General features: G+C 53.8%; 2 protein-coding genes across 3 annotated transcripts; both read left to right on the forward strand.

Annotated features, from left to right (window-relative positions):
• Positions 1-43,535: 43,535 nt before the first annotated feature.
• PMEPA1 (prostate transmembrane protein, androgen induced 1) lies at positions 43,536-103,148 on the forward strand. 2 transcript variants are annotated; one of them, XM_081255466.1, is made up of 4 exons: positions 43,536-43,730; positions 93,744-93,898; positions 98,433-98,486; positions 98,961-103,148. In XM_081255466.1, exons 2-4 carry the CDS (start codon positions 93,788-93,790, stop codon positions 99,507-99,509), a joined length of 714 nt encoding a protein of 237 aa, XP_081111592.1. In that variant the 5' UTR covers positions 43,536-43,730; positions 93,744-93,787; the 3' UTR covers positions 99,510-103,148. The 2 variants fall into 2 exon arrangements, with proteins under 2 accessions (XP_081111592.1, XP_081111591.1); XM_081255465.1 differs by lacking the exon at positions 43,536-43,730 and adding an exon at positions 44,169-44,711.
• Positions 103,149-116,092: 12,944 nt separating this feature from the next.
• On the forward strand, positions 116,093-126,609 carry ZBP1 (Z-DNA binding protein 1). The gene is made up of 8 exons (XM_081255978.1): positions 116,093-116,266; positions 118,890-119,096; positions 119,681-119,743; positions 120,156-120,329; positions 121,513-121,671; positions 122,836-123,039; positions 124,091-124,303; positions 125,887-126,609. Exons 1-8 carry the CDS (start codon positions 116,233-116,235, stop codon positions 126,162-126,164), a joined length of 1,332 nt encoding a protein of 443 aa, XP_081112104.1. The 5' UTR covers positions 116,093-116,232; the 3' UTR covers positions 126,165-126,609.
• Positions 126,610-141,414: the final 14,805 nt, after the last annotated feature.

Below are 141,414 nucleotides of genomic sequence, written 5' to 3' on the forward strand. Positions count from 1 at the left end.
GGGTGAGGGGAGATTTGAGACCCAGACTACGGGAAGGTGACAGACAGAGAGAGAGCTGGAAGAGAGCACCCTGGCAGAGGGGGTGGCAAGTGCAAAGGCCCTGGGGTGCGAGTGTGCTGAATGTGCTGAGAGAAGAAAAGGGGGCCGCGGTGCAGGGATGTGAGCGGGGTTGGGGGGCGGGTAATGGGGAGAGCGACGTGCCATTCGAGGGAAGGTCCTTGCAGGCTGCAGTGAACAGGTCTCATTTGACCCCAAGCGCCCTCAGAAGCCTCTGGAGGGTCGCAAGCCTGGCAGTGACACGACATGAGTCTCCAAGGGTTGAAGTCTGAGCTGTATCATCCCAGGGGGCTACCATCCCCCTGGACTCTGTGTCCGCCCAACAGGGTCCCTGAGATCAGCCTGGGGCAGAGCCGGGCTCTGAGGCCTTCAGCCTTATAGCTGTGATTGCGGGCTGTCGATTTGGCATTTTTACTTTTCCCAGCATCTTCTGCGTTGCTTTCCACATTGGCTGTGCCCGTTTCACTCCAGCCACAGTGGGAGAGGGTCCCGCTTTCCCCACACTCGTCCAAATAGTTCCACACTTGCCCGGGTGATGGGAAGCACAGGGGTCCCTGCTGCCCACTCAGCCCCAGGCCTGTGCTCCTCGGGGGTCCTGCTGAGGGGGCTCGTGACCTCTGCAGGCCCCCAAGAGCCCAGGTCACAGAGAAGACCTGTTGTCTGAAGTGCCCACCCACCCCCCCAACTCCTGGTGCATGGCCAGCATCTTCCTCCCTTCCCTGTTCCATTTCTATATAGAAAAGACATCGACAGGAGCCCACCGTGGCCACCTCCCACCACCCGGGAGATGATCTGGACAGCGTCTCACCCAAACAGATGGGGGAGACTGAGTCCCAGGGAGGCAGAGACAAGTGTCCAGGGTGTGCGGGTAGATAAGTGCCCCTCCAGAGAGCGCCCCTGGTTGTATGTCGCTGTCGGTTACTGTCTTTGTGTCTCACCATCCCCCTCCTGTCCCGGTGCTTTAGCTCCTCGAATAAAACAGGTCTCGGTGAAGAGGGGCCTGGCACCCAGGGGCCAGGAGGCAAATGTTCAAGCCTCCCTGACCTCCTGAGTACAGTGGGGAGATGACCACAGCTCTCATCCAGGAGCTGGGAAACCAGGTGGAGGTCCCAGCTTCCCCCAAATGCCTCCACAGGACCCTCAGCTCATCATAAACTCCCAGGGCCATTCCTGCACCATGTTAAATTGGATAATAACTCTAGCTATTCAGCTGCATCATGGGCTCTGAGAGCCTCGAATGAAATACTGGATGATGATAATGAGAGTGGTGATGATGATGATGGCGATGATGGTGAAGGCAGTGATGCTGATACTATGCTGCTGCTGATGGTGGTGATGGTGATGATGGTGATGGTGATGGTGATGATGATGATAGTGAAGGTGGTGATGGTGATGATGATGATGATGATGGTGAAGGTGGTGATGGTGATGATGATGATGATGGTGAAGCTGGTGATGGTGATGATGATGATGGTGAAGGTGGTGATGGTGATGATGATGATGATGATGGTGAAGGTGGTGATGGTGATGATGATGATGATGGTGAAGGTGGTGATGGTGATGATGATGATGATGGTGAAGGTGGTGATGGTGATGATGATGATGATGATGGTGAAGGTGGTGATGGTGATGATGATGATGGTGATGATGGTGATGATGATGGTGATGGTGAAGGTGGTGATGGTGATGATGATGATGGTGATGATGGTGATGATGATGGTGATGGTGAAGGTGGTGATGGTGATAATGATGATGATGGTGATGATGGCAAAGGTGGTGGTGGTAGTGCTGGTGGCAGTAATGATGGTGATGATGGGAGTGTCAGTATGATGGCTGCTCCTCAGCCCTGACCCCCATCACTGGCTAGGGGCATCCATCCCCCAGCTGCTGTGGGTAGGGGCTGTCTGTTAATGGTTCCCAGTTAACCCCTGATACAGAAGTGACACCTTTCACAGGGGGTCAGCAACCTGCAACCAAAACCTGACTGAAGCGGTACGAAGGGCCAGTCCCTTGCCTCAAGGGAGGCCAAGTCTGTCGTGCAATACACACCAGGGCTCCCCATGGGATCAGGCTGAGGCCGGACTCCAGCTGAGACCACACCCTTGTTCACCAACCTCCACCCATCCTGCACCCTCTCTCCCTTTCCTCAGAGAGCAGAATCGCGCAGGCCAAAGCCCCGTCTCAGGACCAGCTTCTAAGGAGCTAGGCCTGAAGCAAACTCACAGGAACATGGACGTTTATAATCTTACAAAGCACGTCCAAGAATGGGAGTCCTCAGGCTTGGGAGGTGCAGGAGGAAGCCTCTGCGCCCTTTGCCCGCCTGTCTCTGTGGCTGTGTGGTCAGGTGCAGCCACCAGAGCAGGGCCACTGACCAACTGAGACCAAGTGGCACCAAGCCTGAATATTCGCTCTCTGGCCTTTCACAGGAAATGAAGGCTGACCCCCTGCTGTAGACCCACAGCTTCCCAGCCCTCTGATGAGGGAGGGAAAGAGGCAGAGGAGAGTGACTGAGTACCTACCGTATCCGGAGACTTTTCATAAACTGTATCATTTAATCCTGAAACAGCTTCATGAATGAGGCACTAACATTATTCTCATCTTAGAAACGAGGAAAATGAGTCTCAAAACGATGAAAAAATCAGATGTCAGGAGTCAGGACCCGAGCACGGGACTGCCTGGCTCGAAAACCTTTAAGGTTCTTGCATTTGTTTTTTGGTTTGTTTGTTTGTTTGTTTTTGCGGTACGCAGGCCTCTCACTGTTATGGCCTCTCCCGTGGCGGAGCACAGGCTCCGGACGCGCAGGCTCAGCGGCCATGGCTCACGGGCCCAGCCGCTCTGCGGCATGTGGGATCTTCCCAGACCGGGGCACGAACCCGTGTCCCCTGCATTGGCAGGTGGACCCTTAACCACTGCACCACCAAGGAAGCCCAAGGTTCATGCATTTGAATGAGGGGGATCATGCAGACAGGAGGCTGACTTTGACTAGGGTAGCCTCAGGGAGACACCCCACCCAGCCTGGGGACAGGCCCTCAGCGTACTCTTGCTTGGGGTGGATGACTCATTTTTTAATTATAAAAACAAACTGGGTGTAAGGTGTTTGCCTGGGCCTAGCAGCTGCAGCTCTTTGTGGGGTGGGGAGGGGTGATGAGCAGGGTGATGGCTGTTATGGGTGTGAGGCGAGGGTCCTGGCCTGGCCGCTCGGGTCCTCCCTGCTGCATCCTGACGACCCGTGAGTAACCGCCCTGTGACATCGCACCGCTGCCCTCCCAAACAGCTGGTGGAGAAAAACAGCAGACACAGGGAGGTTTCTTCTCCAGTGACTTCTGGTCCCTGGAGCAGAGGTGGCTGTGAGAAGCTTCCCGAGACAAGCCTCGGCCGCCAGGGAGGGTCTCGCCTGGACACTGCAGCAGCCTCCCCTCGCCTCCCCCCACCCTGGCCCACTCCATCTGCACTCCCGCGGCGGCCAGCTGACCTCATCACCCGGCCTGGGTCGTTCTGCTTCTGGCTTCTATCCTCCTGGTCTGAGAACAAGTTCCTTGCATGGTCTGCAAGGCCCTGCAGGTAGGGTTGCTAGATAAAATACCGGACACCCAGTTTAATTAGAATTTCAGATAAATAACGAATAAGTTTTAGTATAAGTATGTCCAATACAATACTTGGGATATACTTATATGTTTCCAAGTGTATTTGGCATTTACCTGAAATTCAAATGTAACTGTGCATCCTGTAGTTTTATTTCCTAAATCTCAACTGTATTGCACACCTTTTAACGAACCCTCCCCCTCCCCCTTGCAGCACCTCTCCCCATGTCTGTTCTGGAAGTTACCATGCCCCACCCACCACAGGGCCTGTGCACAGGCTGGTCCAGCCTCCTCCCACTTGGCCTCATCCTTGTTAAATTCCACTCATCCTTCAGACCTCAGCTGAAATGTTACTTCCCCAGGCAGCCCACCAGCCTCCTGAGCAAATCAAGTTCCTGTCTTTTGCACACACAGCTCCCGCCCTGTCAATACTCTTTGCACATCTGTGGTTTACACGTGGGGATGTGATGCTCGGACTCATGTCCAGATCTCTGACCAGAGTCCATCTGTACAGGCAGGATCGTGTCTGCCTTGCTTGCTGCTGTGACCCTGGCACCCTGCACAGTGACCGGCACACTGGATACTCAGTGAACAAGTGTGCAAAACACGAATGGACCAGGGCCGCAAAAGTCGAGTGAAAGCCCACACAGGCCCAAGGCCTGATCCTGTCACCGTGGTGTCCTGCATGGGGGTCTCAGTTTTGCTGCACACCAGCGGGCAGTCCAGCTCCCCTTGTTTGCGTGGATAAGGACTCAGGAGCAGTGTCTACTTAGCAGAGCTGGTTTGGGGAAATAAAGGGTGGACATTCTGAATTACAACAAATTCTGAATTACTGCAATGCATCATTTTTTTTTTAAGTTTTACTTTTCCTGGCAGGAAAGAAAGATGCCTTTTCCAGAGTTAATATGGAAGAACTGACGGGGCTTGAAAACCTGGCCAGCACCAGCTTTGTGTTCTTCCACGAGCAACAGAGAGATGTTTGTGAAGATAAACATGAGATCAGCCTTGGGCCCAGCACTGTAAAAATACACATATTTTCTCATTTACCCAATGGCCCAGTGGCCTAGGGCTTACAGATTAGGAAACAGATTAGGAAGTAAGAGAACCAGCTAGAAACCAGTGCTGGAAACATCTGTCTTCTAAGAACCAGGTAGGAGATAAAAGGACACTCACTCAAAGGACCCCAAGGGCTTCCCTGGTGGCACAGTGGTTGAGCGTCCACCTGCCGATGCAGGGGACACGGGTTCATGCCCCAGTCCGGGAAGATCCCACATGCCGCGGAGCAGCTGGGCCCATGGGCCATGGCCGCTGAGCCTGCGCGTCTGGAGCCTGTGCTCCGCGACGGGAGAGGCCACAACAGTGAGAGGCCTGCGTACCGCAGAAAAAAAAAAAAAAGGACCCCAAAATTCAACCAGAGGACTTCCACTCCTGGTAAGGACTGAACGATTCCCTCACAGAACCCAATAATAAAACCAGAGCCTGATGCAAGTGCTTGTCTTTGCAGCTTTTGGCCTGAGGCTAAGTGCAGGTGGCACAGTGCAGCCACAAGGCAACAGGACACCAGGGGGACTCGGTCTCTCTGGACCAAGAAACCAGAAAACGGAAGCTGGTAAACCATGACGGTTGATGAGAGCAGGGGACTCCTGGACGGGAAAGATTCAGAGGAAATCCCCCCAGTTCTGTCTACCCTCACCTCTGACAGACCCCTGACCACTCCTGGAGCAGACCCAAAGCAGCCCAGGTAAGATAAAGCTGTGAATGGGGCCGGAATTGCCACCCCAGATACAGAATTTGAAGTTCAAATTCGGCCAGCATCACTGCTTGCTAAAACACAAGAAACAGCACTCACTGGATAAAAATAACAAAATCTTAGAATCTTCAAAATTTAACATTCATTATATCCAGGTGTATTCATTCGCTATGATTTAACAAATTCCCAGGAATTCCCTGGTGGTCCAGTGGTTAGGACTCAGCACCTTCACTGCCAAGGGCGCAGGTTCAAACCCTGGTCAGGAAACTAAGATCCCCGTAAGCCTCGCAGCATGACCAAAAACAAACAAACAAAAAACAAATTCCCACAAACTTCATGCCTTAAAAAACACACAGTTATTATCTCACAGTTCTCTAAGTCAGGAGTCTAAATTCGGTCAGCAGGGGCTGTGCTCCCGAAGGCTCTAAGGGGAGATCTGTTTTCTTCCCCTTTTCAGCTTCTAGAGGCTGCCTGAGTTCCTTGGTTCATGGCCAAGGTAAGTGAGGAATAACCCTTTGTCATATTAAATCACTGCAATTCTGGGACTGTTTGTTACCACAGCATAACCCAGCCTATTCTGACAGATACACCCTGATATCCATGTTAAATAGGTCATTCTGGATGCTGTCTGAAGAGAAGATTGAAAGGTGCCAGGACCTGTTAGGGGAATCTTACAGCCATTCAGGCAAGACCAGGACGGAGGGAGTGAGGATCAGGAAAAGTGCACTGATTTGAGGGCTTTTTAGGAGGTAGGATGAGTGGCATTGGGGGCTGGATTGCATGTGGGGTGCCTGGAGGAGGTCGATGACACCCAGGTCTCTGGCTCAAACACCATGAGGACATAAGAGAGGACCATACACCACGAAAGGGAACACAGCAGACAGTACCGTGGGGGCTTAGATAAGGTAGCCAGCCGAATAATGGCCCCTTCAAAGATGCCTGCACCTTAACCCTCAGCTCCTGGACTGTGTCAACTCACGTGGGAAAAGAGACCTTGCAGATGTGATAAGGGGCACAGACCACAGCTGGAGAGAGCAGCCTGCATTAGCTGGGTGGGCCCAGGCCAATCACAGGGACCTGAAAACCAGGGGACCTCTCTTAGCTGGGTCAGAAAGTTAAGATGATGGAAGAGGCCAACAGATGCAGCTTGAGAAGGGCCCCAGCCGTCACTGCCAGCTTTGAAGATGGAGGAAGCGCCACGGGCCCAGTAGGGCAGTGACCTCTAGAAGCTGGAAAAGGCAAGAAATGGCTTCTCTCCGAAAGCCTCCAGAAAGAGATGCAGCCCTGCCGACACCTTGATTTTAACCCACTGAGGCCCTTGTGGGACTTCTGCCCTCCAGAACTGTAAGATAATGAATGCGTGTTGTTTTAAGCCACTGAGTTTGTGGCAAGTTGTTACGTCAGCCACAGAAAATGAACACAGAAGGCGAGTTCACATTTGGACACACTGAGTTTCAAGGGCGTGGGACCTCAGGTGAGGGATCAGCTGTAGTTAAGTGAGGGATCTGTCAGTGCCCTGCTGACCCCTGGGGACACCTTGCGCCGCTTCTGTTACCTGTGGCATCTCTATAGCGCACTTCCCCTGGGCCACTGGAGCCAGACTGCCTGGAAGTTATGGTCCCCTATGCAACAAATCATCACCAATGCCTGGCCGGTGCAGGGGGACAAAAGTCCAGCTCTGCGCCTCCAAACAGGACAAGCTCAGAGGCATGATTTACACACCAGACTCCCAAGGATCAGGCGGCTGGTCCTCCCCTGGGGCTGCACCTTTTCGCCTTGCTTGGCGTCTTCTCCTGCCTGAACTACAGCCCCTACTCATCCCGATTCCTCCTGGGAGCGCGTCCCTAATAAATCATGTTCACGTGTATCCTTGCGTAGGTCCAGGTAGTTGAAAAGGAAGGTCAGGGACGCCACTCTGCAACACGGTCGCCACTAGGCACACGTGGCTGTTTACACGTACAGGTAAGTGACTTAACATGATATGAAACTAAAAAATCAGATTCTCAGCTGCAAGTTCTCAGTAGCCTCGCTGGCTGGTAGCTACGGTATCAGAGGAGAAAGAACGTTTTTGTTGTCAAACGGTTCCATTGGGCAGTGTCGGTTTAGAACTTAGGAGAGATGTCAGGGCTGGGGGCGGGGAGGGGTGGTCATCGGGTCTGTAGATGCAGAATGAAGCCAAAGAGACAGGCTGAGCTCCCAAATGCACACAGCGCAGCACTGGTTGTTCCTGGCCATTCTGGACGCGCAGTCCAGCCACAGCGCGCCTGTCTCTCCCTGTGAGCTTGGAACCCCTGCTTCTTGCCGAGATGAACTGGATCACTGGGTGCTCCATGGAAAGCCAGGAGGAAAGATGTATCATTTCCCCCTTCGGCCTGTCAGTGACATCATTAATATAGATGCGGTGAACGAAGGCACCCTCTCTCTCGTTGCCTGTGAGCTGCTTGAATACGCACCCACAAGCTGACAAGCAAGTGCTTTCCCGCTGCTTCCCGCTCATCTGCATCCTGCTAATGCTGTCAATCGGCATCAAGTCACAGCTCCAGCTGATGGGTGACGAGGCCGCCTCGGGGATGACGGGCCATGAACCGGAGTCGGCGTTTGTTGATCTGCAGTTAGAAGCATGGGGCGTGGGTCCAAGGCGACGTGGAGAGAAGTCAGTAGCTGCAATGCCGTGGGCTTATCACCTGATGCCTTTGAGACTCAGTTTCTCCTTCTCTGGCGGGGGCGGAGGTGGTTCTAGAAATCCCTACCTCCCTGGACCACTGCCGTGAGGACCAGATGAGATGATGCAGGAAGATGGTCTCACAGGACGTCGTACAACGTAAGCCCTTAACAAGCAGTAGTTGCTGTCAACGTTGTTTAAATATGGAAGATGGTCCATGAGTGACCTGTCCCCTCTCGACCCCCTGGGGTCAGAAATATAACAAGACTACTTTGAATCAACAAGTTCAAATCTTCTAGGAGATTTTCCCCTAACCAAGAACTGATGTAAGAGGGAGGGCATGGGTTTAGTGTCACACAGACCAGGGCCCCCTGGGTGGGCCATCTCACCTGTTTCCCACTTTCTTTGGTAACGGTGACAATGCCTCCTCCGAGGAGGGTGTGGGGATCAACGTGCACATCACTGGGGAAGGGGAGGTACTTCGTTAAAGGATTTCTCCAGTGCTTTCCTGCAAGCAAGAGTTCCCTACTGGAGAGGAGAGTTGGCCTTTTGGCGAAGGTGCGTAAGAAACTCTCCTGGGAGACCCCATGGAGGGTCTAATTCAGCAGAGGTGAGCTGTGGCAGAAAGCCCCTCGGCCCAGAGGAAGTGCTGGGCTTGCGTGAAGGCTGGATGTGTGTGTCAACACCAAGAACATGCAGGTCTGCTCCGTAGACTTCAGCATAGAGAGAGTTGAGAGGTGAAGAGTCTTGTGGCTTTAAAGTATGTCCACAAGTTCTCCCTCCTTCAAGAGGTGGAGCTGCATTCCTCTCCGTGGAGGGACAGCTGGATTCAGTGACTCGCTTCTAACAGCTGGAACATAGAGGAAGTTATCAGGGCACAAAAGGCACTGCAGCATCCCCCTTGCTCTTTCTCGGATGACTCAGTCTGGGATAAGATGCTGCCATGTCCTGAGGACACTGGAATAGTCCTACAAAGAGGTCCAGTGGCAAGAACTGAGGCCTGTGCCCACCTCCGTTGTGTGAGCCAACCTGGAAGCAGGTACCATGGCCCTGGTCAAGCCTTCAGATGGCACAGCCCCAGCCAGCATCCTACGTGCGGCCCTGGTCAAGCCTTCAGATGGCACAGCCCCAGCCAGCATCCTGCGTGCAACCTCAGGAAGGACCCTGAACCAGACCTACCAGCTCAGGGTGACCATGGACACTGTGAGATGAAAAAAATGGTTATTGTTTTAAGTCACTAAGTTTTGGGGAAATTTGTTACATAGCACTAGATAACTAACACAGGCTTTCACTTGATTATTTGAATGAATGGATGAATGTTGGTTTTATTCTTGCTTGGTAATGAGACAGGACAAAGTAATACGGTGATGCTATTGGTTGCCTACAAATAACCATTGCCCCTTCCTTCTTTCCCCCCAAAATTTTAATTTTGTTCAGGTATCTAACTCTCACAGGCACCTCTGTAACTGGGGAAAAGCTGACTCCCTCCCAGATGTAGTAATTGGCAGGTCCCTGATTAACCGACCTAAGCCAGTCATGGTAATCTCATCTCTCTTGCTAGGAGTTGGTTCCGTTTAGCCACTCAGCTCATAGAAATGCCTAGGCAAATACTCCTGTTTAAATAAGGGGCATGGGATTTAAGTTAACCCAATAAGACCCAAGAAAAGGGAGGCTTATATGCATAGGTGGTTATGAACAAGGAAGCCTGCTGCTGCTGGCAGCGTCTTGTGACGTGAGGGAAGCCAGCCTGAGAACAAAGCAAACACATGGAGGAGGGCAGAGCCAAGAGACTTGCAGCACATGGAAGCAGAGCCTTGATCACAACATGCCTGAAGCCCTCCCTCTGGACTTCCTATTATGTCAGATAATAAGTCTCATTTTTAAAGTCTTCTTTTTCAGACTTTCCATTTTTATGCACACTGTTAACCTGTTTCTTTCCATCATTTAACAAAGATTTATTGAACAACTACTCTGTGCAGGCATGGTGATATTCCTCACTGAAGAAAACAGACTTAGGGCCTGACCTCAAGAACTTATAGTCCATGGGGGCCTAGTTGACCGTCAACCTCTTCAAGTATAATGGAGAGTGGGAGACCAGTGATGGCTAAGAGGATGACCTAAGACCAGAAACACCCTTATTCATCTCACAAGCCCATAGTGTGGTGCAGTTAGGGGCATAGATGTAGACGGCCCCCGAAAGCCCCAAAGGGAAGGGTGACAGTGGGACTGTGAAGGCCCCAGATCCTAACATCTGTAAGATGAAGCTGATATTAGGATCTACCCCACAGGGATGTTTGGAGGATTAAATAACCACAATTTAGTTGAAAGAGAGGGTGGAAAAGTGATCTGTAGAGCCTGAATGTGGGAAGTGGGCTTGGCCTCCCACCAAGAAGTATAACAAAGGGGGTCCCTAAATGTAAGAGAGGGGTTCTGACTCCGGGTGGCCAAAAAATGACACATGCCTGCAGCCCAGGTGTCTGGGACAAAAGCTTGCACATTGAAACACACATGTGGCCCAGCCACCGAATAGCTAAAATGAAAAGGACAGACACCACCAAGTGTTGACAAGAACATGGGGTAACTGGAGCTCCATACGAGGGGTGAGGATGCACGGCCACTTTGGAGAAGTGCTTCGCAGGATCCACTGAAGCTAAGCCTTCACCTGCCAACAATTCCACTCCCAGGAACACACCTGGGACAAATGCACCACGATGCACCAAAGATGTGTGCCAGGTACTCAGAGCAGCACCATTTGTTAGAGCTGGAAATGACCCAAATGCCCATCAACAGCAGGGGGGATAAATAAACTGTAATCTACTCATACAGTGAAACATGATAGAGCAGGGCTTCCAGCTTCGGCACCGCTGACATTTTGAGGTAGATCTTTCTTTATTACGGGGGCTGTCCTTTGTATTGTCCTCTACCCACTAGTAGTTAGTAGCATGCCCTCCCCAGTTGTGACCATCAAAAATGTCTCCAGACATTGTCAAATGTCCCCTGGGGGCTAAATCACCCCCAATTGAGAACCACTGCTGTAGAACAATAAGAAGAAGGAAGGAGGGAAGGATGGAAGGGAGGGAGGGAGGGAAGGAGGGAGGGAGGGAGGGAGGCGTAATCCCACGTGCAAACTCAGGAACACATCTCCAAAACATTGTGTTGAGCAAAAGAAACTAGACACAAAAAAGTGCCCAGGGAGCATGTGGTTCCATGTACAAGAAGTTCAAGAACAGGCAAAACTAACCAAGGGTGATTCCATCAGAGCAGTGGTTATCTAGGGAGGGGTGGTTGCCAGATGGGCTTGAGGGGATCTTCTGGGTTCTGCGAGCGGCTTATACAATGGACACTCACGTACAATTTCATCAAGCTGTACAAATAAGAGTAATTAAGTTTACTCTAGGTTTGTTAGATCTCAGAAAGTACTTAAAAAATAGATGTGGCCGCTCTAGCCATCTGTCTCCTAGGGCCCCCTCGTCATTCCCAAGCCCTGCCCCTGGCAGAGAACCCCGGCATCACCACCATCGCTCCTCTCTCCAGCTCCTCATCTCCCCCTTCCTCACTCCCATCTCCCAGGGAGCCGCGCCCCCTACAAACACACAACACACACACACACAGCAGCTCAGGGCTCCCACCCAACAGGGGTGCCACGGCAGGGGGTGAACCACATCTCGAGCTGCAATTCTCTCCCAGGAAGCCAACAAGCTCTGTAGAGCCCACCTTGGGCCTCCGGCTCCAGTCCGCCCTCCTGGGGGGCGGTGAGAGGAATTTCTCCTCTTGTTTCACAGTCCCAGACCAACCCACAGCTGACCCCAACCCTGGTGGGATCCAGCAGCGTTGGAAGAGCCCCACGCTGTGGCCTGGGGGTTGGCAAGCAAAGCGGGCTCTCTGCGTTAGCCAAGGTGCCCTCGCAGAGTCTGGGATCAAGGGCAGATGGCCCTGTAACAAGACTCGCCCACCCTGGAACGTGAGGGCGTCCAACTGCTTCACTGGACGCATGGAGCCGCAGGAAGATGCATAACTACAAGGAACCCAGCGTGGACAGAGGACGAAGAAGAGCCCTGGCTTATGCCCCCATCCTTCCATTCAGCTGAGAGGCGTGGAGTCTGAGTCCGTACCAGTGTCTGTAGGAGGCGCCGCAGATGCAAAATTAGTCACTTCTCCAAGGTAGGTATGCAAATAGCCAGTGAGCACATGAAAAGATGCTCCATGTCGGTAGTCATTAGGTTAGTGCAAACCAAAACCACAGTGAGACACCACTTTACTCCCACTAGGATGGCTAGAATCAGATAAATGGACAAGAACAAATGTTGGTGAGGATGTGGAGAAATCAGAATTCGTACGCAGCACTGGTGGTAATGTAAAATAATTCAACTGGTGTGAAAAACAGGGCTGGTGATTCCTCAAAAAGTTAAACATAGAATTACCACAGGACCCAGTAACTCCACTCCTAAGGGTATACCCAAAAGAACTGAAACAGGGACTCAAATATAATGTGTACAGACGTTCAAAACCACATTAGTCACGATAGCCAAAAGGTGGAAACAACCTAAACATCCATCGGGAGATGAATAGATAAGCAAAACGTTGTGTATCTATACGGTGGAATATTATTCAGTCTCAAAAAGTTATAAAGTACCGACCCAGGCTACAATGTGGAAGACCCTCAAACACATTATACCAAGTCAAAGAAGCCAGCCACCAAAGACCACATATTGTACGATTCCACTGATGTGAAATGCCCAGAACTGGCAAATCCATAGTGACAGAAAGTAGACTGGTGGTCGCCAGGGGCTGGGGGAGGGGGGAGGGAGAAATGGGGAGTGAGTGCCTCATAGGCACGGCTTTCTTTTGGGGGTGATGAAAATGTTTTGGAACATGTTAGGGGTTGTGGTTGTACAACATTGTGAATGTATGAAACGCTGCTGAATTGTAGGATGAAAATGGTTAATTTTATATTATGTGAATTTTGCCTCTGTTTTTAAAAATCAATGAGACAATCCCTGTTCTGAGGAATCCCAGAGGAGGCTGACTATTTGGAAGGCAAGGACACATAAAAGCACATTGTTCTGATTATTTATTATTATTACATTATTCTGATTATGTATTATTATAATTTGAGTAACACATTACCCAAAATCCAGCGGCTTAAAACCATTTTACTTTGCTAACAATCTGTGGGTCAGAAACTCAGACAGGACACAGCAGGGATTAATTATCTCTGCTCCACTATGTCCCGGGACTCCGCTGAGAAGACTCAAATAGCCAGAGCATCTTCTGGAGGCCTCTTTACTCACATGACGGACACCCAGGCTGGAGTAATTCATAGCCTGGGCTCAGAGGGGAGCCAGAGCACCTTCACTGGACCTCTCCATGTGGCTTGGGCTTCCTCAGAGCATGGCAGCCTCAGAGCCCAGGCAAACCAGGCAGATGCACTATGGGCACTTCTAACCCACCATGTAGTCAGATAGTATCACTCCTGCCATACTCTATTGGTTGAGGCAGTCACAAGGCCACCCACCTTCAAGGGAGGGGACGTAGACCTTACCTCTCAGTGGGAGGAATGTCAGAGCATTTAGTGACGTGTGTTGAAACCTCCATGCCCATCACTAGAGTGTTAGATAACTTATGCCCGTCTATATAACGGAATACTATGCGCCTGTCAGAAAGGATGAGGCAGCTGTATGACGTACTGGTAAGGAAGATCATTCGAGGTGCAGAGCTAAGTGAAAATAAGCAAGGGGTAGAACAGAGTACCAAGAAAAGAGGGACGTAGTTACAGTCACTGCTTCTACATACACAGACTGTCCAGGAGGATGCATAGGAAATTAGTAGCAGGCTTGCTTCTGGGGAAGGGAAAGGGGGGCTGGGGACATTGTCAGGAAATGGAGAGACACATCATTTTCACTTTCTATCATTTTGCACAATTTTTTTTTACTATGTGTCTGTATCATAGGTTCAAGGGAAATATTTATAAAAATTAAAAATAAAGGAATAAGTTAGATAAGCAGTGCCGTGGAAACACGCCAAGACATTGTTTTCAAATTTACTTGTTTTGCTTAATATGCATAGTACAACCACTTTTATAGACAAAACAAAATGATACATATACACACACTCACGATCACCCTCCTGAAGGTCAGGAAAGACACACACCAAACTGTAAGGAGAGGTATAGGATTGGGTGGGGCGAGACTGCCTCATTTTACTCCGGATGTTTCTGGATTTTTTTTTATCTTTTATAATAAGAATGTTTGCAAAATACTTATGAAGATGTTTTAGGGAAAGTTTACAGCTTTAAACAAGAGACATCACCATACAGGGATTTCCCTGGTAGCACAGTGGTTAAGACTGCGCGCTCCCAATGCAGGGGGCCTGGGTTCAGTCCCTGGTCAGGGAACTAGATCCCACATGCATGCCACAACTAAGAGTTCTCATGCTGCAACTAAGGAGCCCATGAGCCGTAGCTAAGGAGCCCACATGCTGCAACTAAGACCCAGCACAACCAAATAAGTAAGTAAATAAATAAATATCAAAAAGAGAGAGAGAGGGCTTCCCTGGTGGCGCAGTGGTTGGGAGTCCGCCTGCCGATGCAGGGGACACGGGTTCGTGCCCCGGTCCGGGAAGATCCCACATGCCGCGGAGCGGCTGGGCCCGTGAGCCGTGGCCGCTGAGCCTGTGCGTCCGGAGCCTGTGCTCCGCAAGGGGAGAGGCCACAACAGTGAGAGGCCCGCGTAACAAAAAAAAAAAAAAAAAAAAAAAAAAGAGAGAGAGAGAGACATCACCATATGGCATGATGTGTACTAAAAGGGGAGCCTCGGGCAGCAGAAGGATAGAGGAGGCCAGCTAAATGGAGCTGGCAGTCAGGGAAGGCTTCCTGGAAAAGGAGGCATCTGAGTTCTCAGAGGCTGTTGTATCTCCCTGAGTCAATGGAGGAACTGCCCTAGAGGGAGCCCCTCTGCTTGGTCTCACCTGCTTCTCATCCAAGACGACTAAGTCCCAGTAGGACCTGCCTCTCCTTCCTCCGTCCAATGCCATTGGGATTTGCTGGGCCAAGACTGAATGCCTATAGACATGGGATCCCCTGCTTCTCTTTTCCCTCTTTTCCCTGCTCTTTATAATAATAATAAACCCAGATTAATTAATAATCACCACTTTGTGCCAGTTGTTGCTGAAACACTTTATTTGTCTTAACTTAAAGAGGAGTACTATTATGATCAATGTTCCAATTTTACAGATAGGAAAATGGAGGCACAGAGAGGTTAAGTGACTTGCCAAGGTCACACAGCTGGAAAGTGGCAGAGCTGGTGCCACTTGATGTCTGGCCCCTCAATCCAGACCCTTACCCTCTCACTGGGCTGCCTGGCCTTCCGGGTACTCACGCTGTCCCCCAGTGGTCCCCAAATCCCTCTTCGTCCCGTACGTTTCTCCCTCTCTCCTCTCGTCTCTTCCCACCTTTCCTCCCTCACGTCTGCTGCCAGGTTGGCCTTGAGGAAGGTCAGCTTCCTTCCACAGACACAGTGCATTTCAGCCAGCTTGGGTTCCTGAAGGCCACCCTCCTCCCAAACTCTTTAAAGTGTATTTATCTAATTAAAAATCTCTCAGCAGCCCAACGTGCTGGAAGATTTCATATTTAACCAACATACATGGTCAACTCAACCTGTCCGGACAGGGCAGCCCCATCCCAGGAGCATCACCCTGCCAGGCCTTGGGAGGCCGGGGACGCCCAGAGCAGCCATCTGACCCGCAGAGTCAGCGCCAGCCAGCTGCGTTTCTGGCCACTGAACCTGCCACTCAAAGCCCCCTTTTTAATTAACTCCAAATCTCAGGGGGCCGGAGCACGTGGGCAAACTTCTGTCTGACTTCACTGCAAAGCCCAAGCACATCCCAGTTTGCTTTCCAAGAATAGAAGTGGGAGATGAGGGAGGGAGGAGGCTGGGATCTAAAAATGAATTTGCAGCCCAGAGCAAAACAACCCAGCCGAGGAGAGGGGAGAGAAAGCAACACACATGCATGCAGCCCAGCCCAGTGGGGGCTGTCTGCTGCCATCCCGGGTGTGAATCGCGGACCTGGCAGTCTGCCCAACTGTCTGGCAGGGACGGTGAGGGGGGGTGGCGTGGCTCATGCCAGGAGCAGGCAGCTGGGGACGCCCATGGGAGTCTGGATGTTTTCTGGGCTCGTTGGTTCTCCCCAGTAGACAGAAGTGACTCACTGGCTAGCAGGCTGGGCTCAGGGGGTTCATGAGTGCCCCAGATGTCGGTCACACGAGGTTTCAGGCATTCAGGAGCCAAATGCCTGAGGGGCAAGGGACGAGATTCCACCATCAGGGATACCCTTACCCCCACCGGGACCCACTCAGGAATTGATAGGGGTGGCATACTTACCTGCAAATTATAACAAAATCAATAACAACAACAAGAATAATAATAACAGCTTCTATTTATTGAGATTTCACTCTGCCCATCGCTGCTCCAAACACTTTGCCTGAAACATCTCATTTGAGCCTCATGACAACCATGTGGGATATGAGCTATTCTTGCCCCCATTCTACTGATGAAGAAACTGAGGCCTGAGAGTTTGTCCCATGCTCAAGGTCACATGCTCAGGAAGGGATATCCTAGGATGGGAACCCAGGTGGGCCTCTTGCAAGGCCCAGGCCCTTCACGTCTCAGCGGCAGCATCTCCCTGACAGCCCGCCTGCCTCTGGTCGCCCACAGCCTACGGCAGTGCCGCCTAGGCATGGCCTGTATCCCTCAGGAGGCTCTTAGGGGTCCTCAGACCCAGCATCAATTAACAAACTACACAGAAAGGGCTCTTGCCTTTCCATTCTCTTTCATCTTTTCCAGTGAGATCTGTCACAGAGAAAGTCTCTGTGGGGTACTAGCTTGTGGCTTGTCTTTAACACCCCCTAGCCCTTACTAGGCTCCCTCTGGGGCGAAGAGAGCAGGCTAGCACCACCTAGAAGTTTATGACACTGATCTGTTCTCTTTTTGTTTATCTTTCCATCTTTATGGAGAGTGACCCAAATTTTCCTTTTAAGGTTGTGATACAAGAGTTCGCTTTTAAGATAAACTCAGTTTTAAAAGTCGAATGTTTTAGAGACGGGTACTGAAATATTTATGGATGAAATGACATGATGTCTAGGATTTGCTTCAAAATAATCTGGAGTGGGGGCAGACTCTGAGTCAAGGTACAGAAGAAACAAGATGGGCCATGAGCTGAAGTTTTTTGAAGCTAGCTAAGGGGTAGTATATTGTAATAAGTATAATTCAAAATATGTTTATCTATAATTTTATATAAAATTTATTTAAAATTTTAATATACCATCTAATATAGTATATTATAAATTATATATAATATATTAAAATATTATCAATTATATAATAAATAATTATATAACTAGACCCTATATTAATTATACCTAATATATTATCTTGCAATATAATTTACATTTTATGTATTACATATTGTGGGCACCTTGTATTATTTTATTTAGGCTACTTTTGTATGTATTTAAAATTTTCCATAGATACAAATGTTTGTCTAATTCTATATTAAAAATTCTATTAAAAAAAACCTTTTAAGTAAGTTGTTTTAAAGAAACAGGTGAAGTAACAGTGTAAGCAGTACCCAGAGATGACAAAAACTATGGCCGGGAAGAGCAGACAAGCAAGGCGTGCAGAACACCGGCACGCGACTTATTTTCAACATTTACAAGTTTATTTTCCTTCCCAGGAAGTGGGGAGGCGGGTGTACTCCTCCCCCTCCCCCAGGACTTTCTTCCTCTGGCTGCAGGACGTGGACCCCTGGCGAGGCCAGTGGTCTGATGTCATCCTTGCAGAGCTTGGGAGAAAGGGCAGGCAGGAAAGCACTGCCTTTTTATCTTTCCCCTTCAACGATATAAAAGTGCAGTATTGCTAAAATGATCCCATCTGGAAATCCAAATGCATTAGGAGCAAACAGGCCTGGCTCGTGGAGGAGGAGTGTTGCAGGGCTCCGTGCTGAGGGCATCCGCAGGCCATGCTGCAGGCTCCACCCAGAGGACCTCAGCTCGGAGCCTGGGGGAGACAGGCCATCTGGTCTACCCAGAGCCCCGCCCCACGGAGGCTGCAACCCCTCGGTGGAGCCGAGCCAGACCCTGAGAAGAGCAGCTCTGGGCCCTGGGAGTCGGCCCAAAGGGACCCCACCGAGCAGAGACCATGAGCCCAACAGACAAAGGCAGGAGGGGCCTCAGAGTCCCCACCCAGAGTCCCAGATCTGCACTTTTCCCCCCTCGGGCCCCTCCACCCAGCAGGGCTTCAACTGTAGCTTCAAACCCCAAACAACTACACAATGCCCTCCTTCTCACGGACATTCATGTATTCATGCATTAGTTCACTTAGTTATTTAACTAACACTTATTCAGCGCCTACCGTCCACAGGGCGGGGGGCGTGTTCTAGAAGCCGAAAATACAAGAGGGATAATGACACTTCCCAGGAGTCTTAACACCGCCAAGTCAGGAGAACACTTTCATCACATCCATTCTCAGATGGGGCCTCTGGGGCCCACACACAAGGTGCCAGGGTTGCAGACAAGGAAACAGAGATGTACAAGCAGCAGCCGTGGCTGACGTCCACTGAGCCTGCGCCGGGGCCGGTCCCCCCCACGCAGCCCCGGGAAGTGTGCGGTCAGCAGGTACCCTCCTCACACTGAGCTGAGGGGTGGGAATGAGGCTGGCCCGAGGTCCCCCGGCTGCCACGTGGCCAGGCAGTGGTTCCATCGATGGCAGCGGTGGACCCCCGGCCACCGGGCTGCGTGCTCTGCATCACCAACAGCCCCGCCAGACTCCTATGGCGGTGACCACTCGGTGACTGAAGATACCGAGGCACAGGAAGAAATGGACCCTGGTCTGAAGTCGATGAGCACTTGCCTTGTTCCAGGCGCCATGGGGGCCCCTTTGCCTGGATCTGCGTGGTCCGATGCTACAAGCCCTGTGAGATTTGAAACGTGGCTGGTCCAAAATGAGATGAACCGTCAGTGTAAAATACTTGCTGGGTTTCCACTGGTTGATACGAAGAAGTAGTATAAAATATCTCAATGATATTCTTTTATTTGCTTACATGTCAGAATGATAAGATTTTGGATGTATCAGGTTATACATAATTTAAAGTATATCGTTAAAATTAATGTCACCTGTTTCTTTTTACTTTTCTAATGTGATTACTAAATTTTAAATTACATATTTGTCTCAGGCTGTTTTATCGGTGGGGACACTAAGGACACAGAGCGGGGAGCAGAATCAGGGGAAAGAAATCCGCCCAGTCACACAGGCCCCCGGCTGGGAGAGGTTATTGCCATCTTGAAACTCTTAAGAACCTAGGCACGAGGGGTTGGGCGTTTGCATTTTGCACTCGTGCACACACAGAGGAAGTCCAGCTGCCCAACTGACCGCAACGCAAGTGTGCAGCAGAGCCAGCTCCTAATGCAGCGGCCCAGGTGCTAACGCTCAGCACTCCAGGGCCGCCGTCTGGGTTTGGCGGCTGAGCACAGCCCAATGGGTTGTGCATCTATCTCCATTGTGCATCTATCCGAGAGGATGTGGCCTCTTGAAACCCAGAGCCCACACCCCCACCCCCTTAACCATATTCTTGGTGTTTCCTTGACCAGATTCCTCTCCCTGAAAATCACTCCCATGTCAGGTATGAATGTGCATGCATACCTCCCCGCCCTTGCTACTTATTTTTCCCAATGGGCACACCTCCTCTCTGCCCCAGAAGGCTCCAGAAGGCTCCATCTAGCCCTCCAGGCAACTCCTCACTCATTCCTTGGGTAAAGAGAAGCAAGGAGACCTAACTGGGAGCAGTTTATGACAGGCGGGAATATTATCCAGGCACTTAAGAGGTTATTAACACCTTTTATGAACCTCGTTGTTTAAAAGCCTGCCATGCTTAATCATTTTAGCACCATTAAATCAGTATTAACAACAACCCCACCACTTGTACTCCGAAATGTCACCATTTGATCGCACTCATGAAACGCAATGCCTTGGAAAATCTGAGCAGAACAGTTGAGTGCTCACAGCTTCCCTGCAAACATGTGTCCTCAGCTTGGTAGGTCCCGAACTAAAAGCGGGGGTGGGGGGGCTGCTACCTGGGGTCTCAGAATCTGTCCCCTACCCAGCTGCTTCCCAGTCATTCCCCCTTCACTCGAGCAGGCCTGGGATCCTTCCAGGAGACCTTCCGAAAAAAATCACCACTCAGAGAAGAACACCCTGGGAGGTAGGAGAGGGCCTGAGATCAAAAGGGTACGTGATTGGAATTGTGTAAACCACATCACGTTTTTATTTTTCTCATGCTAGCCCAACGATATACACTTTTATAAAGTAAAAAGTGTTTGCCCATCTCCTCCGCACTCGAATCCCAGCTCTGCTACTCGAGAGCTGTGTGACCTTGGCCAAGTGACTTCACCTCTCTGTGCCTTCATTTTCTCATCCGTAAAAAGGGCATCAGGATAGCACCCACCTCCTGGTCATGTTGTAAAATTAAGTGAGAGACTCTGTGCCTTCAGCACAGTGCTTAGTACCTAGTTAACGCTCAGTAAAGTACACGACCTCTTAAATTCCAGAGGTAACATTGTCAGCAGACTGGGGTGTACCCTTTCAGACTTCAGTGCACCTATAAAATACATCTGCATGCGTATTTCTAGAATTTTTTGTTTCACTGTTCTTTCGCTGTTCTTTACAGAACTGAAATCCTCCTATGTATGCTGTGGTACATCTCCACCCCTATTTAGGTATTTTTCTCATGTCACAGTAAGTCCTGGAGAGCCTTCCACCCTGATGTTTACTGATGTAGCAGTTTTTCTGAAAATGGTCAAATAGTAAATACTGTAGGCTTTGCAGGTCATCTGGTCTCCATGGCAGCTACTCATCTCTGCCATTATAGCTTGAAAGTAGCCATAGAAAATAAGTAAATAAATGGTGTGTTCCAATAAAACTTTATTCACAGAAACAAGCAGAGCACCATCCCTAGCCCTCAGGCTGCAGTTTGCAGAGCCCGACTCCAGCCCCGCCCTTGTGGATAGCTCCCCGGTATCCCCATGCAGTTGTACTGTTACGTACTCAGTTCCCTTTTGTAGGGCATTTAGGTCATTTCCAAGTTTGACTTTTCAAACGATGCTTCCAGGTCTCACACCCAGGTCCCTGGGCGTCTGTGGCAGGAGGATGCATGCCTCCCACTGGGATTGCTGGGTGATGCAGAAGGCGCCCCTTGAACGTTACCAAGGAGTATTTAAATGCATGAAGCACACCCCTGGGCAAAGTGAAGGCTGAAAGCACATCGAGGGACCAATTGTTTCCACTCTTGTTTTCTGAACAAAAGCAGGGCTATTCTACAAACTTGACCTCTTCAAGGTCACCGACAAGGTGGTGGGGAGTAAGGCCATAGGGACCATATTTCATGAGTGGAAACTCAGCCTGGGCTGCAGGACACAGCCCCCTCCTGGAGCTCTCACTCAGACGACCATGACCGACCTGTAACTATCCTACAAGGTAGGGACCAGTGTCATCTGCACTGTTAGCTTAGGGGGCAGAGGTCCCGAGAGGGGATGGCAGAATACACTTGGTCTTGCCCCCAAATGTATTCGGATCCCTGTATAACTTATTTTAATTTTTTTAAACTGGTTGCTAAAATGTACATATCAGGACATTTCCCATAAAAATCAGGATTTGGACTTCTCTCGAGTATTCAGACAGGACTCGTTAAGGGCACAGACTCGGGCAGAGGACCATCTGTGCTGGAAGCCCAGCCCTGTGAACTTGGACAAGCCACTTATCTCCTTGTGCTTTGGTTTCCTCTGAGTTAAAACAGTGATGCGAAGAGCACGGGTTCCCTCCTTCCTCTTGCTCCAGAACATGCCTCTCTAGTTTCTCAAACTCACCAAGGTCTTGTCCTTAACGGGCCAGACTGTTCCTTGCACCCCAGCCTCTTTCCAAAAAGAGCTGCTTCACGTCTGGTCTTTCTGGCCTCAGCACAGAGGCCTCAACCCCAAGGAAGCCCTCCCAGACCTGCAAATCCAAAGCAGGCCCCTCCCCTCCCCCCATTCCCTTCTCATCTCCTCAGGAGTGCCAGGATCTGCCATCACTTGGTGTCACTTGCTTGTTTGTTCCTTTGCTGTCTGTCTCCTCCCACCTCCATCACCCCCTCGATGAACGCTCGTTCAGCCACTCAGCACTCAGCCCCCGTAAAAAGGCAGAGTCGGAATTTGAACGCAGGCTCCTCTGACCACAGGGGTTCTTCCCTGTAACCCTCGCGCCCCCTCCAGCATCGTGATAAGAGATCCTCCATGGTGGACATCGAGGCTCCAGAACCACACCACTGCTGAGTCTTGAGTCCCCCTCTCTGTCGTTCATCTTCCTCAGCTGTAAATGGGAAACAGTGCCCAGCTCCCGGGCTCGTCTGGGCATTAGATGAGTCTGTAAGGGTTAGAACAGTGCCCTGTGTGGGGTATACACACAGTGTGAGCCATCACTATGTCATCATGATTCTCCACTTCTCAGCAGGTACCAAGGTCCCCAGAATCCCTTCCCACTAGCAAATCCAAGCTGTCCTGGATTCCCCGAGGGGCCAGCCAACAGCAGTCCTAAGCACTTTCCAACTCATGGACCCCTCCCAGCAGCTCCAGGAGGTGCATTCAGTTCTAATTCCCATTTTACAGATGAGGAGATAGAGGCACCGAGAGGTTAAGGATCGTGTCCCAGATAAAACGGTTGGTGAAGGGAAGAGCCCAGATTCGCCCTCATGCTCCACTGATGGGAATTTATCCCAAGGCAAAAATCAGACAGTTACACAGAGGAGGATGCTCAGGGGTGCTCTCTGCAGCATCACGTACACTGTAATGGAAAACCAGAAACAACCTAAATGTCCATCCACCGGGGAATGCTCAAATCACAAATACTACACCCAAGCCTGGATGTTCTGCCACCATGAAAGATGATGAGAAATCTACGTTCATTAGCGTGGAAAGCTGTGACAAAAGCCACTCAACAGCACTCGTAGTGCAAGTCTATTTTTGCTTCAATATGTATTTAAGTATATATGTTAAATACATATATATCCCCATGTGTGCAAATATGCATAGAAATGAGATTGGAAGAAAATGCATCAAAATGTTAGAAGTAGTGTTTGTTTCTGGGCAGTAAGATTTTGGAATCTTTCCACTTTCTTTCTCCTTATAATTTTCTGTTTTCTCTATTTTTTGCCATGAGCATGTATTGCTTTTATAATTGGGGGCGGGTGGAGATGCAAAAACCGATTTAGCTCTTTTCATTTTGAAAAGTGTACAACTTGCTTTCTGTACTTCAAGATAAATCGTGGGCACCTCTCTAGACCCACAGATAGGAATCAAAGCCTTCTCTATGATCGCTGCCCTTGCTCTAGAGTCTGGAGGGACCACACTTATTCAACCATTCCCCCAGTGACACTCAAGGGTGTGGGGTGTCACCCCTGTGATCACCTCATGGCACACGGCAAAGCTGACGGCGTGTCACTCCCACGCTTACATTATGCTGTAAGGACCGTCTTGCTGCCAGACTCCCTCTGGACGCTTGGCTTCCTCACTGCCTTTGAAGAAGCAAATGGCTGTGAGTCCTACAGCCACAAGGGAATCAATTCCACCAATAGCCTGAGGGAGTGTGGAAGCTGATTCTTTTCCAGCCTCACACCCTGACTTCAGGTGAGACCACAGCCCCAGTTAGTACCTTGATCTCAGCCAGATGAGATCCTGAAGCAGAGGCCAGCTAAGCCATGCCTGGTATCCTGACCCACAGCAACTGTGAGATGATGAATGTGGATTGTTTTTCTAAGTATAGTTGATTTACAATATTATATGAGTTTCAGGTGTACAGCACTGTGATTCAGTATTTTTACAGATTATATTCCACTAAAAGTTATTACAAGCTAATGGCGGTCATTCCCTGTACTCTACAATATATCCTTGTTAGTTATCTATTTTATACATTACAGAGTGAATGTGGATTGTTTTACACTGTGAAGTTTATGGTGATTTCTTATGCAGTAATAGAGAACTAAAACATACTCGGTAATTCATTCACCCAACTCAGCTTTGCTAGATAGGGGCGTCTGATTTAGGAAATAAAATACATGATGCCCAGTCAAGTTTGGATTTCAGTGGAACAATGAATTTTGTAGTATAAGTATGTCCTCTGTAATATTTGGGGCATATTTATACTAATAAATTATTCATTGTTGAATGGAAATGTGAATTTACTGGATGTCCTTTCTTTTACCTGGTGCCTCTCCCGCGGACGTCATCGGTAGAGAGCTGGGCATATACCCGTACCTTCTGCTGGAAAGGCCTGCACAGCAAACCCAGGGATACCCTGCGATCAACCCTACAAGACCAGATAGGTGAAGACAAGGACCTAACCCCAAGTTCCTCTTTCATAACCCCAGATGTTCTGCACCAAACCTCTGTCCCTAAATTGAAGTGCCCCACCCTGCATTTCAGCTCTCCTGGGTCAGAACACAGCCAGGACCCACCTCCAGGGCTCCTGGCCCCAACAGCAAGGGTCGGTCCCTTCACACGTGATGCTCTCCCGTCCAGTGGAGACAGCCCACCCTCCGCATAGCATAGCCCAGGGTTTGCGACTCTTGGCACCAAGCTACAAAGGTAAGTAAGATACAGTCTCATCCCTCAAGTGGGTCATGGCCTAAGAGGCAGAGAGAAAGAGAGAAGAAAAGGGGGGAGGGAGGGAGGGAGGGAGGAAAGAGATTCATACGTGCAAAACTGTCCGTAGATGCATTATTCATTACGGCCAAATACTGGAAACAGCTCCCGCGGGCCTCACAAGAGAAGGGATAAACACACATCGGAGGGCTACTCAGCAACAGAAGAACAAACTGCCAACACAAGACAAGGACGACGTTTCAATCATAATGTTGAGTGAAGAAGCCAGATACACAGAAAAGAACATCTTGTATGATCCATTCACATGAAGCTCCAGAACCATCAGCTTAATCTATGTGTTAGAAACAGGCTGGGGGCCCCCTTTGATGGGAGGCAGGGACTCGAATGGGCACGGGGTTTCCGAGCTGCTGCTCTTGTCCTGCTTCTCTATCTGCATGTTAGTTGCAAGGGCGTGTCCACCATGAAAATTCACCCATCTGGTCACACAGGATTTGTGCACTTTTCTGTATGTATATTATACATCAGTAAATAATCTCATTGTAAAAAAGAGGTAGGTTGATAGGCAGGTGAATGGAGCTGGGGTCTATCCACACAACGGAATACTACACAAAGATAAAAAGCAATGAACTATTGCTACACACTGCGACATGCCCAAATCTCAGGCTAATTATGTTGAGTGAAAAAAGCCAGACCCAAAAAAGCACATACTGTATGATTCCATTTATATAAAACTCTAGAAAATGCAAAGTAATCTATGGTGATAGAAGCAGATCAGTGGCTGCTTTGTGGGAGGGGGCGAGAGAGATGGCCGGGGGCACAGGGAAACTTCTGGGTAGTGACAGAGATGCTCGGTATCGTGATTGCGAGGATGGTTTCGTGGGTGTGTCCCTAGGTCAAAACTGGTCAACTCGCACATTTCAAATACGTGTAGTTTATTGTTTGTCAACAATGCTTCAATAAAGTTATTGTTTAAAATAGAGGTAAAACCCCAGGATCTGCCAATGGATGGGACGTGGGGGGCAAGGGAGAGAAGGGAGGTGTCAGAGGGATCCCAGACTCATGGATCAAGGAATGGGGAAGAGGTGGTGCGCCCCCCAGGACAGAGAGTTTTCTGGCCCCAAATGTCAATAGTGACAACACTGATATATCCCAGTCTAGAGGTAGACCTCCAGGGGTTGAAATTCTGGATCTGCCGCTGTGGGGTGAGAAGACGCAGCAGAGGGAGACCTAGGCCAGCTTACGCCTCCCTTGGGAAGCTCACAAATGAGGAAGAGAGAGCACCAGCCCCCCCCACCCCAAAAGAACAGGCACATTGTCACATGCCCTGAACGCGTGTGTCTGACGGTCGAGTTTGTCAGGAGGATGTGTAAAATGATACACAGGGGTCTAAAAATAAATAAATAACTGGAGAGGCCCGAATTAGCCGTCTGATGGTTTTAGCATGGAGATTTGGTACAGCTTGCTCCAAGCATCCTGGTTTCCCTGGATACGTTGGCCACGCATTAGCTGTCTCAGGCCAAAAATAAAAGAATTGCAAGAAAGAAGCCACGGGACATTGTCGCTGCCACCGCTGCTGTCAGGATCGCTCGTCATTTTAAAAACCAGACACCCCAGGCTCCTGGGACAGACGAGTGCCTCACTCTCTTCATCCTGACGGCAGGACAGTGCAGTGCCTGACGAGGTGGACCCTGGAGCCAGACTGGTCTGAATTCAAATCCTGACCCTAGGACAGCTTGTAAACGTATCAGTTGACCTCCCCCAGCCTCTGAGACGTTGCCTTCTCTGTTCAGCAAAAGGGAAGATGTTCCCATCTCATAAGGCGGTCCGGGGTGTTGGCACAGAGTGAGGCCCTAAATCTAGAAGCCACTTTCATCACTTCCAGAATAGCCGGCACAGGCGGCCAGCATGCAGCACGCGGAGAGGGACCACCATTAGATGTGCTCTTGGCCAGCCGAGGAGGCGCATCCCTGAGCCGGCATCCCCCCGTGCCCACCCTGGCTGGAGCCCAGGGAGATGGCCCTCAGACAGGCCTGCCCTGCCCCCTGCCCCAGGGCTCAGTCTCTCCCTGGGGAGCTGGCCCTGGTCTTGCCTGGCGTTCTGATTCTCTATGCATGCTCTGCGCTGTATCGACAGCAAAAAAGAGGAGTAGTAATTAACGGCCAGCACCCAAAGCAGTGCTCTCGGCCCTGGCTGCCCATCAGAACCCTCTGGGAGCTCTTAAACATCCCTATGCCCAGGCCACTCCCTGGACCAGTCGGGATCTGAGGCTGGGCCCTGGGCCTCAGCGTTATTAAAGTTCCCCCGGTGTTCAGTGGAAGTTGAGACCCAATGTCTAGACCAGGGGTCGGCAAACGTTTTTCTTAAAGGACCAGAGAGTAAATGTATTAGGTCGTGCAGGCCCTGAGGTTTGTCGCAACTACTTACCCCTGTCCTTGTAGCAGGAAAGCTGCCACAGGTGACTTGTAAATGATGGGCATGTCTGTGTTCCAATAAAACTTTATCGATGGACACAGAGGCTTGAATTTCATAGAGTTTTCATGTGTCATAGAATATTTCTCTTTTTGTCTTTTAACCTTTTAAAAATGTAAATACCACTCTCAGCTCAAATACAGGCGGCAGACTGGATTTGGCCACGGGCTGTGTAGTTTGCCGCCCTGGTCTAGAGGAACCACAGTGAATTTTTAACTTGCGTTATTTCATTGAGCGTCTACGATGCGTCAGGCACTGGCATACACAGCCAGACTCTGGGATACAGCGAGAAACACAACAAAGTCTCTTATTTACAAATCAGGGGCACAGAGGGGACCACATTTTCACCTCTTAACGCCCCTAGGAGGGGAGGCCCCGCAGCTGCCAATCGAAGCCTGAGTCTAGACCAGAACTCGGATTCTGTGAATTGACACCAGAAGCTGCCCTCCTCCTCCTCAGTGAGGGGCCCGTGTGCCCCCTGACCCCTGTGTGCCCCCGACCCCTGTGCAGGGTGCCAGGAAGGGCCACACAGGAAATGCGGTCCACTCCTTCCCCCCAGGGGAGGGGAACCAGCACTGAATCTCAGCCTCACACCTCTATATCCCAGGGAATCATTTTTATTTTCCCACCCATTTTACAGATGAGCTAACTGAGCCCAGAGAGGTGAAGCAATTTGCCCCAGGACCTTAGCCGGTTGGGTCCAGCTCTCAGGAAACCAGCCCCACGGAGGGGGTTGAAGTGATCCAGTTTCAGACAAGTGAAGCTGTGATAAGACCCAGGCACCCAGCAAGCTGCCCCCACCCCGGGGCTGGACTGACCACTTCAACCCCTCCCCATGGCTTCCCCCAGCCTGGTATTTCCCCAGAGCCCACCATGGTGCTCTGAATAAGAATAAATATTCTTATTTATCTCTAGCATGGGGACATTTCACCCAGTTGTGCACATATATTGATATGTTCTTAAGGGTTTTTGTTTGTTTGTTTTTTAAACTGGAAATGAAAGCTCTCTCCTTCCACGTTTATCCCCACAGTCTCCACCCCACAGGCCTCCTTTAGGACAAACATACTTGCTTCTCCCCTCCCTCTGAGTTCCTCTTCCATGGGTCAATTTCAGCATCTCTAAACCTACCCTCAGGCACTTGGATCCTGAAATTGCACTAGCGTGAAGCCAGGAAATGGGATTTTTCCAAGCTCACCTCATCCCAGCTTCTCCATAACTCACCAGGGTGGGTCCTTGCAATATCCCGTGCTCCTGATGAGGCCAAGAAAGGTGGGAAAGGTGTTTCTGGGCTAATGGGTGGCAGAGCCGTGTGGATCCACCCAGACCTGGGTACTTGGGTGGGGTGACCTGGAGAGGTGGGCTCCCCCATGGGCAGAATTCATGGGCTGGTATACTTTTTTAAAGGGCATGTGAGGAGACCACCATAGGTTAGTACCTTTTATTGTTTATTTATTTATTTGGGTGCAGGATCTTAGTTCCCCGACCAGGGATCAAACCCATACCCCTGCAATTGTAGTGCAGAGTCTTAACCAATGGGCTGCCAGGGAAGTCCCTGCTTAGTAATTTTTAAATTGCCAACAAAGAACATTTTGCAAGTTACTTTCTGCGGTCAACATCATCTCATCGGAGAAAGAACTCTTTAATATCAACAAAATGGAAAGCAGACTTATCTCTGCAAAAAGTTCATACATCTCCCTGTTGGTCTCATTTCACAGTGGCCTGATGGAAATGTCATCCCAGACCAGAAGCAGTCCCTAGCCCTGAGAGGGACCACACTGGACAAATTCATTCCTCTGAGCCTCAGTTCTCTCATCTGCAAAATGGAGGTAAAAATAACCGCCGCCCAGGGCTGTTGAGCAAGCTGGCAGGCTTATCTCTAACAGCACCCTGCACCTTGTGCTGTGCTGCCCGCGGGAAACTGCTGGAAAGCTGTAGAAAGGAGCTGCAGGCGGCTCTGCACACAGGGCTCGGCTCAGAGCCGAGCCAGGCTCGTCAGTGGCCGCTACCCTGGCTGGGGCTGCGGCATCGTGGGTGTCACTATTTCTGCTGGAGTTGTTGCTGCCTTCATCATCCTCCCCCCGAGCCCAGGCCTAGCTTCTAATTCCAAATCTGAGTCCTTCCATTCATCAGATCCCGTGTCTGTAAAATGGGGACCCTACAGAGGCCCACGTCGCAGGATTCTTGTAAGGATCTTGTGAACTAATGCAGGTAGAGACCTGAGAATGGTGCTTAGCACGTCTCAGGGACTCAGACTGAATTCGCTGTCATTACTGCTGTGGCTGTAAGCCAGCCGCCCAATGGCAGACCCCATGCTCTTTCCACAACGCCATCTGCCCTTCTCTCTCCCTCCCTCCCGAGTCCATTTGACTAAAGATGTCAGGACCCAAAGGCCAGAGTGCCAGGCTGTCCTTGGCCATGAACCCAGGGGCATTGAGGGGCCCTGCAGGCAGACGCAGTGTGGCTTCTACACTGACCCACTGAGACCTTCCCCAGAAGGAACCAGACCCTCCAGGAAAAGGAAGCCTGGGCCACCTGTCCTTGCAGAACCCAAAAAAGTCCCCCAAATGTCAAACCAAGAAAGCAGTTTGGCTGTTGGTTGGCTCCTGAACTAACAGGTGAGGCTGGTCCCTGCCGGAGGGGCCCATGCGGCCCTGCTGACCTCAGATAGGTGTTTCCCATCCCCCCAATCAGGCTGCCTCGGTCGCCTTGAACCCTGATACCTCACGAAAGCAGCCAAAGCAAACGGCAGCCTAAACGGGGCACCTGATGACCCACCGCACAGGAGAATGCAGCAGGCTCGGACATCTCCGAGGCCAGTTTGCCTCCTGGGGAGAAGGCCCGAGTTCATCTGACACACGTTCATTCAGCAGCTCTGCTGAGCTTTCTCTGTGCCAGGCAGGAAGCTGGGGTCATGCAGCAAACAAGCCAGACAGGCCCCTGTCTTTGCAGCGCTTATAGTTTGTGAGGCAAAGACATGAACAGCAAACAAATACACACATTCGTAGTCAGGGGTACTTGCTAGGGGCCCAAGGGAAAGAAACAGGGCGATGGGGTAGGACACAGCAGGAGGCCAGGGGGAGGCTTCCAAGAGGAGGTGACACTTGAGCTGAGCCCTGAACGACGAGACAGAACTGGCCGTGAGAAGACCATTCTCAGCAGAGGGAACAGCACGAGTAAAGGCCCTGGGCTGGGGTGGGTCGGGAGGTGTCATGTCCAAGGTCATGCAGCTTTGGATATGGAGCAAGAAGCAGTGGGAGGAAACCAGGCAGGGCAGGTGACAGGGCAGGTCACGGGCAGCTTGAGTGCCACAGGCAGGGATGTGAAAATACAAGAGGAAGCGTCCAAAGATTGCAGCTGCCCCTGCCAGGTGGCTCTCCTCAGCCAGGGCTCCTGAAGGCCCTGGCTGGCAGGAGGCCTCATCTGTCCCAGAGATTCAACCTAAGGTGGGAGAAATGTGATCATCTCATCCAGGGGCAACGCGTTTGGAATCGGATTGCTTTGTCAGGCTTTGGGTGAGGAGAGAAGGGGTAAGAGTTGAAATCTGGTCCAGAATGGGCATTTGTGGTTTTGCCTGTTTCCCTGACAACATCTGCTCTCAGAGGCATGAGCAGAGTCAGGGGACTCAGGTGTCCTTTCTGATCGCTGGACCACAGGCTGCATGAGGTCAGAGACTGCGTCTGTTCTGCTCCGAAGCAAATCAGCAGAGGCCTGAACATGGATGAACGAATGAGATGAAGGAACAGGGAAATTCTGGTAGGTGTTTTGGTCGTACCTGAGTTCTTCGAAGCAAACTTACAGAGGCTTTCCTAGGGAGCCATCAACACGCCGTGGATTCGAGCACACCTTTTCCAGGAAAGGGAGCCCTGAATGAAACATGCCTATCCACTGCAACTAATGTTCCATTTCAGAAACCGAGGACTGGACCTCCTGGAGAACAGGGTGGTACCGGGTTGAATGGCAGCCCCAAAATTCGTGTTCACCTGGTCTCAGATGGTCTCAGAACGTGACCATATTTGGAAATAAGGCTGCTTCAGATCTCATTGGCTAAGATGAGGTCCTACTAGATTAGGGTGGGCCCTAATCCAATGACTGGTGTCCTTATAAGAAGGACAGAAGAGATTGGCGTGGCATCTATAAACCAAGGATGCCAAGGGTTGCCGGCAGCCACAAGAAGCTGGAAGAGAGGCCCCTCAGAGCCCCTAGAAGGAACCAACACTACTGACACCCTGGTTTTGGACTTCTGGCCTCCAAAACCATGAGAAAATAAATTTCGGTCGTTTGCAGCCCCAAAAAGACAAGGACCCTTTTGCGTCTCCCTTACCGTTGCCCAGAGCGGCTGATGACTGGGGAGCCGTGTGGTCCAGACATTGGAAAAACAGCATTCCAGACCTTCCACATTCAGTTCCTGGGGCTGCCCAAACAAATTATCACAAACTTGGTAGCTTCAAACAACAGAAATTCTTACTCTCACAGTTCTGGAGGCCAGAAGTCTGCAATCAGTATCACAGGGCCGAAATCAAAGGGTCTCAGAGTCACGCTCCCTCCAGAGCCTCCCGGCAAATGCATTCCTGCCTCTTCCAGCTTCTGGTGGCTGTCGCTGTGCCATGGCTTGTGTCCGAATCACTCCGATCTCTGCCTCTGAGGTCACATGCCTTATCTGTGTGTATCAACTCTCCCTCTGCCTCTTGTGATACCTGTGATTGCCTTGGGCCCACCTGAATAACCCTGGCTCATCGCCCTATCTCAAGATCCTTAATTTCATCACATCTGCAAAGAGTGGATGGTCAAGTGACATGATTTTCAACAAGGTGCATGGCTGGCTTTCCTAATCCAATGACCGTCCTGGAATGCCCCCCAGTCACATTCTAGAACAGATCTGTGAGAGGCCTTGCCTCAAAGGCCCGGAAAAGAAAGTGATTCCCAGGAGCCGGCAAAGGTCCCCTCAGAATAAAGGTCACTTCCATTTTCCATCAGTAGACCCGACAGGCAGGCTGTGGTGATGCTCTCAGGCCAGGCGGGGAAAGTGGGGAGTGGGGAAAATGAGGCAAGCTAGGCCTGAGGTCCTCACCCCCAGGACACAGCACCCACTCAGCTCTCACCCCGTATGGTCTGATCTTTTGATTTATCAGAAATGCAGATTTGTTAAGGTGACATTTCCTCATTAAGTCAGCAACGAATTTTAAACATTTAAAGTGCTCTGTAGATCAAGCAAGACACATCCAGTGGGTGGCCAGTTCCCAACGTCTGCTGTTGACTGGGGTCTATCAGAACCCAGCCAGCATTTAGGAAGGTCTTCTCTGGAGCAGTGTGGGAGGAGGGTCCACAGCTGAGGCTCTGGGGACAGATGGACTTGGGTTCAAACCCATCCTTCACCAGCTGTGGAACCGCAGGCAAGCTACAACTTCCAAGCCTCAGTTTTCCTATCTGTAAAATGGGGTGATAAAATCAACCTGCCCGGGATTGGGATTGACATATACACACTACTATATATAAAACAGATAACTAATAAGGAACTACTGTATAGCACAGGAAACTCTATTCAATACTCTGTAATGGCCTATATGGGGAAAGAATCTAAAAAAAGAATGGATATATGTATATGTACAACTGATTCACTTTGCTGTACAGCAGAAACACACACAACATTGTAAATCAACTATACTCCAATAAAATTTTTTTTAATTTAAAAACTAAAAATTAAAAAACAATAAAATCAACCACCCTGGGAAGTTCACATTGAGATGCTCCAGGCCCCCAGCACAGGGCCTCCCATAGTGAATGTGCTATAAGGGCTGGGCGTTATTATTATTGTTGTGTTTCTGAGATGCATCCTTTTGCGTATTTTAATCATTCACACATTTGGCTGCAACCTACAATCACTGTGTACAGTTAACATCTGTTCTGCCCCCTCTTCTCCCTTCCAAAGATGTTCTTAAATAGATTGTGTGACTTTAAAAAGATCGGATACCTGCCTGCTCAAGGTGTGGAAATGACGTGCACCATGATCACGTCGGGAGAGATCAAAGACTCGAGACCCAGTTGGGGAGGGAAGTGTCCAGGAGGAAGCCGGGGCTCTCCCTGCACTGAGGTCTGTCCTGTTCAGAGTTTCATCAGTCACTTAGATGAAGTCCACGCTTGTGAGATTTGCAAGTGACCCCAAGGGGGAGGGGGAGCTCCAGGGCTGGTGTGTGAAAGTCCAGGGTTCAAGGTCTCGCCAGCGGTCAGAAAGGAACAGTAGGTGTGAGTCGCGGCACTCGGCTTCCTTAGGTCAGTCCCAAAAGTCAAGAGTGACATCACCAGAATAGCTGCAATTAAAACAGTGGCAATGGTGAGTGTCGGTGAGGCTGTGAAAGACCAGCAAGGCTCACAGGATTGCTGGCAGGAGTGCACACTGGTACCGCCGCCTCTGGAGACTTTGGCAATATCCACTAAAGCCAAACACAGGCTGACCTCTGACCCAAAGCCCCACTCCTGGCAGTGACCCCAGGATAATGAGTGCACGTGCACGGTGAGCACGCCGAGATAGTTCCAGAATGCCCGCGGCAGCCCTGCCTGCAACGGCCAACAGCTGGTAACAACCAAAATGAACAGGAGGATCCACAGGAGAATCGTGGTGCATCACGACTGCTCTACAGAGCAACGCAAAGGAACAAACCACGAGAAGAGCGACGAGGATGAGGCTCCCAGAGTTAACAGTGAGGGAAAAGGTCAGACACAAAACAGCACGTACTGTAGGATCCTGTTTATATAATGTTCAAGAACAGGAGAAGCAAATACGCGGTGAAAGAAGCTAGAATGATGGCTACCTGCAACTGGGTGTGGTGGGTAGTAACAGGGAAGGGACTGGAGGGAACTTTCTAGACTGGTGGGTGGTGGTTACATAGGTGTATACGACATAAAACGTCATCCAGCTATAGATTTTGGGCCTGTGCACTTTACTCGAGATTATGTTCACACTGACAGACAAAAAGTCAAGTGCGGAGAGCGCCAGCGGCTGTAGGGCAGGCGGCAGGGTAGGATCTGTGAACCAGGACTCCCGAGGAGGTGCAGACCATGGAGCAGGTGCCTTTCCCTGGGCCCAGATGGAAACCCTCCTCATTCCGTCCTGGTCCAGGCAGACCTCTTCCAGCAACATGCGGTTCTGGAGGTCATTACAGGGCCAAAGACCACCCATGGGAGCAGGGCCCATGCATGGGGCGTGACATGGGCAGTCACATGGGACTCTGCCCTCAGAAGGGGCTCTGAACCCTGCTGTCACCACCTTGACATTCTTACTAACGTTTGAACCAGGAGCCCTACATTTTTCGTTTGCACTGGGCTCCACAAATTATGCAGCCGGTCTTGAACGGGAAGCCGTGATGTGTAGCTGGGACCTCAATTTCTGAAGGGCTGTTCTATGGAAACAGAAGCACATTTCTGGTGGCAAGGGCATGAAGTTATGGAAGTTATAGAGCAACTGGACGTCAGCTTGATGTAAGGAAGAGCTTCCTGCCAGTGCCAGTGCCTCCCAAAGAAAGATCAGCAGCCCGTTTGATGAGTGCCTGTGTGCCAAGCATCTTCCCTGCATCATCTGACTCTTTGAAATAACCCTGAGAGGGGGGACTATCGTTATCCCCATTCTGCAGAGGAGGAAATGGAAGCAAGTTTTTATGGTCGAGCATCACTCAGCTGGTTAGCAGTGAAGCTGGGATTTGAATCCAGGTTTAAATGAGTCAGAGTTGGCATCCACCACCAGAGTTTTCAGATATTCCAGCGAGGGCTGCACAACATCAGGGACCAGTGGAGGGGCTTTCAGCTTTGGGAGGTGCAGGACTTCAGGGCTCAAGGTGGAGATTCTGGGATTTTAAATGCAGACAGGAGGCAAGGTAAAGAATGCCAGAGCACTCACCTGAGTGCCACCCCTGAGGAGGCTGGTCTTCAGGTGCCTGGCCCCACCTGGGGGCTTCCTTCATGGTTAAACCAGGGGACAGAGACACTCAGGTGCTGGCAGGGACACTTGAGTAAAGGTAGGCATGTGTGATACAATAGGGAGGGGTGGGGACTGTGGCGACTTATGCTAAAAAGTTTAGAAACATTGTAAACATTAGGCGGGCAAAACCTAAAACACTTCCGCAGGCTGCCCACAGGTCACCAGTTAGTGGTTGCTGGTTTAGACTGCCAGCCCCATGAGGGCAGGGATGGATCTGTCATGCCCAACAATGTACCCCTGGCCCAGCCCAGCACAGGGCCTGGCACGCCCCAGTGGCAGCCTCTCTGTTCACCCCTCTTTGACCTCGGCTACCCACCAGAGCTGGGCAATGTGGTGGGTGGCAGGACCCCAGCTCACCTGGCTGTGCCACACCCACCTGATTCCTCCCTTTTCTCTGGATTCCCAGGAGCACAGGGCTGATTTACGAGAATTTTCTTAGAAAAGAAAAACAAGTACTGGATAAATATTGGGATAAGGCAGTGGTTAAGACCAAGGCCTCTTGAATCTAACCCCACCACCTCCTAGCTACAGGATCTTGGAAGAGTTACCTGGCCTCCCTCTGCCTCGGTTTCCGCATCTGTGAAATGGGAATAACAATGGTACTTAACCTGTTTGTTGTAACTCTTAAATTAGGGAAGACTTGAATCTTGTGACTATTAAGTTCGATATGTCATCCTGTGACTATTAAATGAGGTAATACATGGCAAGTGCCCAGAGCGCCTTGCACACAATAGGCGTTTAATCAATACTAGCTATTGTTCTTTATTGCACAAACAGCTACCATTTATCAAACCTACTACCTGGCAAGCCCTGCGCTAAAAATCGGTCTTTGAAAAAAATTATTCCACAAGTACATGTTGAACATGAACTATGGGGCAGACCCTTCACAAGGCACACGGTATCCCCGTCACTTACTCCCCTGGGAAACTCACATCTTGGGAGAGGAGAAGAGTTAGCGCTAGAGAGCCCAGCAGGGTGGCGGTAACGGTAAGACACTTGCTGGTCGTTACACAGGAGCGTGGATTCTCAGGGTATCTCTCGTGGGTTCTACCTTATCCCACCAGGCCCTGCTTGGCACACAGTAGAGGCTAGCAAACATCAGTCCGATGAACGAATGCCACTGGATACTCACAAGACCCTATACGGTAGTACCTGCTGATACAAACAGGCGCGGTGAGGCTGATCACCTGGCCCAGGACGCAGGAGGCGTGGAGGAGGGCACCCACGCACACCCTCCAGGGGAGGGGACTCTCTCCCCAAAGGCGCAGCCGCCGCTGCCGCCCCGCCCTTCCGCCACTATGTGGATTTAAAACCCACGCTGCCGCCGGGCTCCTGCCCCTCTCCTGCCATTGGGCGAAGCCGCCCGCACTTGTGTCCAATCGAATGGCTGCTCCCAGAATGCAAACTTGGGATTGGCTCGTCCGCTGTGTCATTTTGGGCTGCTTCTGACGTCAGTGGTGTCTGGCACCCCCGCCTCTTCCGCGTCTTGACTGGCGTTAAAGGAGCCGCAGGGGAGAAGACGCGAGAGTTGCTTCAGAGACACCTTTAAGTAGCCTTTAATTTTTTTTTTTTAATTAACGTTCATTGTAAAAGCTACAACAAACAGTATAAGAGAAATATACGTTTCATTTAATCCATTACACAAAAGTAACCACTGTTAACATTTTGGCAGTTATCGTTTCATTTTTTTTCTAATAATATAATTGTATTTGTACAAAATTCGGATCAGTTCTGAAGCCTATTTAAACTTTACTTCATGAAGGACTTCTCTCTGTATCGTCAAATAATCTTTGAAAACATGTTTTTAAATAGTTGCATTATCTTTGACCTTCTTTATTCAAGCAATCCCCTACATTTTTCTTAATTTCATTGAATTTTGCTTTTCCAAATGAAAATAAATATTCTTGTCCTTAAAAATCAGTTCTCTGATGATTTCCTTAAAATATGTTGTAGAAATGGAACCAGAGGGTGAGGACACTCGTCCTTTAAGGCACATTGCAAAATTGTCTTGCATTCATTCATTCAGCAGGTACATACCGAGCAATTATACCTGCCAGTTGCTGCTAGGAGCTGTGGATACAGCAAAGGAGACGTGTAGCCCACGCCTCTTTCAAAAATGCTGCGCCAGTTTCATCACCTCTGAAGCCAGCTCTGTGTTCCCGAACCACTTATCTGATCCCAGGGCTCTCTGTGCAAAGAGGAAGAGGTTGTACCTCCAGCTCCAGCACAGGGACTGCAGACAGAAGGCAGAGAGCGTATGATGGGTGCCACACCCTGGGGGGGGGTACTGCTGGGGTACCATGATGCCCCATTCCTCTGGACTCCAACAGTTCCTGTCTGGCGTTCTGGAGGCCCTGGGGACATCTGAGCATCTGTTCCTGGGACCAAACACGGGACACGCAGGGCACAGTCCAGCAAGAGACACTGAACAAAGCAACTCACAAATTTATTAAAAAATTACAATTTGGGCTAACTTCTCCAAAGGGAAGGAGGGGATTTCTAGGGTTCATTTGTGTTTTGTGTGGAACAGGGAGCTCCTGCAGCACAGAGTGTGCAGTAATAACAATAATGAACTTTTTTCAAGAGCTTCTTCCTAGCCAGGCCCTATGCTACCTGCCTTACAGGAGTTTTCTTATTTAATCCTCCCAATAGCACTCTAAGTTCCTTGATGATCTCCATTTTAAAGATGATGAAACTGAGGCCGGGAGTCATTAAGTAACTTTCCCAATCAAGGCCATGCAGTTAGAAGTGGTGGCCTATACTTGTGTGACCCCAGGTTTTGGCATGCAGAATTCAGCGTTTGGGAAACGAATCACTGAATGATTGAGCCCCCAGAGGGTAAACTCTACAAAGGCAGAGCCTGGCTTGCCACGGCTGCAGTGTGGAACAGTCTCTGTGTGCCAGGTATGGTGCCCGTCGCTGGCCCAGCCCAGCCAGGCGGACGCAGCCCTCCCTGCACCCTCTGCGACTAGCCTGGCCTGTACCCTCATACCCACCTCCTTCTTCACCAGCCCCCCTAATCCCAGCAGCAGAGTGCCACTGCCCAGGCTGGCACAAGTGCCTTTTATGCCACCAAGTGTCACAGTTTTACATTATTACTCACTTCTGACAACAGTAAAATGTATCGTTCATGAGAACAGAGACACAGAACATTTCTGCCCCAGTATTTCTGGTCCATGAAATCAGCTTCAATGACAAACAGTTCTTTCTGGACGTGTTTCAGACATGAGCTGAACATCTGGAATCTTCCAAACCCCTCTCAGGCTCAGCCTGTGGCAGGAAAGTCTGCATCCTAAGCTACTTAAGGTAACCAAAGACCCTGCAGGGCCTGCACCGGGAGTCAGGAGCAGGGTGCTGGCTCAGCTTGGTCTTTCTCCAGCAGCTTGACCTTGGCCAAGGCACGTCCCTGCCTGGGCCTCAGTTTACCCATCTGTCAGAAGGCAGGATTTAGCTGAAATGTTTCCTTCCGTCCTTTCCTTCAGTCCACCCCCTCATCTCCCTGCCTTGGTCTCAAAGCCCTGTCTTCTCTGTAGAAACCAGTTCCCTGATGGAAATGAGAAACTACACAGGAGAGAAGGAGGTGACTCCCTGGTGGCATCTGTGACCAGTTTAGCAGGGCTCCTTTGCTTGTTGCTGAGAGCTCAACCATGTGACATCTGTCCAGGAGCTAAGCTCCTGCATCAGCACCCCTCACCACAGCACGAGCATGTCTCAGGATACAGCCCACACACGTGCAACACATATATGCACACACACACACACTCCTCGCATCTTTACGGTTACGACTTCTGGATCTGGTTCTGGTACGAGGCAAGCACTTATGCTTGGTAGGCACTGCCCAGGTCTCTGGCTTCTGGATACTTAGAAGCTGGTCATTAGGAGAGCACATGGAGACCGGAAGTGAAGCGAGTGAGCCTGCCAGGAAGACAGGACTGTCAGCCAGGCAGGAAGGTGGCCCCAAGTGTGACTTATCTGTGTACGTGTGCGAGTGCCACTCATTTACTCCACGGAGGTTTTGCCAAGTGCCCGCTGCATGCCAGGCCCTGCTCAATGCACTCACCAGGGATGCACGGGGGACAAGCCAGACTGTCCGGCCCCGTGGGGTTACCACTCAAGTGGAGACAGACGGTGAACACGCAAACACGTGTCTGATGCTTCTGGTCACTGTGTTGAGGCCTTGAAACGCTCTCCCCACCCCACCCTATGAAAACCTGTTCCTGCCCGCTGAGCAGTAGAGGAGATGTGGCTTCCGTGAGGTGAGGCAGCTGCCGAGGTCATCTACGGGGCAGCAGGTGCCCGGAGGTGCCCCTGCAGAGGTCAGCTGCTCTTGGTCTTCGAAGGCGAGGTTTTACAGACAGAAATCACCAAGCAGTTGGGCAAATGGTGGAGCTGGGGAAGCCTCTGTGGAGCCCAGGACCAGCGGGAAAGGCAAGGCGGACCCAGGCAGAGACAGCGAGGATGGTGCAGGGGAGCGGAAACACTGTTTGCTGAGGTCAGCCCACGGGCTCTGGGGCTCTGCATTCATATCCTGCTCCACCTCGTTCATGGGTTCCGGAGCCTCAGTGTCCCCATCTGTCCAATGGACACACTATCAGCTTGTATCTCACAGGGCTGACGTGGGGATCCAATGAGCTGAGCCCTGGTTCCCTACAGGATCCCGATGCATATTTGTTGAATGATTAAATGTACAAATATGAAGTGGCTAGAACAGGGCCTGGCACACAGGCAGTGTCCAATAAACATTAGCTCTTACTAGTGTTTAAAAGCAAAACAAGACAAAAAATAATAAAAGCACAAAGTCCAAAGATGCTAACTTGGGAAGATCAACAGGCCCATGAAAGCACCAGTAGCACTGGGGGCTGGAGGAAAAAGTGACTCAGCGGAAGGGGTTTCCAAAAGTGGTGAGTCGGGAGAAGAAGTGGTTAAACCACTTCAGGCCACCAGAGACTGTTTCTGAAAAGGCAGCTGTGTCCCGCAGGCCTGGGGATGGCATGAGGTGAGGGGGCAGGGCTGGACCTCACAGGCCGGGGTCTGCTTTGTCCCCACTGGCCGCTGTCAAAGCAGGCCCCAGCGAGCACAGTCAGGACACGGCCAGCCACCCTCGACCACAACCAAAACCCACGCTGGTTTCCCTGGTCCCTGACTGGCTGCCGACGAGGGCCTGGAACCTGAGCAGGACCGTCTGCAGGATTTGCAGGGCCCATTGTTCAAAAACTATTAATTATGAAGAATTTCAAGATGGTGACAATAGAACATCAAACCAAGCAAGGGGCCCTTTGGAGCCTGGGGCCCTGGCGTCTGCCTGGGCTGCACACCCGTGAAGCCAGCCAGCAGTGCAGCCCAGACGGCAGGCACTGGCAGGGGCAAGGCCTCATTACGGGGCTGGACCACAACGTTTCTATCTAAAGATCCCCCTGTGGCAGATCCAACCCCTGCTCGGGGCAGACAGCAGCATGTGCTGTCTGGAGGCCCAGAAAGGCCTGTGCCAGCGGTCTTCTGGGGACACACACCCATTTCACAATCCCACGACCTGTAACCGGGTTGGGAAATGTATTCCAAGTCCCAGATTTCCTCTAGTTCCTCTTCCACCAAGGGCTCTGGCCTGGCCATGTGCTGCCCCCAGCCCGGGGCTCCCTCCCTGCCGTCTCACCTCCCCAGAGGGGCCACCTGACCCCTTGGGCTCCAGCTGCATCCAGGCCGGGGCCCTTTGTTTCTTTCCAACTCTTGTCCCTCTGAAACCACCGCTTGGACCTACATGTTTACACATCTGTTGTCTGTCTCACCCGCGAGAATCCAAGCCCCAGGAGGGCCCTAGGAAGATGCTCGGTAAATATGAGTTGAATGAAACACCACCTCCTCGGAGTGGGCTGCCCTGATCAGCAACCCGACCTCTAGCTCATCATTATCGTGTCTGAAGTAACCTAGTTTAGCTACGGGTCTTCGGGCCTGTCTCTAGTCTCTCCTGACTCCCACGATGTCACAGGAGGGTAGGGAGTTCGTTTTGGTTGCTGCCCTGTGTGTAGTACCCAGAACAGAGCCTGGCACTGAATAGAGGCACAACATTTACTGAGCGAAGGAAGGAAATGTCTTTCCCTGACTTTCGATCTCCTTCCCACGGACTCAGGCTGGCCCAGCAGAGGTGGGCCACCTCCCCGTACCCGCACTGCCAACAGAGTGAGCTCTCCCGTCTCAGCCCATATCACCCCTTCCCGTGCCCAGCCTGACAGCGCGCTCTGACCCCCATCACTGCGTTCCCAGCACCACAGAGGGTCATGCCTGGCACACATAGGGTTGCCAGATTTAGCGAATAAAAACACAAGACATCAAGTTAAAATTAAATTTCAGGTAAGCAACACATAAATTTCCAGTATAAGTATGTCTCAAATACTGCACAAGATACACTTATACTAAAAATTCTTCATGGTTTATCTGACATTCACATGTATCTGGCAGCCCTAGGCACACGTGAAGCCTCCCATGAGTGTGGGTAGTCAAGTGTATGCTTCTTCCAAAGCATCTTTGTCCTTTCCTGCTACCCACTCAGCCAGGGGCCCTGTCATTGTGGGAAGGCTTTCCAGTTGTCAATATCCTCGTCTGCAAAAGTGAAAACAACATAATGCCAGAGCCTCCCGGCCGGGGTTCCATGAAGATTAAATAGCATAACTGCTAATATACATTCAGCCCTCTTCTTATGCACTTTCAAGGCACTGCCCCCCTCACCCCCTCACAATCACCCCAGGCAAAGTCACCTTTAGCATCCCCACTTTGAAGAGGAGGAAACTGAGGTCAGAGAAGTGAAGATACTCAGCAAGGTCACATGACTGTGTCCCTCTCGTCCTTGGAGGTGCCGTTGCCACCACCATACTGAGACCCTGCCTTAGGCTTCCAGGCAGAACTAACTTTGGAGCCAGGACGGAGACCACTAACTAGTCCCAGGTGTCACCATCAAAACAGTGGGGTCACATTGTAGGTGCTCATTAAATGTGACCAGTGCTGTTGTTCCAGACAGATGAACCAGAGGTCAATGTAGTGGGTTTGTTTTTTAATCCGCTGAATTAACTGGTTATTTTTGCCTGCTGGCAGTTTAACCTGAATTGTGTAAAATGTTGCCTCATTTCCAAAACAATCAACGGTGTGTGATTCTTGCTGCCAGACAGGCCAGATCAGCTGCAAGAGAATTCAGGAGCGCAGGGGCTGCCCCTGGCCTCACTGAGTTCCTGGCACTCAGGGCTAGCTAGAGCTCAGTGAAAGTCTGTTGATTGAATGAATGAAGGAATGGCTGAAATGAAGGGCAAGGCTGGTGGTCTCCTTTGGGGAATGAGCGGGATTCAAGGTCATCCCCAGGCCCTGATAACAATTTCAGGGACCCCCCAAGGCATGTTCATGACTCTCCAGCTTTTCCTCCAAGCTGCTGAGGTCAAATTGCAGCCAGACCTCCCCCGTTCCTTCCTGGGACCTGCTGGTGAGATCGACCCCTCCTTAAGGTAGGGGCTGAGACTGCCCCGCCCATGGCAGGGGTGCCCTCCACCGTAGGCCCTGAGCGCTTCCCCCCTTCCTGGCCCCTGGGCTTGGCTCCCTCACCAGTCAATCACTCCTGAGCTTGAACCCTCTCGAAAAAGTTTCTGGGCCTGCCCTCCTAAGAAAGCAAGAGGCATCACTGTGCCCCGTTGGGGAAGAGGCCTCACCACTTTTTGGGCTGGCGGCTTTCAGTGAGTTCTGCAAGATACAGCTCTGGTTCCAGTCTATTAAAAGGAAATGCCAATAACTTTTAAAACCTACCCCACCCGAATGCAAAAGTTGTCTCTGCTCATTAGGAAAACTCCAGGCATTACAGGGATATGTAGATATTTAAAGAACTAAAAATATTTGGGCGGGGGCCAGGGTGGGGAACTGACCGGGGTTCAGCTTAGACTCTTCCATTGTGTGACCCTAAGCAAGTGACCCCCTTGGCCACTTTCCGTGTCCGTAAAATGGGAATAATAATATTCCTGCCCCTCAGAGTAGGCGTCAGATTGCGTTCATGTTGGTAAGTTTCTGGCGCACGGTAAATAAGTACTTGTTAAATAAATGGAGACTTCGGGCAGGGTCTAGGAGAGGACACACCGAATTGCTGAGAGGATGTGGAGATGGGCCAGGGAGGGGGGCCTCTTACGTAATATTTTAATATCTTTTTAATTCCAGGAGAATGTGTTCTTGCAGCACTTCTGTAATTAAAACTTGAAATAAAAGTACACCCCCGCACTTCCTCCCCCGTCTTTAGAACTCCCGAGCCGTGCCCCTTCCCCGCCCCCCCCACCCAGCCGGTGGCCCCTGGGGCAGCAGACTGTTGGGTGTGGATTTGCTCCGGGCCCCGCCGGCTGGGAAGTTACGAGTCCCGGACACGTATTTACATGACAAGGGCTCCCGGGCGTTTCTCGGAGCCGTCCGGGGCGTGCCTACGCGAGTTCCAGTTTTCCCCAGTCTACCTCCTCTCGGTCGGGTTAAAGTGCGCGGGGGGCGCAGTGGGCTTGGGGCCTCCTGGGGCTGCAGATCTGGAGTCGGGGAGCTTACTGCGAAATCAGGTAATGGGTAACCTGGAGGGCTCCCCTCTTCCCGTAATTTCCCCTGCCCCGAGTCCCAGGGACATCGTGCTTCTCTGGGGGGTGGGGGGCAAGCTTCCCCCGCAAAGCCTCGGTCAAGGACCCCGGGGGCCGGGTTGGGAGGAACGCACCCGCAATGGCTGGGACCCAATCCCGCTGCCCCGGGCCTGGTCTGTGCCGGGCAGAGCTTCCTAACTAACCCCCGTAGGGGAGGGGACGCTGCGCCCTTCCTTCGCCGCGCGGGTCCTGGGTCTACGCGGGCCGCCTTGCTCTGGCCCTTTAAGAACCCGCCCCCTTCCCCGTCACCCCGCCCCGCGGCCCGGGGAAGGGGTGCGGGGGAACCTCGGCGGGGATTGGCGCAGCGCGCGCCCCCTCCCCGGCCCCCGCGCGGTGGGAACCGGCAGCCCCGTCTAGCGCTGACGTCAGACCGTCTGCCTGCCTCCGACCGCGGTCTCGGAGCGAAACCCGATCTCCTTGGACTTGAATGAGGAGGAGGCGGCGGCGGCGGCGGCGGCGGCGGAGGCGCTCGGCTGGGGGAAGCCAGCAGCGGAGGCTCAGCCCCGGCGGCAGCGCGCGCCCCGGCTGCCAGCCCATTTCCCGGACGCCACCCGCGGGCACTGCCGACGCCCCCGGGGCTGCGGAGGGGCAGCCGGGGGGCGCAGGGGAGCGCGGCCCCGAGCACTGAGTCCCGCGGCGCCCCGGGAACTTGGCGGCGCCCCGAGCCCGGCGAGCCGGGGCGCGCCTTCCCCGCCGCGCGCCTCCTGCATGCGGGGCCCGAGCGCCGGGCGCCGGCCGGAGCTCCCCCCGGCCGCCCCCGAGCCCTCTGCGCCCCGCGCCGCGCCGCCGCGCCGTCCATGCACCGCTTGATGGGGGTCAACAGCACCGCCGCAGCCGCCGCCGGGCAGCCCAATGTCTCCTGCACGTGCAACTGCAAACGCTCTTTGTTCCAGAGCATGGAGATCAGTGAGTGACCCCGCGCCCCCCTCCCCGGAAGCCCCGTCAGGCTCGGACCCCGAGTCGAGGCGCAAATGCGGGCGGGGGCCTGGGCCGTGCGCGCCCCCTCGGGCCATGCGCCCCGCGCCCCGGCTGCGCCCGCCGCGCCCGGGGCGCGCCCTCCCGGCTCGCGGCAGCTGGCGGCCGTCCCGGCTTTGTCCCGCGGCGCTGCGAGCCTGGCACGGCCCCCGCTGCCCGCGCCCCGCCCGCCAGGACTCGGACCCGGGGCCGAGCTGCGCAGAGGGCGGCGGGGCGCCCGGCGCGGGAGGGCTGGGGCTGGTGGACCCGTGAAGTTTCCATTTTATTTCCCTAAAGGGCAGTCGCGATGGAGCAATTAGGCCGGCTCTTTATCAACTTTGGCTTGGGGGCAGGGGGGTGTCAGGCGTGTGAGACACTGTCTGGCCTGCGCGGTGCCTGGGGCTCCGGGTGTGTGTGTGGAGTGTGCGTGGCTCTGTGGGTCTCGGTCTGTGTGAGTGGGTTTCCGTACGTCTGCGGAGTGTGCGTGTCTGGGTGTCTCGGTCTAGGTCTCGGCGTCCCTCTCTCTATGTCTGTGTGTCTGGCTCGCGGGCTGCCCCAGGAGTGTGTGTGCCCGAGTCTTCTTGGGTCTCTGGGTCTCTCTGTGTCCGGGTCTGGGTGCCTCTCTTGAGTGTGTGCATCTCTCTGGGGGTCTGGGGACCATTTGTGTCCAGGTGTCTGAATCCAGGGCTCAGCGCTGGCGGGTCTGGCGAACGTGGATCCTGAGTGTGTGTCATTGTGTGATTGTCTGTGTCCCCGACGCACCTATAAATAGCCTCTGTCTGGACAGCTTGGCTCAGTCTGGCTGGGACGGTGGTTACAAATGAGTCAAAGTTTGGGGCTGTCTGTGTTTGGGACTGCCTTGCTCTGAAAGGGGGAGGTGGACCAAGGGTGGGGAAGGGAGTGTTTGAAGCTTGGCGCTGACTCGCCCTGTGCTCGGAGAAGTTGAGACAAATACGCCTGGACACCCGTCACACATAGCCCACCCAGGTGAACACTGGGGTGGATGGGCATTTGACTGGCACCCCCCAGGGGACTGCCTTCTAGCCTATACCCCCTCCCCCAGCCCACCCTTTGGAGACCTCTTGTCTCTCGGAGCTTCAGTGTCACCATGGTCTCCCCTAATCTCCCCAGGCGAGGGTGGCACACAGCCCTTCCCTGCTGGGGCCAGCCTTCTTCCATCTGGGACCAGGAGTCCAGAGGCAGCCGCCACCGAGCGAGGGCAGTCACTGGGTGACTCATAAGCCAGTTTCCGCAGGCGGCTGCCACAGTTTTCGACCCCATAGCCTGTACAGTGAGGCGCAAGGGGTAAAAATAACCCATGACCGGCCCTGCTGGGGCAGGCTGGCTGGCGTTGGTGGTGGGTCCTTCCATCTGCCGGTCCCCACTCCCTCCAGTCCTGGAATTGAAAGCCTTGCTCTCCCTCACCACCCCCCCCACCCCCCCGCAGCTGCCTCTTGCCAGGCCAGCGAGATGCCAGGAGAACCTGCCCAGAGCCAGCGTTTGCGGAATTGAGTTGCATTAAACCAGATTGCTTCCCAAAGGCCCTTTGTGAACTCGGGAGGCTAATGAAATGCAGGAGGATATTATTAAAATATGTTCGCACATGTTTGGAGAGTCTCGCTGGTGCTAAGTGGATTGGTGCTCAAGTACTGTTGGTGCCTTATTCTCCCTCTCCTGTAAAACTGCCTTAGGGAACTCCCCGCACCCCGGTCCACATTGTCAGGTTGAACTTATCCATTATGAGGGCTGCGTGTGGCCGGACATTCTGCTCTTCTTTCTTTGTGTTCAGGACTTTTTAAAAAATTCATTTTTATTTCTGTGCCTTCTTGGGCTAATCAGCCCTGACAATATTTTGACCGACACCAAGAGGCCGTTAAGTCCGATGCCTGTTTTGACCGGTGTGCTTCAGCATCTGAGTGGGACCCTTGAGGTTATTAGTGCCTGGAACCCTGGCCTGCTCCAGCTGGCCCTGAGGTGGCCCATTAGTCATCATGCTCAGTGTATTTTTTACACACGGCCCTCTACTTCCTGGAAGAAAGCCCAGGGCAGGGAGGGAAGCGGTCTTTAAAGCGCAGGTATAATATAACAGTTTGTTGCGAGTGCTAATCAGATTTCCCGGAAACAGTCTGATGAGGACGCTTTAAAGGCCTGGAGTTTCTTTATACAAAAATAAGGAAGGAAGGAGGGAAGGGAAAATGGAAGGAAGAAAAGAAATGGGCAGTGGTCGCTGTGCATTTCTCATGATCTGAGCTGGGGGTTCCAGTAGAACATTAAAAGTTGAATTTGGAGTTGGTCTGCAGGGCAGTGTCCAGGTGGAGTTGGTCTGCAGGGCAGTGTCCAGGTGGCTCCTCTTTTAGAAAAGAAAAGATTGCCCTTGGTAGGTCCGTTAAGCCCCCTGGGCCTCAGTTTCCTCATCTGAAAAACGAGACCGTGATGGTTGAAATAAAAAACTCTACCGTCTTTCAAGACGAGACCTCTGCTCTCCAAATCCTGGCTGGAGGCATCAGTGCCGGAAATGGCTTCCTGCCCCTCGAATAGTGCTGGGTCCTTGGTGTGGTCTTCAGTGGCCCCAAATATCAGACTTGGGTGGACCGTTGGCAAACTCGGGGTTCATACCCTCGATTTGTAGATGAGGGCAAGTGGCAGTGGAAAGCCTTGTCCCAGGTCCCCAAGCGATGCTTGACTCAGACCCAGGGTTATTTCTCATAGAACGCACACACCATCTTGAAAATGGAACAGGGGCCCCAGAGTAGGTCCACCTTGAACTTGGGGGCTGGAGGAAATCAGCAACATCTCCTTTGCACCTGGAAGAATGGGAACTGGGTTGGCCCTGAGGAAGCCAGATACCTGGGATGGTCTTCACTTTGACAAGACACTGCCAAGACTCTCTAGGGGCCCCCATCTTTCCTGAGGGTCGAGGGGTGTGGGCTGCTGTCAGATGGGACTTTGCTGTTCTCAGAACTCACCCCACGGAAAAATACACCATTCTGGAAAAGAGCCAGGGTTCTGGGAATGGAAAACAACCAGCTCAAGTGACAGCCCACCGGAGATGACAGCCAGGGAGTTCGATGAGGCAACTTTTGAGGAAAGGATTCCTCTTGGCACACACATGTGCATTTTTCTTGGCATTCTTTGACCTCTTTTCAGTTCTGCTGCATCTCTTAGAAATTACCCCCTGTCTTTCTCCTCCAGCTTCTGCTTGAGACTTTTGGGGGCAAACAGATGCTAACTGTGCTTTCTGGACAGACCGAATTGTAGTGCCAGACAGCTGTTGGCTCTTGTGGCAGCATTTCTGGAGGGTCCTGGGAGGTGCCCCTGCCCTGGCTGCGCCCTGCACCTCTGCAGACAGTGTCTATGGTGGTGGCTTTGTTTTTTAACACAACCGGAGCCACTGAGCCTCGGATTCCTCTTCTCCGACCTCTCCTCCGATTCCAAACAAATATCCCCACGCGCTAGAGACTCAGAAACTCATAGGAACCCAATTTTCTGGTGGTTTGTCTGGCACATGTGCTGTGCATGTGTAACACTGGAATCCAGGGTATGTCACCCTTGGCACTAGGACGCCTGGGCCAGATAAGTCCCTGTTGGGAGGGAAGGGAAGGTTGTCTTGTGTGTTGGCTATTTAGCAGCATCCCCGCCTCTACCCTCTAGGTGTCAGGAAGAGGGTTGTACTCCCCCCAGCAAGTTGCAACAACCAAAAATGTCTCCAGACTTTGCCAGATGCCCTCTGAGGGGCACATTGTCCCTGGCTGAGAACTACCGTTTTAATCAGTTACTGGTTTTTCCAAGGGGGTGGGAGGGGGCGGGAGGGGGCGGGAGGGCAGATCTCAGTGGAGAGAAGACGATCCTCCGTTCCTTTCCAAAATCTGTCCCTGTAAACGCCCAAGGTGACACCTGCCACTCATCCACTTAGCCTTTATTGAGCGCCTCTTGTGTGCCACGCAGGGAGGATTGGGGCTCCTTCTTGATGAAATTTCCGGGTTTCGCCTTGGATTTGCATTTATTAGGAGGAAAGACTCGGGCACCCTTGAGAGCTGATATTTCAGGTTTCCGGTTAAACGATGGACATCCAGCCCAGCCGGCACCAGCGTTTACCCCCGTGGACCCTCTCAGCTGGGACTTTTAACCCACATGTTTTCTGACTGTCCGGGTTTTAGGTTGAGGTGCCGTAGGAGGCTGAGTTTTGACTGGATCTCAGGTCAGGCCGTTGGCCACAGCTTCCCAGGAAGTCTGGGTTAAGCCAGCTACACCGCCCAGCACGTCCTGCGGGCAGGGGTGAGCTTAGTGTTTGTCAAGACACAGAATAACTAATGGCTTTTGTGCACACACGCATACACAGGCACACACATGCGTGTGCACACACACCCATGCCAACACACATGCACACGTATGGGCTCACACACTCAGCTGCTACCCCTTTCTACCTTTCCGGCCAGCTTCTCTCGAGGTTGGGAATGGTTACAGCTTCTTCTGGGCATGTGAGACAAATACAAAGGAAAAAAGTACGCACACACATACTCTCTCCCCAATAAGTTGGGCAAATGTATGCACTCTCCCTTTGAAAGAGAGGAAGGGAGATGGAGCTGTGTGTGAGGCTGCCTGGGAGAGGAGGCTGGCGGGGCGGGATGGCGGGGGCTGCTTACCTTGGGGACAGTGAGATGCACTTGAGCCCCAGTAACCCCAGAGCGGCCAGCTCAGGTGTGCCCAGGTACCACCTCCACGTACCTGCCCCACCTTGTCTCAGGGTTTTTAAACATCCATGGTTTGGTCAGTTGTTAAAACATAAGGAAGTGTTGGAGAGGAGGGCACGGGTGGGGGGCCCCAAGCCAGAGGGCCCGCGTGGCCTTGTCTCCAGGTGTCATCACCCAGAGAGAAGTTGGCAGGCAGCTTGGCACCTGGGGTCCTGCGCAGAGAGAAAGAGCTCTGACGCACTGAGTCTTGGAGACTGTACTCCTGCCAGCCTTGGGCTCTTGTATGGCACACGTGCTGCGGGGAGATCAAGGCCGAGGACACGTTCTGTGCTTTTTAAAAGGTGTCCCGTGCATACCTGCGTGTGTGCGTGTGAAGATGCTTGGTTAGGGGTGGGGCTGGGCGCCACAGGTGCCACGTGCCCCCTCCTCTTTGTGTGCCTGAGGAGCAGAGAGAACGTACCCCACTGCTCCGGGCCTTCCAGAGGCCAGCAGAGCATGGTTCAGGGTGGCAAACTCAGTGTCCTCTGTTTTGGAGGAGGGGGCGATGCAGAGAATGGTGGATGGAAGTCCTGCCTAAAGGGACCACTGCCACTGGGCTTGCCGTTGTCACGTGGGCCCTGTGAGGCCAGCCCTCTCAGTTTCAGGGACCTGGACAGCTGGGTTTTGTTGTAGAACTCCTGGATTTTAAGCACTGGCAGTTTCCTTCTTTTCTCACCTGCTCGCAGGTCCTCTCTCCCGAGGGCTGAAGTGGGTTAAGAGTGTGACCCAGGGCCAGAGGGATGGAAGCTCTTCCCCACTCCCAGACTTGCTGGCTGTGTCACCTTTCACTGTCACTTGGCCCACCTGTAGGACAGCAGCTCTGGTGTGCTGGGGTGTCGGGAGGATTCAAAGATGATTCTCGGGGAGTGTGGCCTGGTGTGTGCACGGCTCTGCGTTCATGGGAGTTGGTGGTGACAGTGGGGTGGACTAGGCCCAATGACCCACTTGTCCCGTCCCCTAGCGGTCACACTCTGGCACTCTGCCTGTTGAGAAGGACTTCAGAAGAGGGTTCCTCCACCCTGGGGCTGGGGTGCCGGCACTGGTTGGGGACGTTGGAACGAACAGGCCCATGTGGGTACCATGACCTTGAAAGTGGAGGTCATTGAATATTTGTGTGAGTTTCCTTGTCCCTGGCTGGCAAACCTCCAGCACGTCCACCCTTGGCCCAGGAAGGCCCAGACATCTCTTAGGGTCCCCCGCTGGGTCACTGGAATCCAGAGCCTGCTTTGGAGGCAGAGACTGGGCTCTGGGGGTGGAGGGTATGTGGCCCTGAAGAAGTCAGCACCACCCTGACACCAGATACCCCACTGGGTCCATTCCTAAGACGGTTGGGAGCACACAGCCCAGAAACTCCGAATGGTTTGAGGCTCTCACTTTGAAAATTCATTTCCATTTTTAACAAGTGAGGGTACAAGGGTGGAGGGTGAGCCATCAAAAAGAGACCCTGATCTTTTTTCCCCGGTGGGTTTCCCTTCTCCACCTCTGAGCACCCGCATCTTCGCTCCTGCCCTTCCACCTCCCCAGGTGGGCTGGACCCTCCATGAAGTCACGTCGACTTCCACTTCCCTTTGGGTGGCACCACAAAGCCAAACCCTGACATCGCGGGGTCTTGCCAGGGCCTTGTCAGGCACTGGTAGAGGTGTCTGTCACCAAGCCGGGAAAGGCCCCAGAATGGCTTGCCGAGAGGAGCAGGGGCTTCAGCACCCTGGGGTGGGCTAAGAAAGGTTTGGGGCATCCCCAGGCTTTCCAGGAGCCACAGAACAGCTTCTGTCTTCTGTTTCCAGGGTGACTGCTGGGTTTTTGTTTCCACTCCCTTTCCTAGTTGGATATGAAGAGCTTATTATGTGCCAGGCACTAGTGACGCATTTTTCTCAATCTTCAAAACAACTCTGTGAGAGAGCTGTTGCTATCACCAATTTGCAGATGCAAAAACGGGATCAGAGAGGGCAAGACACTTGCTCCGGGTCACACAGCCAGGAACCGATGCTCTGTTGGGACTCACACCTCCGCTCCCTGACCCCACCGCCCATGCTCCCGTGATTTCTTCCCCATGACACCACACCGACTCCCATTCATCAGGGAAGAGCACTAACAACTCTCAGAGCATGCAGTCGGACAGCACACTGGCTGACTTTCAGTGGAAAGGTCTCCCCCAGACATGTGTCCCCGCATCAGGCTGTCTCTGTCTCCTGCTCCTTCCTGTACCCCCAAACCGCCACCATCCGATCCTGGGGCAGGGGCTTGCTAAGTGGCCCAGGGCTGTTCCTGGAGGGACCATAGGTTAGCTTTCCTAGGATTTCCAGGCCGTCCGGGGTCTGAGCACTGCCAGCCTTCTGGCCAGGGTGAGATGATGAAGATCTGGACTTCATGGGGGACCTACGAGGGGCAGAGCATCCCCTAGGGGCTGAGTAATTCAGCACTTCATCCTGCACCGAGGGTGCTGCTCCAAGTGCTGTTCTGGGCACCGCAGAGCATCAGGGGACAACTACATAGATAAACCTACCCTCCGAGGGCTGCCGTTCTAGTAAGGACGGGGACAAGAAAGTGAGTTCATTTCGGGGAGGAGGGCGGAGAGGAAACCGAAACAGGGGCGACCTCAAAGCCTCTTTCGGGGAGGCCCCCGGGCTCCCAGACTGGTCATTGTGTTTGGGCTCCAAGAGCACCCTGTGGGTCTCTTTCCAGACCTATCACGTGGCATTGAATATTGTGTAATGAGTTGTGTCGTCTCTCTTCCCTCTGGTCGCTGAGAGGTTGGGGTCCATTTTGTTCATTATATCCCCGAGCCTGGTTGGTACCTTGTGTATGAGGGGCAAGGAAGTGGGCAGGGCGGGCCGGCAGGCTCCTCGAAGACTCCAGGCAGGACAGGAGGTGGTCGGGATATAGACTTGGAAAACCATCCTTTCGGGGGTCCCTCCTGAGCTTCCCTGCTTGCCCCTCTGCAAAACAGAGAGGACATCAACACCTGCTGCATAGCTTGTCAAGACAATTGCCCCGCAATGAAGAGCACCTCGGGCACAAAACATTTTGAATGCTCCAGTGCCGTTTCCACTGTTTGGGGCAGGAAGCTGTGCCTCAGCCTCCTCCCCACCTCCCCCTCGGCGGCAGGTACCGACACCCACGCAGAAAGGGGTCTCTCAGTGTCACTTTAGTGCCACTAAGAGCTTAGAAATGACACAGGTGCATCGCCGGGCCCGCCCCTCGCCCCCAAAAGGGGGATTTCTAGGGCGATTCTTTTCTTCACAGAGTTGTTTCAGACTTGGAGTGTTTCTTGATTGCTCTATCCATTTGTCACCCCCAGTGGAGCTGGCGTCTGCTCAAATGTGACAGTGAGACCCACAGTTTGCAAGGAGTTAGGCAGCTACTGTGACTCACCTTCCGAGGTAACCAGGTGGTGATAGGACGTTCCGCCAAGTCTGACATGTATTTGTTTTACACTGGAGTGGGAGGGGGGAGGAAGGCGGTGGTCACTTGGCTTAGAATCGGTGCCTCTGCAATGCACTTGTAGGATGTTGAAAGCATTGGGAAATGTGGAGTCTGATTTTCTTTACCTCCAGATGTATTTTAACTATAGTCATTTATTATTGCATTCGGTGGTTTTGGGAAGTGGTTCTCCTGGCAGAAAAGAGGATTTTAATTATTTGGTAACAAGTGTAAACTCCCAGGGGCTCTGGGATCTGAATATTGGGTAAAGTTCGCTTCTGGCTTCCTTGAGCCACAGCTCTTAAAGTTACACTGCCCTCTGGAAACGTCTCCTGGTGCCCCACGCCTGGCACCAGCGCTGGGCTCCCCGGGGCTGGACAGATACAACTTAAACCACTGAACAGTCATATGAGTTCAGGACACCAACTTGCCTTTGATGTTTGGAGAAACGGTCCCATATCTTCTAGCCCTAATATGGACTTCGGTGGTGACGGGGCTGGGGGCAGCTGTGCCAGGTTCTACTTAGGATTCGTACAACTTTTGCAGGATCTTGGCACAGAGTAGACGTTCAGTAAACAATGAAGCAGTGAGTGAAAGAGTGGATTTATGGTGTTCCTTCATCACCCCCGTGGCTGCTGGGAGCATGCACTGAGGTCCCGTAACTGCTGGCATTTGATCTGTCACCTTCTATCATCGCTGTCACGCTTCAGGGATAGGAGGGTCTCTGTAGGTCCTTAAGGTCTGCAGGAGCTGATGTTTCCATCCCTGGCTTTGCGGTTGTGGGCAAAAGTGACAGATCCAGCTGCGGATCTGTGTGGGTGTCAGTGGTTAAGAATACAGAAATATGTGCTTTAATATGTAAAACCACATATCATTGGGTATAAAAAATACATACATATATAGACTTATATTTATAATATAAAATATGCAGAATATTTTAAGACGTGTGCACTCCACCCAAGGCTAGGAGACCTCTCTGAGGTTCCCCGACTGGAGGCCACAGCGGGAACCACATCCCCATCCCCCTGCAGGTGTGCTTCGCCCTGGGCTCCCCCAGGGAGGTGAAATCAGGGTTCCCAGGCTCTGTCCTCAGAAGCAATAGAAACGAGCAGCTCAGTCAGTTTTCCTGCACATTTTGGGCAAAGCAAACTGCCTTTTCCCAGAAGAGGTTTTCTCAGCCCCGCTGGTCTTGGGTACCTGGTTGCTGACTGCTCATCTGAAGTAGCTTCCGCAAGACGGCCCCGCCACCCCCCTTGCCTCGCTTTGCCCGAGAGGGTCCAGGCAGCTGCTGGTAAGTGGGGCTGCCCTAGAGCGTCAGCCAGGCGCGAGCTCAGTTTTGTTCTCGCTTATGTCACTTTGCCCACCAGGGTCAGACATTCCTGACGGGGATGCTTTCAGACTGTGCTAAAGCTGCCCTATAATGTTCAAATGCCTGGCCAGCAAGCGTCAACCCAAGCCCTGTGGGGTGATTCATCCCAGAGGCCACATTTCCATTGGAGAGGCTCAGAATTTGCACGTGGCCATAGCAAGCGCTGTTTCTTCATCTGCCTAAGCTTTATAGCAGGTAGAGTAGCTTTGCTCTGATATCCCCCCAGTGGACGTCAGTTGAGAGATGGTGGAAGAGTCTGGTGGTTGTAGGTAATGTATTTCAAAATCCCGATCACAGAAGGGAGAATCTGTGTGGCCTATTATGGTTGCTGCACTTCAGGAATAAAATATAAAAGTCAATACCAAGACGTTTAGTAAAACTAAGTGCGTACATGCTTACTTCCTTTACATAGCTCACGTGGCTACACAGAAAGACTTCATCAAGGTCTTAAGTAACCCTCGAAAAGGAAGTAGAAAGTGAAGGAGGCAGGGAGGGTCCCTTCAGCCTGGGGAGCCCTGCAGGAATTTGGTATCTGCCCTTGCCCCAGTTTGCGAATTTCCAAATCTGAGAATTCAGGCTGAGGTCCTGTAGCTGGTCACGGGTCTGATTGCCTTCCTGAAAATAATTTAGTTGGTAATAATTCTGTAAACCTATGAATCAACTTTGCGCAAACACCCTGAGTAATTTCTTTGTTCTTTTCTTTCTACTTTGTAAATTGGTGTCTGTAAAAGCCAAAGGTTTGGTCTTGTGGAAGGCATGATTCATTTATTGGTGTCTGTGCTGCCCCGTTATTGTCCAGTCATTTCAGGACCCAGTCGCGGTGAGCCAGGAATGATTCATACGGGGCTGAGTTGAGCAGCCGATGGGGGTCACAGCCACAGGGGAAACAATTTTTTCTAGTCTGTTTATGGTATGGGAGAAAGAGGTGGCTGTATCGACATGATGGAAAGGGTGTCAATTACATCGGTGAGTCTAACCGATGAAATAACACCGACCAGCCCTTTGAACACCCCTCCATTTGCTGCTGTCGGTCGTCCTGATGGACCACAGCTAAATGCACTCCTGTCTCGGGTGTATCTCTCCTGTGTTTGTGGATCCCAATCTCTGAGCAGGCTGACATGTAGGGACACCCCCAGTCAAACCTAGAGCAGAGTTTCAACCCAAAAGCCACAAATGCAGAGAACATTGCCTTTTAAAAAAGTCTATCCACTAGGCTTACCACGGGATAGTTCAAATATCCAGGCTTAAGGGTCAGGGACCACTCCCGTCCCCTCTCATTTCTCTTAGATGTTTGCAGTTGTCAAGTCTCTGCATTAATCTGTAGTGTGTGGGGACTTACACGTGGAGCTGCTAATTTTGTCTAATTTTATTAGTTACTTTTCGCCCTAAATAAAATTGTCACCGTCCTCCCATCTAGAGGGTAATTAGAGTCGCCTGCTACATGGCGCAGAGGTGTAATTATGAGCCCAGCTTCCAATCATCCACATAAATCTAGGCCCTGCCTGCAAGTGCATAATCCAGAAGTTGCTTATGTTTAGTTAAGGAATATTTCTTCCTGTGGCCATTTCCCTTCTGAAGTCTCCTAGTCTGGTTGATTCTCCATCTGTGTGACTTGCTCCACTGTATCCTGTCCTCCACATCACTGAATAAAGTCCTGGCTCGGGTATCTGTGGATCCCCAGCTCCTGTAACTCTTTAGTTAGAGGAGAATTTAGCTGGTACTTATGGAGCCACTTTGTGACTTTCAAAGTGTGGATCAGGGATGAGTGTGTGGCATTTGAGCCAGCACTCCCCTTGCTGCCCGTGACAGACATTGCTAATCGATCCCAGCATGGGACAGTGGCAAGGGCTGCAGAACTCCAGGAAGGGGAGGGACTGCTCCTGCATGCAGCCACCGGGACTCCCCATCTGCTCGTCATGTCACATGGAGGCCCTTGGGCTGCCTGACAAGTCGGGGACAAGTCCCTACTATGAGTTCTAAGGCTGTGCCACCACTTTGATATGACCCAGGCCCCGGCTTCAGCTGTCAGGCCTGGGTCCCTCCCAATCCTCTGGGCTCATTCACGGTGAGATCTGGAGTAAGCCCCCTACCCATGTTACTCTCAGCCCCCCAATATTACTTCATTTGTCTTTCTTTAAAATCGGGGTCACCAGCTCAAATGTCACAGAAGCCTCCATTTTTACCTGGGATGCATGTTGCGGCGTTCTTTTGCAGTCTAGTGAGAATGAGCTCTGAACCCTCTCCTGGAATAGACCCAGGTGAGTGGGGGTGGACTTCAGGAAGAAGAGGAAGAAAGGAGAGAAGCTGGGCCGTCAGTATTCGGGCAGTGAGCCCCCAGTGTCCAGCAACTTTGTCTGTTTCCTTGATGATTGCCTTAGTGGCATTGTGGCTTTTCGAACCCCGGCCATTCCTGCCAGCAGTCACAGACGCTCACCAAGCACCGTGTACGCCCTCGGGGCAACCCCGTTGGCACAGGAGGAAGTGGAGCTAAGCCACGTGCCAGGGGGCAGAGATCACCAGCCAGCAGCAGAGCAGGATTTGAACTTGGGCTGCGGGACTCCAAAGTCTGTGCTTTGCCCGCCGTCCCCCTGGCTTCAGAACCGCCTGTCACCCGTGTAAGGCGTGGCCGACTCCAGGCCTCTCCGCCTTTGCCCTCGGGCTTTCGCAGCTGGGCCTGCGTCCTGTTCAGCCCTCCTGCACACGCTCTCCCTGGAATGGTCACCGGCGACGATCCCGGGGCTCCGTGCCAGGGAGAGCAGGAATCCGTCCCGTGTCGGGTTGCAGCCGACGGGAGAAAAGGGTCATGGTGACCTATGGGGCGCTGGGCAGGGCCTGGGCTCCCCAAGAGGGGTGCCTCGGGAGAGGGCGCGAGGAGAGGGTCCAGAGAGCATTAGGACTGAGGTCCCTCTCCAGCCTCCTTCTCAACAGCCTTTCTCCATCCTGCTAGACATGGAAGCCCCGGGGGATCTGCAACCCTGACCCTCAGGCGCACCCCAAGGCAGGAGTGGGGCTTCTTAAAGCTCCCCGGCTAATTCCAGGGTGCGGCTGGGGTTAAGCCCCACTGGGCTGGCCCCCACCCCGTGCCTACAGATGGAGAAACTGAGATTCAGTCGAGGGAAAGGAGGAAATCCGGGCCAGTTTTCAGCCTGAAGCCTTTCTGTGGCTAATCAGAGCGCTGCCACCAATAACGTCGTCATCGTAAGGACAGCAGGCCGGCGGGACTCCGTGCGAGCCAGGCCGGAGCTCACGCTTGCACGCGTCACTGTGCGCTGGGCAGCAGGACCGCGGGGCCCGTGAGCCCTGGCGTCGGCCTCATCTTCCAGCGCCCGCCCTGTCCTTCCAGGCCATGTGCTCGAGTGGCCGAGCGACCCTTGAGGCCTCTGCCAGCTGCGGTGCAGGGGGATGGCCTGGTGGGTGGAGTGGCCGCCTGGGGCCTGTAAGTTACCGTCCAGTTCAGGGAATGGTAGGGGCACCCGGTTTCACCAGGATCAGGCTGGGCACCCAGCGTCCTGGCTTCCTCTTCTGCTCGCTGTGGCTGCCGGACACGCCTTAAACCCACCCTTCAGCTTGAGCTGCCCCTACCTTTGCCTTCTGGGTTCTTGGCTACCAACGTGTGGCTTTCTGCTTCACCAGGGGTGGGGTGGCACGTCTCTTCTTGAAGGGTATCTTTCCCAGGGGCTGGAAGGGAGAATCACACAGAGGCGGGAACAGGGCACTGGTGGCCTTGCAGTTGAAGGCGGCATGTTCCAGACACAAGATTTTCTCATCACTGAAGCCCCCGATGAGCCCTGCTCCTACCTCTCCCCTGCCATTTCTTTCCTTCCCCTCCCTTCTTAATTTTTTTTTTTTTTTTTGGCGGTACGCGGGCCTCACTGCTGCGGCCTCTCCCGATGCGGAGCACAGGCTCCGGACGTGCAGGCTCAGTGGCCATGGCTCACGGGCCCAGCCGCTCCGCGGCATGTGGGATCTTCCCGGACCGGGGCGCGAACCCGTGTCCCCTGCATCGGCAGGCAGACTCTCAACCACTGCGCCACCAGGGAGGCCCCTCCCTTCTTAATTCTGTTCTCTGTAAAGAGGGCTTAATTGAACCCTGAGGCCCTTGTGAGAAGGAAGGCCCGGCAAAGGCCCAGTCAGACCCCACCAGCCGTCCCTTCCCCTCCCTTCAGTCGTTAAACTTCCTCCTGGAACCTGCACTTCCCCTGCTGTGATGTGTCTATTGAGGTATAATTCATAGACAGAAAGTGCACAGACGTCAGGGTGCACTGTGATGAGTTTTGGCACGTGTCTGTGCATGTTACCAGTGCCCAGATAGAGGCGAGGGACCTTCGGTCTCAGCACCCGGCCCGCGGCCCCTCCCAGGCTGTACCTGCCCCACCCTGCCCCTCACCGAGGCAGTCACTGCAGATTCAATCACAGAATCTCAGAGACTGAAATTTAATCTCAGAGATTAAATTTTCTGAGTGGAGAACTTTGCATAAATGGAGTCACGCTGTATGTTCACTCTTTTTTTTTTTTTTTTTTTTTTTTTTTTTTGCGGTACGCGGGCCTCTCACTGTTGTGGCCTCTCCCGTTGCGGAGCACAGGCTCCAGACGCGCAGGCTCAGCAGCCATGGCTCACGGACCCAGCTGCTCCGCGGCAATGTGGGATCTTCCCGGACCGGGGCACGAACCCGTGTCCCCTGCATCGGCAGGCGGACTCTCAACCACTGTGCCACCAGGGAAGCCCCTGTATGTTCACTCTTTTTGTTTGGCTTCTTTCACTCAGCCTCCTGACTTTGAGATCCATCCGTGTTGTGTGTCTCAGTAGTGATTCCTTTTTATTTCTGAGCGGCATTCAGTTGTGTGGATGAACCACAGGGCTGCCATTCAAACAGGGAAAAGCCCCGTAAAAGGGGCAAGTGGACCCAGAGGAATGACTATCTAAGGGTGGAATTCCAGGCGCCTTCGTGGGGAAGAGGTTTTATAACCTGAATCTGAGCCCCATAAACGGGCACTTGGGGCCTGGGCATCTGTCCAGCCCTAGCCAGGGAGACTCAGGGTGGTGGCAGAGGCTTTGGAAACTCAGCAGGCTACACCTCTGCCGCCACCTGGCATGGCCCCGCCAGCCACTGATGCCAGCCCGCCAGCCCGCCTCACCTGGCCCGCATTCCTTTGCAGGGAATGAGGATGTGGGTGACCCCAGACAGGTATGAATCATGTCTGGGGGAGGTGGTTACTCAAGCAGAGAGTACCCAGGCTGAGTTCCTGCCAGCTGACGGATGGCTTGGACCTCGGGATGGAGCTGTATGTCCTGGGGCTTGGGGCATGCCTCACTGGAGAGTGTGGAGCTGGCAGACGGGGTGTCCGACACGGGGACTCGAGCATTCCCTGAAGAAGAAAAGGATACCCACAGAGTGGCTTCAGAGGCAGAGTGCCAGTTCAGAATCGTGGCTACGTCACTTATCTGCTTTGTGGCCGCCAGGCCTCAGTTCTTCGTCTGTAAAATGGAGATGTTAGTAAGTGTTCTGAATTTTGGGGGCTGTGTGTGACAACACATAGCTCACTCCAGGTATTTAGTGAATGCCAGGCACCGCGCTACGTGCAGTTTTGCAGGAGCTGCCGTCACTAGATCTGTTTTTCAGACGGGCAGACTGAGGCTCAGAGGACAGAAGTCACTTGCCCAACGGCACCCGCAGACAATTGGCCGAGCTGGATCTGGAACCCCTTGACACCACTTGGGTCATAACCACCTGACCTTGTAAGTTCAAAGAAATCGACAGACCCAAAGCAAACTGGCAGCCCATGAGAAAATTTTAGATGGCATGTGGACGGGTATTTCATATTTAATAGTTATATTCTTAGGTTAATGTATGTTAAATGTAAATAAGGAAGAACGGAATAAGCAAATACAGCACATCATTGATTTCATGAGTATTGTTTAAAACAAGGCTAAGTAGTAAAACTGAGTCGATTGAATTTTTTTTTTTTTTTTTTTTTTTTTTTTTTTTTGCGGTACGCAGGCCTCTCACTGTTGTGGCCTCTCCCGTTGCGGAGCACAGGCTCCGGACGCACAGGCTCAGCGGCCATGGCTCATGGGCCTAGCTGCTCTGCGGCATGTGGGATCTTCCCGGACTGGGGCACGAACCTGTCCCCTGCATCGGCAGGTGGACTCAACCACTGCGCCACCAGGGAAGCCCTGAATATTTATTTTTTAAAAATATCAAGGAATTTAAATTCCTTTAACAGGGTATTTGGAAATGGCAAAGGTCAGGAAGGCTGGTTGACGTGATGTTTAAGATGCGCGCCCCAAGGAGTCCTGGGGGTCTTTAATAAGCAATTACAGACTCACGGCACCTCCTGCAGAGTAGAAGCACTTTGCTCTTTGCCCCTCTAAGGTCACCCGGCCATTTGAAGGTCGGGGTCAACTCAGTTCTAATGAGATCTAGGTCACGGGGTCGTGTCATGGGCGGGAACCCGAGGGGAAGGTTCATGGGTAGAGAGTTATGGATGGAGGGGAAACTCTCATCCTTCCCCCAGACAGACAGCTCCGAGCAGCTTCCGGCAGGTGACGGGCTCCAGCTTTATCCTCAGGAAGATGCTAGTGGAGAGAAGCAAACCCATTGCCCCACCAGATCTCAGGGCCACCACGTGGTTTGCAAAGGAGTGGCCTGGGGCCGGGGTGTCCACAACCCACCCCGCACAGCTGTGTGTCATCCGGATCTCGGTGTGTGTTTGAATCAAGATTTCTAGGTTCTTTCTTTGTAATGGGAAAAATCACGCTGCCTGAAATGATTTGATGTTTTGCAGAATAGATCTGTGATTTATTACGTAGCCTCCTAATGCACGTTTTTGGCTCTGGGGAGAGGGAGACGCAGTGGGAAGAAAGGGAAGCGCAGGGCCTGGTGGGTCCAGCTCCGGCCGGGGCCTTGTGGGGGGTGTGGGTTCCTGATGGGCCCCTGCCATCTGCTAGACACTCTGCCCTCTGGCTGAGACGCCCCCAGCATCACCTGGTCACTGCTGGGACACGTCCCATCGTTGGGGGAAGTTCTGCCACCTGTCTGGCTTGGGGTTTGGCAGCGCTGTGCTTATTTCTACTATTTTCCAAAGAGTTTGCATGTGGAAATCCCCTAGCGGTCCAGTGGTTAAGACTCCGCGCTTCCACTGCAGGAGGCATGGGTTCCATCCCTGGTCGGGGAGCCAAGATCCCACCTTGCCACGTGTTGCGCGGCCAAAAAAAAAGAAAAAAACCAATCAATCAATCAGTGTTAAAAAAAAAGAAAAAAACAGTTTGCATGTGACAGACGGTGGCGGGGGCTGTTTGAAGACCCCACGTGAGACTAGAATTGAGCCTCTTAGTGGTGTCAAGGCTCCCTGGGGGCCCGACCCCGTGAGGCTGCTCTAGCTGGGGTGTGAGCTAGGCTTCTTCCCAGAGAGCCCCTGACTCAGAGACCTTCCCGCACCCGGACCCCAGGTCTCAGATCCTGGGCCTGGGTCTGGTCCTAAAGAACTGAGAGGAAAGGGCAAGCAGGTGGCCCCTTGAACCCACTGACCCGACCCGTGGAGCAGCGGAGAGCACATGGCCCTGGTCCCTGCCCTCCCTGCTCATCTGGGGCCCGCCTCGTCCCTGACTACCTGTCTAGGAATTTTTATTGCAGCCCACAGAGGCATTGCAGCTTGGCTGGAATGTGAAAGATCCTGGCGTTCAGCGGGCGGGCATCCGTACGTCCTGGCCCCTGGGCGGGAACGCAGGGGCGGAGGCACCCGGCCCGCTCACAGGTGAGCACGGCCGGCGTGGTACCGCTGCTTCGGGCCCCATCTGGCCTTTGTGCTGCCTCTTTGGGCCCTGATTCCCCTCTGGGTAGATGTTGCTTTGACCATTTCCCCCGAGACCTCAAACCACAGCAAGGACTAAATCAACAGTTGATTATGACCAAGCGTGAAAGCGGGAAACTAGTGCTAAGAGTTACAGCACTTAGGCAGCCGCACTGTGTCCCCAGGAACGCGGCCCGGGACTCTCCCTGTGATGTGGGATCCTCCCGGCGCCCCTGGCAGGCAGGAGGACGATCATTAGTCCCCGGGTACAGACGCACACGTGCTGAGGTCGAGAGGGCACCGGGCTTCGGGCTTGTGGCTGCTGAGGGGCAGGGCCGGGACCTGAACCCCAGCAGCCTGGCTTCAGCTCCGCTTATTTATCCGTGTGGGCTACGGGCTCGGCCAGGGGACAGTTATGGCCCCTTGTGGATCTCATCAGCCTTGCCGGTCAGCACTAGGAAGGAGGGATGGTGGCCTGGGGAGCCCAGAGCTCGGCCTTTTCCCTCCACCCTGGAGAGTGTCCAGGTGAGGCGGCAGTGGACAGAGGGGCCCCAGACTCCAGGCTTCCGCAGGCCACCCTGCCAGTGGGTGCCGGGCTAGCGGTGCCAGCCGGCGTGGGAGAGCCGTCCTGCGTCTGCTCCATCTGGCAGCCTCAGCCCTCGAGGAATTCCTCCTGCGGCCAGGAGTGGCCATGTCATGCCCTGCCGGCCACAAGCCAGGTGGAGCCCGGGCTTCTCTGAGCGAGCAGAGGAGGGGGCTTCTGGGGGGCAGGCCCAGGCCCTTTGTCCTGGCCGCCCCGTGGTTATCCACCGCGCCCCCGTGATTCCACGGGCACAGCGGATCTGCCCTGAAGCAGCAGCAGCAGCATTTGGAGTCCCGGTGAGGCCAGGCCCAGCGTGCAGGGAGTGAGGGGTCACTGAGGACCCAGACCCAAGCAGCGGAAGGCCTGGGTCTGACCGCCGCAGCGTAGGAGAGGGTCCTCGGGGCGGCTCCCGCTCTCGGAGCTTCTGCTTCCTCCTCTGCTCGGTGGGCGTGGTGAGAGTCACCCACGTTATGGGGTCGTGGTGAGGATTACAGGAGAGAAGACATGCTTAGCCGAGCGATGGGCGCCTCGTAGATGCTTCGGAAATGCAGCCTCTTCTGTGGTTTAAGACGTGGCCAGTACTGAGGGAGAGATGGCTACACCAGCCCCAGGACCTGCCTGTGAGAAGGGAGGGGAGAGTGACGTGGAAGCCCTTGGCTCCGGTGGGAAAAGTTAGACAGGACCTTGAGGCATGAGTAGGAGTTCTACCCAGGGAGAGGTTTCTCCCGTGAGGTACCAGCCCCTCCCAGGCACACTCAGGGTTGTGTTCACCCCATTCGCCAGAGGAAGGAGAGGCACGGTTGTCCGCGGCCGTGCAGTCGGGGCGGCACCAGCGAGGTGAGTCTGGGCCCCTGTGTTGTAGGTGTGTCGGGACAAAACCTAGACCAGGAGACGTGGACCTGGCCCCAGCTTGCTGTGCAGCCTCGGGCCGGTTTCTTCCCTGCTCTGGGAGGGTGGAGGGTGTGGGCATCTGCCCATCTCCACTCTGACCTTGTAGTTTTCCACAGCAGAGGAGTGATTTCTTTGGGGGGAAGGTTCGCCCTTCCCCCACCCCTGAGGGGCCAGGAGAGGAGTTCTGGGGGATGGGAGGAGTTGCTGCCTCAAGTGGGGGGGCTCTCCAGACCCTGCCCGTGGGCCTGCCAGCCTGGGCTCCCCCAGTACCTCCTTCACCTTCGCGCCTACCGGCCCAGAGACCCGTGATGACTCAGCCCTGCAGCACCGCTGGGGACCTTGACCCTCCTGAATGCGCCTCTTCCCCTACAGAGCCTGCCCAGGGCTCCTGACCGGTGCCCCACTCAGGGCATCTGTGGGGCATCCATCTGTGGATGCAAGAGCCCTTGGCCCGTCCTAGGGGTGCTGGAAGGCTGGATGGGGTGGGTGTGTCATCTGTAATTTCGTGCTCATTTAGGAACCTTACGGATGGGTAGTTTGCCTGAATATTTCATTCCTTCATTCGTGAATTCATTTGACACATTTACTGAGCACCTACTCTGTGTTGGGCCTAAGGCTCTGGAAGTTCACAGCCATGAAAAAGGCAGACTCACTTGAGTGGGGCAGACAGGAAGTTAGGAAACCAATGCAAGTGTATCAGCTTTTCCAAAGTCCCACAGGAAAAGGGAGAGGTGGGCCGGGGGGCCGGGACCGTCTTTCTCTGTTTCCTCTGCTTTTCCATCAGCCTTGTAAACTGGGGTTATCCCGTGGGACCAGTGCAGCCCATTTTATCACATGCATTTGTTCTTAACTCAGATACGGAGCTGAAAAAGAGGAACTTTGCGACTTTCCCTCTGGGGCACTGATCCAGAAACCTGGGGTGGGCCAGGAATCAGCATTTTTATAGGTTTTCTTGTAGGAGATACAGATTCAAGAACGCAGAGTCCTGGATTCTTATCAGCTGGGGCCCCAGCAGTGCTGGCATCCAGGGCCCATCCCCAGGGGTTCTAGTGGGTCAGGGCTGGCCTTGAAGCCTTTGTCCCCTCTCTGAGGTTTCCTAGAACAGATAGATGCCAGGCAGTGGGGTCACAGGGCTAACCTGTGTGCTTGTTTTTCAAGCTTCTGCTCGTCTTTCCAGAAGGACCCCTCGGAACGCCCAGAGCAATGTATGCCAGCCCTAAAGAGATAATGCTGATTTCACAGTGAAAATAGCCTGGTTCTTCTGATAGAAAAACGTGATATGTGCTCCTTATTTAAGAAAAATTCGAAGAATTTGATAAATGACAAGGACAAAAGTGTAAATGCCCGCAGCCCCATCACGTGGAGATGAGTTTACTCCGCAGGTCTGTTTCCAGGCATCTGCACTGCAGGCTGATGAGGGCAGGTAGCAGTGGTTGGAGGGATGGGTGCAGCCCCCTCCCCTGCAGCGGTTTTTGCGAGGGGGAGGGAGACGTCCCCTCCAGCTTGCCTATGCCTCATCTCCCCCCTGAGACATGGGGTCTGAGGCCCGCCTGGGGACCTCCTGCTGATGCTGGCTGCCTGGACAGCAGCCTGCACCTTCACCTCTGTAAAATGGGCTGATGGCCATTGGAGAGGCCGGGCCAGTGCCCAGTGGACCTTAGCTGCTATGGGAGATGCAGCCTCTCACCTCTGGGGCTCACATCGGCCAAATAGTGCTGCTTCTGTATCCATTCGATATCGCAAAGCTCCTGAGTCAGACTTTGATTGAACTGAAGGTCCTTGCTGGTGAAACGTGGTCTGAAAAACCACAGATCTTATTCGAGCCTCTTTTTACAGACAAGGTGTCTCAGAGGCCCAGAGAGGGTGAGCAGGAACCTGGAGTCACACAGCCAGTGTTCACCACCCAGGTGTCCAGGAACACGTCCCCTCCCCTACTCGGAGCAAGGCCTTCCAGATGCCGGAAGGTGCCAGGGTCCCTGCTGGGGACTCTCCACCCTGGTCCCCTCAGCCCAGAATACACATGAAGCTTCTAAACGGATCATGATAAACAACTGACATTTGTGGCCACGCCTGGATTCAGGCACTGCTCCGAGGCCTTCCTGTGAATTAGCTCCTTGAGTGAATTAATTTTTTAGTGACAGGCTAAGGAATTCCCTGCATTTAGTTTGGAGATGGCGTGTCCAGCCTTGGCAGCCACCCAGGCTGGATCCTCGGGGCTGGGCTCTGGCCACATCTCCGTCCCAGGAGGGACAGGCAGCGAACGTAGGGGACCCGAGAGGTGTCGGGCCCTCCCCACGCCCCAACCTTTCCGCCTGGGAGGCCAGGCCTCCGTCCTGGTCATACAATGCCCCCTTCTCACATTCAGACTGGCGGTCTAGACGCTCACGCTCCCTTTTGTTCTGGAGGGTCAGGGGTTGGGGAGAGGCCCCAGAGAGTGGGATTTGGGCCGAGGCAGGAAGAAATCTTCCCCGAAAGAAGAAAGGGGTGGGGGTGGGTGAAGAGACACCCATTTCAAAGGAGGCAGCCCATTGTCTCCCCTGCTCGGCCAGTGACCAGCCTCCCAGCAAAACATGCACCGATTTATAATGATGGGGGCAGCTCCCGGCAGAGACGCACCATGAAACCCGATGGAGCTACGCCCACTTGGGCCTGTGTGCCTGAAGCTGCCCAGTGGACGCTGTCTAAATAAAGCCCTGTGGCCCATGCCAGGAGATCTGGGCCAGGCTGCCAGCCAGATCCCAAGGGCAGTGCTTGGCCCGGCCTGAGCCCAAGAAACCCCGTGGGAAGAGACACAGCCATACCACATCCCCCAGCCTCCAGCCGCCACCTGCTCGGGGTGCTCCTGATGTCTGGGTGCTTCGTCAAGGGTGGGGCCGACCAAAACATCACTAAGATGGGAGCCCAAAGCCACCTTGTCCTGTGGCCTTTGGTGACAGGAAGCTCGTTGCCTGGGAGCTGGCACTGGCTGAGGAGAGATGCAGAACCTCCAGTTTGAAGCTCAGGTTCTAGGCCTGGTTCTTGGCTAGCAAAGTCTGTAACCACTTAGACCCTCGGTTGCCTCATCTGTGAAATGGGGCCACACATGAGATTGTCCGCATTCCCTGCCTGGCACCAAGTGAGTGCCATCCCTCTTGCTGTTGGTGATTGTGACATTGTTGGAATGAGCCCCCTCCCCTGGGGAATTCAGAGGCAGGAGGCAGCCTGGGCAGAGGCCATCGCAGTTAGGAAGAGAAGCATCTTCCAGTGGAGGATGGCACTGGGAGGTAGGGGCAACCGTGGAGGCCTGGGGCTGGGGTGGGGGCGACATGCCCAGGATGGGAGTCAGGCCAGTGGGGCTTGGCTCGGGCCAGGACTTAGTGCTGTGTGATGTCGCCAGTCGCTTGCCCTCTCTGAATGGTGTGTTCTCACCAGGAGTCCCCTCCCAGCTTTCCTGTGCTGGGGAGAAGCCCCCAGAATCGGGGTGCCACATGGCGCTCATCACCCACTCAGGCCACAGTACCTGTTGGCCCAGCCTTGGGGAAGGAGAAGCAGGATTTCATCTCAGAGATGAAGATTTCCTGCTGAAGCCAGAAAAAGTGTGCAGTGCCTTGGGGACCTTCAAAGCCGCCATGGTGGCTGGAGCTGATGGGTGAAGGGGGGGCCGTTAGAGCTGGGAGGATGGGGTCTGATCTCGCCTGGTTCCAGGGGAGTTTGGGTACTGGGGAGCCCTACAAGGGTTTAGAGCAGGGGAGGGGGGCGGGTAACAGGGTCCAGTGGACGCCCATCTCCAGCTGCAGAGTGGAGAACGGGCTTGAGGCAGCGGGGGCAGCGAGGGGCGGTCCTGCCGAGGTCCATGATACCAGGGATGACGGTCGGACCGGGTGTAAAGAGAGGGAGGATGGGCTCAAGTTTATGGTGAAGACAGAGGTTACAGAAGGACCTGGACCACTAGGCTGACCTCAAGGTGCTCAGAGCTGAGGGCAGGACAGAGGGACACAGGACCCGGGATGGTCAGGGACAGAGGCTGTCCCTGAGCCTGGTGAGGAGAACTTGATTTCCGCCCCTGGACACTTTCCTCCACTGGTGGAGAGAGCTGCTCCAGCCTCTCAGGAGCCTTCTAGGAGGCCCTGGGGGCCTGAGATGAGTTTGGGAAAGCAGAACAGCGTGGAGAGAGGCAGGCAGAGTAGGAGCCCGTGTGGGCAAAGGTGTGGAGAGAAGCTGGACACCTCGGTGGATGTTTGTGATGATCCTGGGGGCCCAGCCCATCAGTGGTCCTCCCAGCTGCCCTGGACCTGGTCCTGCAGGAGGTCTCCTAGTTCCTGCCCGTATTTTATCATTTCCTTTCAGGTCAAAGACTCCCCATGACTGTGTTTGAAAAAGAGTTGGCAGAAAACATTTCACTTACTTCCTGGGACACTGGGGACAGGAGGCTCCCAGAGGCCTGCACTGGGCTCGGGGAATGTGCAGTCATTGATTAGTAATGTCTGCTGTGGTTGCCAGATGAGAGTGGCAGCAGGTGTGTGTAGGAGGGACTCACCAGTGCAGAAGTATCTGAGTTCTTTCAGGTCCTGGCTGGGTCACCTGGGCAAGTTGCATCCCCAGTGGCCCTGGCCTTGGGGTCCAGCTGTTAAAATGGCCATGCTGACCCAGCCGGCCTCTGCCATCCTTCCAGAGCTTCAGCCCTGTCCCAGGCACAAGAGACCATGGGCTCCCATTTCCCATTGTCTCGGTTGAACCCCTTGACCAAAGAGAATACTGTTCTAAACCCCGGCGTCATATCCCCCGCGGCAGTGGATGTCTTGCAGAACCTCCACATCCGTGTGTCTGGGTGAAACCAGAGATTCTGCCTACAGACGGCGGAGCCTGTGGGCTGTTCACTGTGGGAGAAGCAGCCTCTGGAAAAGCAGTTATTAAAAATGAGTCTGGAAAGCAAAACCAAAAAAGGGAGGAAACACTCCATTCATTAGTCCTCTGACATATAGCCCACAATCAATCCCCCCTTTATTTGAGTGGGTCGGGGTCCCTGTAAGGACCAGCGTGGGAGGCTGCTGAGGCTTTATGGCATCGGTACGCTGACCTCCCCAGTGGACAGTGTGGACAGCTTTCATTGGTGAGCCTCCCAGTCCTGGCGGTGTTTTGTTTATGGACCGTGTGCCTTGTGTCCTCACTTTCTCCTCCTCCCAGCGTGTGAAGGAGGCCGGTACCCACTTCACATGTGAGGGCAGCGAAGCCCGCACCTGGGACTGGGCCTGCAGGATGCTGGGCCAGTGGCGGGGGCATTTAATCCTCACCACAGCCCTCCTGGGCAGGTGGCCAGGACCCCGCTGCACAGGTGGGGAAACAGGCTCAGAGAGGCAATGTGCTTTGGGCCATGTAGCCTGAAAGCGGTGGAGCTGGGGTTTGCTCTGTGTCCGTCTGGCTCCTGGGTCTGGACTCCGCACGTTTGAGAGAGGGCACAGAAACCCAGCACCCTGGCAGAGAAGGCAGTGAGGGTGGATGGAAAGAATGACCCCGCGCTGGGTACCAGTGGGCACGAGGCCTTCCTCTAGAAGTTGGCAAATCTGAATTGAAGAGACCGGAGACCCCATGTCGGGGACCCTCCCCGTCTGGCCGCCCCCGGTCCTGCACACGCCCTGGGCTGGAGCCCACGAGCTTGGGTGCGGTTTCTCCTCCTTCTGACCTGACCTGGCCGAGTAGAGGCACATCCTCTGGTTTTGGGGGCGTTTGGGGTACACCGAACGCGTCCAAAGGAGGCACCCCTGAGGCCGGCCCACCCCCGACACCATCGTTGCCTGGAAAGGGAGGACGTTTTGCCTGTTTTGCCGCGACTCTACAACAGGGGCAAGGGCCGCTCCTGCAAAATGCACGGTTGGAGGTGACACCAAATTCCTCCTCCCCATTTATTCTCAGTGTCTCCCCCGACCCAGAGGCAGGTGGAGACAAGTTCTCATCCCACCCACAGTCCCCGCCCATGCTTTTTAATGTAACCCTGCCCAGCCTGGGTGTTAGCAACATTTTAGCAGCCGGCTTCTTAGAACAGGAAGAGCGAGAATTATGTGCCGGTGGGCCACGTACCGTCCTCTTCTCCAGGCAACCTGGAGGGCGGCCCAATCACAGATGATGTGTTTTCTATTTCTCCGGGGCGGCCCAAGCCCCTCCCCGCCCCGTCCACCGGCAGACCCCCAAACAGACCATTAACTTAGCATTTTCATTGAAGTCCATCTGACAAATGGTTTCGACGGAGAAAGCAATACTGCGTCTTTAAATGGCGACTTTGTCAGCGCGTCTCTGGGCCGCCGTAAAAAGTCCTTTGTTATCTGTGTCTAGACAGCACGCCAGCGGGATATTTGGTCTGCGTGAGGGAGAGAGATCTGACAAGGTTGAATTCATTTACCGGCTTATTTAAAGCAGAATTTCCAAACACTTGCTCATAAACTGTTTTCGGCCCAGACTGCCCCGGCCTCCCCCTCGCCCACGCTGGCTCTTCTTGTTTTTATAATTTTTCGCCGGTTTGGGCAGTGAGCGGGTTGCAGCCGGTGCCCTGGAGAGGGGAGGTGAGGGGTGACGGGGGCTTGCGGCTTTTTTCTTTCTTTAATTGTCCTCTTTATGACTGTCTAGACGCCCTGCAGATGTACGTTCGCAGGGAAATGGCTTTTCCCTCTGGTTACGGGACACTGAGTAGCAAGGTTGCAGAGCTCCCCGCCCCCCACCATCTGACTGCCCTCCCCCTGCCCAGAACCTTCTCCCGCCATCTTCCCTCCCTTAACTTAAGGCACTTCGCCTTCTGGCAGCGTCTTTGTGTTTATAACACATTTACTTGACTGTGCTAATTTTATACCGCCACCAAAAAAAACGAGAGAAAGTGACATCCAGGTTTTCTCCTCTCGGAAGGGTGGGCCGAGACCCCTCCCATCCCTTCCCCCAACTTTCCCCTCTTCTTATCACTCTTCGGCATTCCTTCCCCCGCCCCCGGGGCATAGACTAACAAAAGGAAACATATAGGCATAGACTAATAAAACGAAACACCAGAAGTTAGCTTTTTAAGGATGAAAATATCAGGGCAACTTGAATGGGGTCCTAGCTTTTAGTTATTCGAAATAGACGCATTCATTGACCTCCTTTACATAGCGACTAGGTGATTGTTGCCTCAGTGGACAGCCTGTGCGGCTGGAGGGTCCCCGGCCCCCAGACACCCATCGCCAGCCCTGCAGGACCTGAACCTGCAAACAGGCGTCGTCCTGCCAGGACGGGAGAGTGGGTGCTCTGGGCAGTTTCCCGACCCTGCACTGCAAGTTGGGCTTGGAGGCGGGGCGCGGGGGTTGGTCCTTCTCGAACTCTCCTCCCCTTGGGGGCAGCCGCGAGGCCCTGGCGTTAGGAAGTCCGAGTTGCGTTGCAGTCCAGCTATACGTTAGGCTTCGGCCCGGAGGGAAGCAGACACCAGACCTCCCGTCTGGAGCGGGGGAATGTAGGACGGAGACGGGGCTGCGCTGCCTCCCTGCCTGCCCCCCCCCAGCCAAACGCCACAGCGTGCCCCCCAAAAAACGATTGTCATCGCTGTTGACCTGGCTGCAAAGCCATAAATTTCCACCCTCCGCCCCGTGGTCATCAATCGGCCCTCTGGGTTTTACATGGTAGGGGGCACAGAAGGTGGGGAGGGGGTGGAGGCGTCCGGCTGACCAGATGCCTCCTGGGATCCCTGAACTGCATCTCATTTCTGCCAGGCCAAGCAAATCCAGCATATCCATCTACTTCCTTGAGTGGTGGGGGGACTGGACATTTCATCCGCAGGAGATGGGAGATAAAGTACTCAAAACACTCCGGGCTTCTCGGCCCGATCCTTTCATTTCTTCCCCCAAACAGACAAAACCCACAGGCAGAGGGGCCTGTGACACTGCTACTCCCATTGTACCCCGGCACTGGTTTATTACCGGCTTTGTGCGGGCAGCTGAACGACGGGCGAAGGAGAACTGGAGTACTGGGGGCTTCCAAGCCTGTCCTGGTCATCACCTTAGCCTGAAATTCTGTTAAGTCCAGATCTATCAGTTCTGATTTATGACTGAATTGTAATATTTTGAGTTCCACAGTCATTGGGGTCTCTCCCCGCTCCCCACATTACTATAACGTACGTCTTGAAGGAGAAAAGTCCAAAGTGAAGGTCAGGGACCTTTTTTTTTTTTTTTTTTTTTTTAACATCTTTATTGGAGTATAATTGCTTTACAATGTTGTGTTAGTTTCTGCTTTATAACAAAGTGAATCAGTTATACATATACATATGTTCCCATATCTCTTCCCTCTTGCATCTCCCTCCCTCCCACCCTCCCTATCCCACCTCTCTAGGTGGTCACAAACCACCGAGCTGATCGCCCTGTGCTATGCGGCTGCTTCTCACTAGCTATCTATTATATGTTTCGTAGTGTGTATATGTCCATGCCACTCTCTCACTTTGTCACAGCTTACCCTTCCCCCTCCCCATATCCTCAGGTCCATTCTCTAGTAGGTCTGTGTCTTTATTCCCGTCTTACCTCTAGGTTCTTCATGACCTTTTTTTTTTTTTTTTTTTTTTTAAGTTGAAAATTTCTTTTTTTTTTTAATTAGTTTCTGCTTTATAACAAAGTGAATCAGTCATACATATACATCTGTTCCCAGATCCCTTCCCTCATGCATCTCCCTCCCTCCCACCCTCCCCATCCCACCCCTCCAGGCGGTCGGTCACAAAGCGCCGAGCTGATCTCCCTGTGCTATGCGGCTGCTTCCCACTATCTATCTACCTTACATTTGGTAGTGTATATATGTCCATGCCTCTCTTTCCAGGGACCTTTTTTAAAACGAGAAGAGAGAGCCCAGGACAGCATCGCCAGGTTTGTACTGTGTGCAGATGCACTGCTGACCCTGCTCCCTGCTCCAAGCTCCAGAGCAGGAATGGTCCTTAAGAAGGATGGGCTATTAAATATCCTCAGGCTGGCAGACGTGTCTGTGCTGTAATTGGGTCTGTCTTGGAGTAATTAAAGGAAAATGATTGTATTAACCCAGTCACCAAGCCATCGTGGCACAGAGAAACGTGTGCCACCCGTATTGATGTTCACTCCAAAAATTGGCCTTTTTCAGCACATCAAAAATGCACTCTTGGCTTGAGTTTGGGGGGACTTTTTTTTTTTTTTTGCATTTTTTTTTATACTTGATCATATGTCTCCTGGTCTTCTTTTTCCTTTTAAAGAGCAGCGGGATCCCCATTCCCTCTAATACAAGCAGCTTCAGTTCACACAGGGAGATGTGAGCTTTGAAAGCCGAGCTTAAGGATGTGCGTGGCACAGATGCCCCAAGAGCCTGCAGCTTGAGAGATGAGATTGAAAAGAGTCTCGTGTCTCAGCCTCAAATCTGGGAGGCCTGGCCTTGTTTTTTTCTTCTTGGGGAAGCTGCAGTTTCAAGACGGCCTTGGTGTGCTGCCTTATTTAGGAGGCGATTTGCTGCTCATTTGTCAGGCAAAACAGATGTGGTAGGGAGACAACATCTATTTTCATAATTCGAAACAAATCTGGTGGCCGCCTTCCTTTTCAGTGGGGCCTGCTCATCCAGAGGGCCCAACTCCCCGGCAGCATTTAGCAGAAATATTTATAGCTCATCAATTGAACCTTTCTTCTTCCAGGAGAAGTTGGTTTCTGCTGGCGACTGGGAACACTGACTCTTGCAGGCAGTGGGTGCTTGGCAGGGATTTTTTTAATGGAGGATTGGGGGTGCCAGCCAGTCGGAGCAGCTGTGCTTCACCCCATCAGCGGGTCTTCTCAGAGTGGGCTGTTCGCTAAGGAGCCCTGCTTTCCTGTCACTGTTTGCACCTCTTTGTCAGGAGGGGCAGTTGGAGGCTGGTCTTGGGGGACCCCTCTGGGCAGGCAGCTGGCACCTCCGACACTCCAGGAAGACCCAGGACCTGGGCCTCTATCAGTGGGGAGTTCGTGCTTAGGTTTGCAGGGTAACTTGGGTATCATTTCCCCATTTGATGGATGAGAACACTGAGGCTCAGAGAGAAACAGCTTGCCCAAGATCACGTGATGCATTGATGGTGGCGCTGGTCTCCTGGCTCAGGGGCAGGGTACAGAAATGACCCGGTTTGTTCAGATTCTGCTCAAGCATTCATTCCCAACTGCAGCCTTCCGGGTACCATAACCCCCAGCTAAACATAACACGGTGTCTGCATACATGCAGTTTATGGAAGGAAAGAGGGTGGCCCCAGGGTTTGGGGAATTGGCTGTGTGTGTTCATCCATCAGATGGTTGAGCTCCTACTGTGTGCCACTGAGGCAGCTGGTGAGGGACAGTGGTGACCAAAAAGGATCTGTGCCAGTCCTCGCGGAGCTCAGGCGCTCTTGGGGGAGCAGAGAGTAGTTTCAGGCGCTGGTAATGCCAGGGTCACGTGACTGTGCCTGGGGGCGTGTGCTGGGTGGGAGCTGAGAGGCCTCTCAGAGGGGCTGACACACATGCTGAGATTTGAGGGATGAGACCCAGCCAGCAATGGGAAGATGTGGGGGGGGGGCTTCCCTGGTGGCGCAGTGGTTGGGAGCCCGCCTGCCGATGCAGGGGACACGGGTTCGTGCCCCGGTCCGGGAGGATCCCACATGCCGCGGAGCGGCTGGGCCCGTGAGCCATGGCCGCTGAGCCTGCGCGTCCGGAGCCTGTGCTCCGCAACGGGAGAGGCCACAACAGTGAGAGGCCCACGTACCGAAAAAAAAAATGTGGGGTCTGCTGGCCGTGGCACCTGGTGGAGGGAGAGATGGGGTTCAGTCCCCTCGCCTGAAAAACGAGCGTTGACCAAAAAGTGGGGAAGTTTCTGATTCACCTGGGAGAGCCACAAATGATGCATTTCTGCAGGATGGTAACCACTGGGGACACCTGGACGAAGGTGTAGGCAGATCTGTCTATAGTATGTGAATCTATAGTTATCTCAGAATAAAAATTGTGTTCTAAAAAGCGGAAGATCTGGCAGGACCCCTTCCCTTCTCGTTGCTGGGACCACCCTGGTGCGGCGGGTCCCTTAGTATTCTTACCATTGTAGCCCAGGAAGAGAAAACGTGGATAGCTTCTCTCTCGTGCTCACCTGCAAACTGTCGGGTGGGGGCTCTGGGCAGCTTGCACACTGCCCCTTGTTGCCCTGGCAGAAAGGAGGCCCATGCAAGGGTCAGGGTGACTTCTGGGCCTCACACAGGCAGCTGGTTTGGAGGGCATGGTGGAACCCAGTGAGGCAGGCTTTCTCGTAACCACCAGAAGTGGAAACACACACATCGCTTGTCTGTCCTGCCGGCACCTGGGGCAGACATCATTAATCACTCACAGCAGCCTTTGCTGTGGGCCTGGACACAGCCTTACCCCTGTCGGTGGTAGAACCTGGGGTGGATGAGTAGGGTCTCGAGGCCCAGGAGAACTGGTCGTGAAGGTGGCCATGCACAGGGCCATCTTCCCAGCCAGTCAGAGGGCCCCGCTTTGCATCTGGAGGCTACCCCCCAGGTCACCCGGGACATTGCAGCTGCCTGTAAAGACTGAGTGAAGACACTGTGTTTCTTTGAGGCCCCTAAGCTTATGGTCTTTGTGTTTGGGCAAAAGGGCTCTCAGATAGTGACTGCTGTTTGCACGAAACTCAGAAGCCAGAAGTTGTCATAGAACCCTGTTTTTCCTGCAGATTGACATCCCGTTCCAGAAATCCCCTTTATCACTGGTCTGGGCCCCGCCCATGGTGGGTTCCTTCTCCTTCCTGCAGAGAAGGGCCTGTAAACAACGCAGGGGCTGCTTTCCCTCATTTTCACTCATTTACTCCTTTCACAAGCATTTATGAAGCACCTGCTGTGTGCCTGGGACAGGAGACGCACCTGTGATCAGGGAGCTGCTGCAGCTCCAACCTTCAGAAATTTGCGATCCAAGTGTTCAGTGAACAGGTGCTTTTCCCTCATTTCCCTGCTTTCACACCAGAGGTTTAGACTGGGCTGTTGGTCCTCTTTAAAACAGCCGTGTGTAACTTAAGTCCTCGCCGCTGTCTCCGTCCTGAGCCTAATGAGGACTCTCGTGTTGCCTGACTGCTGTTTCGGGAGCAGGTTTTATGTACCAGGCACCGTGCTTGACATATTACCTGTTGTCCAGAGTTTCTCAACCTCGGCACGAGTGGCACTGGAGCAGGATGATCCCTTTCTGTGGGCGCCGTCCTGTGTGTTGTAGGATGTTCAGCTGCATCCCTGGTCCCTTTACCCACTAGATGCTAGCAGGACCCCCTTCCAGGTGGGACGACCACAATGTCAGCAGGCATTACCAGGTGTCCCCCGGTGGACAAAATCGTCCCCAGGGAGAACCGCTACCTGTACCCTCAGGGCCTGCCCTTGAGGAGGCCGTGTGAGTGTGGGCAGGCTGGCAGTCCGTCTCTTCATCTGTCAGATTAGGCGCTGACAGGACATCCTGTCAGTGGCTGGTTGGGAGCCTTGAACGATAGAATGCACTTAGAGCTTGTAGCCCAGCCCAGCCAAGCCATCGTAACTGGTGTGTCTGATGGGCAGAAGTCATGCCTCCCGTTCACTCGTCCAACCAGGCTCCCTGGGGCTTTCGGTGACCGCGAGGCAGTCTCCACGCCACCTGGAAGAGACAGGCAGGGTCATGGTGCGTTGTGCTGACCCCCACCAGGTAATGCCGGTGTGGGCGGCTGGTATCCAAGGGATTGGGAGGCTGGTGCCGGGCCCTCCGGCCTTGCCCAGGTAGCTCTGTGACTCTGAGCAAGTGTCTTGCCCTCTCTGGTCCATCCTTTTTGTTTCTGACCCATGTTGGGGGTTTCCACGCTGCTGCCTTCCCCAGAGGCCCAGCCTCTCGCAGGCTTGTTTTCTGCCCAGCCTCGTTCCTGACCCCAGTCACTGCAGGGTTCTCTGAACCCCTCAAGGTCCCAGGTGTCCACCCCTTCCTCTCCCTTTCACCTTAATTAGTTTAAATATTAGGCTCCGGCATTTGCTTTTACATCCGGGACTTGAGTGTAAGAGTTTATGTGAACAAGTGGATCCTCCACTAAAGGGGTGAAAAGCCTGATAGAAATCGACTAATCCACAGCAGGGTGATTGTAAAACACACCAAATCCTGCAGGTCCCTGAACGCAGCACTGGAAGATGCCAACTCCGTCGTGGACGTGGGGGCCCTGTGCTGCGTTTAAGGAGCTTCCACGGTGATTCTGATGTGTGACCGTGTTCGGAAAATCACGCTGGAAAGTGAATCGTTTGAAAACTCACACATTCTGTGCTGCTTCTGCTTGCACGCACACACCCAAGCACCCCAGAGAGTCTCGTGTACTTTGCCAGGCCCCAGAGCAGCTCACTCCACTTCATGCCCTCACTCCGTAGCCCAGAGGCATCAGTCTTCTTTCTTCCCCTTGAATGTGGCAGACGTTCCTGCCTCAGGGCATTTGCACTGGACATTCATTAAGCCAGGAGTGTTCTTCCCCCAGCTCTCCTCATCTTTCAGGTCTTGGCTTGAAGGCCACCTCCTCAGAGATGGGTCCCTGACTCCCCATCCAAGGAGCCCCACCTTCCTGGGCACTCCCCCCATCACCCTCTCCGTGCTGTCTTCCTAAACACCCTTAGCTGTTGGTGCTTATCTGCATATTTATAGCTCAGCTTTGGTCCCTCCCCAGTCGACTTGAGCCCCGTGGGAGCAGGCATTGCTTCTCCTGAGCTAGCACAGGGCTGGCCTGGACCCCCCGATGCGGAGGGACCAGCGCTCATCACAGGTCAATTCCGGTTCCGGTCAGGTTTCCTGAGAAGACAGGTGAGCAGTATTTGAGAGGACACTCAGGTGTCGCCCAAGACGCCCGTGTTGTTTGAAGATCCCTGCGGCTCCTGACTCTTCTGTGCTCTAGATGGAGACTGGCAGCAGTTTGCAGTCACTGCGTCATCGGCGACATGTTGATACTTAACGATGATGCTTTACCTTGGGGATACCTGACGCTTTGACCTGTCGTATTGGGGTTATTGGGTTGTACTGGGGACGTGGTGATACTTTGGGGAAACCAAGCTGCTCTCTCTCCCTCTGGGACAGATGTAGGCGGTGCTTCGCTCTCTGCTGCGGGGTGGGGGAAGACAATGATTAGAGGTTACTTAAAATCTTCTTTCTTCATGTCTAAATTTTAAACGGCATGTTTAGAATTTAATCTTCAAACCTGGGAGCCAGACCTGCAAGTTGAGAGATGACAACCGAGAGATGGTTTCGTTTGGCTGCAGCAGCCAGATGGCAGATGCTGTGAGCGGGAGACGGAGGGAGGCCGGGGCAGGGGGGCGGGGGGGCTTCTGTTTCGGCTCTTACCCTCCCCCCGAAGTAAGCCATCCTCCCAGCACCAGACCTGGGCCGTGCGTGCCCCAGGGATCGCTTGAAGCAGCTGGCATTGCCCTCTGCCAGGGTGATGTAGGGCCCCAAGAGACAGGGCCCCCCCATACTCCTCACTTTTCTTTTTAAACTTTTTATTTTGAGATAATCATAGATTCGCATGCAGTTGTGAGAAATGATACAGGGAGAGCTCTTACACGCGTCCCCCGGCTTCCCCCAGTGCTAACATCTTCTATGGCGATGGCCCAGTATCCCAGCCAGGAGTTGGCATTCAGGACCATCCACTGACCTTGCTCCCATTTTCCCCATTCTCACGCACTCATTTGAGTGAGTGTGTTTGTGCACGTGCGTTTGTGTGTACCTGTGTGCATGCTTAGTTCTATGCAATTTTATCAGATGAACCACTGGCAACCAGTAATCTGTTCATCTCTATAATTTTGTCATTTTGAGACTGTTAGATAAATGGAATCATACAGTATGTAACCTTTTGAGATTGGCTTTTTTTCACTTGACATGACTCCGAAGAGCCACCCAGGTCATTTTGTGTATCAGCAGTTCATTCCTTTCCGTTGTTTCTGTGCCACGGAGGTACCCCAGTTTGTTTGACCACTCACCTGCCGAAGAGCATCTGGGCTGCTTCCAGTTTGGGGCTGTTACAAATAAAGCCCCTGTGAACATTCACGCACAGGTTTTTGTGTGAACATAAGTTTTCGTTTCTCTGGGCTAAAAGCCCAGGAGCGTAATTGCTGGGTCGTATGGTAGTTGCATATTTCGTTTTGTGAAAGACCCTCCACTTTTCAGCAACACCCATCCATCCTCTGGCCTGTGGGGAGAGATGTGAGTCCTGGCAAGTGGACCTTGGACATGAATTCCTTCCTCCTTCAAATATTAATTGAAGGCAGTGTATGGTGCCAAGCATGGTGTTACCCTCCAGGGATTCAGTGAGGGCAGGATAAACAAGGGCCTTTGCATGGAGCTTTCTTGCTGCTGAGGTGAAATCAGCAATAAACAGCCATCAAATCAATAAAGAAGATAGTTACTCTTACACGGTGCTATGCTACATGCCAGGCACTCTCCAGGTACATTACAGTCCTCAAGCAGGCCAGTGAGAGGGGGCTATCCTTTGCAACGCCCCTCACTGCAGATGCAGATAAAGAAACAGAGCCACAGAGAGCCGTGGGACAGAGTGGATAATCCGGGCTCCTAACTGTGCACTATGTTGCCCCTCGTGGCCAAGACAGGCCATCAGGAGATGCAGAGTGTGGTGGGAGGTGAGTGCATTGGGGATAGGATGACCGGGAGGCCTCCCTGAAGTGGGAACATAAAACATCCCAGGACAGAATTGCGCATGCAAAGGTCCTGGGGTGAGAATAGGAAAAAGGCCAGCATGGCTGGAGTGTGGTGAGCACGGGAAGGAGACCAGAGGTTCAGAAATGAGGTTGAGTGGGCGTTGCGGGGCTTTAATCTGAGCGTGAGTCAGGGATTCAGTTGGTGTTTTTTAAAGATTGCTCTGGCTGCTGGGCACAGAGTAGACTGGGGAGGGGTGTCAGCGTGCAGTGGAGGAAGCAGGGAGATGAGAGAGAACCCATAGGCAAACCCTTTGCTCTTGAGGGAGGACCCCTAAGTCTCCTCCAGCCTCAGCCTGGGGAGACCCCCGCAGGCTCCCCGTGAGGGTGGTGGGCTCCCTCTGGAGCACAGTGTAGGGCGGAGTCTCCCCGTGGCTGGATCTGCATCTGATGCGGCCGTGAGGGCAGGAAGAGGACCCCCGGCGGCCACCCCCTCGAGCCTCTGGACCTGGGCCTTGGGCTCCCCTGGGGGTCCGTCTCCTGGTGACTTTCCTGGTTTCTCTGTCCTTCCTGCCTTTTGCTCTCCTCCCTCAGTCCACACTCGTTGTTGTCCCACAACGTGAACTTGTCTGCTCAGCATCCGTCACTCCGGATCGCTGACAAGCATGTGCGGACACTCTCGTGTCCCTCACACCTGGTCAGGTGGGGCTGCCTGCCTTTTAATCTAATGATGGCCACCATTTAGTATGCACTTGCTGTGTACCGGTTCGTGTTGGGAGGGCCTGGCTCTGAATCCCCGGGGCCTGGTGCAGGGCCTGGCACATGGTAGGTCCACATCTACTAGCTCAGTTCATCCTCCACGATCCTGGGAGGTGATACTGTTACTGATCCATGCTTTACGATGGGGAAACAGAGCAAAGGGGGCCACGTAGCCACCCAAGGTCACACCTACGGGAAGTGGTGGCTCCCGGACTCAAATCCAGAGCCGGGCCGCTTGTCTCCCACGGCTTTGCTATGTCCCCATCTCGGTCCCCATCGTGAGCTCTGCTTCCCTCAGAGAACAGCTGTTCGGAACCTTGGTCTTTCCATTGTTTGGGATTTTCTGCTGCTGGAAGATGTTCAGAAGGAAATGATACCAAGTGCTGGAATAGCCTCACCCGTGGGGTGGGGACCGGGAGAGGCAGCTGGCGTCTGGGAGGCTTGTAACTGCCCTCTGGGAATTTGCTTTGCTTGTCGCCTGAAAAGGAGAGAGGAAGGGACTCAGAAGAGTCGCAGGGAAAGACTGGACGGATTTAGACCCCAGACAGTCACACACACACACACGTGCGCGTGTGTGAGACACCCAGAAAGACAAACAGCCCGAGAGAAGGCCATACGAAAGCAGACAGTCAACGATGCGAGACAGACACACAGACGCCCTCAGACAGACCCAGACTCGCAGGCCCTCGGAGAGAGGCAGAGACAGACGCTGGGGCTCCCACCTGCTGGGGGAAGGGGGGTCCTGCCGTGGTGACGTCACTTCCCCCACCCGAGCTCTTCCTGGCCGTGGGCCCTGCCCAGCCAGGGAATCCATGCAGTGGCCGACTGTCAGTGTGTCCAGCCTTGTTTCCTAGAGCCCCCGCCCCCGCCCCCTGAAACCTGTAAATAAACTCCTGGGCCAGGGCTCTTCCTCGGGACCTGAGGCCCACATCGAGGTGAGGCACCAGGCCAGCACGTTGGCACGCGTGTCACCTTGCGGCCCAGTCTGGCTCCTGACGGACTCGGCCTCTGCCGGCTGCCACTCTTTCTACGAGACAAGAGGAGGTGAGAGAGAGTGAGGGACCACTTCAGCCTGGGGCCGCCAGGAGGCGGCGGTGTGTGGTGTGGCTTTGTGTTGAGCTTCTTGTCGGGAGAAGGTGACGGTTAGGACACCAGTCCCCGCGTGGAAACCTGTGTGTGTGTGGGCATGTCCCTCCCTGAGCCTCAGATTCCCTGTCCCTGTAATAGGGGGACCATAAGACTAAGCCTGGAACTGCTGGGAAAGCTCCATGAGATGAAAACTCGGACCCAGGAAACACGGGGAGTGGGGGCCACACCTGTTGTATGCGTGTGTTGTTAGAACGGCTTTGGGAGAATCCAGACCATTGATTTCCTGTCCCAGAAATAAATCCACCCAGGTTTCTGAGGGCACAGGTTCGAATCCTTTCGCCACAGAGAGCAGGATTTATTTACCGCCCTGGATATCCTCAGCTCCCGGGGCCTGGCTCTGAATCCCCGGGGCCTGGCGCAGGGCCTGGCACATAGTAGGTGCACAGTGAACGTGCGCCCTGGAATGAACGAGTGCGACTGAAGAGTCCCTGGGGTTGGATGTAGATGACAGAAGAGAACGTCCCTCCTGGAAAATAAAATCCCACGCGCCCTGGGGGATTGCGGGCAGGCTGCTGGCTGTGCTTCTGTCCCGGTGGGTGCACTTGTGTCTCCATAGGCCCATCCCCACCTCCCCACCCAGGGCAGGTTCCCTGCCTCCACGGCTTGTAGTTGATTTCCCTACATCAGCTCCTACTATTCAAGGTGCCAGTAAATTGGGTTCTGGTGAGGGCTTCCTTCCTTGCTGGTAGACGGGCCACCTTCTTGCTGTGTCCTCACATGGCCTTTCCTTGGTGTGTGTGTGCAGAGAGAGAAGGTGAGCTCTCTGGTGTCTCTTTTTTTTTTGGCCACACTGCACGGCTTGCAGGATCCTAGTTCCCTGGCCAGGGATTGAACCCGGGCCCCGGCAGTGAAAGCTCCGAGTCCTAACCCCTGGACCACCAGGGAATCCCCACTGGTGTGTCTTATAAGAACCCTAATCCTATAGGACCAGGGCCCCACCCGTATGGTACCATTTATCCTTAATTGCTTTTTCGGAGGCCCCATCCCCAAATATAGCCACACTTGGGGGGTTAGGACTTTAACATAGTATTTTTGGGGAACACACATTCAGTCCGTAACACAAGGTACCCTTCTGCTCCAAGCAGAGGATTTGGGAAGGCAGGTGAGAACAGCCACTCCTTGTAAGTTGATCTATTAGCACCAGCCCCATAGTAGCTATCACTATAGGGTTTGCTATGAGCCTCGTACATCCAGGTCTACACCTCAAGCCTCTGCACTGCTCTGGAGGTTCCAGTCTCCTTGCTTTTTGGCTATGTATTGACCAATACAAGTTTCTTTGCTGCCTGAGCACCGTGGTGGGCCAGACACCAGCGAGAGACCAGAAAAGGGGATTTCCTCTTCCTTGGAGCTGGGAATCCCACAGGGCAATGGCCTGGGCCTGGCACCATAATAGGATGTAAAAGTTGCTCTGGGACCACCACAGGTGGGCTTTGAGGGTTGAAGAGGAGTGTGCCCCCCCCCCAAGACTGGGCAGAAAGGCTCCTGCTTGCCAGTCTTATGCTGGCTGTGAGGGAGCTGCAGGAAGTCATAGTGGATGTCCTGGTTGCTATTTACAAAATTAACCACCAGTGATATGGGAGAGCTTAAAACTGCCAGAGAAAGCCAGAGAAGGAAGGGACCGCGGGGGCTGGGGTAGTTGGAACTGGGCTCAGAAGCCGGATTAGGAGGAGGAGAGGGGGCATCCCAGGAAGGTGGACCACCCTGGGCAAAGGCCCAGCAGAAGGGAAGCGGAGATTCTGCTCATAGGGCAGCAGGGATGCTGTTGGCTGAGAGGATCTTGTAGGCAATCAGGAGGCAATTAGCAATGAAAGTAGGAGAGCCGAGCAAGTAGCCCTCGTGAATGACGGCTGATGTTTATGGGCCACTTAACATGCTCCGGGCACTGGATACAGATTCAGCCACCCCATTCACCTGCATGGCTTAGGCTGGATGCTCCTGGTGCCCTGCTTCTCTGGATGAGGAAACTGAGGCACAGAAGATGAAATACGTCCTCAGGTCACATGTTTGGCCATAGGTAGAGCTGGGGTTTGGATCTAGGCAGGCCAGCTCCAGGGCTCCTGCTGATGCCACTCTAGGTGTCTGCTGAATCAAATTCCGTTCCTGGGAGCCCGAGGGTGCAGGGGAGCCTGTCCTGCTCTTATAGCTTCTCCAGCCTCTCCTGACGTCTGACCTTGGCCATCACCGCATCACCTGCCGCTGCCCTGGTGGAGGCCCAGAATGGCTGGGCCCTTCCTGGTCCTAAAGGAAGGGGCACCCACAGCCAGCGCTGAGCTCCCTCCTGACGGAGCGGACCTCGCCGACCCCGAAGCCTCCAGCACGGGGTCGGGTTGATGGAGGAGCTATTGAGAAGCGGCTCAATACCGGCCGCATTGTGGGCTGATTCAGAGCTGAGCTCTTTGTCCGAGAGGCTTGGAAACGGAGCCGCATTCACTTCCCCTCTCCTGGCGCTGCCCTCCAAGCCCCTCGGAGCTCATGTTGGGAAACACCAGGCCCTTGAAAATTGGTAATTGAGAGAAACATCTGCTGGTTTCCAAGGAGCACACGGTGACTCCTGAGTGGTGAGGGCAAGCTTGCGTCGCGTTGTCACCGCATGCTGAAACTCACACACACACACACACACACAGAGGCACACACGCGCCTGAGTCTCTTTCGTATGTTAATTAAGATTGATTAAATTAAATGCTTGTTATAAAGATACAAGCAATATAGGCATACAAAAAGTAGAAAGGATAGACTCTCTCTTTCAGAAGTAGCCATCGCGAACAATTTGATTTTTATCCTCATTTTTGCTATAAGAATGGGTCCGTGTTATATATACTGTTCCAGCTTCATTATTTCTGCTCAGCAGTAATTGCAAACAGCCAGCCACCATCTGACCTATAGATCAGCCGTTCTCAGCCAGGGGTGATTCTGCCCCCCCACCCAGGGGACATTGGGCTATGTCTGCAGACGTTTTGGTTGTCACAACTTGGCAGTGACGGTGCTACTGGTATCTAGTGGGTAGAGGCCACGGATGTGGCTAAATATCCTACAATGCACAGACCACACCACAGAGAATTATCCAGCTCAAAACGTCAGTAGTATCAAGGTTGGGAAACCCCACTATAGGTTTATGTATCTTTCTAGTGGCCCCATTGTATTCGATAGTGAGATATATATGTATTTATATATTTATACACACACCAGTGTTTGTCTAGTGGGATTGGATGGTCTCTGGTCCAAAAACCCTGCAGCGGTGTCCTTATACGTATATGCTCTCAGGTCCTTCTGCGCGTTTTTCTGTTGGATACCATCCTGGAAGTTAAGATTGCTGGGTGGAAAGGTAGTATGCATTTCAGATTTTGGTAGGCACTGCCATGATGCCCTCTGAAGTGATTATGGCCATTGACACTGCCACCACGGACAGCTCACTCACCCACGCCTCCTCCCCTCAATTAGCAAAACGCATTTCATTTATTTCAAATAACTTTCCACTGCACCTCCTTGTCCATTGACAGAAACGGCTCTCTCTCCGCAGCTTCACTCCATCCTGCCGATAACTCGCGAACGGTGATTGCTATTTTGCTGACAGTGAGTGTTTAAAGACGTTCGATATCAGTGACAATGGAAAAAAGCAAGTCCCATTAGTTCTTTCCATTTGGATAATAGCAAGAAAGGTAAAAGACACTGCTTTGTCTCTTCTTATTGAAGGAGCATTTAATCATGAGGTTCTAAAATGATTATACAGGCCTTCTGCTCTCCCTGGAGTTGATTTCACCACCCCATTCCCACACGCACTTTGAGACCCGGGGCTCACCCATCGCCCAGCTGCAGCCCCTTCCCAGGCCACCTCCCAAAAGGTGACTTTGGGATGTGTGGGGTGAAGCCCCAGAAATGAGTGAGGCTCCGCCTGCTTCTGCCACTCGGGTACAAGAAGGCAGTTCGCCTGTAACCAGGACAAGGTGTCTTACTAGTTAAAAGGAGACGCACACATAAGCAGGATATGTGGGGCTAATGATTTACCATCAACACCCTTTAAACCTGGCCCTGTATTTATTGTCTAATTAACGAACCTTGACTGTAGGGTCCCCTGGGCTTCCGGATGCTTCCGCTGCCACTGGGAGAGACTAGAGTGGACCTTCTCTGTTAGGCTGCAGCTGTGAGGGGCTGTAGAGCTGCATCCGGTTCTCCCATCCCATGATGCTCTAGACTAGAGGAGATGAGTGTAAGAGTTGAGAGACTGATGCCCACATGCTTGGGAGCTCAGGGTGGGGGACGTGGGGGGCAAGCCCAGCAGGGAGGTGCGTGTGTGTGTGTGTGTGTGTGTGTGCATGTTCATGCATGCACGTGTGCACAGGTGCAATCCAGGTGGGGAGAGGGAAGTGGGGGAAAGGGTCAGCTGGGCGAGGAAAGGCTGGAAGTGGTCGGGCAGAGGGTGTGGCTCAGGTGGGAGCGTGGACCATCCCTTGTCGTCCCATTCGCTCTACAACACCACACACTTTCATCCCTGGAGAGGCCGTCAGTCCAGCCAGTGTTGGGGAGAGACAGGGAGCCACAGTCTCACAGGGCAAGCTGCACATTCATCCACGTGCATCTCCCCTCTCCAGGCGAGGGGAGGCCAGGCCCGGGGACTAGATGACCACCTGGCACCTGGGTATCACCTTGGGCTCCTCAGCCGGAGCCACCTGGAGGGGCCATCAGGCCCTTCCCTGCCCCACCAAGGGCAATCTCAGTGCAGCACCTACTCTCCCAGTAACAGTCAGAGGCTACCCGATGCCTGGGCTCCACTGCCCTCAATCCCAGGCTGAGAGGCTTGACCCAGACCTGCTGCCAGACCCAGGACGACAGCACCTCTGCCAGGAGACACCTGGGAAGCCCCATTACGGGGAGCAGCGCTGCCTGTTTGGATACTGACAGATGCTTCTTACATCTTTTTCTCTTTTATTACGAATGTAATTACACATGCTCAACAGTGCTGAGTGTGCAGGAGTGTGTGTTACAAGGAAGGGGCCGTCCCCTCTCGGGCACCCACCAGGGTAACCACACCTGTCCCCTGGTCTGTGTAGACGCATGTAGTCATGGGCCTATGTATTTATCGCAAGATTCGCTTTTGTTTTAAAATACACACGTTTGTGCTTTTCTAAACAAAGATGGGCTCTTCCTATCCGGTGGCTTCTCCTCTTTCTCATGGGGCATCTTTTCGTGTCAGTGCCCACAGATCTGCTGGCCGTGCCTTCCTGGTTGCGTCGACCCCTTGGAGGGATGTTTAAGTGATTCCCAGTGATTCTCCCTTCTCGTGCAAACCTGCAGTGGGCCTTCCTGACCCGCCTCTGTTTACCTGAGAGCACTGCGATCCTTTATTCCACACATTTATTGTGCGTCTGCTCTGGGAAGGGTGCTGGGGACACAGAATGCTCACAGGGTCACTGGACACTGGAATTCGAGGAGGGAGAGGCAGGAAATAAGCGGTTAGACAGGCCGCATGTGGCCTCTGATTAGAGCTGCAGAGAAGAGTGAAGCCGGCACGGGACACGAGGTCCTGGGGACTGGGGCAGGCACTGGTTCAGACAGGATGCTCAGGGATGCTTCCTGAGGAAGTGACATTGGAACAGAGACCAGAAGGCAAGGAGGGAACGAGCACATGGATGTGGGGAAAGATCATTCCAGGCAGAGGGAGAGGCACATGCAAAGGCCCTCAGGTGGGCTGTGCTGGGACCTTTTACAGAACACAGAACAGAACTCTTATTAGAGCAGAGAGAGCGAAAGGGAGAGAGTCCCAGGAGAAATGCACGTGGAGATAAATACCCAGGAAGTGATTTGCTTGCTCAAAGGTTCTCTCTTGGAAGTTCTGAGAGATTGTTATTTTGCTCTGCGAAGATGCCCCCAGCTTGCACCATCCATCAGGTACCGCACTGGCAGAGGGGCCCGCTTTGATGGGCCTTCTCCAGCTACTGTGGATTCCACAGCACAGGTCTGCTAGGGGCAGGGGATAGGTGTGGCCCAGGGCCTGGAGTTCTTGGTTCCCCGTAATGAGACGTCCCAGGTGGTCTTCCTGCAGAGGTGGTGTCATCCTGAGTCTGTGGCTCCAATTAACTCATGTAGTTCTCACCACAGCCACGTGCAGTGGGGACTGGGTGATCCCTCTCCCCCACCACCACCAGATGAGGACACTAGTGATATACTGAAGGTCACAGTGTAAGTGGTAAAGTTGGGATGCGGACCCAGGAATCTTGGGGGCAGACCTCGTGTTCTGAGTCTGTACCCTAAATTCTTCCATGAGCAGCAATGCGGGGAGCCCCAGGCCCCTGTGCAAGGCCGGGTCCCCCCGCCCCAGCCAGCCTAGAACTTGTTTGCCCCTAACCCGCAACACCAGACAACAGCAGATAGTACCTCACGGTTATGTGTTCCGGTATCGGGTGCCCAGAGCCCGCCCGTGTGCTTGGCACAGAGTAGGTGCTGGGTAAGCGGTGTGGTCTGTCTTTAAAAAAGAGAAAACTGGCCTAGATTTGCTGCCCACCTCCCAAACCTTAAGAGAAAGATCCATTTTTTACTTACAGATGGTCTTACCCTAAGACATAAAGGTGCGTCAGGGGTGTTTGAAACGGCACCAGGAGCGATCAGATCAAAGTTATTCCTTTGACGTCTGGTTCAATTTTATTTGAAATTCCAGGGGGGGAAGGAGCTGGGTTCTTATTCAAATGCAGTGGTGGAGGAGGGGCCGCAAATGATGTGGCAGGAACCCCAGGCAGGCTAGGGCTCCTCTGAATGACAATGAGCCCTGCCCCGGCCCGTCGCATCCAGGCAGGCCTAACGAGATTAGATTTTCATAAATTTCAGACAGTGCCAATTCCTAATTCCTCGGCGTACGGCCGGGAGGCCAGACAGGGCTGCCTGCACGGGCTGCTTGTTAACCAGGAAGCACGCTGGCTGCCCCGCCGCCCGGAGCAGACGCGATGGGGGCAGGCGGCGGGGGAGGGGGGAGAGCCGTCTGGTCTGGAGACCTCCCGTGGGCTGGCAGGAGTTGGGTGGACTCTGGCCCAGCTCTCCAGCCAAGGAAGGAGAAAAGAGCTCCAGCACCGGGCTGCCGCCCCGATTATTAACTGGGAACCCAGTGACAGTCGTGCCCACATCACATGGTGAATTCTCCACCAGCCCCACTTACAGCTGGGAAGTGGCCGGACAGGGGTTTGAACCAAGGCTCCTGCGTTTGGTTCACGTTGTGGCTCCATCACCAAGAACAGGGGACCGTCAGCTTGGATGCAAAAGAACTGCATCTTTACCTTAACCAGCCTGAACAGGAACATGGACACCAAACCACAGGGCATCAGCAGCACCTGCGGTGTGGTCGCCCGTGGAAACCACAGGCTGCCTATCTCATCGAAACCTGCCGGGTTATATTTAATGCGGTAGTATCCCCGGGTCACACGCGTGATCCTGTATATTCTTCCTATGTCACAAGTCTGGTTGAGGGTTTGAGGACTATTTTGATACAGTTGGCTTCCTTTCAAAGCCTGACTTGAGTTTTTATTCAGTTTAATTTTATTTTAAAAATCTCATTCTAAGAGCGCGTCCTGGCTCCCCCAGGTGCCGGAGGAGGAAGCCTCGGAGTCAGGACTGTTCTCTGACTCTTGGTCTGACCGACGATGCTGCCCCTTGGGGGTTTGTGGGAATGAAGAGGGAAGGGCCTGTCCTGGGCGGGTGCTTGGCACTCAGGTAGCAGCAGAGGAGAACGCAGCTGTATCTTTATGCAGTTTCGTGGGAGGTGCCCAGAGCCGCCCTGAGTGCCTGGCACGAGGTCCTTCTAACCATCCTGTGACTCTCCTCCATGCTGGTGGGGAGGTGGTTACTGCTGGCCACGATACTGGCTTCGAGGACACATGACAAGTGATGCTCCAGCAGTCCTGATCCGGCCTGGCGACCAGGCCCACTCCACACAAGTGCCTGGCTTGAACCCACACTGTTCCCGACATTCTGGGGCCATGGCACTCAGGACCGCTGGGTGTGGGGCATCAGCCTAACCTGGCCCTGAAAGTATGGGCTTGGGGGTCTGGGCTCTCTTGGGCTGTGTGGCCTCTGACCAGTCACCTCCCCTCTCCCAGCCTCAGTTTCCCCATCTGTAAAGTTGACGGCGGGGGTCGTGTTAGTATCTCCTTCACAGAATGCTGGTGGGGGTTCAGTAAGATGATGCCCGTAGGTATTCGGGCTGTGCCTGGCCTTGAGGGGGCTCTCGGCAATGCTGCCTCTCTCACTAGTGTCACAGGGGCTGGGAGAGGATCAGAGATGCCCGTGCACACGTCTCGACGTGACTGCGTCTGTCTCTGGCGGAGAAGACAAAAGGAGGGTCAGGCCGCTCCAATGAGGCAGACGAACCTGTTAATTTGAAATTATTCACGAGGAAAGAAGACACTCAAATTAGAATGACCTTACTTTGCATGTGGAAGATGGGCTTGGCCACCCCCAAGAGCCTGCCGCATCCATCACCCACCCCAAGGGGGAGATTATGAAGAAAAATGGCAGGACCTCTCCCCCACCCCCACCCCCCAACAGCGTGCGGACTTGACGCCCAGAACAGAATGAGGGAAATGTGATGTTTCCTCCCCAAAGGCTCCTGTCCTCGGCGCAGGTCCTTGGAGCAGAGACCAGTGCCCAGAAGTCCAGCCGCCACCCTGGGTGATCTTTCTGGACTGACCCTGGGGCAGAGTCCCGTGAGGCGTGCTCAGCGTTTCCAGGGCATCGGCCTGGGTGAGGGGTGCCTGTTGTCCCCAAAGGCATGTTGGGAATTGTGACAGGATCACGTGCTGTTTTCTGCCCCGTCCTGAGCTCTTGACATCTATTATTTCATCCCCCCGGGACCTCACAGGGGTGCATATGCCCAGGGTCACACAGCTAGTAGCTGGCAGATGCAGGAAGACAGGACTGGGCCTCCTCAGAGGTATTCCCAGTGTGGGAAGGGGAAACTAACAGGTGCTTTGGGAACGCTGGGAGAATTTAGCAGAGTTTCCCCTTCTCGCTCCCTGAGGGACCGGCCCTGCCCTTTGATCTAGAGCAATTTCTCCCTATGCCTCGGTTTGCCCATCTGCAAAATGGCAGTGGTGATGGCTGGCACCTCACAGACTTGGGGGAGGCGGGCTCCAAGCAGGGCCGTGCGTGTGTCGTACACATTAGCATCCTGACTGTCCTCCCAGTGAGTAGTCGCCACGGCAACCGGGAGCTTGGGCTGTGGACCAGCCCGCCATCTCCTCTTGCTCTAGTCTCCCTTTGTCTGTGACCAGGCTTTGCTGTGAGTCCCATGGTCACAGGAGACTTGAGCTGAGTGGGGGGCAGTGGTTGGACCCACGCTTTCCACCACCGTGCTGGGCACTTGGCCGCATGTCCAGCAGGATAGGTGTGGCTCCACATCTTGGGGGCTCCTCTCTTGGCTGGAACTCCCGAAGCTGCCCGTCCTGCAGGCTTTGGCCTGCTTGGTACTTTCAGAACTCTAGAATGTGTTGCCGACGTTAAGGCCCAGGCAGTTCTGGGGAGATGGGGAGGTGTGACCGCACTGGGCCAGCCTGCCTGGGGGCTCTCCTGTTTGGCCCGCTGGGCTTTCAACTAGCAGTGCCTGTCTAGAGTGCCCTGTGGACCTGGTGAGGAGGAGCTCCTGCTCGATTAGTGATGCCTGCTGTAGGAGCAGGAGGAGTTGGGTACGAATGCTGAAACCCAGGCTGCCCACAGGGGCCAGGCAGATGCTGTCAAGCAGAATGGGGGCCCAGGTGGAGCTTGGGGCCAAGTGGACAGCACAGCCTGTGTAGTGAGGGTGGCTGCCTGCAGCTCCGTTCCTTTGAGTGGGGGCAGGGGACTGTGCATGCAAGTGTCCTCAGGTCCCCAGTTTGCCACCGTTCCCAGCAGGTCCTTTCCAATGCACTTCCCGGAGAGGTGGATTCCTGTCACCCGAGGCAGTGTCTCCCGGAAGGAGCACCCTGAGAGTGAAAGTTCACTGTGGTGCTGTCGGCGGGACCAGAGTCCCCTCACCCCATGGCCAAGGTCAAAACACCCAGCCCAGGGTGTTCTCTGCCTCATGGGTTGAGGTGAATCACCTGCCAACCGGGGGGGCCTCTCCTGCACCCCTCAGTGCCCCCCCCCAAGTCTGTGTCTGCACGGCCCGGAATACCCAGCTCGGTCCTGCTCGACCCTCTCTATTCAGGTTTACGGGTTTGGGCCGTCCTTGTTTTGCCGTGGCTGGAGTGCTGCAGAGCCCCCCACTATCCGTGGTCACCTTGAGGGAGTGCTCCCTGCGTGCCGGGCATGTCACCCTCGCACCACCTCCTCCTCCACACAGGGAAGTTGGGATGGATTCAGCGAGTCAGGGTCCCAGAGCCAGCCTGGGGGTCCCCTTGGGGACCTGCCGAGGGGTCTTGGGAGCCCGCAGGAGTCTCCCTCCTCCTCTGGCCAAGACCCCAGGCCTTTGGCTTCCAGAATAGAGCCTAGAAATGATTCGTGGTTTCTCTTTTTCTGAGCGTTTCCCCCTCTCTTCTCCCAGGTGGATGTGCACAAGGCTGTGGCCCAGGGACCAGGGTGGTCACATTGGCGCTTTCGGCACCCTTGGCTCCTTCCTGGGGGTGACGCTTCACTCTGGGCCCCGGCCCCCAGAAATCAGGTCCTCCTGCCCTTTTGGGGTCGGGAGAGCTGTGAGGTTTGTTCACACCCGCTCAGCCTGCTGGGGCCTCATCCACGGCTCCCCTACCAGCCCTGTTGCCTCGGCCGCTGGGCAACACCGGGAGGAGGGCAGAGGTCTGGCCAGGGCCCTGCAGGCCGCCGGGGCCGGGGACAGAGACAGAGGCAGCGCACACCTCCCTTCCTGCAGGCCCGGGCGGGCAGGGCGCCTGGAGATGGCAGGGGGAGGGGCAGAGAGGTGCCCCCCCAGGTCCCCGGCGGGGTGAAGAGTGCACGGCCTGGGGGGAGCGGGTGCAGGCCTCTCTGAGGGGGGCCGTGGGTGTTGCACAAAGCCAGCCTCTGTGTCTCCTGAATGGGCAGCTTTATCCCGGGCCCTAGCGGATGGGCCCTGGACCAGCCCGTCTGGGGAGGCGAGAGGTGTGGCCACAGTGATCGGGGCTGATGCCAGAGACCTGGCCTTTGCCCAACCCAGGCCCTGCCGTCCTCCTGGCAGGAAAGCGAAGGAGCCCCTCAGAGGGTTTGAGGCTTGTCCGAGTCCCCGCTAGGTGGGGCACGGCCTTCTGGGGCCCGGGAAGGTCTCACCAAAGTCCCTGGCTACTGCATCCTCCTTCCTGGGCCCCCCAAGGCGAGGGAGGGATGCAGCTCCACACAGGCTGGAGCCAGGGCCCAGGCTCCAGATCGAATTCCCGGGTGCAGAGGCGGCCGTCCAGTGCGTGGTCGAGCAGGGGGAGCCACCAGCGCTGGGCCCTGGGGCTACACGAGTCTGTCACTAGGCCTGAACCTGGGTCCCCTCACCTGCAAGACGGGTTGATACAAAGTACCCGTGTGTACGCTCAGCCCCGGCACACTGTTTGTCGCGGGGTGCCCTGTGCCCTGTAGGATATTAAGCAGCACCCTGGCCCCACCCTCTCGGTTCCAAGAGCGCCCCCAGTTGTGACAAGCCACTAGTGTCCCCAGACATTGCCACGTGTCCCCTGGGGGTTAGACTAACCCGACTCACTGATGGCCTCAGGCAGACATTGGCACAGCTGGGCAAAGGCTTGACGTGGTGGAGGAAGGTGGGCGTCCTGCAGAGCCCAGGGGGAGAGGAGGGGTGGCCGGGGCGCCGGAGAGGACGTGCGGGCGGGCTGCGTGTGGAGGAGCTTCCGCGGCTGTACCAGCAGGGACGCCCACCGGGATGCACCGATCTCCCGCGGGACACCGAGGCTGGCGGCAGGAGGGCTGGCCCTCGCCGGGTTTGGCAGGGCCCCGCTTGAGCGACCCACGAGCGACACGGCCCGCCGCGCTCCGCCCGCCTTCCAGTCCCCACCTGCGGCCCGCCCCCGCCCCCCAGCTTCCTTGCGTCTCCCCGGGGGGAAGAAGAGCTGAGTCAGTGGCCCTGAGCTTGAACCTGTGGCCCTGGGGAGCCCTCCGCTAATTGCTTGTTAGCGGGGGAGGGGGGCCTTCCGGATCGTCCGTGGGCGGCCTCAGGCTGGGGGAGGCCGGCTGCGCCCCCTCTGCCGCCCTGTCCCTGCCCAGGTCCCCGGCATCTCGCCCGCCGCTGCTGGGGACTCTGCTGGCACCGGGCACGGCCAGCTGCCGCGCCGCCCGACACGGACCCGCTCGAGTCAGCAGAAACCACCCGACTCCGGCAGGATCAAAATAACCTCCTTCCTTTTCCAGCACTTGAGGGTTTTTCCGCCTTCTGGGGGAAAAACAAAACAAACCCGAAAAAAAGACATGAGAGCTGCAGTGTTTGCAGCCGCCCGGAATGTGGTTTTTCTGAGGCCTCTTCCCGGCGGTGGCCGGCACACACTCTGTCCCGTGGAGGGTGGTGTGTCTTTGTGCATCTCGTGTGTGTGATAGATGTGTCTGTACGTGGGTGTGTTATCTGTGTTCGTTTGTGTTGGGGTGTGTGTGGGTGTGTAGGGGTGCTGGGGGTTTTGTGTATCAGGTGTGCATGTGTGTGGGGGTGTGTGGATGCTCAGATGCCCTGAGCCTCTGCCTGCACCGGGGCCCCGAGGTCTCACGTGTCCCCTTGGTCTCACATGTCCCCTTGGTCTCACGTGTCCCCTTGGTCTTGCAGCGGAGCTGGAGTTCGTTGAGATCACCATCATCGTGGTGGTGGTGATGGTGATGGTGGTGGTGATCACGTGTCTGCTGAGCCATTACAAACTGTCCGCTCGCTCCTTCATTGGCCGGCACAGCCAGGGCAGGAGGAGGGAAGACGCCCTGTCCTCGGTGAGTGTCTGCCCTCCCTGAGCTTCCGGGGGGCCCACGGACGCCCCTGACCAAGTGCCCACAGTGTCAGGGTCCAGTGCTCACAGGAACGGATGGCAGGGAGACAGTCTGGGGGGAGGGGGGAGGGGAAGGGCTTCTAGGTATAGGCAGTGACCCAGATGGAAGGGAGCCCGTGGACCAGTCCATGCAGTGGGGCTTTGGTCCCCAGATCCATCCATCCATCCATCCATTGGACAGACATCTACTGAGCACCCTCTGTGTGTCTAGAACCCTCCCAGGCATTGGGGGGAGATAGCTTCGAGCAGGTCGCAGGGGGTTGCTGCCTGATGGGCTGGATGTAGACAGACAGGAGTGCCGGTTGCTCCGAAGGAAGCTGAAAGGAGTCACTGGGAATCCCAGAGTGGCTGGTTTACCCAGGACAGTCGAGGTGAGCCCCTGAGGCCGAGCTCTGAAGGGAGAAACAAGGGTGGGATGCAGAGGGGGTGAGTGCAGAAGGGTGAGAACGACAGAGGCGGCACGGTCCTTGCTGTCCCTACAAAACTGCAGTTTGATGTGTTACTAGAATTGTGTGCCCTGTTGGCCATTCTGGAAACCCAGGAATCTCCCCACAAAACTCCACAAACTGGGGCAGATGGAGCAGCTCCCAGCGGTTTGGGACCTCGCCCTCCTCCGGACCCGAGCACCCACGTTCCCCTCATTCACCTGCACCTTCGGTGCCACCCCTGCCCGCCGCTCCGTGTTCCTCAGCAGATGGACCAGGGGGCGGTGCAGAGTCCAGCACTAAACAGTTTCCATCTCCACGCCTGTGAGGTGTAATTTAACAACCTGGACAGGAGTAGCTGTCTGAGGGACGGGCTGCAGATGACATGGAGAGGGGGGCCCGTGGGCGGCCCCGGGGCTGCGCAGGGAGCACATCTCTGAGCCCGTGTTCACCGGGCGCTGGGGGGAAGCGGCAGCGGGCATGGCCTCCCGGCTCTGGGGGACGCCTGGGGCCGGCGCTGGTGCCCAGAGTCTGTGGGACTGAGCTGAGTCAGGCTGGCAGGCCTGTCCCTAGCAAATTTGGGCATCTCCGCTTGCGTCAGGCCTCAGTATGTCACCAGGTTGCCAGGGCAAGGAGCATCCGCTCTGGTCCCTGTAACGGGAACACTGGGTGCCCCAAATCCGAGGCCCGGTGTGTCCGGAGGACACTTGGCAGCTTCCTGCAGGGCTTACCTGCGTGTTTATTTGCTGTCGCTGTTGCCTGAGTGACAGTGCCACCAGCTGCACTGCCACATCCATGCTCAGTAATCCCTCCCACATTTTACAGAGGAGAAACTGGGGCTCAGAGAGGTGGGAACATTTGCCTAGGGCCACACAGCTTCTAAGAGACAGCTTGAAGAGCCCATGACCCGTTTTGTCCCACCTCGGATGCTGGGGCAAGCTTTGGACAAATGAGAAGACATCAGCCTGGTAGCCGTGCTCCAGGGTGGGGCATCCTACCCCCTCTGAGCCTCAGTGTGTGCATCTGTAAAATGGGTGGAGCGAGGCTTTCTCCTTCTTACCCTGCATGGTCACAGGGAGGGTGAAGTTAGCGGAGGGAGCTGGGGAGATGGCAGAGGTTCCGGCGTGAAGGACCCTTGCCACCATAGGGGGCACAGCCCTGTGGGCAGCACTGGGACTTCATGCCCAGATGAAGGTCAGGATTCGGGCTCTGGTTCCTGAACATCTGAGGTTAAAAGAAAGTCCCCCCTGCCCCCAGCCGACTTCTACCAGCCACCTGCATGGGCCCCCGGGGATGCCCAGCTGGGTAAACATGGAGGCTTGTTAGACCTGAAGTACGTGTGGCGGCTCCCCTGGGGCCCCTGCCAGACAGGGCGTGTCTGAGGAGTCTCGGGGGCCCATGACCTCCCAGAGAGACCCAAACGCAGCAGCCGCAGCAGCCGCCCTCTGCTTGGGGCTGGGCCCGCCCCTGGCATGGCTGTCCTGCCGTGGCCCCTTTTCAGGGAGAACCTCTGGGAGTTCATTTCCTCATCTGTCAGAGGGTGGGGCTCAGGTGCAGGTAAAGCCCTGTGGCCCTGGGACCTCACTTCCCCGCCTAATGCTGCTCCCAGAGAAGCTAGAAAATACTGCAGGGGTTCAGACTGTGGCTCGGCGTCTGCAGCTGAAGGCAGGGCGGGAGTCATCCAGGTGTAGATAGACCAGGGCTGGGTGCCCACTCTGTGAATCAGGTTTCTGGTCTCATTCCCATGGTCTCTTCCGTGGCTGCAGTTGCCCTGCAGCAGCCTTCTGGGTGGTGTCACGGACCGTCTGGCCCTTTATGGAGCCAGTTTGCATACCCCTGATCTAGATGGGGAAGCCATGGGCAGCTGGACGAACTCTCCAAGGAAGCTTTTAGAAAGAGAAGGAGGTGTCGGGGAGTGGAGCGGGGGTGAGAGAAGGAGCTGCCAGGAACAGCCCTGTGGGCACTGGCACCTGGAAAGGCGTCAGGGCCATTCACTGAATTAGAGAACAAGGTGAGTTAAGACAAGGCCTGTGGGCAGGTGCAGTGCAGCCAGCTGGAGTGCGGGTTCCTCACAGCAGGGCCAGGCTGATACAGGAGCTGAGATGCTGTGGGAGCCTGGGGAGGGGCATCCGGCAGGTGGGAGGGTCCTGGAGGCCTCCCTGGAGGAGGAGGTGACCTCCAGGTGCACAAGTTAGGGGTAGTCAGGTGACAAGGATGGAAGTGATTCTGGGGTCTACGGCGGGGCCTCCCAAGCAGTGACTGGTATTTTCCCAAGCACTGTGGGTGGAGACTCCCCGGGCTAGGGCTCGACGGAGGGCTGGGGGGTGGGCAGTGGTGGGAAGACGTTGTGGGGACCTCGAACAGAGGGCCTCCTAGGGGGGTTTTAGGCAGGGGCCCGTCTGGGTCACATGTATCCAAGCTGACCTTGTCTGCTTGCACCCCTCCCCAGGACTCCCGACTTGAATGGGGAGCAGGTGGATGTCCCCCCATCTGCTTCCTGGTGCTCACATGGACTGTGCCAGGGGCGCGACTGGGGGCCACAGAGCCTGCCAGGGTCGGCTTGAGCCCGAATGATTCTGGAGGCGGTGGGTGAGGTTTGGATCCCAGCACTGCCCCCTACCAGCTGGACCAGCTCGGCTTAGCCACCCGACCTCAGCCTTGCAGGTTTTGTCAGAAGAGTTGAATTAGTGCTTTAAAGAGCGTAGCACAGTGCCTGGCACCAAGGCGTTCCTAATATCAGTAACAGAATGGCCCTTGATGACCATTTTAACAGTAACAGTGTATGTCTGCCCGCTGTATCCCCACGCCTGGAATAAACTAGACCCCAGTGAGTCTTTGTGGGGTTAAGTGCTTTCCTGATGGAACAGTTTTGAGAGACACAGAGCTCCCCTAGTGGCCATGTAGGAAATTACAGCCCTCCAGGCAATTCCTCCCCAGACTGCTGGTGAGAATCACCTTACAAGGGAACCCTCAAGAAAACATGTCCCCCAAGAAACTCTGGGGTGATAGATATGTTCATTATCTTGATTGTGGTGATGGACTCCTGCTATATACCTATGCCAAAACAACCAAATTGTATGCTTTGAATATGTACAGTTGATTATATGTCAGTTACATCTCAATAAAATTATAAAATTAAAGGAAGGAAGGCATCCCTCCCCATAGGCCCGGGCCTATCCATGCGTATCACCGGAACAGAAGTGGTGCTGCGTGATTGCATGATTAACTCTCCTGTATTTCTTCATCTATAAACTGGGCCCCCAATAACGGGGGCAAGACACACTATAGCAAGTGCTAAGTAAATACACGGACAAGGTGATTACAGATACGACAGATGCTTTGAAGGAAATAAGCAGATGACGGGATGTTTAATGGGAGAAGGCCCTTTAGATAATGGTGCTAGAGAAAGCCTGCGGTGGGCACTGGAATTGAAAAGCGAGGAGCCAGCTGTGCAGTGGGGCAGCCAGTGCAAAGGCCCTGTGGTACACAGTTAGCACTTCCATGCACTAAATTGCGGGTCAGCGTGACAGGAGGGAGAGTGGTGGTGGCACCCAGCACTGTCCTAGGCTCACCAAGGGTCGCGTGCACCCCAGGGGCTTTGCATGTTCGCCTCCTTCAGTTCTTCGACAGATACTGCAGTTATGCACGTTTTCAGATGCAGTAACTTGACCGAGGTCGCACAGCAAGTACCTAGGCTTTCTTAGGAGCCGGTTCACCAGTTCATTTGGATGTGTTCTAAGGCCCACGGAAGCCTGCTGGAGGGTTTTGAGAAGGAGGGACCCACGAATCAGATGTATGTTTTGGAAAGTGTGAGTTCGGAGGATGCATTTTCGGGGGGCAGCCTCGGGAGCCGGGAGATCAGCGACTAGGCGATTGTGTCATGTCCGAGAGAAACGTCCAGGCCCGGGCTGGGGTCACTGCAGTGGGGCTGAAGAGGGGGATGGGTGCAGCATCTCATGCCGAGTGGAGGCTCTCAGAGTCCACGCCAGGCCGCCCCTCTGCTCTCCCACCTCTGCCCGTCCCGCTGACCCTGTCCTCTTCCTCCCCATACAGGAAGGATGCCTCTGGCCCTCGGAGAGCACGGTGTCAGGCAGTGGACTCCCGGAGGTGAGACCCAACGCCACTTCCCCTCCACCACTACCCTCCCCTCCACCACTACCCTCCCCCCACCCGCCTGCCCCCGCAAGGCTGCTGTAGTGGACGCCGAAGGCCCCCTGCCCAGTATCTCCCCTAATCCGGACCGGAGGCACCTCCCCTGCTAGTAGAGTGGCTACAGGAGGCCCACACCTTCCCTTCTCTGAAGAATCCTCCTTGGTTGCTGGGATCGTCCCTACTGGGACATCATACGCTCCCCACCCCCAGGGAGCAGCCCTCAGTATCTGCGACACCGAAGGACAAAGGCTGCCCTCTTCCAACTGTGTGACGATGTTCACACACCAGGGCTCGCCAGTCATCAGGGGGCTGAACCCTGGGCTTGGCTCCTTCCCCCCGCCACCCGGCGGCCGTCTCTCCCTTTCCCCAGAGAGCAGAGTCACAAGGGCCCTGCCGCTGGGGGACCCTCACTCTGCTCTTCCCCTCCAGCCGCAGGTCTACGCCCCGCCCCGGCCCACCGACCGCCTGGCCGTGCCCGCCTTCGCCCAGCGGGACCGCTTCCACCGCTTCCAGCCCACCTACCCATACCTGCAGCACGAGATCGACCTGCCGCCCACCATCTCGCTGTCGGACGGGGAGGAGCCCCCGCCCTACCAGGGCCCCTGCACGCTCCAGCTGCGGGACCCCGAGCAGCAGCTGGAGCTGAACCGGGAGTCGGTGCGCGCGCCCCCAAACAGAACCATCTTCGACAGCGACCTGATGGACAGTGCCATGCTGGGCGGCCCCTGCCCTCCCAGCAGTAACTCGGGCATCAGCGCCACGTGCTACGGGGGCGGTGGGCGCATGGAGGGGCCGCCCCCCACCTACAGCGAGGTCATCGGCCACTACCCCGGGGCCTCCACCTTCCAGCACCAGCAGAGCAGCGGGCCGGCCTCCTTGCTGGAGGGGACCCGGCTGCACCCCGCACACATCGCCCCCCTGGAGAGCACAGCGGCCTGGAGCAAAGAGAAGGATAAACAGAAGGGACACCCCCTCTAGGAGTCCCGGGGGGCCAGGGCCGGGGCCGCAGTAGGTAAAACAGCAAAACACTCCGCACTTCTTGAAAGAAAAGAGAGAGGAGGATGGGGCGACACACAGGAAACTGCGACGCATGACCATCCTCTCCCCACCTCTCTGTGTATAAATATTTACATGTTCTGTCTGGTCTGAATGCACAAGCTAAGAAAGCTTGCAAAAAAAACCATGTTTCTTTGTTGAGCTGTGTCTTGAAGGCAAAAGAGGAAAAAAAATTCTACACTAGTCTTTTCTGTTTCTAGTTGAGCTGCGTGCGTGAATGCTTACTTTCTTTTGTTTGTTTATGATGATTTCACTTAACTTTAAAGACATATTTGCACAAAACCTTTGTTTAAAGATCTGCAATATTATATAAATATAAATATATATAAAATAAGAGAAACTGTATGTGCGAGGGCAGGAGTATTTTTGTATTAGAAGAGGCCTATTACAAAAAAAAAAAAGTTGTTTTCTGAACTAGAAGAGAAAAAAAAATGGCCATTTTTGAGTGCCAACTCAGAAAGTGTGTTATTACCTTGTAAAGAAAAAAAACTACAAAGCAGGGGTTTAGAGTTATTTATATAAATGTTGAGCTTTTGCACTATTTTTTAATATAAATATGTCAGTGCTTGTTTGATGGAAACTTCTATCAACGTCTGTCGAGACTTTTAAGGGAGAAATGTTGGAATTTCACGGTGGACGTCAGGCAGAGGGTGGGCTCCACGCTGAGTCTGGAGAGGCTCCCAGAGGGGCTGATTTCCTGCAGAGTGGAAGCTTCTGTCTAGTGATAGGTTATTACCTCGTTATACATTCCCTTCCGAAGGAGACGCATTTTTTTCCCCTCTGGGCCAGGACAGCCTTTGGATCGCAAAGAAAATAGGAAAGTTACTCGAGGCCCCAAGTTCCAGGAGGTGGGCTTTGCTCTTCCCAAAATGAAGATAAACTGTTACTGAAGGAATCTTAGTATTTTCTCCTCTTTTCTGAACCACAAAGGTCCCTGTAGGAAGGGGCTCGCTAAGGTGCTCCCTGCCCCCTGCCTGCCTTGCCAGGGCCACGCCAGAGGCGGTTAGGTGGCTCGTGCGTGCAGGATGCTTTGGTGATTCAGCTGGCTCCAGGCTCTACCGGCTGAGGTGGGTGCAGCCCACTGGCATATAGGAAAGGCCCAAAGGACTAGCAATGTGACCTCATCCCTGTCTTTATGTATTGATTCTCACGTAACAGGCCCATAACCAGAAGACCAGAGATGAAAAAGTGACATGCCCAGGTTTCTCCCAGGACACTGCAAAAGGGTTAAAACAAGAAAGACAGTCAAACCAACGCGAACTCGAGCTTTAGGTTGTAGAAGCAGAATTCTTTCCCTTCTCCTCTCTTTCGCATTTCATTCCCTTCCCCGTGGAAACCATCGTTTTTGATGTGTTTATGTATCTGTGTTTTCATAAGCGTCTTCATCAGACACAACTCTTGTTTACCAGGGTTTTACTGAGTAGATGTCGGCGGGACCCCTTGCTGGTGGCGTGTGTGTGTGCAAGTAGAGAAGGCGGGGAGAGAGTGGAGTCGGAGTCCTCCCTCCCACCAAGGGTGGGCTAATACTCCATGGGGTGACGCCCTTAGCAGGAGAGCAGGCCACCCTGCCCCCTGCATCCCACGGAGGTGTCTTTTCATCTTCGGCAGAATGCCAACTAGCCGGTTAACATAAGAGAAAGGTATAAGAGGCAATAAGTATTGATTTTAAACAACTTTTTTATTACTTGAAAAAAACTCGAGAACGGTTTTGAAGTTCTGATCATTTGAACTCTATTTCTATACGTACCTTTTAAGACCATGGTGACCAATAGATGACCGAGGTGTCTGAGTGTCCGCTCACCAGCCTGGCAGGAAGTTCTGGTACCTTGACAATAAAACCTGCCTCTCCGTGGGGTCTTCAGCCTAACCTTTGCCTAACCTTTGCTTCTCTCTCAAAGATCCTTTGAAAAGGTCATTCATGCAGAGACATCCATAGAGTTTGTCCTGAAAGGTACAGGGACACATTTATAGATAAAGTTTAAAAAAAAAAAAAAAAGTTTGTTCCTTTATGTGAAGCGTCTCCCTAGTGCCTTACTGAGAAAGTGGTTGACCCCTTTTGTCCCCCGGCAGCGGCGTTCCTGGACAGCGCCCTGCTCACCCGGGCCCGGCCTTCCCGCTCGTGGTGGACAGAGGGCTACTGCTTCTTTAAAAACATCCCCATCGCCTCGTGCCGTGTCCCGCCCACCGCCCTCCACCCTGGATGTGCCTCCCTTGGGTCAGGCCACCCCTCCTGCCCCTCCAGCCTCTTGTCAGTACTCGTTTGTCTCCCACCTGAGACACAAACCTAGACGTGGACCTTGTTTGTGTGAGTAGCGTAGCAGCAGACGAAAGCCAGGCCGAAGTGTTCCCGGGGTCCTCGAACCAAACCTTGAGTCTCATTGCTGGGTGGTGCGGTCTGCCGTTGCCATATGAGCAGCGAGGTAGAAGAAGGAAGCAGGTGGGGGGGTTACTGACCTCAGCTGGCTTGAGGGCAGAGCACGCTCCCCACGCCCCCATTACGCCCCAGGGTGGCAGTCCAGGCCTCAAGGCCGCCGCATCATCCCTGCGTTCCTTGCCTAGCGGATGACAGTTGCAGAAGTCCATGATGGAGCAGCTCGTCAAGGCCAGGGCACCTCCCAAGAAAACCACGGGGTGCGTTTCTGCAAAGCTCTTGGTTTCCCTGCTGGACCCAGAGCCCTGAGGGTACACTCCTTCCTCTAGGTGTTGGCTGTCGTGTCCTTACCTTCGAAAAGCCTTTGAGCATCCCTCGGGAGGCCCCCTTTCTTCAGTAGAAAGTTGGTTGGTGGGGGCGGCCCTTGGCAGTGGCTGGTTGGAGGGGGACCAGGCTGGGCTCAGAGGAGGTGGCAGAGCTTGGCTTTCTCGAAGCCTCTCATTATTTCCCTGCTTGTCCATCATCACATTTCCTCCGGAGGAAAACTCCTTCCCCCGCCAAGCCCAGGTCTACACAGGCGGACTTAGCAAAGTGCCCTAAGAGCCGTCCACGTCCCCGTGTTTTGGCCAGGAGCTGAGAGCGACACCTCCCCACGGCTAGCAAACACCGGGGCAGGGCGAGGACCGAACCATTCCCAGTCCTTGTCTGTCTGCTCTGTGAATTGTACTTTTCAGAGAATTTTCTTTTCGACATGCAACACCAAGCTTCCAGATCCATAAAACATCCTGATGACAAAGGAGAGAAAATGTTTCGTTTTGTTTGGTTTTCCGGAAACTGCGCTTCAAATTCTGCTGTACTATAGAGCTCAGAAGGACCTGCTGCGTTCTCGTTTGCCTGCCTGGTTCCATGGTGGTTGTGCTGATGGTGACGCTTTCACGTTGCTCCCTTGGCGTTGGAACCGCTCTCTATCGCAGCCCTGTTTCCCAAGTTCTGTTCAAGTTACACGTATGTAAACTCTCCGTGGCACGCTGGGTGCGGCGCCCGCGTTGCTGCTGCATAAGACTCTGTATTTGGATGCCAATCCACAGGCCTGATGAAATCGCTTGTTGTGTATCAATAATCATTAGTGGCAATGATGACATTCTGAAAAGCTGCAATACTTATACAATAAATTTTACAATTCTTTGGAACGGGGCTCTTTTGCTTTCTTGGGCTGCATTGCTTTCCCCCTACCACCCCATCGCCCTCAGCGCCAACACTTGGATGCCTTTAGTGGGAAGGAAGCAATCCCTCGGAGCTGCTGTGTGGCCTTGAGCAATTCCATCAACCTCTCTGTTTTAATTCAGGCAGCATTCAGGGAGCCCAGTGAAAACACTTGCACAGGCAGGGGGTGCATTGGGTGACATTGGGGTAAAAGAGTTTGCAAAATACTGCATACTTCTCCCCCCACTTGGGATATCATCCACCGTGGCATGATGAAAGCTCTGGTAAGGGCTGCAAGAAACTGTCTTAAATGGGGCTCTTTCAGAGACGTGGACTTGTGTGAAGGGATGTATCAAAGTTCTGCTCCCAGGGGAGACAGTGAAGGGAGCTGGGAAGAGGACAGAGGAGGAGAAGTGCGAGGGGGACTGTTTTAGGCCAAGTCCCAGCCTCAGGCTGATCCGCAGGGAGTCTGTGGGAAGCTCTGGGATGCAGATTGCACCCGGGAGAGGCAGGCTCTCAGATGCTCCTGGCTCTTCCTGCCTGAGAGTGGGGCAGAGAGGGGTTCCCCAGGCCCCAGGGTGTCCCTCAGGCCCCAGGGTGTCCCTCTGAAAACATCCCCAGATGCCAGCCCTTAGCAGTGACCCACATGGAAGCAGGGAACGGGATCCCGGGGGTCTGGGTGGGACACTCACAGTGCCCGCTACAGAAATTCTTGTTTATTTCTCTAAATTGAAACATTTTTCATGTCTGGTCAAGGATTTTTTTTTTTTTTTTTTTTTTTTTTTTCAAATCAGCCAAAACAGAGCTGATGCCCAGGGATGAACACTGTTTGGCCTCATTCCTGGGTCTTGTAAGCTTCTGGACCACAGAGCCCTGTGATTGGGGCAGAACCCGACACACGTCTGCCCTACCTGCTCCCCTCTCTGGTGAAAAGGTTACAGAGAACTGGGGAGACACCAGAAGAGCTCATTGCTCTTGGCTGGTGAGAGCAGGGACCGTGGTGTTCTGCCCTGGCCTGGCTCCAGGACCCGAGTGCCTCTTACTGGCGGTCACTCCCCTTGCTGACCCTCAGTCACCCGGTCTGTAGAATGGATTGACAGCAGTGCCTGTGAGGTGGTGTCTGATTCAATAATGCCAAAGGGTGCCTGGCAGACACAAATATTAGCCACTCTCATTAGTAATAGGCTCCCCGGGACAGTTTCCATATAATTGAATGTCCCTCGAAGATTCTGGATGAGTTTGCAGGTCCTGGGCTGAGCACACAGACTACACCACCTCCCCAGGTGGTGGGGTCGGTCGGAACAGAGCTTTTCCCCACTGGAGAGGGGAGTTGCGGCTCTCCCCAAAAAGATGACACCCCTGCCCCACTTTGAGTTTAGCTCAAGCAGAAATCGCCATATGGGCCCAGAATAACAACTGACATCGCTACAGCTAATACTTATTGAGCACCTACTAGGTTCCAAGCACAATGCTAAATTCTGAATGAAGGTGGCATCTCCTTTCAGGAGGCCTCACTTTGCACTCACTCCCCCGACATTTTCTGAGCCTTGCTGACGGATGCTGGCACAGCAGACCCAACCCTGACCTCAAAGAACTCATCTTCTGGTTCTAGAGACAGACTCGCAGCCTGGGACCACAGCCCAGTATGGTGAGAGCAAGGAGAGTGTGCTGTCAGGAGCTGGGAGAGGTTTGTGAAGGCTGGATTTGGAGCTCAAGGTTGTGAGGAAGGAAGGCGAGGACAGCAGAGACCGAACCAGGCGCTTGCGTGAGCAGAGGCCGCGAGGGCGCTCGGCAGGGCACCTGCGCAGCCTGGCAAAACCATGCCCTGGAGGGGAGGTTGAGCCCCTGGCTGGGGGGGAGTGGGGGCACGGAGAAGCCCAGCGCGGTTAGAAACACCAGGAAGATAATCATGTGACCAAGAGAAGGGCGTAAGTTTCCTTTAGAGCCGATCTGATGAGCAGGTATGTCACATCCTCTGTACGCCCGTGTCAGGGACACAGGATGACAGGAAAGACCCCGTCCGCCCTCCGCAGCCTCCAGGCTGGTGTGTGCTGCAGGTGATGGGAAGAGCCCCTGACCGGCCTCCCGCAGGTCTGACATTGAGATGGAGTAGCGGGGGGCAGCCTTAGGTAGCTCTTTGTGAGCCCAGGGCCCCAGCAGTTACCTAAAACTCAACAGGCCAACTGGTCTTCCCCGTCATCCCCATCAGCCAGAGCCAGCGCCTCCCCTACTCTCCTAGGACCCATGGACCAAATCCCCAGCTGTCTGGTTTTGTAAATAAAGTTTTATTGGCACAGAGCCCCACCAGCTTAGTTACACATCATCTACGGCTACTTTTGTGCAATAACGATAAAGTTGAGCAGTTGCGACAGAGACCAAATGGTCCACGAAGCCTAAAATATTTACTATTTGGCCCATTACAGAAAAGTTTTCTGATCTCTGCTTTAGAACCCCACGTGGCTGCAAGATGGCTGCTGCAGCTCCAGGCATCACACTCAAAGATAAAAAAGAATCCCATTCTTCTTTGTATCTTTTTTTAAAAAAAGTAAACCTTAAAAAATAAGCTTTAGTTTTAGAACATTTTTATGTTTATGGAAAAATTGAGAAAATAGTGGGCTTTCCATCCACCCAGTTTCACCCATTATTAACATCTCATACCAGTGTGATATATTTGTTACAATTCATTAATCAATGTTGATATATTATCATTAACTAAAGTCTAAACTTTATTCAGATTTCCTTAGCTTTTCCCTAACATCCTTTTCCTGGTCCAGGACCCCATCCAGGACACCACATGACACTTAGTCATCACAACTCCTGAGGCTCCTCTGGGATCTGACAGTTCCTCAGACTTTCCTTGTTTTTGATGACCTTGACAGTTGGGAGTCCTAGTCAGGTATTTATTTTGTAAGATGTCCCTGTATTGGAATTTGTCTGAGGTTTTTCTCATAGTTTAGACTGGGGTGATGGGTTTTGGGGAGAAGAACCCAGAGGTAAAGTGCCCTTCTCATCACATCATATCAAGGGTCATATATTTCCAAAGATATTTAGGTCAGCACCCTTTCCCCCAACCCCTTTCCCTGAGGCAGTGACACACGTTTGTAAGACCGTTACAGTGTCTTGTCACATTCTGCCTTCCATCCTGGGATCCTCTGACCTCCTAAATGTTTTTTAATTTACATACACCAAGGTTCATCCTTTGTGTTGTAAAGTTTTGACAAATGCATAGTGTCATGTATCCACCATTACAGTGTCATACACAAGAGATTCATTGTCCTGAAAAACTCCCCCGGGCTTCACCTGTTCCATCTCCCCTCCCTTCAAGGTCCTGCAAACATGGATTGTTTTACCAACCTGAGTCCTGGTTTCTTCCGGGAAACAGGCCTGGGAGGTGAGTCCTGCCCCATGGTTCTTGCTGAGAGGCCCACTAAGATCAGCAGGACGCTGTCCCTCATAGTCTGTAACAGGCTGGGATGTGGTTGTTTTTTTGTTTGTTTGTTTTTTTATTGTGTATATTTTACATTCTTATCAAAGTAAAACAGCAGGTCCAAAGCAACAGCCTCCTGCCCCGTCTTTTCCAAACCCACAGCCCAGTCCTTGGAGGCAACAACCATTCTTATGCCTCCTCCTTCTGAGAATGACTACTTCATCTCCAAAACAATAATCTTCTACCTCTAGCCTGCGGTTTCCCAAAGTCAAGATGTTACCTACTGACTTCCTGCTTTGACAGACAAGGATTTAGCACATTGACACACCTCCCTACTTCCCAATAAAGAAATGTTCTTACTTGGGTTCCTTTTATGATTGTCTTTATGACTTCAAGTACTGTTATCTACACCTCTGTTTTGTGTTCCCTCTATGGGGACAGTGTTTCTGGACTCCCCACCTGGCAAGTTGAGGAGACTGTACCCCTGGCCTGGCTGGTCTTCAGCCCACCCCCTCTTCCCAACCTCCTTTCACTTCCTTTCTACCTGTGTTCTCTCCGTTTTTACTTCCAACTTATCAAGGTGAGTGACATTTCTATTCTGCCCATAGCATAATTCAGTCCTCTGTGCTTTATCTGTGAGTTGATCCTAAAACTGAAATTCAGTAAATGCTGTTTACATTGTTGTGACTATGTGGATATTGTTCATTGCATGCAAAGTCCCATTCAATATAAAGAACTGAGTTTTGTTATTATTTTTTATTACACTGTGCTATGGACTGAATTGTGTCCCCCAAATTCATATGTTGAATCTCTAACCCCCAATGTGTTGGTATTTGGAGATGGGGCCTTTGAGAGGTAATTAAGTTTAGGTGAGATCATGAGGGTACAGCCCCCATGATGGGATTAGTGCCCTTAGAAGAAGAGATACCAGAGAACTCTCCCAAGCCCCCACCCCATGCTCTCTCTCCCTCTTTCTCTCTCTCTTTCTCTCTCTCAACCATCAGAGGACACAGTTGAAAATCAGCCATGTGTAAGTCAAGAAGAGAGTTCCCACCAGAACCCAACCAGGTTGGTATACTGATCTCAGACTTCCAGCCTCCAGAACTGTGACAAAATTAGTTTCTGTTCTTTAAGCCCCCAGCCCCCTGTCTTCTGTGGTATTTTGTTATGGCAGCCCCATCAGACAAGATACACAGGTAATCTACATTTATTGTAGAAAATGTAGAAAATTATAGAATACAAGTTATACAAATTATATTGTAGAAAATATAGAATACAAATCACCCATGTATTGCTAAGAGATAATCCATACTCTGTCTAGGCATTTTTCTATGTTATAGGTAATCACATATGTTTAAAAATGGAATGATCCTCTAGCTTTATAAACATCTTTCCTTAATATACTATAAACACTTTTCTTTATCCATAAATACAGTTCTACATGGCATTTTTTTTCATAGCTTCAGAGAATTCTATTGTACAGATTTCCTAATTTACTTAACTGGTCCCCTTTGGTTGGACATCTAGGTTGTTTATAATTCCTTCACCTTTATAAACTATCTTGTGATGAACAGCTCAGGCATACGTCTCAGTACACAGGTGATATTATTTCATCAGGATAAAAGAAAGAAGCTCCTAACATTAATGTTTTTACAGAACACAGTGGTTCAAACTGAGGGTGAAAAAAACAGAGGCCACATGCCAAGCACATGGCAAAAGGATTCTCTCCCTCTCTATCCTCCTCAAAAATGCTTTCCATTCCTAGATGTCCACCAAGTAGCCTTGAATCAATTCATCCAGTATTTTAGTCTTTTGTCTGATAAAAGCATATGTTCTTGTTAATTCTTTATATAATAAATGACCCAAACCAACCGAGACTCACTTCAGCAGAAAAGGGAATCATTGACTCTTGTAACTGGTTGGGAGCTGGGCTAGATCACATGCCCTCCAGGTCCAGATGTGCACACCATGTTGTTAGGAAGGTGTCTGTCTCCATCAAACTGCTCATCTCTACTGACTTCCCTTTCAAGCAGATCCTCCTCTCCCGCCACCTTTTCTCCAGGTTCATTTCCTGACAGCTCTAAGTCAAGTGGGAAGAAATTAGCTCTCAATCTTCTATCACAAGTCCCAGAATAGAATCCCTTTGGCTGGCTCAGGTCAGGTGCCCATCCCTGAGCCAATCACTACGGCCAAAAGAAGAGAGTGCTCTGATTGGCCTGGTTTGAGTCGCATGCCCTGCTCTGGACCTAGAGGTGGGGTCAGCTTCCTCCCATCCATGTGGACTGAGAAGAGGGTGAGGTGGCTCACCAAAGGAAAATTGGAGTGATTGTGCCAGAAGAAGGGGGCTGGGTGCTGGACAGCCAAAACCAGAAGGTGCCAATACACTGGACAATAAAGGCATTAATAATGAAAACAGAAAGCTTTTTATAAACACAGCAACACTTTTGCCACGTGTAGTCTGCGCCGCCTCCTTTGCACCAAGCTGGGGAAGGCCGTGGTGCCTGAACCAGCCCTGCCATTTTGACTACTTTAAGTTGGTTTAAAGTTGATATTTGTTGAAATTATTTCAGCATGTGTGTCTGGCTTCCTGTCTCAGTTGCGGGCATAGATGGAACGTTCAGAGTGAGGAAGGATGTGTGAGCCAAACGGGGGAGACAGAACACACAGGAAGTCTGTGCCAAATCAGCATCGCATTTTCTTTAACACGTTGTACAGTTGTCTCGAAGTAAAAGAACTGTTTCTAAAAATAAAACAAAATATTATAAAATCTTCACAATTAAACGATTTGGAATAAATGATGGGTTTAAATGTGCAAATAAAAGTTTAAACTAAATATCCACCCATGCATGTGTGTGTGTGAGTATGTGTGTGTTCATGCCCATGTGTGGGGGCTGGCATAATTTGCCCCTCCCCCTGCCGCACGCCCCCCACCCCCACTCTCCCTTCCCCTTTGTGGCCCCTCCTTGCCATGACTGATAACCCTGAAAGCAAAACACTGAAACCATGATGTTCAGCTTATTAAAAGGCTTTTATTGAGCTCAAAATAATTAAATTTGCCTTTAAAAGCATCTAACTTGATTGAGTGAGCAAATGTAAAACTGAATTTTTAAAATTCATGGAGTTAGACTCCTGCCTGCTCTTTACAGGTGTGGGCAAATGCAGGGGAAGCTGCAAAGGATGGACTCAGGGCCCAGCTCTGTGATCATTTGATCTGGATTCAAATCCACCCCTCGTCCCTCTCCAGCTAGTTAACCCTTGGGCCTCAGTCCCAAGAGAAGTTACTTGTGCAGAGAACTGTAGCAAATGCCATCGCTATCCCCATCACATCTCCTTGGCCTTTTCCATTTCTTTCATGTGGGTCCAGCTGCCCACCGTGCTGCAGGCCAGAGAGGCTGGGGGATTGACACAGTTGGGAACAGCCTCCTTCAGTGATGGGAGTGGAGGGTAAGCACCGCAGCTCCCTCAGCCTCGGTGGGGAGCCCTGAGAAGATGTTCCCCATGCTCCCAGCATTCCGAGCGCTCCCTGCGGCACTGAACCCCAGGTGCCGCCAGGGGGCTTGCTTGATGGCGAAGCCCTCGATTAGCCCATCCTTCCCCTGTCCCAGGTCCCCACCCCACCCCAGGGTTTCCTAGCATCACCTCCCAAATAACTACTTGCACTCAACTCTGTGCCTCAGAGTGTGCTTCTGGGGCACCCAGCCAAACAAACTCTAAAGTGGTGGTGGGTGAAGTGAGAGATCAGGGCACCCTGGAGAGAAGAGCTCCCTGTGAGGAAGGCATGGAGGGGCTCCTGTGTGTCTGCTCAGGTGTGGACATACAGTCACCAAGTCTGTTTTTAACTCAATATAGCCAAAATATAATTTCAATCAATATAAAAATTGTTAATGAGAACAAAAATCTTAAACATTGGACTCTTTTCTACTAACTTAGGTTTCTGTGTCTCAGAGGACTTAGGACAGGGCTCTGCTCATATGGACGCTGTTAGGAGCTGAATATTTGGGTCCCCCCGCCAGCAAATTCAGTGTTGAAACCCTACCCCACAATGAGACGGTGTTAGGAGGTGGGGCCTTTGGGAGGTGATTAGGATTAAATTAGGTCGTGAGGGTGGAGCCACCGTGATGGGATTAGTGCCCTTATAAGAGTCATGAGAGAACTCGCTCCCCCTCACCCCCACCATCTGAGGACACAGAGAGAAGACAGGCATCTAAGAACCAGGAGGTGGATCTCACCAGACACCAAATCTTCCAATGACCTTGGACTTCCAGCCTCCAGAACTGAGAGATACATATTTGTTGTTTAAGCCACTTGGTCTATGGTACTTTGTTACAGCAGCTAAGCTGACTAAGACAGGCACACTCAGTCAAAGAAACTTTAGAAAAAAGAATAAAATATCAACCTTTTTCCTGCTAGATCTGATATGTCACAGCAGGCAGCACTAAGCTGTCCAGCATAGAAAGCGCTGCTCCTTATCCTGTGGCAGGATGACAACATACCTGTTCATAACAATAGAAATAATTGCTAAGAGCTTGGCTTCTAGAGCTTGATAGCGTGGGTTTCAACTCCATCAATTTCACCCACTGGCTCCATGATCTTGCCCAGTTTACTTAGTAATCTTTCTGTACCTCAGTTTTCTTCAGATTTAATATTAAAATGTAGATTTAATATTACTTGTCGGATTGTTGGAAGAATTGAATAAAATAATGTAAAGCACTGGAATTAGGGTCCATAGTAAGCTCTAAATAAAACAGTTGCTATCCAGTTGATAAGTCTTTTAAGAAACATCTTCGGGTCAAATTTTAGAGGACATTACCCATTTAAAATTAAAAGAAATCACGAATTAACTCATAAAAGTATTCTGCTGGTGCCCCATCTTCTACCCCATACTTGACAACACCCTGGCCACAACTCACCTTGGGCCACGATCCCCAAAAGACCAGGAATCCTGCCCTCGCAATCTGTCTCTCTTCCTTTCCCCATTTTATCTTCTAGGTGTAGATAGTCTTAGCACCTCAGGCCTACAGATGCTTCAAGAGCTTTTGAAAATGAACTCCAAAATATGGGGGAAAAACCTTGCAAAATCAGAATCCATAAATGTTTAATTAAACATCTAGAAGACATAACATTATGTCAAGTTCGTTAACTGTTCCATTTAGTCGTCAAAATTTTTTCGTTATACTTCATTATATTTGAAACAAATTTATAGGTGAGATCTCTTCATTGTGCAAGAATTCCCAAGAATACTGGACCCTCGGTGGAGGAATTGTGGCCAATTGTAATGAAATGAATTTCTTGTAGGCAAAGAATTTTGGAAGCAGCCTTATCAAAAAATCTTTTGATTATAAAAATAAGAGTTAGTTGTGAATTCATTTCCATCTATTTTGGGGGATGTGGGGAAGGACTTCTGAAAAGAGTTAGTGGGGGAAGGCAGGGTGTGAAAGCAGCCTGGTGCTGGCCACAGGCCCCTCCCCGGGACTCCACACAGCCTCCTTGTGGCCACAGCCCCTCTCCCCCGTCAACCTCCGGCCAACGCTCTCTGGCACCCCTGGTGACCTCTCCCAGTCCCCAACCCACCTTGGGTGAAAATCTTCCAGGAACTCTTCTTCCTTTGCCCCGAGGGAAGATCACAAGTTTCAATCACGGCCTTCGATGCCCTGGCCCCTGCCCAACTCCCTGACTCATGTGACCCCTGCCCAGCTCCCCTTTACCAGCCAGCACTGCTGGGAGTTGGGGGAGGGGATCCAGGACTTGGCCTGAGTCACCCGTCAATCCCTCGACTGGATAGTGTGGCCTTTTCTGCAGCCGACAGAAAAGGAACTAGCGGGGGGTCGAGGCTTTCTCCCGCCAGCGCCCTCACCCCACCCCGCCCCCCCCCACTGGCTCCAGCACTTCGCCTGGGATAAAGGAGCACAAGGAATGAGTTAGTGCAAGACCAGATGAGTGAATGGGACTGCTTGTCACTCAGAGAGGGGCAGGTGGGTCACGCCATGAAGATACGAGAGCTCCTGTTTATTGAGCACATGCTACGTACGCGGTGCTCTGCTGGGACCTTCCGGAGCAAGATCTCGGATTAGCTTTGCCACAAACCCAGGGTGGAGCTGCAGTGATCCCCTTTTACAAAAGGAGAAAGGGAGGCTCAGAAAGAGTAGTGACCGGCTCAAGGCTCAGAGGTACGAGATCGGGGCCCAGGGATCAGAACCCCAGGTCTATCCGACGTGATGACCCAAGGAGGCTCACTGAGCTCTGCCTTGGTCAGTGAACGGAGCCCAAGCAGATGCCTTTGGGGGCTGCACTGAGAACCCGCTGCCCACTGCAGCCCCTGGTTGGGTCTTTGCCCCTCGCCCTCCGCTGGTAGCTCTTGTGATCTTGTGCAGTCCCTGTCTCTGGCCACCTGTGGTTCTCTGCCCTTTGCCCCTGGCCAAAGACACATTATTGTCCCCATTTGGTGCCTTCAGACCTTTCCACTCCCTCCCCCCGAGGTGAATTCACAGAGGAACCGTAATCATAACATCCAGGCTGCCGGGTAGAAAGGAGACTGGGTTTTGCCAACACAATGTGCAGTAAAAATATCTCTCTTTTAAAAGAGAGAGAGAGAGAAATTTAAAGACTAGAGATCAGTAACGTGTAATTATCATCTGGTTTGGGCGGAGAGTTCTAATAGTTTCCAGAAAAACACAAGCCATGAAAAAGGAGTGTGCTTTCCAAGGCAAAAAGGGATCTGAGCCCCAGCAGGCAGTAGAGCCATCTTGGAACTCCTGTGGGCTTTGAGGTCCTTCCCAGGCAGAGTCGGGGGTCACCAGAGTCCCTGTCTCCCTTCCTCTCCCCTTTTGTCTTGCATGCTGGACGGGAGTCTCTGAGAGTGTGGGAACTATCTTTGAACTCAGCCCCGGACCTGCTCAATACATAAGCTTCGGAGAACAGATATAATTCAAGGCATAGAGGAGGTTTCCTTGTTCCATTCTTGGGGGGAAAACAGAGCCTTGCAATGGCAGGGACAGCTACGTATCCTCTGATATCTGTTGTCACCTATTTGGAAGTTAATTGATCCCCTAATTTTAGCTCGGTGCATGGTGGCCCAGAATAAAGATCTTTCCTAGCCTCCCTTGCTGGGCCATGGGACTGATGGATGTCAGGGGAATGTCTGTGCAACTTGTGAGTATTCTTAAAGGAGAGGTACCTACTCTTCTTCCCTTGCCTCCTTCCTGCTGTAAGGAATGCAGTTGTGATGGCTGGAGCTTGAGCAGCCATCTTAGAACGTAAGGCCACAAATGGCAGAGCAACAAGATAGAAGGGGCCTGGGTCTCCACACTGTGGTGTGCCACACCACACCTGGACTGCCTACCAGACTGTTTTAGGAGAGAGGCACACGTTTCTGTATCGTTTAAGCCACTGATATTGCAGTTAAAGACAAACCTCATGGTCAGAATTATCTTGAAAGTCTGTTAAATTGAGAAGAGGCAATACAAGCTAATTAAAACTTTAAAAGTGAGAACCCCACTCAGTGTGGTGAGATGCTTGCTCACAGCAGGTTCATGGCTTCCATGAATTCCAAATGTGCCACAGAATGCTATGGAAGATGGAGCCCACCCACATTAAATTGTTTTTTCTTTCTCTTTCTCTCTTGCTTCCCCCACCCCCCCTAATGTCTAAAAGTTATATTATGGAGTTATGGAGATCCATCACATCACATTTTCTAAATGTTGCAAATTTTGTGAACACCAACTAAAGGTCAGATAAACATGCTTTTTCTTATGTATTATCTTTGTTTTATAATTAAAGAAACCAAGGCTCAGGGAGGTAGTGACACACAGCTAGGGAGGGGGTGATGGGGACAGAGGGGCACCGGAAAGGGCCATCCAAACATGTCCAGACAGACACGGGCCAGAAGCAAAGTTGACCCTCAGATCAAGCTTGAGTTCCTCAGCCGGACCTGCAAGCCCACCAGGCACCCAAGTCAAGGCCTAGGTCGGGGTGTCCATACTAAGACGTCAGCAGCACGCAGGAAAGGAGCCAAGGAGCCTGTGTAGGAGAAGCACGGGGAATGGGGAGAAGCTGGGGTACAGCCAGATGGAGTTGGGTTTTTTCTAGGGTGGGGGACGGGTGAAAGGCCCCCCTAAATCAGAGGGACCGGACAAGGGAAGCCGGGACGCAGGCTGGTGAGCGGGCGCCACCTAGTGGCTAGTCCAGGCACGGCGCCTCCCAGCCTCCCGCAGGGGCTCCGCAAGAGCCCGGAGGGCGCCCCACAATCTCCCTCAACACAGCCAATTACTTCGCATTTAAAATTAAGACCGTCAGTTTGCATAGAGATACACGTTTCTTTGGTTTTACATTAAAAAAGGAACAAAAGCATCATCGTAGCTTCCTGTTTTTATTGAGTCGTCCAACGCTCCCCCTTTGGTTGGGATGAAATCACCTGGGACTCTCGGCCCTGCCCCCCGAGATTGGGGTTTAAGTGGTCTGCGTGTGGACTGGGCATCAGGATTTTTCCTGCTTGCTCTGCAAGGACAGCTTTGAGTCAAGTCTCCGGGGCCCTTTCCATGGCTATACTTGTTCCTGAGCTCCTCCCTTTGCAGAAATGCTAGGGATGGGGTCCCCCTGGGAGCCTGGGCCTGGCACCCCCTCCCCAGCTTCTGCAGCTGGGACCCCAGGCCCAGGGGCTTCTAGGGTTGAGATCTTGACACTCTGGGCTGCCTCACACAAAGCCGTTCACCTCTGTAGACCTCAGTGTACCGTTCTATTACCTGGACCAGAACAGTGGCTCTGAACTGCTTGGGGCAGGGGGGCTGTCAATGGCCCCTTTGAGAATTTACAAAAGTGATGCATCCTTCTTCCAGAAACAGGTAAATGGGTGTCCAGCTGTGCTCATGGCTGTAGAAGGCATGAATTAACCCTTTTAGTCCTCTCTACCACCTCCTGAGGTTGCTACTTGTATTAGCCCATTTCATAGATGAGAAAACTGAGGCATAACTAGGTTAAATTACTTGCTCAAGGCGCCACAGACAGTAAATGGTGGGGCTGAGTTAGAACCCAAGCATCTCTGTGGCCTTGGACATGTGACCTCACTGACCCAAGCTTCAGTTTCCTAAGAAAAGAGGCCAGTACTAGCCCCTACCCTGGAGATGATTCAGGGGCACACGAGATTGGAGAGCACATAGTAAGTACTCATTAAAGAGGGTTGTTGTTTTGATAATCACAAACGCAGGCACCCACCCATCCACCCACCCAGGTGTCTTGGCCTGAGTGTGGGGCTCAGGGCGGGCAGCGGTGGGAAGTCCCCTGGCCCCAGAGCAAGCACTGGTCTTGCCCAGCTCAGCCGTTCCCTGCTAACATCTAGCTGGAGGCCTAACTGTATCTTGCTTACCAATTCCGTTTTCTATTTCGTTTCCTTCAAAAGCCACACACAGAAGTTTCATTTTCTTTTTCTCCAGAATCTGATCAGCTTGGGCTGAATAGGCATCTGTTTCCTGTGGGTGTGAACAGCTGACAGCCGGCTGGGTGAACCTGGAATATCTCCACAGCTGCCAGAAGCACCGCCAGGACCACGAAAGCACACCCAGCCTCGACCGGGCCCACCTTCTCCAGGCCACGGGGTCAGGGAGCCTGCCGCTGCCCTCAAGTCACCTGGACTCCCAGCAGCTGCTCCCAGCATGGCTGAGGCCCCTGCCAACCCAGGAGACGCAGGTACGTTCTTCCTTCTAAGGAACAGTGGGAGTGCCCGGGTGGGACTTGCACCTTTTTTCTGGTTCTTTTTCTTGGTCCAGATTACAGCCACGAGAGGACAGTATCTGAAAGCACAACAGTAGTAAGAAGGAGGGAGAGAGGGCATTGCATCAGGTTCAGAGCCTTGCTCAGCCCAGGCATCTTGCAACATGCTTCGTGTGCATTTTGCAATAACCCGCTCTTGCAACATGCTTCGTGTGCATTTTGCAATAACCCGCAGGTGCAAGCCCGATGAGGTTTCCATCTTACGTGTGAGATCACTGAGGCTTGCAGGTGAAATGACTCAGGGGACCACGGCAGAGCCTGGGGCCTTAACACCCGTCTTCACACTCATTTTGAGGAAGAACAGAAGTTGTCTGCTAAGAGGGGCAAGTGCATGTATGTGGTTTTCCTCCTGCTGCATTCGTTCCTCGCATAGCACTCTGTTCCTGGAAGCACATGATGCAAGTTAACTGTTATTGAGCGGTGCTCTTTTCTAGGGTCCCCACTGAAAGCATGAGGGCTGTGGGCTGGGACGCTTTTTGTTTGTCTTTGTTTTGTGATTGTGAGCTAGTTAATCCTCACCACAATCTCTGAAGTAGCTACTATTATCACCATTTCACAGATTGAGAAACCGAGGCCCAGAGAGGTCACATAGCTAGTAGGTGGCAGAGCTGGGGCTCAAAACCAGGAAAATAGGGTGTGCTGGGGAGGGGTGCCGACTGGGTGTGACCCAGGACCCCAGGCTGGTTCCCAAGCTCTTGTTGTACTTCCCCAGTGAGACATGTCAGGGGCACTCGGTAACTGAATTTAACTTGCCCCCCGGCAGATTTTCCTTTTAACCGACGTGTCACTTACATCTCATCCATTTCACAACTTCCAGTTCACCAGCCTGAAGACTCAGCAGATGACGCCAGCCCCGCCTTCACTGCATGGACCCCATTTCCCCTTTGGGGTCAGGGCACTGGAGGAGGAGGAAGAGGCTGCCCCTGGGGCAGGTTTTTTAAGAATCAAAACTCTTTTTAAAACTAGGCAAAGCCACAGTGGGTTGGACGGGTATCCCGGTTGAGGGGTAGTTTGGTGGGTGAAGGGGTGGGTGACCCCACGTGTTCTAATTGCACATCACCTGCGCCCAGAAGAATGCAAACATTCCGACCACAAGGGCAAGGCCACAGTGCCCAGCGCAGAGTTGGCAAATGGGTTGTCCCTTCCCCCCCTAGTGCCGCCCACTAGGAATCCAGGAAAAACCCAGAAGGTAAAGGATTGGGTTGCTGCCCCGGAAGGGCACCTAGGTCTTCCCAAGAATGGCCCTGCTTTGCATTTCCCTCAGGGTTCTTGGGGCAGACATTTCCTCTCCCCAGCTCCTGGCGCTGCAGGCCCTGTGTCTGACCAGTTCTCTCACTCCCCGCAGGGCAGCTGGCTTGGGTTTATGGGAGCCTGTCTGGGAGGAGTAGGGGCCGTTTGGAAAGTTCCTCGTTGAGCCTTGAGGCATCCTGCTTAGGACCATTAACTCAGGTGGGGAAACAGAGACCCCGGAGGAGCTACTCATCCCTTGCCCAGGTCATCTGGGCAAACACCTACCCAGTAGTGAACACTCCCTTTTTCACTCCATCAGTCCTTCATTCAAATGCTATTTCCTGAGACCCTACTGTGTGCCTGGTCCCATGCTGGACACTGAACCACTACACTGAACCTGGCAATCACAGCAGGGGATCCTTGGGGACACTCTGCAGGGGACCCACACACAACCAGCACCCCACCCACTCAGGGCATCCAGGACAGCCTCCCAACGATGGAGTCTGAGCAAGACCTGAGGTGAAGTATCCGTTGACAGGTGGAGGGAGGGAATATTGCTCCTAACAGAGGGAAGAGCATGTGCAAAGGCCCAGGGGTGAGTGCCTCTGAAGGGAATGCAGACAGGTTGGCCCTTGAAGGGAAGCTGAGGGTGGGTGAAGATGAGGCTGGCAGAACCGGGAGTTGGTGGCGTTGCTGTCATCCTGGAGATGGTGGTGACAAAGATTAGGAGGTAGAGGCAGCGAAAGGAGAAGAGAGGATTCGAGACAGCCAGGGACAGTGTTGCTAGGATTCCGGGATTGGGCATCAGGGTGAAAAATCCGTTTCTGAGCGGATGTTGGGTTTCTGCTGGGGATGAATAGTGACATCGCCCAAGTGGATTGTGAGCCCAAGAGGAGGGGCAGGTTCCACCGGGAGGAGGAGGATGGGGGATGGAGAACACCAGGGTGGGTCTCACTCCTCACCCCTCCCCTCCCTCCTGTGCTCTGCGCACCGCCCCCCCCAGCATCCTGCCGCCTCCACTCCCCTCTCTCTGAGGATGTCTGAGAGCTGAGTGTTCCCACCTGCCCTCCAGCACTCACTCAGGTGGGGGACACTCGGAAGGCTTGGCACCACCTCTGGCCACCAGGCTGTCCAGCCAAGGTCATTTCTGAGCAGCCCACGTGCCCCTCCCTGAACAGAGATGCTGGTGGATGTCTGCTCAGACCTCAGTCCCTGCCTCTGCCCAGGATCCCTCTCCTGGGGGGCCGCCAGCCTGGGCTGGGTAGTTGGGGGACGCAGTTCTCTCTCTGTCCCTGTCTCCCTCCCCCAGACCTTGAGCAGAGGATTTTGGAGGTGCTGAGGGACTCTGGCTCCCCTGTGAAGACTGCCCAGCTGGTAAAGAAATGCCAAGTGCCCAAGAAGAAACTCAACCAGGTCCTCCACAAGATGAAGGAATCAAAGAGAGTCCTGCTCGTAGGCCCCGCGACGTGGTGCTTGGCCGATGGTGGGACCAAAGACGTGCTTCCCGCAGAGCTGGGTAACCTGCCATCCCGGGACAGAGGCAGTTGGAGGGGGCAGGTGTTGGACCCAGCATGAGCAGTCCTGGCAACGGCCTAGCCCAGATTTGGGCCTGGGTTCAAATATAGGCTCTGCCCTTGGGGACACATGATGTATCCTCACTGCATCTTGATTTCTTTTTCTGGCCAGTGGAGGTAACAGTAGGGCTGCTTTGTAGGGTTGCGAGAGGATTTGATGCAAAGGGCTGAGCCTGGTGCCAGTATGTAGTAGGTGCTCAGCAAAACATTAATAATGATGAGGATGGCAGTAACGATATGATTATAATAGAAGAGCCATAGCATCACACGAGATCCGTTTTTCTAGTTCTGCTGCGGTGCCTGGGGGTCCCCTAGCCCGCACACAACCCCAGAGGGAGCAGATGGTCTTCCCCACAACCCCAAGCCACACAGCTGGAAGGGAACGGGGCGGGCTTTGAAGCTAAGTTCCTTCCGAGTTTGGAGCGTCCATGCACTAGGGCCTTCTACGGAGCAGCCCACCTCTGTCTGGTAGGGTCCCCATCCCCTCTCCCGCTCGGCTGACCCCGACCGTCTTTCTTCCCAGCAGAGAGGCCCCAGAAAGATGCAGTTGCAATTCCCCGGAAGCCTGGCCCTGAGCTCAGTCAGCGGCGTAAGCATCTTGTTTCCTTTCAGCTCCTGTTCCCTCTGACCCCAAACTCTCCTTGGCCACTCGAGAAGTTACAATTGTTCAGGGGCCATGGACCACCCACTAACAGGTCCCCACAAAGTGTTCGGGGGCAAGACCCTGTCTTTCGGTGAAAGAAGCTAAACGGCTGAGAAACCATTTGATGGGTAGTTGGCCATCACTGTGCACCTAGCATGTGCCAGACACTGTTCAGAGCCCTTGACGAACATCCCCAACCCCCAGAACAACCTCTGTGGTCCATTATAATTATGCCCATTTTACAGATGAGGAAAATGGGCACAGAGGCTGCATCTGTCCCGGGTCACACAGCTGGTAAGCAGGGGAGCAGATTCAGCCTCCGGGGTCCTCCTTAACTACTTGCTGTCCTGCCTCCCAGAGGAAGAGATCTTCCAGTTTCTGGAAGCCTATGGGCCCCATAGAGCCCTGATCATTGCCCAGGCCCTGGGCATGAAGACGGCGAAGGAAGTCAACCCAGACTTGTACGCGATGAGGAACAAGCACCTCCTGGACTTAGACCAGAAATCAAACTCTTGGGCTATTTATCGACCAGGTAGGCCCTTTACCTGCTGCCCACACCTGGACAGGGCAGAGGGCAGAGCTGTGAAGAGAAAGCATAACACCCAACACCGGGTCCTTGCTGGGCTCCCGCTAAGCTCTTTGCCTGCCCCACCTCGTCAGAAGCTTGCTGTGGTCTTGCTGACCCGTCTCCGGAAGAGGGCTCCAGGAGGGAGGGGCGTGCTGGCAGGAGTAACCAGGGAGGGCTTCCTGGAGGTGTGGCCCACCCCTGACTGTAGCAGTCCTGGGGCGCAGGTCTCAGCCTGAGTTTGCTGACAGTCTTCTGTAAGCACTTTGCCCGACTTGGAGTTTTAAGGCTGCTGAAGGGGTGGGCCAGGCTGAGCCCAGATACCCACAGGGTAGTGTCCCAGAACCGACGTACCCATTACATGCAGCAGGTACCGGGCCTAGAGCCCAAGGTGCTGGGGGTCACAAAAATGCTCTAGTTTCTCTTAAAATCAGAAGAAAAAAATGAGTATTATAGTAACAATGAATAGCTAATCATGACTCTAGCCGAGATTATATTTGTCTGTATCCCAACGCAGTCATAAAATGTAATTTTAAATATTTTTTATGGATGTAGGGGTTCACAAAGGCACAAGAGCCAAGGGCTCACGAAGGTGGGAATGTGGACCCGTGTGTGGAGCCCACGTGGGGCTGACACGCCTGCTTATGGTACCCAAGGAGGGTCTCAGCATCCTAGGCTGGATGTTAAACACTGGTGACAAATCTAAATTCTTAAAAATGCCTTGTGAGTCAAGCAAAGCTTATCCCATGGCCAGAAGCAGCCTGTGGACGGCCACCTTGCATCCTTCCCTCAAGGAAGAGAGGACCCTGAAGCAATTGTTAGGGCTGTGCGTTCCTCGCAGTGAGAGGTACAGAGGGTGGGCAAGCAGCAAGGCACCTGCCATCCTCCCAGGGTGGCAGAGGACACAGGGGTAGGGTGGCCTGCGGGACAAAGTCCAAGCAAGGCTCGTCTATGATACCTGCAGTGTTTGGTAAACACTCCACTCCCTGGGGCCAACCTTGGACCTACTGACTCAGAACCCCAGGGTGGGCCCCTGGGAATCTGTATTTTAACCAGCTCCCCAGGAGATTTTGATGCTGCCAATAGAATTTGGAACTTCTGACTCCTAGAGAGATACAAAGGGATTGAGTGGAATGCTATTTTGCAAAAGGTTCTGGAAATCCGTCCACCCCAGTTATTTACCAGCAAAATCCAATCAACATGATCAGTCAGAATGGACCAAACAGCCACATTTCCATTGAGAACTCCAAAGGCATCCAGATTGGACACGGGAATGTCATAGTGAGACAAATGGCCTCTGGGGAAAATGGTGAGTCCTCTGAAATGTCCAGGAGAAGGGACCTGTCGGGGCATCTGCTCCATCTGGGTGGGGGCAGGGAGTGGGGGGCATTCAACCTTCCAGGGAGAAAGGGCAGCTCTCAGATCTCCAAGGTCCTTTCTGGCTTTCTTAGGAATAAGGATGTCCCTCCCTGTGCCTGGATCAAACCTCTCCTGCTTCCCCTTCCTGCCGACATCTTTTGCCTCATTTTCATGGGGACCCAATATTTTCCCACAAGAAACAACTCAGTTCACTCTTCCTCACTAGGATGTCACAAGGGGTCGTTGTAGCATTCTGTTTGTCCCGAGACACTCTTTTTTCCCGTGTGTTAACATCTCAGAAACTGGGATGCATCGTATGGGTGCATCCGAGGTTTGGTGAAATACAGTAAGCAAATGGGTGGCTGCTCTGTGGCGGGAACTGTGGGGAGAGGGCACAGGGTCACCCATCAGTCCAGCCATGGGGCGTGAGGGAGAGCGCTGGCCCCAAAGTTGGAATGCTCCCTGTGACCTCGAGAGAGCCCTTCCCTGCTCCAGGCCTCAGTTTCCCCAACTGTGAAATGAGGAGCTTCATTCTAGAATCTAGATCAACCTTTCCCCAGCTTTGGTCCTCTGAGCTCCACCTCCCTAATTTTGGCCACGCCCATGGCTGATTCTTTACGCCATGTTGTTAGATGGTTTACTTTTTATTCTACTCAAATTAACTTTAAAGTAAACTTTTACAGCATTACCTTGAAAACTACGAAGGTTACCATAAAAATAAATGCTGAGAAAATAAAACAATGTCAGAAGCTCCGAGGGCTCCATGTCAACAGCAAGTTAACCCCAAAGGAGATCTTCTCCTGATGGGCCCAGAGGATTGAGAACAGCTAGGAAGCAGAGGATGTGCTCATTGTCTGGGTTTTCAATGCCCCAGTGACACCCCAGGCACCAGTGGTAAAAACCCCGGAACCCCACGCTACCTGTTCTGCCGGTCCACCTGCTCTCCAATCCAGACCCTGAAGTAATCACTCCCAGTCTGATGGTGTCCAGAAAGAATCCAGAAGCCTGTCTCCTCTGTCCAGCCAGGACTTAGTGTGTGTGTGTGGGGGGGGGTAGGAGGTGGGGTGGGTCAGAGGATGGGGGTCAGGGGTCATATTTCTGTGTCCCCTGCCAGGCTCCACGGCTCCCCTCTACCTCCCTCCAATGGCACCCACTGATCCCTCAACTCAGGGTCCCCTGGCTGGATCCTGGGGGCCCCAGGACATCCGGATGGAGAATTCTGTGCTCAGACATGTACAGATGGGACACGGCAACGAGATGAGTCTTCACGGCAACCCAGCCAAGGGCCCTGCCCACAGCGCCTGTGGCAGCCCCCCAGGTAACTGGAGAACAGGCTGCCACCCCACCCCCACCCCACTGCATTCAGCTCCTCGCTATAGATGGAACTTGAGCCAGTCCTTGTGGGGAGCGAGGCATGATGGGAAATTCTTTCCCTCCCACCAGGAGGCTCTAGAGCAGGGGGCTCTTTTAGAGTTAGCACCTGGGTTCCCATTCCCTACTACCCCCTTCAGGAAACCTCAGTTTCCTCATCTGTACAATGGGCAGGGATCATTTCCTGGGCCAGCTGAAACGGGAACAAAGGAGATGACTGGACTGGAACTGGACAGGCATCTAAGGAGCCACCTAGGTGCTGTCACCAGTGACCAGAGCTCCCAGGCCGCGTCTTCCCTGGCACTGGTCATCGAGAGACAGGCTGGGGGGTGGGATCACAGCAGAGAGGCCTGAGAGAGAGGAGGAGAAGCAGGGACGCCAGGGGACGGGTTTCCAGAGGAGGCGAGGCTGGTGAGATCAAGGGAGGGCTGCAGGGTCCAGCAACAAGGGGTCAGTGGTGACCTAAGGGGACAGAAGGGGCACGGGGAATGGAAGGAGGGGGACGGAGTGCGGGCATTTCTTTCCTGACGTTTGGCCGGGAGAGGCAGGGGCGAGACAGCTGCGGCTGGGGGCCGGGCTGGGGGCCACAGGGAGATTCTAACCAAAGATGGAGAGGGTGTTCCAGAGCTGCCAGGAAGCAGGCAGCAGAGAGGCGGGAAGCAGGAGGCAGTGGGGGGAGGGGCTGAGTCCCAGGGGAGGCCCAGAGGACCAGGTCAGCTGGGCTGGGCTGCAGGAGGAGGGGCACCCAAGCTGGCAGAGCCGGGGGGCCGAGGGAGCTGGCGGCCCCAGCAGGTGAAAGGCACGTGCAGAGACGCCGTGTGAGGCCACGCGTCCGCCGGCGACAGAGCACGGCACGGGACACTGAGGGGAGGTTCCAGGGGGACAGTCAGCCATGGAGGACCTGAGAACCAGGCTGGGAGCCAGACCCACCGTCCAGCTGCTCTCACCGTCCACCTTCCCCCCCGCCCCCCTGGCATCTCTCTTTGGCTGACCTGCAGTCTCTGTCTTGGGTACCGGCCCGGAAGCTTCCATCAAAATTCAAATCCCCGAACCAGGACCTCACTCTGAAGGGAGCACGGCCCAGAGAGTCCACATTCGCTCGTGCTTCCTGGAGGACACCACCGTAGGCAACAACAACAAGATGACTGTCAACCCAGGGGCGGCTGATCCCACAGGAGTCGCAAGGGCTGGCGAGCCAGGAGGGAGCACAGGTGAGCCTGGGACACCCCTGTATGTCCTCTTTCCCTCCCTCATTCATTCATTTATTCAACAGTCATGAGCCTCCCATTTCTGGAGTCTGGGAGACAGGAGAGGGTCGTAGCAGGAGCGGGGGCTCTAGGGTAGAACGTGTGGGGTCCTCCTAACCTTTCACTCAGCTTGGAGCCTCTGTTTCCCCGTTTGTAAAATGAGGGTGACTAGACTAGCCTGTGGCTCCCGAGTTGGAGTGAGGCCTGGATGCGCTCCCCTCACTGCTGGGACACCTGGACCGGACCAGTGACGTGACTTGTGGTGCCCAGTGCAACCAGAAAAAGCAAGGCTCCTTGTTCAAAACTTAGTAAGAATTTCAAGACAAAGACAGCAGAGCAGTGAACTGAGCACAGGCCCCTCAGAACGGGCCTGTGTGACTGCCCAGGCCACATGCCCGTGAAGCTGGGCCTCCCTGGAAACTTCTGGAACATGATCCCTCCTCGATTCTCAGTCACCCGCTTCACTGATTCTTTCCCCCAAATAATGCTGTAGGGCTTCCCTGGTGGCGCAGTGGTTGAGAGTCCGCCTGCCGATGCAGGGGACAGGGGTTCGTGACCCGGTCCGGGAAGATCCCACATGCCGCGGAGCGGCTGGGCCCATGAGCCATGGCCGCTGAGCCTGCGCGTCTGGAGCCTGTGCTCCGCAACGGGAGAGGCCACAACAGTGAGAGGCCCGCATACCGCCAAAAAAAAAAAAAAAAGAGTAATGCTGTAGCCACCTTACATTTCTTCCCCGTCTCAATTATTAGGAAGAAGTCGTTCATTCATTCATGCACCCACTCAGGCCCCACTCTCGCCCTCAAACGCTCCCTCCCCCGGAGATACAGCTAAGAGCACAGACAGACAAATACTCCCCACTCACAGGGGCCAGAGTCCAGTATAGAGACTAGAGACAGTGACAAACCAAGCCTTTTGAGGCTTTTAAGACCAACACTATAAAAAACTATAAAACCTGGGGCGGTGGCTGGGCAGTGCCGTGACGGAGAGGAGCTGCCTTAGCCAGGCCGCCAGAGAAGCTCCAGGAGGAGGTGACATCTAAGCCCAGACCTGTGGGGAAGGAGAAGCCGGCCAAGCACAGATGTGGGAACAGCATTGCCAGAGGAGGGAACAGCAAGTGCCAAGGCCCCGCGGTGGGAAGAAGGGTGACGTCCAGAATCACACACACGCGAGCCCAGGGAGCGGAAGGGAGTAGGTCCGGTGGGCAAGGCCGGGTCTCTCTGTGCCGGGAAGCCCAGAAGAAAGGTCCGGATCTTATCTGAAGTGACCGGGCGAGGCCTGGAGGGTTCAACCAGGGGCAACTTCATGTGGGGCACGATTTAAAGGTCTGGCTGAAGACAATCGGGGGAAAGCAAAGGGGGCTGAGGAAGCGGGAGCAACGGTCCAGGGGAGAAAGGACGGGGCCTCGGAGATGGGGACACAAGGTCACCCACCGGGGAAGCCTGAGTCCGGGGCAGCAGCCTCAGTCCCGGTGAAGCAAATCGCCTTGGCTATTCGGTAATTCGAGGGGAGGCGGCTCACGTGTTCCTGGGGCCCCATCTCTTCCCTAGACCCTTCCTCCGGAGCTGCACGATCCAGAAGCGAGGTCCCTCCCGGCAGCAGTCAGGCCGCGCCCGTCAATGCTGAGACGCTCATCTCAGAAGAGCTAGCGGCTATGACGCTCGAAAAGCAGGGGTCCCAGAAGCGCAGAAGACACCTGCTGAGCGACAGCATTGCAGAGCCAGTGTCCCTGGAGGGCGGGACTCAGAGCAAGCAGCCTGTAGGCGGACTCGCGCAGGAAGGGCCTGGGAGCCAGGGAGCTCTCTGCTGCCTGCAGGGTCGTTTATGACCTTCTCGCCTCCTGACACGTGGCCAGCGTGCATCCGCATTTGGGCTGGGCCCGGCGTGGGGCCAGGGCAGGACTGCTGGGGGCAGGAGCTGCCTGCCAGGGGGTCACCTTCCCGGGCCCACCGTCTATCAGGGCCACCCATTCCCTACCCGTCACTCAGGACCTGACTTCCTCAAGGCCCATCTTGGCCACCTGACCACTTTACCACCTGACCTTTCTAGAACCTTCCTACCTCGGCCTGGAGGGCTAGGGATGGGTCATTCTCTAAAGTTGCCAGAAAAGGGATACCACCAGACAGGTAAGAACCTCAGAAGTCGGCTGCATCTCCCCAAGCACTGGCCAGTGAATTCACTAGGCACAGAGGCCCTGTCCTTTCACTCTTGAACCTCCAGTGTACGCTGGACCGGCCCCTCCACTGACCACCTCCTGAGTACCATGCCCTTGAGGAGCGGTTCAGTCAGCGGGAGAGGTGGCCTGGGATGTGGGCAGTGAGTCCTGAGCAGGAATGATCACGGGGAATTAAAGGAGTGCAGAACAGCAACGCAGACACTGTCCTGAGGGCCCAGGAGGCTCCCCGGGGAAGGAGAAAGCTCTTGAGCTCATTCTTCAACATCTGACAGAGGGAGGAGGTTGGGACTGGGAATGGTGTTCTAGGCAGGGGCTCCGCCTGGCCAAAGGCATGATGGTCAGAACAAGAGGACTTATAGCAGCACAGCAGTTTGGGTGTTGCTAGAAAGCCCAATGCAAAGAAAATGCAAGTGGGAGTTTGGCTGGCGAGGAGTTTGGACTTGATGCTGAGCTCTGGACAAGCACGGCTCCACCTGCGCAAATATTCCAGGAGGAACTGGGCAAGTCCATGCAACAAGGAAGTTGGGTTCATTACAGAGAAGGAAGGGTTTTGTCCAATGGGCTGGAATGGCCCAGCCTACAGGGGGCAAAGTTATCTCGGCCACCACCGTGACCTGGGGCCCCCAAATCCCTCCTGCCTGGGATATCCAGTTCGCAGACATGCCACACGGTGTAAGGGGCTTGAAATCAGGTTTGACTCCTTGCTTCTGGCATTGTCTGCCCTCTGGGGTGAGCTGAAAACTAACGGCTTGCCTCAAAGTTTGCCCGAGGTCTGTGGTTAACCAGGCCCATATCAGTGGGCCATCAAAATGCATCTCAGAACTCAGCCTCAGCTCCCACCTGCAGCCCAAGCCAGAACACTCAATTCTCCTGCGAGATTTCCCCTCTCTGTATAATTAATTTGTCATAAACACGCTGACAAAGCATTGCTGGCAGTTAATAGGGGCTGGAGGTGAAGGTCAAATCTGGTCTCTTCAGGAAGGAAATTAACTAGCTACCATTAAAAGCAAAGAATGATTAAGTCCATCCATCCCCCCAATATTTTGCTCTCACTAGCTCATCCACCGTCCCCCCTTTCTGCACTGATACCTGTGCACACAGAACTTGCCATCCCTGGAGTTGGATGGGGTCGGGGTGGGGATGGGGGAGGAGGAATTTGCTATATGAGTTGGAAGTGATTTTCCAAAAGCACCATGACCTGCTCACAAATGCAATTCTATTTTCTTTTTCTTTTTTAAAAAATTTTTATTGGAGTATAGTTGATTTACAATGTTGTGTTAGTTTCAGGTATACATCAAAATGAATCAGTTTATATATGTACATATATATCTCCACTCTTTTTTAGATTCTTTTCCCATATAGGCCATTAAAGAATATTGAGTAGAGTTCCCTGTGCTATACAGTAGGTCCTTATTAGTTATGTATTTTATATATAGTAGTGTGTATATGTCAATCCCAATCTGCCAGTTTATCCATTCCCCCCTCTTACCCCCTGGAAACCACAAGTTTGTTTTCTACACCTGTAACTCTATTTCTGTTTTGTAGATAAGTTCATTTGTACCCTTTTTTTAGATTCCACATATAAGCAATATCATATGATATTTGTCTTTCTCTGTCTGACTTACTTCACTCTATGACAATCTCTAGATTCATCCATGTTGCTGTAAATGGTGTTATTTCAGTTTTTTTAATGGCTGAGTAATATTCCATTGTATACATGTACCACATCTTCTTTATCCATTCCTTTGTTGATGGACATTTAAGTTGTTTCCAAGTCCTGGCTATTGTAAATAGTGCTGCAATGAACATTGGGGTGCATGTATCTTTTTGAATTATGGTTTTCTCCAGGTATATACCCAGGAGTGGGTTTGCTGGATCATATGGTAGCTCTATGTTTAGTTTCTTAAGGAACCTCCATACTGTTCTCCATAGTGCCTGTACCAATTTACATTCCCACCAACAGTGCAAGAGGGTTCCTTTTCTCCACACCCTGCAATTCTATTTTCTTATCCCAGCTTCTCTACTCCTCTCAGAGTAAGCTTAGACAGGACTCCTCACCTGTGGGGCTTTAGCAGACAGCCAAGGTTAGAGGCTTAGAGCAAGAAAAAGAGTCTAGGGAGAAATCCAGGATCATTTGGGCTGCAAATGACAGAAACCTAAAAGGGGAATCTATTTACTCATGCAACTGGGAAATCAAGAGATAACTAGCTTCAGGAATGGCTGGATCCAGGGGCTCAAGCAGTATTTTCAGGCCTTTTCTCTCCATCTCTCTGAGAGACTCTTTCCAGATGGCTGCCAGCCACCCAAGACTTACAGCCTGTCAGCTTAGCAACCCCAGCAGAAAGAGAATTCTTCAAGCCAAACACAACAGGTAGAATGTCCCAGGGGGGATTCTGATTGGTTGAGCATGGATCACATGCAGATCCTTGAACCAATCAGGGAGAATGGAGTGCTCTGATTGGCTAATGTGGAGTCAAATGTGCTCACCTCCATGGTGGGGGAGGTGAAGGCATCCAGGCTCTCACTGCCTGGCCCACGTGTTTTGACCCACTTGCACATTCTCTTTCCCACCCCAACCTGAGACCCTATGGCCTTTGCCTCCTTCATCTGAGTCTCCACCAGCTGCTGGAGAAGTGGCCCAGCTGGGAAAAGGCCACAAAGCCCAGAGATCAGGGGTGACAGACAGTGGGCGTGAGGGCTGGGCTGCCCCTTACCTGGGCTGCAGAGCCCCCCGAAAGCCCTGGCATCGCCTCGGGGAGACAGACCCAGCTCCGTCCACTGGTGGGAGGCATGAGGGTGCAGGGACACAGAGTCTGGGAAGGAGGCTGCGAGATTCTAAAGGGGAATCCGTTTCACTGTCCTATCTGTGTGACCCCCATCCCTCACTGCCCATTTAAAGGCTCTGACCCTCAGCCATTTCATCTGCAGAATGGGCCAGGGAGGCGATTAAGGGCACACAGCTCAGGTGTGCGAGAGTGGTAGACGGTATGGGGGCCTCCGAAGGCTGGGCCACACGTGGGAAGAACTCAGTAAAGAATAAGTAGTTCAGTGGTTCCCCACTGAGGCCCATTCTACCCACATCCTCCCATCCTGGAGACAAGTGGCATGTCTGGAGACTTGGTTGTTACCAGGCAGGGGAAGTAGTCTCCTGTTGCTGCTGTAACAAATTGCTGCACATGAGTGGTTTAAAACAACATAAACTTAGCATCTTCCAGTCCTGGAGGTCAGAAGTCCCACACGACCTCAGCAGGCTAAAACCAAGGTGTGGTCAGAGCTGGTTCCTCCGGAGGTGCAGCAGAGAATTGCTCCCTTGCCTTTGCCAGCTTCCAGAGGCACCTGATTTCCCAGCTCGTGGCCCCTTCCTCTGTCCCCAGACTGAGCAGCATCACATCTTCCAATCTCCCCTCCACCCCCGTCCTCTTTCCTCCCTCTTCTAAGAACGCTTGTGATTACTCTCCGCCTACCCAGCCAATCTAGGATAATCTCCCCTCAAATTCGTAATCACGACCACAAAGCCTGGTTCACTATGAAAGGTGACATCCTCATAGCTTCTGGGGATTAGGGCTTGGACATCATTGTGGGGTGGGGGTGGGACTGTATTCTGCCTCCCCCTCCGCTAGGCAGCACCGCCCCACAGCAAAGAATTGTCAGGACCCCAATGTCAGCGGTGCCAGGTTGAGAAAGCCTGCATCGGTGATGAGTGGGGCTTAGCATTGCAGCTCTGGGTGTAACCTGAGCGTAACCTCAGGTAAGTCCCATCACCCCTGAGCCTCAGTTTCCTCCTCTGTGAGATGGGCAGAGATAAGGACAGCACCCTCTCCATGAAGTTCCTCGGGAGGATGAAAGGGTATCTCGCACAGTGATTCTCAGCCCTCAGAGCGTCTGACAAATGCTAAGTCCTGGTCCAGCCCAGATCGATTGATGACAGTCTCTGGGAGAGGGGCCCGGGGAAGCGGTATTTTTTAAAGCTCCTCCATGATCCCAAGGAGCCCCCTGGGGGCTGAGATGTCCCTGCCTGGCTCCAGGTGGACACACCCAGGACACCAATGGACCACAGCCATAGCTGGGACCCCAGAAACCCCCCACCCAGCACCACCTTCTGGCTGGTCTCTGTGGCAGGAGAGCGTCTGTGGGGAGAGGAGCCCCAAGCCCGTTCCCAGCCAGGTCCCAGGTCCCAGGTCCCAGCCGACCTCAGCCTGTGAGCCTGCAGTGGAGGATTCGGGGCTCAGCCTGTCACAGCTTTGGTCCGAGCGCCACCTGCTGGCTGGATATAGCCCTTCACCAGGCAGGGCTTGTGAACTTCCAGGGTCCCAGTCTGGGGCCAGGCAGGATGGGACCATTCCCTCCCACCAAAGTGGCCAGACCTACGGCATTTCCCTTAGGGTTCTGGGGCTCTTCACTGCACCCTAAGCCTGTCCCACAGACCCCAGGTCAAGTCCCTGCACTGCCCTCCCTTCCCACGGATGCCAGCACCCCAAAGTCAGAAACCCAGTGTCCACAAGAGCTGATTTTCTTCCCTCAAGAGGAACACCCCCTGTAAGCTGGGACCCACCCCCAGAAGACCCCAGACCAGCTCCTGCAGGAGTCCCAGGGACCTTGCCTGCAGCATTGCAACCCTGAGCCCTGATGTTTGTGGAACTCCCACTTGCACTAAGTCACTTCATCCTTCCATCCAGCCTGTGAAGAAAGGGATTCTCAACCCACTTCACATGGTGAAAATACTGAGGCACAGAGAGGTTAAGCTACTTGCCTAAGGTCATACAGCCAGGATTGAATCCAGGGGACAAAATGGGATAAGATAATCCCTTTGGATGTAAAAGAAAACCTTCATGCGTGGAAGGCCCACATCATGTTTGGGCAATGTCTTGGTCTGGGAGGGTGTATGGGGTTGGGGCCCCCCCGATGGCGAGTGGAACAGGACCCCATCTGAGCGCAGTCAGACCCCCTGTCCTCACGCAGGCCCACCACGCAGGTGGATGCCCCCCGGGTCTCTGCGACAGTGTAGGGCTGAAGAGAACAAGCTCAGGGCCGCCCCAGTTCGAAGTTCAGTCGCACCATTTCCTGCTGTGTGACTCTGGGCAGATATCTAGTCTGCCTGTGCCTCAGTTTCCACACGTGTAAAATGGGATAATCATAGTTCCCCGCTCTCAAGATGGTTTGCAGGATGAAATCAGTGTCTGCCTCATAGGAGCCAGGAGTCCCTGTGTCAGTGCCGTTGGTAACGGTGCCCTTTGCCACACGGCCTCCCGAGCTGCCCACATCTCAGAGACCGCCCCCCTGCCATGTTGCCCCCCCAGACCCCATCTTCCCTCTCTGACTCCCTAGTTTTAATCTGACATCAGTTTGGATAGGATGGTCAGAACCTGAACCGCCCCTACTGAGTCCAGCTCAGGCCCAGCAGGCAGCGGCTTCACCCTCTGAACTGTGACCTCAGCAGCCTGACCCTCCAGTGCACACACAGCTCAGTGTCCAGGACAGAGGGGGGACCTCCTGACAGGGCAGCCCCCGCCCACCATCATACACACACACATATACACATGACACACACACATGACACACACACATGACACACACACATCACACACACACATCACACACACACATCACACACATCACACCTCGGGGCCACTGGGCAGCATCACCTCCTCCTGCCCAGCGAGGGGCAGCCAGGCCTGGGCCCTGTCAGGGCTCAGACTCTCACCAGAGGCTTGGCCCTGGAACTGTTGTGCAGGCTCCCTGAGCCTCGGTTCCCCATCTGCAAAGCAGGGGGTTAACAGAGAATCCGTGGCAGCGCCTAGCACGCAGTGAGCATCCCGTGGACACCCGTGGAAGTGGCTGCTGTCATCCCTGTGCTCACGGTTCCCCACAAGGCCACGGCCACAGTGGCGGCAAACAGTGGGTCTAACCTGCTGTGACTTAATGACATCTGTCACTCAGGGGTAGGAGGTATCCGACCCCTCTGCAGAGGGAGAGGACAGGCCGGGCTGTCTCAGAGTTTGCCCGACCCACAGCCCGTGAATCTACATTTGAACACAGGCCTAGGAACTGTCCCTCCACACAGACGAAGGCTGTTTAACACTCACAACAGCTCTATGAAATGGACAAACTGAGATTTTGCCCATTGCACAGATGAGGAAACTGAGGTCCAGGAAAGCAAGATCAAATCCAGGTCTGACTGGCCCAGACTGGTCCCATTGTGCGTCAGGACCCTCCAACTCTGCGAGGAGCCTGGGGTGGGTCGTGAGGTAACTCGGAGTGACGCTGGGAGGCTGGGTGGGCCTGGTCCCCAGAGCCATGAGGTTTGTATCCGAATGTGGATTTGTCAAAACCCCCTTCTCATCACAGAGCCGAGGGCTTTGAAGTTTCAATCTCCCTCAAGGGAAGCAACAACAAAACCAAAAAACTCTGGAAAACTCACTTTGCTCCAATAAATCCAACCTACAGTGCTCAGCCAGCCTGAGTCACGCCCTGGCCACACCCAGAGGGTGTGTACAGCAGCTCAAGTTATGTTGTGAAAGAACCTTCAGTGACATGGAAAGAGATCCAGCATCTAGTGGTGCATAGGGACAATCCCAGCAGGTCCCAGAGCTCTGTGTGGGGTGTGATGCACTTTTTGGATTAAAAAATGTCTGGATGCATGGGAAAGAGATTGAAGGAAGTCAGTGTACATGTGAAGAAAGGCTCTCTCTGGCTGAAATCCCAGGTGGCCAGTTTCTTTTGACTTTGTCTGGGTCTTCGACTTTACCTGCAGGGCACGTGCATTAATTGCATAACTATAAACATCTGTCATAGAGACTCCTGGGCCCCGGGACACTGTACGCCCTGACGCGGGCCGTGGCCACGGCTCTGGCCACCAGGTGGCACCCCCGATCTTTTTTCTGCAAAATGAGCCCAAGTTTGGAATTAACTGGGCAGTGAGACGGGGGTCATGGGATCCACTTCTCTGCCTCAACTAAGCTGGGACGCCTAGGGTGAGGACTGGTTCCTGAGGTCCAGAGCTCAGACTCTAAGATCCCCACCTCATCTCTGTGGACCCGCCACCCCCAAGTTGGGCAGTTCTTCTGCAGAGCAAGGGTGACAACCCTGCACATCTATCCCATCCGCCCAGAGGTGTGTGTCCTCAAAGTGACCTTCGGGTGCCTTTGTGTTCAGTTCCTGCAGGGGGCCCCATCTGCTCTGGCCCCTTCCCAGCCCTCTCCGACCCTCTCATTCTTGTAGGTATCATATCGTATGCGCGCCTAGACCCCTAAGAGCTCTTGTCTCTCTCTGCCCGTCTCTCTCTGTATCCTTCTGATTTCCTCTCTGTCTCTGTGTCTCTGTCTCCCGCTCACCATCCCCTCCTACCACGTGACATCTTATGGTCCAGCAAAGTCCATGTGTCTGCACAGGTAGCCTCCCAGCCCCCCACCTATGAGAATTTAGGCCAGCAGGTCTGGGCGGGGCCCCGGAATCTGGCCCTGCCCGCCCCTTGGCTTCAACTCCTGACGTCCTCCTGTCTCCCTCCCTAGCCCCAATCTCACCAGCCTCGAATTAACTGCAATCCTCCTGCCTCAGGGACTTTGCACACACACTCCCTCTGGCTTCCTTTCACTGTCTCTTCTGGCTGGCTCATCTTCCAGGTCTTAGAGGGTCCCCTCTTCAGAGAGGCCCCCTCCCTGTCACCCAGGCCCTCTCTGTCACACCCACTGAGCAATTTCCATTTAAGCACCCAGAGTAATCGGCCATCATTTTACTTCCCTGTTCCTTTCATTTCAGTCTCTCTCCCTGGACAACTCTTTCACTCCACCAGGGCAGAGATCTCATCTGTCAGTTTGTCCGCTGTCCCCTCAGTTTCAAGAACTATGTCTGGCTTTCGAATAGGGACACAATGTGTATGTATTTCATAAATGAATGAATGAACTCCTGCAGGTGACTGATGTCCAGTGCGGCTGGAAACCTGGCGGATTAGCCTGCCCTTCAGGGCCTCTCAAGATATGGCCTCACCACTAGGCTTCACTCCCCACACCGCCTCCCTCATGGGCTCCCCAGACCTGATTACTCCAGTGTAGGGTCACCCTTTCCAGCCGCCGAGGCTTTGCCTGGGCAGTGCCTTCCACCTGGATGCCCTCCTTCAACTCTGCCCACTAAACTCAACTGTTAAGGTCCCACCCAACCTCCAACTCCACCAGGAAGCCTTCCTGGGTTGTTCCCTGAGTCAATATTTATTTCTCTGTCTTATAAACTCCACCCCACACTTTGTGGGTTTCTAGGGGTTTCGCCCAAGGCATTTGCTGTTTTCTCCAGGGGCAGCCCCACCGGGGGCCCGGGCTGTATCGACCATCCTCAGACCCCAGTGTGGACTCCACAGAAGTGCTGGCTCCGGAGCCCCCAACCAAGAGGTGTAGGGTGAGTGTGGCCCCGGGAATCAGCATTCAGCAGCCCCCTCCCTGGGAGCTGACGCGAGCTGTGGTTGGCTGGACTCGGTGACTCGCGTCTTACTAAGCCAGGGGCCCAGAACCCAGAATAAGCAGCTCCTACCCTCTGCCCTCTGCCTTCTGCAGGACCCAGGGAGCAGGATAAATTGAGGCCTCCTTCTCCACCTTGACCCAAGGGCAGGGGCTTGGCCCCGGAGCTGCCTCAGCAGTTCAAACCCACTCCCAGGCTGGGCAGCTGTGGGCAAGCGCACAGCCTCTCTGTGTCTGGTTTCCCGCCTGCACCAGCCTCGCAGGCTGCTGTGTGGGTCCAGGGATCCCAGACACCTGATGTGCCCGAACAGGCCTGACACAGAGAAGTGAGAGCTGTTTGTTTATTGAAGAAGGAAAAGTCAGTCCAGAAGCAGAGAGCAGGCTGCTCCTCGAGGCCCTGTATGACGCATAAGGCAGAGCGGCGAGTGTGCTGGTGACCCTCCGAGGCGCTTCCCTCGCCTGTAACAGGGTCCCTCATCCATCCGACCTCGCCCCTGGATGGAAGAGAGGGACTCAGCTCAGCACCTGCTCCCTCCACTGGACAGTGAGCTCCTAAAGCCCACGGCCCCGTCACTGTGCGTGGTCCCAGATGGTCCTGCCCCCTCCCGCATCCCTATCCATGTCCCCAGACGGTCCTGTGCCCTCGCCCCTGTGAAGGGAGTCTGTGACCCCCCGGTGAGGCCATCACAGCGGCGCTGTACCTCGGATTCCTTGGGGGCCCCGGTCAGGCTCCAGGAAGATCGGGTGCCCTGGGAACCCCACAGTCTCTGCGCCCACTTTCCTTCGGGCTCCAGCTGCCAAGCAGCCACACGCAGAGTCAGGCGTGTGGGGCTGAATCCCATGGCGGGCTGGGACTTTGGGCTGAGACTTCGCTCCTGGCTGGGGTAGTTACGGAGACCCAGGGCTCGCTCCCAGCACTGACGTCGTGGCCGATGTCCCCGTCAGAGTCCCCGGCTTAAGCATTGATGTTTCTGGCTGATTCTGGCTTTGGACGGGGGACATCTAAGGGAACTGCCAGGGGCTGGACATGGTGAAAACGGTCCAGAGATTTTCCACGTGAGGCGGGGGCCACCCCTCGCACTCCTAACCCAGCCTCTCCTTTGCTGGCATTCAAGGCCCAGACCAAGCCCCTCCTCTCTGCCCTCGGCCCCAAACTGCCATCCCAGCCCCCAACCTGCACCGCCCAGTGTGCCTCCTCTCCTCTGCCCAACTGTGCCCCCCCTCCAGCCTGCCCTCCCCCCGTGAGGGATGGAGAAGGGTGGGGCTGAGCCACGCCTTCCTGGCCCTTCCAGCAGCTCTGAGGTTGTTCCGCCTCCTCCTGGGTGAGACAGAAGTCCTCGGAGGGACAGGCCCCGGCACCCTGGGTCTCGGCCCTCCCAGCACCCCAGGAGTAGGCAAGGGCCTGGCCAGGGGGCTCTGGGCGTCCCCAACCCTGCGCATCATGTCCCCCCCAGGACCCCGCAGATCTTCTCCCTCGAGAAGTCTCCCTGGGGAGGGTCCTGACAACACTCACTCGTTAGAGCCCTCAAACCCACCAGAATCTCCACTTCCAAAGCCACTCTGGCTGGGACCGTCTTTCTAGGGACACTGCAGGACCAGGACTCTTCTAGGGACACTGCAGGAGCCCCCCCACTGCCCTCCCCTCTCACCCCTCCGCCATTCTCCACGCAGCATCTGGGAGACTTGGAAAATGCCGCTCCGGTTCTGCTGCTCCCTCGCTACAACCCTCCATGGCTCCCCACTGCCCCCTTGAACTTGGCCCTTGGGTCGGCCAGACCCTCCACCCCCTCCACCTCTTCTCCCTGCTCCCCGCCCCTCCCCCAGCGGCTGCATCTGGTTCCCCACGCGTGTGGGCCTCAGTCTGGCCTCGGAGCCTCCGCACAAGGCCATTCCCTCTCACGGGACGCCCTTCCTCCTTCTTCACGTGGCTCAACTTAGGTGTCCCTTTTCCAGGCAGGAGGTTCCTGTCACTGTCCCCACAGAGGTGCCGTCTTGGTGCTGCGGGGGCCCTGGGATTGGCACTCAGCCGCGGGTCTCCATTGGACACAGCTGTGTTGGGCCGACGTGGGCCTGGGGTGACACAGGCTGTGGATGCTCCCAGACACAGCAGAGTGGGGAGGGAGGTCCAGCTCCCTGCCCAGCCCTCGTGGGGCACATTCCACCTGCTGCTCGGGTCCCCTCCCGGCGGAGCCCCTCACTGTTCCCTCCGGCTGATGTTAGTGGGTCTCGGTCCTGCCCTCAGGATCTGTGTGAGTCCCCAGCGGTGCCTCCCACCGGGCCACCTCACAGGGAACTGGCCACTGGCCTGGGGTCCCCAAGGGGGAAGTGTCTCTCTCCATCTCCATCCCAGGCCTGTCCCACACCTGGCTCACAGGTGGCCAAGGGGCTCAGAGCTCACCTGCTCTACCGTTTCCCACGTGGGACCCTGGGTAGGGGGCTGACCCCGCTGAGCCTCAGCGGCGCCCCCCTTCCCCCGTGTGGAGCTAAGATAATTTCCCCACCCAGCGGGGCCGGTGTGAGTCAGGCAGATGTTGAGCGCCCAGAACCATGCCTGGTGTGTCGTAAAAGCTCAATAAATGTGAGCATTTCCTTTTCAATCGCATCATCCTTTTACCAAGATTTTATTTTCATATTCATGTCCACATTTGGAGTCTCATGCCACCAGGTGCTCCGTCGGTGTTTAGTGAATAAGCAGTGGTCCACAGGGCTCCAAGAAGACCCCACCCCTCTTTATAGGCTGTGACGGGAAGGGGGAGTCTCTGGAGCTGCCCAGCTCCTGTGCACCAGCCCCCGTTTCTCCTCTGATCTCATCCCACTGCATCTTGACTCTGGAAGGACCGTGAGGTGGTGTGACCCCAGCCACGGAAGCTCAGGCCTTCCCCACAGATCCCAAACCTCCCCCTTTCTCGGGTGCTCACAAAACACCACACTGGAACGATCGTGGCCGGGCATGATTCCGGGGCCTGGAAAATCCAGCCAAGGGGGCTCTCTGATGGACAGGGAATGCTTCACAGAGCCGGCTCGGGCCGGATCTCTGGCTGGAAACTCCTGAGCTCTCAGAGACATTTGTTTGGGTTCACTGCCCCCACTGCTCAGGACTTTGGTAACAAAAAGCCAGGCCCTGCCAAGCCCTGTCCTAGCAGGGCAGGGCGCAGTGCAGGGGACACCGGCTGGACTACCCCCCACCTGCCAGGAAAGCAGAACTCCCCAGAGCTGGTGGCATCCAAGGGGGGAAGAGGGGGACTGGTGACCTCAAGTGCACGAAGCAGCTCTGTCCTGGTTTGCTCCTTCACTGGTTTTGAACTTGGAGGCATTCCTGGGGAGGGGGCTGCTCACTCGCAGGCTGCGAGCCCAGGCCCACCCGAAGGCCGGCGGGGGACTCATGCAGGGCAGCTCCCCCAGCCCAGCCCTCTGCCCGGGGCAGCCCTCCTCTGAGCTGCAGCTCTCCCCCCAGGGCCCCAGCCCCAGCCCAGAATGCAGCCGTGCAGGGTCGGGATGGACCAGGCCTGTTGTGTGCCAAGCTGGGCAAGGAGCGGTGTGAGAGTTGCCTCAGTTCCTCCTCCCAGCAGCCCCAGGGGTAGGACAGGGCGGTGGGCAGGAGCCAGGGCAGACTGGGAGCCTCACTGGCTGGGCTCAACCCCAGCTGTGCCATGGTTTTGTTCTCTGCAAAATGGGCACAGGAATCCGACTCAGAGAGCTGAGCTCAGAGTGGGTAGGTCACTGACCACGGGTCACACAGCAGGAGAGCAGCCCTGCAGGATTTGAGTCCAGGACTCTCCCGGCCACCACCGGCAGCCCTGCCCCTCCTGCAGATGCTGCCTGCACTACAGCCACCTCCAGGCGTGTCACAGGGTATCAGTGTAAAGGGTGCTGACTTAGGGTGGAGCCAGCCTTTGCTGCCCATGAGGAGGAAGCAGTAGGGAAGTACTGTGTGGTTGTTAATTACTGGAGCTCTGCTCTTTGAGAGGCTTGAGTTCAAATCCTGCCTCCCTGTGTGGCCTCAGGCAGGTCTAGTCTCCCTGGTCATAGTGTCCCCATCCGTAATGAGGACAATGATAGCCCTTCTTAATGGGGGGTGCTCAGAAAGCACCTCTGGGGCCCGCCCCCAGAATCATCCTCATTTTCATCATTCATGTCCTTGACCTGATTCCTTGAAATGTCTGGGTTAGTGTACAGGGTTAATATCCAGGGTTCAGTCCAGGGCTCAGGAGGATTGATCATAAATCACTTAGGCTTTCTGGCCTCAGTGTCCTCATCTGTTAAATGGGACTAATAGCAGTCTGCACTTCTCAAGCACTTAGAAGGTACCAGGCCCCATGAGTACAGGTGTGGGGAGGGTGGCCCACACCTCCCCAGGCTGCTAAGAAGAGCACATGGGTTAGTCCTTCTAAGAGGCTGGAACACTCCTGGCACACAGGGAGCGCCGAGCATGGGCGGCTTTGTCACTATTCCCAAGGTGGAATCATATGCTTCGCTTAACTGCTCCCCAGCCCCGGCACCCCCCAGGATATGCCAGCATCCGTAGAGCCAGCCCAAGGGTCCAAGCCCACCGGGGTAGGTGCCCTTCTCTCCTTCTTGCTTCTTCTTACTCCCTGCGGAATGTGGAGTGACACCAGGGATACTGCAGTCTAAACCCTAGAAGCCTCCTTGGAAGGCCAGGTCTGTTTCAGGCACCGGGTCAGGTAAACAAGGGCGGAGCCACCCACATCAGGATAGCAGGATATAAGGCGGAACATCTGGGCTCATTCAGGGTTGTTTTTAATCACTGGAGTGTTTTCTGGGACGTAGACTCAAAGCCCTTGAGGACCCAGAGGGGGCTCGTGGCTGCTGGCACTGTTGGGCATAGCTATTCTGTAGCTGCTTGGGAGAGAGGAGGGAGTTCCCCATCCCTGGAAGAAACCAAGCTGGGATGTGCATCCTGTTGTCCGTGGTCCTGAGGTGGCTCGCCTGGGTGGGAGGGTGAACCGGACAGTTCCCTAAGGCAGCAGTTTGACAATGAGGGTGGGTGGGTAAATGAGTTAAGACCTGGTCAAGCATTTAGCACAGTGTCTGGCTCACAGCGCCCTCCATGTGCTGGTTATTCGTTGAAGATCCCTTCCCGTCCTACATTGCATGAGTCTGTGGCTTTGTGTATATGCCCCAGCGCATAGCATGAAGAAAGGACACCAAGCGAGAAAATGCTGCAGGATTAAGGATTAAGTTAGAAACCAATTAAGGAGCGAGCGAGTCTGGAAGCATCTCTGAGCCCCGGCTGCCTGAGTGCTAGAACATCCGTGGAAACGTGACCAACTGGAGAAATTCATATTTATTAGAGCCCCTCTCAGAGAGAGCGTGTTTGTGATTGCAAGAAACCTCAGGACAGACTAACTGGTCTGGGGATGAAACCTCTTTTCCAAAGATGTGCTTGGACCATAGAAGCGCCCTTAACAGCTCCTTCTAAGGAGGTGCAGCCGTGCTCCAAAGGCCTCGTGTTCAGCGGAGCACACTGGGGCTGGAGCAGAACTGCTCGGGCCAAAAATGGAGGTTAAATCCTGACTGTCACCTTCTACACTCTGAACACAGGACTCAGGCACGAGGACACCCAAGGGGGAGGTGGCCTGGGGACCTTCTGTCCTCTGTCTGCCCAAGAGTCAGTCCCACATTGAGAAGCCTCTTTCTGGATGGAGAAAGATGGGAGACAAACAGGCTCCTTATGGCAGCAAGAAGGTGTGTCTCCTCCTTCCAGAAGGAACCACAAGGTGGACCGTTCAGTCCCCTTTGCTTGAGATGCACCCCAGCTGCCCTAGAGGACAGAAGAGGCCCCTGATGCGCCCTCAACCTGCTCCCAGGGAGTCATTTCTCAACGATGACCTTGTACGATGACCCCTGGGCCGCCCCACCAGAGCATGTGCTCCATGGGGACAGGGCCACATCTGTCTGGTTCTCCACTGTGTCTTCACATGTGCAAAGTTCCTGCACATGGTGGGTGCTCAATTAGTATGTGTTGGATCAGATGACATACAATGAAACCTCTTCCAGAGACAAGCATCTGTTTTCATTCTCTACTTGCCATTGCTGAGCTCCTACGTTCAGTGAACCCGTATGTCCCTCCCCAGCCTGACAGGCTTCTCCCCGGACCATCCCCGGGCATCTTCTCCGGAGCTCAGGGAGCCGGCTGGCCAGCTGGTCCCCAAACACGGTCCTTCCCACCTCTGCTCCTTCCTCTGCCATCGGTCTGTCCTCACAGCTCTGGACTTCGTCCCAGATTTCTGTAAGTCCTAAACACGTTCCTTTCTCCCCACCTCTCCATCTTGCACGAGCGGCCTTGGGCCATATCAAACATCGCTTTCCTGAGCATCCGAATACCACGTGCAATGGAATTATTTTTCAATGCTTTTAAAAAGTGATCATCTGGTTTCTAAGTTGGTTCTGGTGTGGGGATAGCTCTGTCCTCCGACGTGGAAATGCACGGTGAGCCC

The sequence above is a fragment of the Mesoplodon bidens genome (assembly GCF_964165515.1).
Source record: "Mesoplodon bidens genome assembly, chromosome: 15".
Taxonomy (NCBI): domain Eukaryota; kingdom Metazoa; phylum Chordata; class Mammalia; order Artiodactyla; family Ziphiidae; genus Mesoplodon; species Mesoplodon bidens.

Excerpts from the sequence above, each read along its gene's own strand:
- ZBP1 (XM_081255978.1), top strand. The coding sequence starts at position 116,233 with ATGGCTGAGGCCCCTGCCAACCCAGGAGACGCAG. Across the intron at positions 119,744-120,155 it reads CCCTGAGCTCAGTCAGCGGC|AGGAAGAGATCTTCCAGTTT; the intron begins GTAAGCATCTTG and ends CCTGCCTCCCAG. Across the intron at positions 124,304-125,886 it reads CGAGCCAGGAGGGAGCACAG|ACCCTTCCTCCGGAGCTGCA; the intron begins GTGAGCCTGGGA and ends TCTCTTCCCTAG.
- PMEPA1 (XM_081255465.1), top strand. The coding sequence starts at position 44,603 with ATGCACCGCTTGATGGGGGTCAACAGCACCGCCGCAGCCGCCGCCGGG. Across the intron at positions 93,899-98,432 it reads GGGAAGACGCCCTGTCCTCG|GAAGGATGCCTCTGGCCCTC; the intron begins GTGAGTGTCTGC and ends CTCCCCATACAG. Across the intron at positions 98,487-98,960 it reads CAGGCAGTGGACTCCCGGAG|CCGCAGGTCTACGCCCCGCC; the intron begins GTGAGACCCAAC and ends CTTCCCCTCCAG.